Source organism: Neolamprologus brichardi, chromosome 18 (genome assembly GCF_056152115.1).
Source record: "Neolamprologus brichardi isolate AB-2024 chromosome 18, ASM5615211v1, whole genome shotgun sequence".
Classification (NCBI taxonomy): Eukaryota; Metazoa; Chordata; class Actinopteri; order Cichliformes; family Cichlidae; genus Neolamprologus; species Neolamprologus brichardi.
This window is the reverse complement of record NC_142121.1, coordinates 18382732-18504627: the sequence shown is the minus strand read 5'-3', so window position 1 is coordinate 18504627 and position 121896 is coordinate 18382732. Positions and strand designations below refer to the sequence as shown.

Genomic DNA, 121896 nt, shown 5'->3' with positions numbered 1-121896 from the left:
CGTGCTCAGTAGTGAGTATGTGGATGGAAAAGGAGGGGGGAGGAAGAGGGGGGGGTGGCGGAAAGGAGGCAGGTAGGGTGGAGCGTAAGAGCTTTTCATTGGTGCGCTCTCTTACGTTGGAATAAACCACGGCTCCGAAATGACATATTTTCTCACCCCTCAAACAAACTCCACATTCAACAGATCGCAGGGCCTTTGCCAAACCGCTTTTTTCCCCCTGCACTCTCTCAAAAGTTGCAACTACTAGTAGGATTGGATTACTGAGACATAATGCAGGAGAGCGTGCACAATTTTCTTTTAACGAATCAAGATTTTTGCTTGGAAATGAAATAATAGAGGATTTGTGGACAGCGTCATAGCAGTTTGTCCACTTTATGCTTTTTCGCAAATATGTTTGTGTGACACTGTTATTTTAATCGTGCAGGCAGATATAATTATTACTATTATTGTAATGGTGATAATAATATATACAAAGTCGTTCCTAATCAAACACCTGTTTATAACTGATTATCAGGTTAAGAGACGATTAACCCTTTAGTGTCCAAGTATAATACAGGCCGCCTGGTCTTATTTGGTAACTTTGGGTGTAAAAGTCCGAAATCATATATGAGTGAACGCCTTTTCCGCCGTTCTTTCAGAATAACCTCAGCTTTCAGCTTTGCAGTTGTTTTACATTACTGACCATTAGAATTGTTTAAAGGGGGGGAAACAGTTTTTTCAGGATGATAATTAAGTGAAAACTGGTATTTAACATGAACAAAATGTTAGACAACTTGAAATATGAACTATAAATGTTTTTTGTACGTTTTTTGAGCCTTGGTCTCTCTGTTTTTCATAATGTCACTTTTATATCCCAAATGTCCAAGCGCTTTATGGACTCTGTAATAGATACTAAAGTAGTTCCTGTCCACCTGCGGTGATGACACTGCCATGCCAAACCAGGCATGAATGCATGCAAACATCACATATATGTTTTGACTATCTTCCTTGTTCACATTTCATTCTGTAATGAAATTATGTAAGTGTCCCCATCCCACTGAAAATTTCCACTTTCTGATTTTGAAGTCTTTCAATCCCGCTGTGATGTCCTCATTTGACAAAGGCAAGTGGGAAGATCTCCAGCTGTTTAATTTTTTTAAGTGTCTTTTCTCAAAAGTGATTCTAGAACCACTAGTTCAGCAGGTTATGATGATGGTTTTCAGGGAAAATACTGGCAAACACCATTGGAGCTGCTTATTCCAGTCGCTATGGTACTCTGACAGCTGAATGTACAGTGCTGTTTTTTACAGTGTGGTCACAGTTGTGATCAAATGGCACAATGACTGAAATGCCCCAGCTGTTAAACCATGCAGAGTCCCAGCTATCATAGAATAGTTGTAGGATTATAAAACCACCTCACAGGTTCCCACAAGCAGAGATATAGTAAAAGGCAATTTCAGTCCTGCTGGGTGTAACCTACAGTGCACCACCTAGGAATACCCAGCTACACCTTTTCAAAGGACAAAAGGGTACATATTTGGGCCCAGGGAGTAAAAAGGTACACGCTGGCACCATTTCATCTAGATTTTAAAACAGGATTACTTTTAAAAAAAACATTGAGTGTGTGTGTGTGCGTGTGTTCAGGGATATGCAAGGTCTAAGGTGAAATATAAATTTTCAAGATAATTTCGCATTAAACACAGGAGCACACAGAAACAGTACAGGGAGGTTGGGGTGACGGGGATAAGGTTGTATGTACCGGTCATGGTGGCCAGCCTTAGCATGTGATTTATATTATCTTGTTTGTGTTTGAAGTACATGCCGAGTATTATAAAGGGAATGAGCTCTAGGCGCAACATAAGCATGGAGGCAGTGTTTTTGTTTTAACTGGGTCAAGTTTTTCTATAAAGTTGAAGTCAGTTTATCTAAATTTTCATGATCTGTTAGCAAGTTGAGCCAGTGAATTACTGATCATTTTGTTTTGTTTTTCCAGTTAAGAAAAATAGCTTTTAATGCAACATTTAAAGGCATTAAGCTACAAGCTTGGAGGTTCTTAGGTACAGTCAAAGAGAAGAAGTCAGATCCAAGTAAAACAGAGGAGGTGAGATGCTGAGGCTAGCTCTGTCGAAGGTTCTAGCTTTAAACTTTTCTGAGACATTTGTTCTCCAATTTGTTTTGTGCTCTGACAGGGCATTAAGATATAGACACCAGAGGTTCAAGACTGGTTTCCACATGGTACAAACCACAAGTATGCTAGCAAGTACAAATATCAAGGGTATCAAGGGTACAACAGCAGCACTTTAGATGGTACTGCCCCAGCTACACTCTACTGCACCCATCAAGGCAATTTCTTTTCTGAGAATATAGTAAGCACTTTGATACAACTGTTGTTCTGATATATATAAATAAAATTCTATTGTATTGATACAATATATCAAGCATCAAGCAGTGACTCACTATAAAAGCCATCAATGCTGATAGACAACCGTGATTGGCTGCTGTTGTGGATGAACGTCGTTTGTATTATCCATCAGAGAGAATAATGTTTCAGCAATCAGCTTTAAAGTCATTAACTGCCATATGCTTCCGCCACACGGGGCACAGACTGGCATCTCATGCTGACATTGTTTTCATGCATCAAATCAAAGTTTAAGTCGCAGCAGCACTCATCACGTGTGCAGTTATACTTGAATGTACGTGTTTATTGTGGGCTTTCAAATGCTCCAAATCTTTGTAGTTTGGCGTTTTTGCTCATGTCTTTTAACCAGCTGATTAACTGTACGTTTTGTTAACAGTGTGAAACTAAAATAGAATAATGACTCAGTGGACAAATTCATAGCCCCAGTTCTCTGTATACTAGGATGGATAATGGGTATTTAGTAATTTGAGCATAAAAGCTCGCCTTAACTCAAGGTTCACTACATTTGTGGAGCTCTCAAGCCTTTTACAGTTGTCCCTAGTGGATACACACAATACGGTTCGTACATTCAATTTTCATGTGCATTATACCTGTTAAGAAAGTGTTGCTGTTGCTGCTCAGTGATATGTTTTTGAACAAGTCAGTCAAAGATGGTATTTATATATTGTTCACTTGCAATTAAAATATAGGATATGATAGGACCAATAATTCAAGCTCTCCATTTGCCGACAGATTCAGTGAGGTGCAGTTGATGTCTTTGTTTAAAGCTGATAAGAAGACCAAGCTTTGCTATATTCTTTCTGCGTCCTCACGAAAAAACAACAACATATAGCGATTTAGTCTCTTATTTTTTTATAAGACTTGATGTCAGGCTGTTGCTGTGTCACTTTGCTCAGTCAGTCAAAGATAAAAGAAAAAAGCCGCAACATAACGAGAAGTTGTTTTTGCATAAAGAAATCAAAAAAGATCCAGTACCATTTTTACAACCCCTTAACTAAGCAGCAATGCACTATAGGTTATGAAACTGTGTGTCTTTGCACAGCATACAAAAATAAAGATATATAAATATCTTTCCCATTTTCCACTTCCTTTTTTTAACTTCCTTATTTTCTTTTTGCTCTGTGTATTTATTTCTTAGAGGTCATGGTACTTACTATAACAATGTCCTCAGTATTAACCAGCAGAGCCTTCTTTTCCATCATAAATATAGGTTAATTCCTGCGGTGTAAGATAATACACAATATAAAAGCGGTCATAAACAAACAGCAATAAGATGTATCAATATATTTGCTCATCTGCCTTGCAGAAGATTGCACCCCACTGTGCCTCTATGGAAAACTCAAGATACGGTAGGCTGCAGAAGATTAACAGACGAGACTGTGTTTAAGATATATGCATAATCTCCACTCAGTTTTCAATTCATCTGTCAGGGTTTGTCTTTCTAAAACAGAGCTTTTCTTTTGAAACAGTCTCTGGGAAAGGTTAACCTTGCCTTCAAGCCAATTACTGTATCTCTGTGCCAGTTCTGCTGGTTATGGTCTTATCCATGGTACTTATTCTTAATTTTTCACCCTGTCCTGCATCTTTTGCCATCAAATTTATCACAGAAACATTCTGTGATAAATTCCAGATGGATGTCAGAGATCAGAGGCGCTCTGTGATCTCTGACATCAATCTGGAATGATTAATATCCATGTCCAGTAATTGTCTGTAAGTTAGGGACAACACTCTGCTGTGACAGCACATCTCTATCTATCTATCTATCTATCTATCTATCTATCTATCTATCTATCTATCTATCTATCTATCTATCTATCTATCTATCTATCTATCTATCTATCTAAGAGCGCAGCAAGTTCCCATCATGGTTGGAGTCCAACTCTGTAGGAGACCAACTTGTATATTCTTGTTCTCTCACATTAACAAAAGGAATCAGATATCATAGTAGATGAAAGTGAAAAACGCTATTAAGAAATCTATTATCTGTTACACTTGGAGGAAATTAGCTTTTCCCCTTATCAGCTCTCATTATCATCCACTCATGTTAACTTTCTCTACTTAGAAAAAAAAGAAAGATTTGGCTGCTCCATTTGTCACAAGGGGTCGCCACAGCAGGTACCACCACATGTTTGATTTGGCACAGATTTACCCGAGATGCCCTTCCTGACACAATCTCAAAGGGGAAATAATACATTAAAAATAACCACGCCAGTGTAACATATGGCATGTATTTTGTATTACGTATTCGCCACTGAAATGATACTATAAGCTATATGCTGCACCCTATGCAACAATCCAGGAATGGGGACACTGAAATTGTATATCTGTGTGACGCATTGTCAAAAGCCATGAAAAAAGCCAAAAATTCAAAGCACATGTATGTCTGGACACACGATACTCCTCATTCTTGTATGGTTTCATATAGTGTGCTGGACTTCTTTTTATACATCCAGTTATATCTTTTCCATATAAACATCGTTTTGTTTTGGTTTGGTTTGCCCTCACTTTCACGTACACGCATGACACTAACAAAGGAAACTGCAAATGGAAGCTTTAAATGTACACATATAATTAATTCCCCATGTTTAGAAACACTTTGGAAAATTCTGACACAATTACCAATTGCTGCTCAAAAATCACCAGGGATTGTAATTGGAATAAAATCTTGGCTTCCTTTTTAATCATTTCTATTTACTTTAATCATGATTCCAAGGCAGCAAATGTCATATAAAATATAGTCAATACCCAAAAGCTCTTGTTGAAGCCCCCCAGGGCCAGACAAAGCTTTTTCAAGTTGGATTAGGGTCAGCTCATCTTTCCTACTGCTGTCTTGACAGCTCACACACTCAGGTCTCCCAAAGGTATAACCCAGAAATAGAATAAAGGAACAAATCTGGTCAAAGAAACTTCATACCTGACACTGTGAACATAGGACACACGTACACGCTGTGGAAGTGAAGGAGTTGAGGATTACGAACATCAATCTTCCACTTTCATGTCTATCACATTGAAACTACTTTGATCAAACACATGGCTCATGAAGATAAGGCGGCATGAGCTAACCAATGACCTTTACTGACCCACAAATATATATATATATATATATATATATATATATATGACCATATATCAAATTGAGAATAACATTTCAAACACAACAAGCAATTCAGTACAAAATGCGCTATAATTTCAGAGTCGAAATTGTCCACCAGTGTCAACAAATTCCAAGATAACCAAAGTGTTGAGCAATAAGACAAAACCAAAAAGGAACTCAAAAACCAAAGTAGGGTTGTGTAATTGTTAAAGTACGAGAAAAGAAAAACAGTTGGTACGTAAATCTAATAGTTAATGTCAGAGGGGCCAGCGCGGTAGCTGCTTAGGATATCTGATAGCTCGATGTATTTTTCTCAGCAAATTAATCTGTTGTTACAGACATACTATCTGGATAAAAGGAATGTAATCAGCAATGAGGTCACCATTTCTTTCCCAAAACAGAACAGCAGAAACTGGCTCGAACCAGCGTGCGATGCCGTTTACTTTGAAAACTTTGTGAGGGAGTTCTACGAAGCTTTGTCCCTCTGATTGGGTTGGGTTTACAGGGTTAGGTTAAAGCATGAGTCATGAGGAATGATAATTGGTTGTTTTAGGCATGAGAAGTGAATCAGAGACACAGGAGGGTGAGCACCATCAAGTATGTAACTTTCCCCTTGTTAAAGTGAAGGAATAATTGTGTATTTCCTCATTTTTTCTTTTGTTTTTGGTTTACACACACACACGTCACCCATCTTCTATATTTCTGTATAGACACTGTTGCTTCTGCTAAAGTGGGACGCTCTAAACAACAAAGTGATGATAATACTCTTAGACTTGGTCCTGTTGTGGCATGCTACTTGGTCATCGTTTCCATCGTTATCGTTTAAACAAGTTCTTTAAAAAATAGGTTAAAAAAGTTCATAAGTAAATCATATATGATTTTTTGTTATACCAGGCCACACCTGCAGAGTCTTAACAGGATCACGCTTGGCCTCAAACTTTAAGGAACAGGAAAACTTTAATTTTTTACAAAAAATATAAGATCAGCAGAATTAAATTTTTACAGCTCAGTGCCATAGATAATAACATGAGGGGAAAAGGGAAAACATATTTACAGTGGAAACTATAGCCTCCACTGCTGTGAGTAGATATGGTTGTGGTAAACAGGAATCATATGAGCAGAGCAGAGTAAACACTTAACTGGTCAAGAGCAACATGGGGTTTAAAGTTAAGCGAAAACTATCTTTAAAAAGAGAACTGTTTGCACGTTGCAGAGCTGAAAATGCAATTTTAAATAAACAACACTTGTCAGAGTTACTTGGTGTGACACTTTTGCCTCTCAGCAAGGGCACTGTAGTGGTCACTGTGACCACTTGGCTGCTGAGCTCAGTCAAATTCAGAGAATGAATGTCCTCGGGAGGATCAATACATGTGAAGTACCTTAATAAATCTTTCTTCATTCCCACCGACTCACAGAAATATAAGAGGTATATAGTGGGGACAAGGTACAAGCAGATAATTACACAGAGAGCAGAAAGAATGGGGCCTTAATCAAATAAATTAGATGTGACATCAAACTAATGTGAAGATAATTTTAAACAAGGCTGTCTTCGAAAAATCGGAATAATTCAGCAGTGCTGCTCTGCACGATTAAGTGTCCAAACATCCAGATTGACCCATTATTTTCTCTATGTTAGTTCATATTAACTGAGGTAAAACATTTTGTATTCTAATGGGAAAAAGGTGATATGAGGGAAACACATGATGATGAATCATTTGCGGATTCAAAGATTTGCTTTTACAGTTTGTTTTTTTTTAATTCAATTGCTTTGGCACATTTTTCAAAAGATTTTTGAAGTTTATTTTCTCAGTTCTCTTCTCTGCATTTCCCAAAACTGCTCATACATGCAGGGAAATTCAAGTTTTTTTGTGCAAATGAATAAGTGTTTAAAGCCAGGCAGAAAAATGCTTAGACGTTTAGTTTGTTTGTTCTCTTCATGTTTCCTTACAGTCTTGTCCTTTATGTTTTCAGTAACAACAAATGCATTTTGAATAAAACTGTTGTTCCTTCCTGAGCATACCTGCTACATTTGTGGTCTGAAGTTTAAATGTAGACTCATCATGGACATAAATGTCACAGTAATTTGGGTTTTTTTTATGATTTCTTTGAGCTGTTCTTTGTGCTCAATACCCAAAGAGCCAAACTAAAATTTGGTTAAATGTGCCTTAGAAAGTTGCACCCCAATCAGATGCTTTTGGTAGACATCAACAAGCTTCTGGCATAATTCTGGCTGGATATTTGACCACTGTTCTTGGCAGAATTGACATGGGTCATTTAAATTGGTTGTTTTCCTAGTGCAGATCCAGCTTTTAAAGAATTTTTAATAAGGTTGAGGTCAGGGTTTTTAAGAAGCTTAATGTTAGCCTGCTTTATCCAATTCAAAATCAGTTCTGATGTGTGTTTGGGATTATTGTCTTGACAGAAAATCCAAAATAAATTCAAACTTGTGGATCCAATTCTTTTTTCTTTTTTTAAGTGATTAAAGATGAATGCTGTATAATCAATCCACCCTGCAAAACAAAAAGCTCAACAAAACCATTAAAAGTACAAAACTACCATGACATTCATGACCATGATTAGTGTATGTAAACCTCTGACTCCACAACTGTATATGAGAGTGTGTACATTTAGGGTTTTACATTCGACATGCAAACAAAATGTTTTCTGTGATTTGCATGTTTTATGAGGGAGTCATTTTTCCTCTAAATTGCTGCACATTACAGTTATAGTTACAGAAAAACTGAAAAAACAGAGACAAAACACATCAACTATCAGTGCCAAAAAACACATACTGTGGAAACAAAACACGAGTCTGCTACGTGCAATAGAATGCTACAATAACAAAGCTGTGCTGTGAAATCACTGGATCCTTTTGCCCGCAGGCTCTATTAAACCTCACACCTAATGCTCTCCCTTACAAGGTAACAGGGGACTTGTTGCATCCAACCTCTGCACTTCTTCTGCATCCCTCTGTATTCTGCTGACTTCCCGTTGTTACACTGCCATATCTTTGCTCCTCTTTCTTTTTCACCAGCTAATAAATGTTTGTCTGAGCAGACTCTTTCATATTCTATACATATATATATACAAAAACATTATTTCTATTCATAATTTACACCTGTGGGTTTGGCAGATTGTGACAGTTAACCACCCCATTTTCTGAAGATGATGACATATTCAATTAAATTACTTTCAAATGCGCACGGGTAATAAGATGTTACTGGATTGTTAGATGTCATCCAACTCTGTATTTTTTGAGTATTGTGCAACTGAGAAGACTAAATTAAGTGGCAGTATCAAACCCAGCTAATTACCCTGTGACCACAGGAGGGCAGTGTAGTTCAGATGCTGGCTGGGCTCTCCGTGTTTGACAGCACAGATGTTGACAAGTTATAATTAGGGCTTGCAGACTGACATTTTGCGCCTGAATAATAATACCTCTCTCTCATTACATTTTAAAGCGAAGCCTCTGATGCATGAAGTTTTAGCTTGTGAACATTAACGGTGCTTTTTTATATATATCTATTACACGTGTAAATGTTTGTGACAGAATAGGTAAGACTAGGAGTTTGTAAAACGAATGTTGCTGTCTGGCGACGCACACTTTCATAAACACACATAGATTAAATGTTTCGCATAAAATATATTTTAGCGGAAATCCTACTGAGAGCCCCCCCCCCCCCCCCCCCCCCCAAAAAAAAAAAAAAAAAAAACTGTGTTTATATTTTCTTTACTAAATAAGAATTTCTGCCAAACAACATGGCAGCTATGGAGTCTATGTTGGAGTGAAGCCTGTGCAGACTGGCACCGTTACCACTTCAGCACACTAAACTGGATACCACATCGGATCCTAGTTGGACAGGGGACAGTTTAATTACACGCTCCTTCACTTCACTGACTGCCTTGTGGACCTGATAATGAACACGTCAAAACCTACCAGGAATTGAGCTGGTATATTAACCACCTTATTAGTATTAACGTTGGCGAGGACACGCTGTATCCTGAGTGCTCGTAAATGATCACAGTGGAGCAGTGTCGCCCCCGCTCCGCAGAGCCCTGTCACAGAGCCAAAGGGTAGTTTGTCTGTTAATGCAGTTACAGAGCACTGGACGCACTTAATGTTGCCCTGTAAAGAATTATGAAAGCAAATAAAAAAGGTTTCCCCAACACCGCACCTGCTACAACAGGGAAAAGACTAAATCTCCCCAGCTTCAGATTAAATTTTTTCAATTGTATAGAACAGATCTGTGTTTAGTGTTAAAACTGTTAATCACATTAATGCTGTGTTTAAATTGAATGTGCAGTATTCTATATGGGCTACAAATAATTTATTCAATTTATAAAATATTGCTCATCTACTGCAGATCACCTGCTTTTTTAAATTAAATATCAACCTCATAATGATTCATCTCTGATGATTTATGTTCAATTTCAATGACAGAAACGAATCCCAAGAATATTTCTTTCTTTTCACAAAAGCTCTGTTGCCCACCTAAGCTGCTTATTTTCCTTTATCTTTCTGCTACAATGATGCAGGACCTAAATAAATCTGCCTCCGGTATCAAAGTCTACAAGCAATTTAAGAAAAAAGAAAATTAAGTAGCTTCTATGTCCCTTCAGCTTTAGACTTCACACTCACCTCGAGGCCTGTTTTTCCCTCAGTCAAACTCACAAGGCCAAGGCTAACCCCGAGCCCACAGCAGCTTGTGGAATCTGTCTGAACCCTCCATGCCAGCAATGGAAAGGCTTGCACAGAGTTCAGACACAGAGAAGCTTTCTGTCTTTTGTTCTACAGTCCCAGCCAGCACACTTTCAGTCTTCCTTGCTCATAAGCTATCTTTCTATTGTATTCTTGCTTTCTATGCGTACGCAATAGCACTGGCCAGCAGTTTAGCATTCCTGCATGGCAGACTTCCCACAATAAAAACTGCCAGATCACAGATTTGACCACAGCGGAGATATGACCTGCTAATGCCCCCACCTCCTACTTGACATGAGTGCAGGCCTTTTCCAAGCTTCTGTCTTGCACAAAAATATGTTGATTTTTTTTAGCTTATAGGTGGCATAAATAAAGGGGGATGGTAGCTATGGGCTTTATTCCTACTTTCACAATCACAGATGAGCTCAGGCGTTAGCTTGGCAAGTGAATAGAAGCCCCCAGCTAACTCACAGAATAAGGGAACACCAGGTTTGACAGAAGCATTAATATGCAGGCTGTCAGTGTGTTTTATTGACACTGCTTGCACGATCACACCAATAGGTTCAGATGAAAGCTGATAGCTAGATAAGGAACGGCCTGATGGCAGTGTTTACCTCTTTACCTCTTGACCTGCACCATGTGGCGCCTGTGCTGACATAAGTGAGGCAGCTTGTAAAGGAGCATTCCTCTGAGCCCATTTCTCTTCAGCTACTTCACACAGCGATTATGTTAGCGCAGGTCATAACAGAGGCTTTCGGGTGTATTAGGGGCTTTACATCTCTATGCCATCACTGTGATCATGTTAGCAGAGCAGATTGTGTGGTCAAGCGCTGTGTGCTCCTGATCTTACTGCTCAGAGCAGCAGTGAGTCATTCCTCTGAGGAAGGTTGCAGGTTCTCTGCTGCGGATCATAGAAGTGAATCCACAGCCTGTACTGTGTGCATAGGAGCATAGAACGTGAAATGACCAAAGATATTTTCTGTATTAAAGCAGGGCATTTGGTGATTATTTCTTTGATTATCAGTGATAATGTAGCACCTCAACCTCAAAATGAGCAGATGTGCTCATGGGGAATAGGCTGCTTTTGTCAGCCATGAAACATGACAGAGGTTTCAAGCCTCCATCTACATAGTGCACAGGTTGCAGTTTTGCTTTCAGCCTCATTTACATGTTTGGTTGAGAGGGTTAGCTATTTTTTTTTCCCACTGAAGATCGGCCGTAGCTCAGGCTGCTTCCACATCAGTGACGTCAACACAATGCAGAACAAATTCTAAAAGCAACACAATGCTTTGGCATGTGCAGCTGTGCTACCCTGCACCTACGGGGGAAAACAAATTACAAAAAAAAATATGTTTTTGGAGGGGGCTACACATCCCGAGAGTGGGTCTTAACCTGCATCTAAATATAGTGCTCAGTGTGAAATGTTTAAAGCCTCTGGACTACAGAGGTGACAAACTGAATGTTTTGTTTGTTCATTACTGCACATGAGAAAATCTTCAATAATGGATGCCCGCTGGAGTAAAAGGAAATCTTAACCCGGATGTGAAACATGTTATGTCATCCAAGCATCGATATCCATAGTTTGCAGAACAGATCTGGCAGGTCTTCGCCCAGCCTGTTGCTAACATGTTCTGATTGTTTGACAGTGCTGAATGGGCTCAGGGCTTCTGGGGGCTTATGACGACCCCTGTTGAAGGTTTTTTGGGGGGTCATTTTGCAGCCTTTTCAGGACTTTGCCTTCAGTGGTAACAAATAACAGTCCCATAGATTGCTAAGTACATCCTCAGAAGACTAGAGTCGCATCTACAGTATAGCAGAATCATATACTATTAATTGCCTCAGAAACAAACCACATGTCACTGACACATCGTGATTTTTTTGTAGTGGCTTTTGTGTCTTTCTGATGTCTGACTGATAAAAACTGTACTTTTTCAGTGAGTCATCAGAACTGGACTGCCACTTTTTAGAATGGCAGTGCAATAGCGTTGCTTTATTCTGGCTGCTAAAACATCATACACTAAAAGCTACAGCTGCACTGAAGGTCGTGTGATAGGTCAGAGTAACAATTGGCATTGTGCGCTTACTGGAGTTTTTCCAAGGTGCATGCCAGCCAGACAACAGACTAACTCCAAAATAGCAAACTGCACAGGTCTTGGATGCTTTGAGAGTTTCAGTATATGTGGTTGGTCATGTCAGGAGTTGTTGCTGCAGCCTGTTGATGGGATCACCTGACAGTATCTGAGGGGGGGAGGTGGCAGTGAGCTATGTATGGCTGGATCCATTTATACTTGGACTAACATACACTGTTTCCATCTGTCTCTGTGTAGGTTCGCTCAAACCAGACACTGACAATTTAAGCCATCTCCCATTTGAAGATAATGAGGAACAAACTGCAGGCATGACTAATTATTTCTCAAGCATTCACTCATCGGATTGTTTTTTTGTTTTTTTACAATTTTATGCACCATCTCCTCCACAAAGCCACAGGCAAACAGAGCAACAGAAGAAGAGCGTGTCAAATTATTTTCCTGTGTGTTTCTCTTGTGTTTCATTGCATTTTAAAGACAATATCCCCTCGATCATTATGATTTAGTTCCTTCTCTCCTTTTCTAGTATTTCTACAAGCTGGTACTGTCAGGCCAGTCATATTTTTTGTGACATCATTCCTAATAAAGGAAATTATAGTTAGATCAAGATTTAAATCAAGCGCCTGAATATGTCACTGTCATGAAATTACATGATTCAGGCTCCTACAAAACTGATGATTAAAGGATTTGTTTCACATTATTCAGTATTTGCACTTCCTAACAGAGGATTTACCAAACTTACCATCAGGCCATACTGACTTCATCAGTTGACATTTTTATCACATGAGCTTGATGGGAGCTCTTTAAAGGCTTTAAAGGCAAGCCAAGAGCAGCTGCTGACAAGCATCTTTCCTTGAAAAGACATGGAGATGTAATCATGATCAGTCTGTAGAGTGAAGACATGGAGCACATCGAGTATATATTTCTAAAAACAGGCCAAATGTATACATTTTCCCTGCTGTAGAAGCTGTAGCTGCTATTTTTTCACACTGCTTTCATTCTTGTGTATTTAGGTACAATTCAAATTTCATCCTCCACAGATCGCAGCACCAGAACAAAAAATTTAAAAAAATACTCCACTGAATCAATACCTACCTTGCTCACCACTTACCTTTAGCCCCTCGAAAGAAAAATGACAGAGTTCTGAAAATTCAGAAAACTGCGACTGTTTAATCACAGCGTTTAAAAGAGAGAGAGAGAGAGAGCGAAGCCCTTTTTAGTCTTGGAGGAGTGTAGACAATCAATTGAAGATTTCTGTCTTTATAATTACAATAATAAAAATTATTTTTGACTTCATTTTTACCTGCTGGTGTGTGAACCAAAGAAATGAGATGTTCATAGCATATCAGCCTTTGGATTTTGTGGTTTTTACGCACTGTTAAAGTTTTTAACTATATGGACAAATGTGCTTAATGAAATATGAGCATAGATCAGACTTATTTGCACAATCTTCTATAGATGCAGAGAAAAGTGCTTTAGTGACAGAATGATGACGTACAAAAATACTCAAAAAGAAGAAAGTGTTAACAAAGATCTACAAACTTTTAAAATGTCAAATCCACAATGCATCCATGAACATGCTCTTTATGAGCATGAATAATTAAGTCTCCGCTGGATCTGTGAATGGACGGCTTGCTTTTTACAATACTTTTATACGCTCACTGGTCTCTTTGTTAGCTACATCAGTTCAATTAATCAGTCAGTCATATTGCTGGGACTCAGTACTTTTAAGCATATAGACATAATCAAGATGACCTGCTGAAGTTCAAACTGAGCAGAATGAGGAAGATCGTTGACTTCAGTAATTTTGAATATAACATGACTTCTGTTGCGTTAATTAGCAAATTAATTGCATGTTTGTGTGAGTTATTCTTGCATATATGATTCTGAGTTCATAAGCATGTTAATAAAACCAAAAACATCAGACAGCTACCACTCTGTGTCTGCATTCAAGTGTGAATGCCGGCTACACAAAGCAGCACCCAGTGTTATCACAGATTACTTTATCCACTTCTTTGTTTGTTGTATTCAACTTTGCGAGTGGTTTGTACACATATAATCACCCTCGCAAGACTAAGATCCCACAGACACAACACTCAGGGAATCCTATTTTCAGACAGATTTAATTTTAATGGCCTGAAAATCCCTCTGATTGCACTAGATAAATGGTCATCATAAAGGCTTGTCCTGGCACACAGTGTGCACAGTGGATGATGCCGTCTCATTGGTTGTAATTTTGAATAATAATCTAGGATAATTGCTGTTCATCACAGAGCATTGTGACACTGGAATTTAAGCAACTTCCCCTCTTGTTCAGATATCATCATTTTCGTCTTCCTCTCCTCACTAATAAACGCTACACTTCACCGAACAAGGTCAATAGTCAAAGATGGTTAGGTAACATGAGGTCTCGCGTAGCTTGATTAACAGAAGGATCCAGGCCTGGGGATCTCAGCTAATGTAATTTTCCATCACTCCTGTCTTGATGATGTTACACACACAACAACCTTTGTCTTAAATAGAAGCACAAAGGCATATCCTTTTATAGTCCTCCCCTATTGTTGGCACTGTGGTTTGGCATGGGGGTGGAGGTGACACCTGTGGACAGTGGATAAAGGGCCTCTAATCACCCATCTCTGACCACAGTGTCCAGGATCACTCTGCTGTGTGTCAGTCCTCCCCTTTGTCTCTTGCAATGGCCCCTAAGAAGAAAGAAGAGCCAAAACCTGCCGCACCAGCTGCCCCCAAACCCCCAGAGCCTGAGCGCCCCAAGACCCCGGAGTTTGACCCAACATCAGTGACGGTAAAACATCAACAGATATTATTATTGTACACACAGATTGTGGATCGGCTTCAGATAGAGGTTGTTGGTGAATTTAACCCCTTTTTTTATTCAATCATATTAGACAAATAAGGAGACTTCATGCTGTTACCTATTCCTGTGTTTAAAGTCCATCAGAGACCCCATGTGACATTTACTTGTCAGTGCAAGACAAACAGGAGGGTAAAGATTTTTCAAGGCGTTATGGTGATTCTTGTAATATTTTTTCTAACCTTCATAGCTTTACAGAATTTTTCATAAACTGCACGCATGTTTGACAGTTAAGGGGGAAAAAAGCACGTAACTCACTGTCAGGGTGAGGTTCAGAAGCAAACTACTTGATACGTCAGACATCATGGAAACATTGTCTTCTGCTGACTTGGCCCTTTCTCAATGGATAAATGTTTTCTTGGTTGAGCGAGCTGCCATGTTACAATGGACCGTGGTTAAATCCACAAAATATGATCTTCATTATGTCTGCAAATAGCAGACCACCCTCACCATTCCTCTGTGGGGAAAAAGGGGTGGAAAAACTGGGAGGAAGAAAAATACAGATAATTATAGCCATCTTCATCCATCTTTAAACATGCTTAGATACGTTTTTGGATAATATTTTTACAAAACCTCACAAAGGGTCTAGGGGTCTGCAGATGTAGCCTGACATGAGACAGAAACCGAGGGCGTGCCCTGACAGTTCAAAATATGCTTGAAGTGCAAAACTTCAAAAGTTGTTGTGGTTACTGAGGCCAGAGCTATTTTTAGATTTAAAATAACAGATTTTAATGGAGCACAAAGCTGATTGTAGAAACGAGCTGCACAGCTGGTTTAACATTCAGTTCTCTTTCTACTATATATTCTACCACCTGAGTGTCAAACGTGTGCAGTTTCGCAGGAAAAGCAAAGATACTGTGCAGGACCCTCAAGCACGCAGGTCTCTGGTAGAGGACCCGAGCTTGAAGGATAAAGACCGCCCTGCCCTCTCTCTCTCACACAAACACAAAAATTAAAAAATTAAAAAACGAGGTGAAACAGATGGGTTTCCCTTCAAGGTTTTGTTCTGCTTGTTCTGCTGAACAAACAGAAGAATAATTAGAAGCATATATTTTAGGTTTTCTAACTCTAAATGGTGTTTAACAGATTTTATGTACTTTACACTCTTTATATCTAATAATGCTGCTCGTGTGCATGTGCACATGACATTATGACCTTGTTACTTCCCCGTGGAGCTGACAGCACCAAAGATTCCAGGTTACGTCTAAAAATAAACTCAAATGACGCTGACACTGTTAGACAGCATACATCTAGTAAGAAGGGGGTTTTAGCCTCAAGGTCACAAGTAAACAATGCACTTTGATCAGAACAGATGATGGCTGTAACTTGACCTGCTAAAATGGCTTGCTGTAGGAGGGTCATCAAGGTCACCGTCTTAAATGAATTCAATGTGTTTGCGGTACTATGTCCCAAATGATCAGCATCCCTCAGTCGCTTTGCTTTCTATGTCTTTTTGCAGCTGGAATTTACTCCTGAACAACTTGAGGGTAAGGCTCAGGCGGCTGTTACATGTTGTCTTCTGGGTTGCATGGATTGTGAGTTATTTATAGAGTGAATAAATTGTTTGTGTGATCATGCCACCCATAAGTGTGTGAGAGATGTTCGGCAGCAGCTGGTGATACACTAGAGCCAGCATACGCTATTATATTAAAATAAACATCCATCTGTGTCAGTCGCTTTGAAAAGGCTTTAAGATGCATGTCAGTCTAGGTAGAGAGGAACATCTGAGGGTTTGACTCTTTCATTAGCGGTGGGCTCTTTTATGTGAGGCGTGCAATTATGCTGTTGATCGTTACACAAACAGAGAGCATGTGATGCCTTTTTGCAAAGACTTTGCATGTTCTCTTAGATTACAATAACAAGATGAGAAATCAAAAGGAATAATGCGCTTTCTTTTCATTCACAGACTTCAAAGATGCTTTCCAGCTGTTTGACAGGACCCCAACCAGTGAGATGAAAATCACTTATGCCCAGTGTGGTGACCTAATAAGAGCTTTGGGCCAGAATCCCACAAATACAGAGATAATGTACGTGCTTGGAAAGCCCAAAGCTGAAGGTTAGTAATCAGACAAGTGTGCAAACTGAGTCATTGCTGTTGTTAAGAGTTGGAGCTGGATGTAGTTCAAGAATCTGTATAATATCGGACTAAATAAAGTTCACCACTACAAAGGAATTACGTCTTTCTTTCTTTCTTTCTTTCTTTCTTTCTTTTTGTGCTTTATTTGTTACACTTTCATTATTTTCTGCAGATATGAATACCAAGATGCTGGACTTTGACCAGTTTCTACCCATCCACCAACACATCTGCAAAGCCAAGGACCGTGGAACATTTGAGGACTTTGTAGAGGGCCTCCGGGTGTTTGACAAGGAGGGGAACGGCACGGTCATGGGTGCAGAACTCAGACACGTTTTGGCAACACTGGGTGAGTTAATTAACAGCTTTAATTCATGAAGCTGTCATCATAAGAAAATGTGCTGAACTGACTTTCCTGCGTTCTTCTTTGGGGATTATAGGTGAGAAGATGAGGGAGGACGAGGTGGAGCAGCTAATGCAAAACCAAGAGGATGCTAATGGGTGCATAAATTATGAAGCTTTTGTTAAATACATTATGGCATCTTAAGAGGGGCCGATGTTTCTTTCAGCCTCATTGTCATTCTGGTGCTACATCGCAGTACATAATGAAATCAATATGAGTGAGTAATGAGTTTGTCTCTCCTTCATTGTGAATTCTTGACCGCAAAAGATTTCTGTACATCTCATCTTGTATATTTTTCATTTCCATGCATCTTGGATTGATCTACAGCATAACTCCTCAATATTTCAGTTTTATTTTTTTTCTAAGGCCCCTGATGTTAATGCTGTGCACACACTGCACATTGCCCCTGTTTATTTTGTAGAGCATGGTAAATAAAAACACTCATTGTGGCTGTACTCGATTTTTCAAAAACGAACGCAGAAATGTGTGTTATTGTCTGCGCCTTTCACATAAGGCAGTTCATTTTGCTTCAGATTGAGTCATAATATATAATATAGTGCATTAAGAAGCAAATCAGTGACTCCATGGTGTAGTAGTTAGCACATTAGCTAAATCTAAAAGCTCACTGGTTTGAGAAAAAAAATGCTGATTAAAAAATGTGGAACCATCCACTGTGGTGACCCCTCATGAATAAAAGAAGCTACACTAACAGACAAATCAATAGAGTGTCCTGTTTGTTATTCTCAAGATAGCAACAGGACAACAATTAAAATAGGAAACTGTATAAAATCTCTGTAGTTTGCTGTAAATGAGCATATATTTGATTCAATTACTTCTTCTAAAAATGTTATACCTAAATTACGTTTCTCAAAATGTATTTTATTTTGTCAAAGTCATTCCCCAAGAGAAAAGCATCTTTAGAGTAAAGAAATAAATACTGACATTTAAAGTCTGTATTAAACCTAATATAGGGCAGTAGCACTTACTACAGTGTCAATCACAGGAATTTTTGAAAGAATAGTACTTTCCTTAATCAGCCAAGAGAGGGAGCTGTTGCTCAAAAAATGTCTCACATGCGGTAAATGTGGGGATTCTGTAAACACTGACGAATGAAAAACAACATGCCATTCTTCACCTCCAGCCCTGCTACAAATATACAAATGAAGGACATTAAGGTGCCACAGCCTATCCATCCTGCTAGTCCCACATTACGGAAAGTCATTTAAATTCTTGTTGGCATTTTATCCAATGGCAGGGTTAGTTTTATAATGCTCGTTAATCAGCGTGTAAACCCACGCCTCTAGTAAGACCCATAATGAGCCAATTTACCATAACTGATAAAATGTTCGCTGTTTGTGAGCATTGTTATGTAGTACTGCTTAAATACTATTTTGGTGGTAAAGTTCATACAAGCTTAACGACATCAACCCTGTACAAGGATCTTCCTTTTATTTCCCCAAGAGGAACAAAAGCGCTCAGATTTCTGAACAGTATCGTCATTGTCATGTTGTAGATTAGGTTGAACAGGTGCTCTATGGACCTATGCAATAATAAGAGTAAAATATTCAAAGCTTTATGCCTGCACCATTCAATTAAATGAATCACAGTCTTAGACATTATTTATACCTGTGGGGTATAAATAATGTCTAGTTGTGAATGAGTTGAAAAGGACCCACTTACTACATTCGTTTGTTACCTGAGGCCTGAGGCTACAAATACAAACATGCTACGCCTACATTTTTTTCCTGATATTGCTGAAAAACAAACAACATATTTCAACATAAGTCTGAAATCTGAATATAAAAAAGAAATTTCTTTGATTTTTCGCTTGTATCTTGACATTACAGTAAAGACTATCCCATTTTGCGATTAACTCATTTCGAAACAAGTTCACCGTTCCTCGATGGCATTATCCTTCACCTTAAATAGCTTTTCAAGCACTTCTTTTTCACTGTTCTGCTGACCTTCATCATGCCGCATAATCTTTTTCAGTCTGCTTTCCTCATCCAGCTGCTTCAGGCTATATAGTATATTTACCTATTATACAGCCAATTTTCCACCAGACGGCTAGGCTGGCACCAGTTTATAGTTGCTGGGACATATTGACTGTATGGTTTGAGTAATTTAGTAAACTGACAGCATCATATTGGAATAATTTCCACATTAATTCCGTATAATAACAAAACTCCTGGAAGAAAACAGTTTATATATTTTAATGCCATTCACCCTTAAGGCTTACCCTTAAGGAAAAATCAAGTATTCATGTTTAAAAAGTCCTGATTTACTTTGAATTGCCTGTTACCTGTGTAATTGTAAGCATGGTGCTTCTCCAGAAAAGAAAAAAAAGAAAGAGACGCTTATTCTGTTGTGTCAAATTCGTTTTTAAGATCAAGAGTTTTAAAGCCAGAGAGCATCATTTACATTAAACCTCTTGCTAACTGAGTTGACTCAATGCTGATTAGGCCCATCATCATGAGGTAACATTAAAGCAGAGCTATAAATCCGGTGTGGCTGAAGACATTAATGTGCTGGCACAGTAGTTCTGACTCATTCAAGTCAACCAGTAAGAACTGTTTTGCCAGTGGTGAAGATGTGAGCAACTGCCAGTGGGAGTAGTTTCCCTTCAAGGTTTATTGACAGAGAGCTTTAATTTCTTTTGTAATGTTTTCAGTTTCCAGGTGCTGTTGGTTATTTTTAAGCAACAAAACTACTTGGTAAGGCTTAGAATAATATTAGGGATTGGATTAAAATATATCCTCTCGCTACAATGTTGAGAATTTCTCTGCCAGAAAACCTTGAAGGCAAATACCACCAAAAACATTGTTTTCTTAGCCCCACCAGTCTGGTAAATGTGTTTTTAAGGTTTACTCCACCCTCTACGTGCACATGTGATGCATACCTTCTTTTAGAAATGTGTAGTCTTGAAGTCTGAAGTTGAAAACTCAAACTTAATAAAGTTCCTTTACAACCATAATTGACATTTTCACAGGCTGAAGGATGCTGCCTGTGGGAATTGCTATTAACTTACCTTTATGTATAAAATCAGCAGGGTGACCTTTGCATGAGAGTTTTGGCTTAAAGCAGCAATAATTAAGTGATGGGAGATACTTCATTAAGCGAGGTCATTTATTAGTTTATCTGAGCTTAAGATATAAATATTACATTACAGATGGGTTTATTTTGAAATTTGAGGCTTAGTGGCAGCCTTTTGTTGTCATGCTGGTTATTTATTTTCAGTTGATGCAATGTGGAATGCAGTTTAATGCAGACACATGGGAGTTCAGGGCAAATAATCCATGATGCTGTGCAGATGTGCTGCACACGTCTGGCATGATACAGAAGAATCTGATAGCATTGTCTATGTTTTGCAATGCTGGAAACCATTAGAAACATTAACTGTCACAATAAGGCTTGATTGGGCTACATCAGAGTATGTTTGTTGTTTGGGGATGTATAACTCGAATCCTGAGGGTTCTGGGAATAGGCTGTAGTTTCTGCTCCATTTCACTCCACTCAAGCCTGAAGTGTATGAAACAGTGTCTAGCAAGTGCTCTCTGAGTGTGTCTTCCATTCTGTGAGTAAAAACTACAATTTCAGATCAGCAAATGCCAGTGAAGTAGCAGTCGTTCAGTCTATCAGAAGAATAAATATGAGATTGGATCATTATAAAACTGCTGTATTTATTTTATAAAGTGCCTGGAGGTGAGGGAGATACACAGCAAATGAATCAGCTGAACAGATTCTATTAGTGCAATCTGTGGCTTTTGTAAGATTTTCAAACTGTATGGACCCAATGCACTGAAATGCCCCCCTCCAAAATATATAGTGTGTTATATAATTTAAAGTACAATTTTAATCAAAATCCTTTTTTCACACATACAGTCCAAGTGTATACAAGTAACACAAAGATACATGATTAACAGAGACAACGGCTTCATTTTCACAAAACTTTTTTTTTCTTTTGTTCATAAGGCAACCTGGGTTGTTCAACAAAGAGTTTGATTTTTTTTATAAAATTATGTCTGACATCAAACAGCACTGAATACACATCATGTACAATAAACGATGTACAAAATAAACAAGATTTGGTCGACAAAGTCCAGTGGAAATAATAGAAATACATAGGCAGTTAAAAAGTCAGTATGTCAGTAAACATGGTTTCTCTCTTTGGTGATTTCAAATAAAATATAGTTTTATTTATATTTTATTCACATTTGTTTAAAAAAAGTTTCTTTATGAAAATACGTCACAGTTGTAATGTAATGTGGTACACTTTGTATGTATGTAACATACTGAAGTCTTGGGAGGGTGCGCAATGTCATGGCTAAATTATGACGCCCTTGATCAGAGTTATATATTAATGGGTAAATAATGAGAGGTGATCAGTATTTACCAGCAAACATCAAGCGTCATCAAGCAGCAACAGCAAAAATGAACTAAGATCAACAGAAACAGATGTTGTAATGTAGCAAACGTTTACAAAATACTTCTTTTTTTTTTACATCAAGATGTGATTAAATATTTTGTGTTATGTACACCATCTTCACATGGGTGAAATAAATTCTGGATGTTTTATGTGACACTTTTAAATACAAACCCCGATATCAATTCAAATATAATCTGAAATAAATACATAAACTTAATAAATAAATAAAACATGGGAAGGTCATCCACTTTCTGTCCGAAGCTTACGAAATCTTCTTAATGACCCCTCTAGAGCTCAATCACAGTATTAAGCGTTAGTGTTAAATCCACACAAAACACACATCAAACAGAAATGAGTGGTGCTGATTTTGCCACCCATCAAATGTCAGACAGTTTTTATTTAACAGATGTGTAGCTAATCTATCAACACAGTAGGGAATATGTGCATCAAAATGTAAGCTTGCTGTAATTGATCGATAAACCTTTTCATAACAAACATTCCCTCCCTTATTATTATCTGTCCATACATGGCTGTTTAAATTACTATTGGGTGAGCAGCCTTAGGAGGTGTAAGAGCCGGGGTTACAGGCAAGCAGAAGGTTGATCTCACCAGAGCAACGGTTTAGGAAACCGATCGGTCCTCATATTGTCAAGCTCCTCTTCCTTTGACCCAGAAGCTTAGTATGTGACACTGATTATAAGGAAGCCACAAGGATTTCATAAAGCCAAAAGAATTTAATCTGCTTCCACTGTGCCTGCATGACAAATCCATGTGCAGCACTTAACAGATTACATAAATGAGAATCACTTGGCTCCATAAAATAATGTATATATAATCATACCTTTCCTCGTCTGCAAGAGAACTCTAAGTCGGGAACGCTCATTTATCGCTCTCGGGGAGTTCAAACACATAACACGTTAAATTGCTCTTTATGTCGACACCTTCCTTGCACAGTAAAAAAAAGCAACAAAAAAATAAGACCAAGTCTAACAAAAGGAAATAGAAATAGTTGTAAAATCAAATCCTCAGAACAAAGAGAGTGAAAAAAGTATTTACCAATGTTTACAACAGTAAGAAAGATGTAAAAAAAAGAAAGAAGAAAAATGATTTTAAAAAAGAAACATTATAAAAGCTTCTTAAAATGGTTTGTTTGTATAAAATAGCCGCATCTCACATTAACCAAAACATCATGTGTTGAGATTGTGTATTAGTTTAAAAAAAAGCAGTTGATGACTCTACGTTAAATTGTTTTCACTTCAGAGTGTTATGACTCATTTTTTATTTATTTTTTTTTTACTCTGTGCTGTTTTCTGTTTTCTTCCTCCCCAAAAAGCTTCTTTCTGTCAAATTAAGCTGCTGATAAAGAGCAGGTAATTCAAAGAGCAGCTTAGCATTTTTATCATAATAGATACAAATGGCAGTTTTGGCAACATATGAATGCGTCAAGGTCAGTCAAATTTCAAGTACTCATAACCAGTAACAACACTAAAATTATAGGGTCAAACCTGCTGTAATGTGACGATTGAACCATTTCGTTGTTTCGAAAAACCCAGCCCATCCACGTCACAAACGGTACCTTATAACGAGAGCTTCATGTCATTTTTGTGCAGTTAAAATGAACTTTTGTCACCAGGCAAAATAAATCGCATGACTCCTTAGTCATACCGGACAAACAGCGACCTTGCTGGAGGAATCAGTATGGAGATTGCGTGTTTCTGTGGTCACACGGCTGTGGTCTGTTTGATGCTGTGGAAGCTGATCCTGGTCGGTGAGGTCGGGATAGACATGGCTCGCGCCACTCGAACTCGAAGAGTGTGGTTGTCCTGCCAGCGGTGCCACCGTTTTCTTACTGCTGAGCGAACCTACAACGATGAGGATACCGGTGTGTTAACAATCCTAATAACAAGATATATAGAGAATAAAAGAATATTACAATAAACTTCAAATTATTTTTTTAAGATATTATACAACATTTTGGGAAGTCGTTTTAATTGTTTAATGTAAAGATAGAGCCATGTGAATAAATAATTGTTTTAGAAGATTCTGTGCAGTCCTGTGAAACTCCATTATTTAGTTCAGCTTGTAGAAAGCACCTTTAGCACTCCTTAACTTGAAGTATTGTTTTCTGTATGACTTCCAGTCTCTGGAAGGACTCACACTTCTTTACAACACTTCAGTTCATTGAAGTTTGCAGGCATTTGTTTATGCACAGCTCTCTTAAGGTCCTGCTCCATCATTTCAGTCAGGTTTAGGTCTTGACTTTGGCATTATAACACTTTGACTCTTTTCTTTTTCAGATTCTGTTCTAGATTTGCTGCTGATTTAGCTATTGGACAAATGGCTTCACATTTGAAAGAGTACTCTGGTATACAGAGGAGTTTGTGGTCGACTCAGTGACTGCAAGGTACCCAGGTCCTGTAACAGCAAAAAACAGCCGAAATCATCAGCCCTCCAACACGGTGCTGACAGTTGGTCTCAGGTGTTTGTGCTGATTTGCTGTGTTTGGGTTCCTCCACACATACTGTGCTTTATGGCGAAACATCCCTACTTTGGCCTCACATGTCCAAAGGACATTGTTCCAGACGTTCTGTGGTTTGTTCAGTTGCAACTTTGCAAACCTAAGCCTTCCTGCCATGTGATTTTGGAGATGCTTTCTCATGACAACCCTTTTAAACAAACCATGCTTGCTCGTTTTTCTTCTAATTATACTCTCATGAACTTTAACACTTAACATGCTAACTCAATCCTGTAGAGTCTGCGATGTGGTTTTTTGCATTTGATTAGCAGCACCTGGCTGCTACTTACAATACCCACTTCATTCCTGTGGAAGCAGTAAGGGTTTTTAACGAGATTATTATGAGTCCTGTTAAAACTCTGATTTTCTCATGACTGTAAATGTGTGACTTTAACGGTAGACTATGAGACCGTAAACACATTAACAAATTAACTAACTAATGAAAAATAATATTCAGGTAAAAATGTTATATTAAAAAAATATAACTTTTTTGCCAATAATTTAAAGGGCTCTGTTCCCACAATGTGTGTCTTTATGTATAAATTAAACCCTATTATTTTACTGATTTAATTTCTGTTTCCTCTCGATTACGATCAAACGTGACATAATCGTTATACTCCCCGTCTGTTGTCCTTTTGCCTCGATTTATAGGTTTTTCTTTTATTAAAATTTTCTGAATGTGATTCTTAATAAAAGTCACCTTCACAACCTTCCACCATGATCTGGCGTCATATTTTAAAATCAAATAAACGGTGATTTCAGCATATTTGGCCACAAAACCTAATTTCTGTCTCTGCTGCTCATCCACCTCCACGTGTCCGTATTCAGTCCTTTGAATCCAAGTCAGGTACAAAGTTTCCCACACTCACATTAATTTTAATGACTGCAGTCAATGTTCTTTGATGCAAGTCCTGCCACTTGCTAGGACTTGACATCTTCTTAACACTTTTAGGCAGTTATTTGGGCACTTATTTTAAAGACCCCATTTAAAAGAATGGGAATTTCAATGGTCCCCCAGAACATAAAAATTGCATGCATCAAATCATTGAGTGAAACTGCTTAAAAGGCCTGGCAACTTTGCCCTGGAAAAAAAAGGTTTCTTTCTCAGAAGTTATATGTCTACTTCACTTGTGAAGAATTACACAGCATTTTGGCTTCACTATCAGCTCAATCGAGAGTCCCGTCTCGGACTCCCAATAGCTCTTTTGAAGACAGCTTTGATTATTACTTTTTGTAACAAAGCAATAGATTTCTTTTTTTTTTCATCATGACCCTGATGAAGGCCACACAAGCACACAAACGCTTCGGTCAATTATTAAAGTTGGTCATCTTCCCTCAAGTGTTTCATGGTTTGTCTGCCAGAAAGCATCTAATTGATTCATTTGGGTTAAGAGCAGAAAATGCAGTCCCTGTCATTGTGAAATCCTCCAACAGAGTTTTATTCAGGAATCTTTCTTTCCATCACAATGTATATGCCTCAGTGTTTCTGATTGCTTTGATCAATTCAAGATCTTTGACTAAAGAGCCTCAAAAATTCCAGATAACATCAATATTAATCCAAAAGTCCCAAAAAGCAAAATCCTTGCTACAAAATTACAACCATGTTACCTCAACTCAAGAGAATCAACTCAATCAGTATACCTTTAAGTCAGGGGTGTCCAACTCCAGGCCTGAAGGGCCTGCAGGTTTTAGATCTCACCCTGGGTCAAAACACCTGAATCAAATGATTAGTTCATTACCAGGCCTCTGGAGAACTTCAAGACATGTTGAGGAGGTAATTTAGCCATTTAAATCTGCTGTGTTGGATCAAGGACACATCTAAAACCTGCAGGACACCGTCCCTTCAGGCCTGGAGTTGGACACCCCTGCTTTAAGTCCAAGCTTCAAATTTCCTACTAAACATGCTAACACTATGCCTCACTATATAAATAAATGCACCCTTTAGACTTGAAGGACGTAATGTTTCATTTGATTTCAATGTTAGCCGGTCTATAATTGACCCAGTATCTGAAACTGTCATGGACCTGGGTCGTTGACCTAGTGTTTTGAGTTTGTTTGGCTTCATGAGACATTTTGTTTTGCATTGTTTGCTCTTGTTCTTTCTTCATGGAGTATTTGTGATTGTTATGTTCAGTTTGAGAGCCCTGGGGTTATTTCTTCGTTCATCAAGTTTTGTTCCCTTTCGTGTCCCGTTTGTCTCGGTCTGCGTGTGTCCTCCCCAGAATCTCCTGTGTTAGTTATTTGTGCCTCCCTGTGAAGTCTCTCTTGTCTCCATGTTTATTCGCCTGTTTCCCAGTCATGTCTCTGTGCGTCTGTCTGGTTGCTCTCGCTCTCTTGCCCCCTGTCTGTGTCTACCTACTCGTCTCTTTCTCCTCCTTCTGTACCCTGTATTCAGTCAGTCTGCGGCTCAGTGCATGTTTCTCATGTTTCTTGTTTTATTCTGACAGTCTCTTGTCCTGTGTGCATCTTGTTCAGTTTTGGTTCCCCTGTCTCGTCAGTTAAATTATGTCCAGCCGTGTTTCCCACGTGTTTCCTCTCTGCCCTTATTCCTGGTGTATATATGCCTGTGTCTCCTCCTGCCTCTTCTTGATCTCCCTCATTCCTCTGGCTGTGTATTCTGGCTGTTTAGTTTCTCAGTGTCATTCCAGTTTAGTTTTGTTTAGTTTTTCAGTTAGCTTAGTTTCTGAATCCAGCAGTAAAGTGAGTTCAGCCCTGCATTTGAGTTCTGCGTTTTTGGGTCCTATTCCTGCCTGCCTTTCTGTCATAACAGCGTTATGACAGAAAAAGGATGTTTTGACTTTGACACAAATTCTTTCAATTAACACTTGTTCTGTGTCTAGATAACTGACAGTAGTAAACATAACACGGTTTGACTTTGACCACTGCAGAAGAAATTAATAATTGGATCCCCAGGTACTGGATATTTTTGTCTTATGAACCACGTCAGTAGCTAATTGAATCAATTTCAGTTTGAGTCCTGCAAATAGATTTATTAGTCTCTCATTAGTCTTGATTCTACTTGTGTTAAGCTCTATTTATGTCAGATGATATATAAACTATACTGACCATTCTCAGATCCCTGTCTGTCTTTCAGCAATAAAACGCTGGATAGCTCCAAATTTCCTTCCAGCTAATGAAGCCAAATCAGGGGTTATATTAAAGTGTCACACTCACCCTGACAGCTCACATAAAAAGGGAGCGTAAGTTTTAATGACATTTCTATATTTGTGGTATTTGTCATTTTGTATTTTGTTTTATATTAGTGGAGCATTTTGTAACTGTGGTTTGAAAAGTGTTGTACATATTTATGCACTATTTCTTTTTCTAAAAATGATACTAAAGCCAGACAAAGAAGAACAGGAAGCCAGAATGTCCATATGGACAAAAACCAAAATCTGAAAACAACAAGCTGTAACAGAGCTGGGCTATGTGGTTTTTATGCACTATACTAGCAAAATCATATAATAAATAGCAATAGTTAAGTCAACCCTCCTAATTTTTCATTTTTTAAATAAGGATCGCTTTCCAGCAGTCGTTTGTAATGTGGCCTAAAGTCACACAATTGCTTTTTTTGTTTTGTTGTTTGCCACTCAGAGTCTTAAATTGCAATTAATATCTGTTCAAATAGGATGACTCAATTTCTTCACATCACGTCATTAAATTAACAAACTCTTTACCCCCGAGTTTCAATAATTTGAGGGATGAGAGCGCGCAGGAAGAGAGTCCTTCATTTTTTTTCTATCACAATTCATCACAATTTATGTGTAATCATAATGGCGTTAATGACTTTTAACCAGCTGGAGTTTTGGTAATTCGCTTTTATTTCAATCAGGCAAAAATGAGACAGCCTCATAACAGTTTTCTATGCTGTTATTTCACTGACTGCACGGAAACTCTTTGGCATTTTCTTTTCTATTACGGCTTCTTGATCCTCCCCCTGGTTGAACATAAAAATGTTAACTTGGAGGCAAGTTAGAAAAACAATATTAAAACTAATTAAGGCTATCAATTTATGGTTTTATTAAGCTTGTGTATCAAAGAAAAAAACCCAAAGACATTGACAGTAAAATTAACATCATAAATAACGGGTGTTTTGCTAAACTCCAGTGACTCACCTCTCCGTTTAGAAAGCAGTAAAACACTGACACAAAGAACCCCTGCAAAATAAGACACATTAGAATTAGAAGCTGAAAATGTGCCTGTATTATGTAATGACACTGTAATTAGACGCAATCATTATAAAGAAAAGGCAAAACAAATTTCCAAAGCTCTATTCGAACCCCCCTTCCCCTACTCAGCCCTACATTTAAGCACAGGAGATAAATAAATAAATAAAAAAATAGCCACAGAGCAGAAATCATGCCCACATGGCTCTGTTATTCCTGACAGCTGAGAGCACTGAACATGAGGTAGGAGGGCCATGTTGTGTGTAAGCGCAGCCAGGATGCTACTTCAAATCATCTTCCCACAAGAAGCCTTAGAACCTGAAAAGTCACTCTTTAAAGTAGCGATACAACTCTGAGATAAAAACACATTAAGAAATCAGAATGATTCATATTTTTAACTTTGTGGGCAGTGAGTGTGGGCTTTCAAACTCTGGCCACTGTCACACTGTATTATTAATCATAATCTCACCTGAAAAGACTGTAAAAAGGAGTTGAAATAGATGAACACAATTTGCGAGATGTCATCCTCCCCCGGATTCACAAAGAAGAGCATGTAGGTGATGCCGAGCAGAGGTAGCAAGACTAGTGTTGCTTTCACGGCTTTTCTGTGAAGACAGAGTTGGAGTCTCATTTATAGAATTGCAAAAATTGAGCCTTGAATGTCAGCCCAGTGGATTCTGGAAAATGCATGACTCTGTGTCAGCGGCAGACTGGGATAAAAATAAAAATGTCACCCTCCACCACATGGATGTTTCAGATTGGAAGATGGGCCCTTTTTCAGGGGTAGAAAAAATATGTATGTCACATATAATTCTAGTTCTTCTATAATAATTTTGACAGTGTGAATAAGAGCACAGTTTAACTTTCTTGGTTTTGCAATGCAACAATAAGCCATCACATCTATAGATGAAAATGTGGATGATTCATCGTCTGTCTCGCCATCTTCAGCATGTCCTCCTCCACTGCATCCATAAACCTCCTCTGTGGTCCTGTCACGTGTCCAACATGTCCACTACGCCTCCTCAGAGCACATCCAAGCCATTTTTGCTTCGGCTCTCGGAATTTGTTTTTCAAAATAAAGCTCAAACTGTCCCATACTTTGAAATGTTCACAAGAGAATCCAATAAGCAGACACAGCAGGCACTGGCAAGTGGATGGATAAACTAAAAACCTTAATCTAGAACTCATAGACAACCAAAAGCAGTGTGCAGTCTGATGGAAAAACTCAAATGAAAGGAATCCAAAACCCAACAGGAACAATCCAAAACACAGGGAGGCAGCAGAAAACAAGAGAGTCTCGAGAACAGGCGAGAGATGTAACAACGCCTATACGGACTAGGGAGAGGGATAATAAGACACAGGTGAAATCAATCAAATCAGGGTGGAAAAAGAAATTGAAAACACATAAAGCAACATGAGGAAAACAAAAAGGGCAAGTAAAAGAAAGAAGGACAAAAAAACAATACTTGCAGAACAAAATACACACAGGCTCAGACAGGGAAAACTCTGAAAGCATTCACATGAGAAAAAGATTCAAAATCATAAGGGCAACAGCCAAACCTAATTCAAGGAATAACAGAAAAGACCATGGTGGGGACTTTTAATATGAGCTATGACAGTCCCATAATTTAGGGATGACCACAAACCTTTCTTTGCCCTTACTGATTATAATTTTCATTTTAAAACAATCAATTTTTTTAAGGTCAAGAAGTTCAGCTTGAAACCCTTGTGCTTCATTTGCTTAAATTTGTATGGCTCACAACGACCACCAGCAATCCAGCCCCAGCCTGAAAAGACTACACTCAGATTGTCTGAGCCGTGACACTGAAAACACTCTGTGCGCTTGAAATAATCCCCACTGGCGAAAAACACACTTGACACAGTAACAGCAGGTAGGAAAACAAGCTCACTATTTTAGCAATTTCAGCCATTTGACATACACAACCTAACAACATTGTTCAGGTATGCACTCAGCTCGGGCCTCTCAAGCGCACACCAAATCTCTGCTCTCTTCTCAGGCACACAGAATCAGACAAACTCAAGGTTTTTCCCCTTTAACTGTTACTAGTGCATGTAAATGAAAGAACTTCTTGCATGAAGTATTGCAACTGAGTTCACTAAGGTTGAGGCGTTTGTCTAGAATCTTTATTTTATGGGTAAGAAGCACATTTCTAATACTTTTGCAGTGTCCTGTAATAAGTTACAAGACAAGACAATATACTTATTTTGTTTCAGGCTTATATTATTATTATTATATACTTTATTAAGCACACTGGTTACCAGGTTAGACTTGTGTTAGACCCCCGTTTGCCTTTAGAACTGCATTAATCCTTTGTGGCATAGTTTGAATAAGGTTCCTCAAACATTCCTCAGAGACTTTGATCCGTTTTAACATGACGGCATCTCGCAGTTGCTGTACATTTGTCAGCTGCACATTCCTGATGTGAACCTCCCATTCACCACATCCGAAAGGTGCACTGTTGGATTGACATGTGGCGACATTTGGCATTTGCAAAGTGAATTTATTGTCATGTCGAAGAAACCACTTGGAGATGATTTGAGCTTTGAGACATGAAGGTTTATTTTGATGGAAGCAGCCATCAGATGATGGGTACACTCAGTGTTGGGGAGTAACGGAATACATGTACCGCTGTTACGTATTTAAAATACAAAATATGAGTAACTGTATTCCGTTACAGTTACCGTTTAAAAAGGTGGTATTTAGAATACAGTTACTTTGTTGAAATAAATGGATTACACGGCGGTACTTTCCTGTTTCATATTGTCGCAGGTCAGGACTGTTTGGGTTTTGTTTGACAGCTACGTTCTGTTGTTCCAGGTGGCAGTGTTACGGTTGCCATGGTTACAGGGTGACACTCTCTCTGCGTGTTTCCTGGGTGAGAGAGCGCCTTTTTGTTGTTGTGCTAAGCTAATAAGCAGAATGTAGCCTCATGGGCAGTGTAGCCCGTGCTGCAGGGAGAATGGACTGCCATACCCCTTATGTGTCTGTGAGCCCGAGGAGGGAGAAAAGGAAAAGTACGAACTGTCATGAGCAGAAACGGGAGCTGGAAGCATGTAAATAGAATAATAACCACTGCAGCCAAGAAGAGTGCCTGACAAGCCCAGTTGTAAGTAAGCTATTAAGACTCGACTGTACACTGTGTTCATGTTTTCCTCCAAAAACAATAAGTTCCGTTGAAGCAGCCTTTCAACGCCTCTCTTTGTCTCTCGCAAGCAGAGTTGACCCACACAACAAAGTAAAGCTATTTTTTGACTACGAGCGGCTCCCGTTCGGAGCCGCGGACCTTCAGTAACAGTAATAAATCACAGCAATAGTACATTCACGTAGTTGTAAACAGCATGATAATATATTAAGTAATCCAAAGTATTCAGAATACGTTACTCTCATTGAGTAACGTAACGGAATACGTTACAGAATACATTTTGGGGCATGTATTCTGTAATCTGTAATGGAATACATTTTAAAAGTAACCTTCCCAACACTGGGTACACTGTAGTCATGAAGGGATGGAGGTGGTCCCTGTTTAAATGATGATCATTTAGTACTACAGGGCCCAGTGTATGTCAAGAAAATATCCCCCCTACACCATCACTGCACCACCAAAAGCCTGAACCATTCATACAAGGTTGGATGGGTGCTTTCATGTGGTCTATGACTCTACCATCCAAATTTCACAAGCCACCAAATCACAGCTAAAGTTTTTTAGTGACGTTAGTTTCTTTTCCCACAAAATTTCCAATACTTAGCCTTAAAGTCATAAGGCAAAAGTCACAACCACAATAACAGATTTCTTCCTTAATAGCAGTTTGATTTAATTATCATTAACACCGGACCCTTTGATCACCAAACATCTGTTCACTGATAGGATATTAACGCTCTTAGATTTGTATGAAATGAGGTCTGATGCTGATGATAAAGGTTTAAATGAGTCTAATAACTCTAAAAATGTGCTTCTTCTGAAACACTCCTTAATGTCCTTGAAAGAAGGAAGACAAAGTGTACTGCTCCTAAATTTATACGCAGTTACCAACAGAATCAACTCACCTGTACTGTATTGTTTCTGATGTGGTTGAAGCTCTTAGTTTGGTCATAAGAATTCGAACTATATTGAAGAGGAAAACAAAGTTTATCTAGAAGAAGAAGACATAAGGAAATTATTACTTTAAAATGCTGTGCTAATGACTTATATTATACAGAGGGGAAAAATATCAGACAGCTCAGTCAGTGTTGAGCTGGGAGAGACGAAGTAACACCAGTCAAAGCATATAATCTTCCTTAACAAGACAGTGATTAATTATATTACATGTTGCTAAGGACTTACATAAGGACTTACATAAGCACAAACATTTATGTGAAATCAATTTCTTATTTTCAGAAGTCTTTTGTTTGGAAACCCTTAAGACTACAGTTCTGTGCAAAAGTCATGAGTCATCCCTCATTTCTTTATATTTAGCTTCAAAGGAGTCAGACAGAAGTTTTTCTTTGGACATTGAGTCCTTTTTAATTCATTTTCAGTCCAGTCCTTGCACCTGACCATTTTCAGTGGGATGCTTTTTGTTTGTCAGTTCACTTAATGCTGACCACTGGCCACATGTAAAAACATGAAGCTGCGTCCTGCTTTGGGGCTGTTTTTTTCATATGGAATCAAAAATGTAGAAAAGTGAAATTAATTGATATTGATTAACTATGTAATATTATATCTAAAGCATCTGATTGGCAACAGCTTGTTTTTTTTTTTTTTTTTGTATTTCAAACGATCAATATACTAAAGTCCTACCTGGATAGAAAAACACAGTGGAATACTATTAGTCATGGATTGGCCTCCACAGAGCTGAGACCACAACATTGTTGAAAAAGTGTAAGATCATCTTCATGGAGAACAGAACAAAACACAACATCCAAAGAAAAGCTTTTGATGTCCTTCAAAGAAGCCTAATTCTGAAGACTACTTAAAGAAATTACAAAAAAAGCTTATCTAAGAGAGTCCAGACTGTCCTGAAGAATACTTGAAAGTCAATATGTTGGTATGACCAGCTGGTCGTGCTGCCTTTGAAGCTTGCTGGTATTGTAAAAGTACTTTTTCGAGCCTGAAGGCTGCTTAAAGGAATTGCTGGAAAGCTTGCCGAAGAGAGTTCAGGCTGTGTTGAAGAAAAAAGGTGGTCACACCAAAAATGTTCCATGATTGCATGTTTCAATAAATGACTGCACAAAATATTCAAAAATGAGGGGCTCAGTACTTTTGCACTGTACTGCTGTGACTTTCTAATCTAGTCACTGCACAGAAATGCAAAAAAAATCAGTATAGGGCAGATTTTCTATGTTAATTAGCAAATAATGTCAAATTGATGGCAATAAATTTACAGTCCGTTTTCTTTGTTGTAGCTCACCAAAAGCACAAGAATAACAGGTCCCTGGTAAATGTAGTCCATGTATTTTCCAGGTTCTTTACCAAACCAGCATCTGTTGACAGGAAAAGAAGAAGAAATGTACCATTAATTAAAGAAATCATCCAGAAAACATTCAAATTATGTGGCCACAAATTATTAGGAGATTTCTTACTGTTCATTTTCATAATACAGCTTTCCTATGGCCCAAGCCACAATTATAGGACATGGAATACCTGGAATAACAAGGAAGAGTCGTGTAAGTGGAAATAAAATAAAACGTATTTGGTAAACAGATTTTCTTTTTCATGGCATTGAAGACAGAAGGTCAGAATAATAAAGACGAGAATCAAAGATAGTTTTTTTTTTCTTTGCTTTTCGGTTTTTGTTTTGTTACATGCACAGTCATGGGGAGGGGGAAGGGATAACAAGCTAACACGCTTCAACTACAAAGAATAAAGTTAGAACATGCTCCAATTTTTACTGCCCTCAAGGGTTATAGTGTAACGGGAACAGTAGCATAATCTCTGCCAAAAGGGGCTTCAGAGTCATACCATATAACTCGTGAATTACAACTGCTTCCCCTAGTCCAGCATGTAATGTATATCTGGAAAAATGTTTGATGTTGATGCTTTGACAAAGTAAATAGAAGGTTTTTCACGAAAAAGGACCATTCACCATACCTCTAAAATTAGTCACTGCTGAATAAAGGCCATGCGTTAACAACGTGTCAAATCAGCGTGTTAAATCAGCGTGTTAGGTGCCAGGCCTGACAAGGTAAGACCAAGTGTGCTTGAATAGGCTGAGATTTCTTATAAAAAGCATTGACCTCTCCAGAAAAGAGCAACTGCACTGACCGTATCAATCAAACGCGAATGCAATCATCGTTCAGAGCATACTAATTTTATTAGCTGTCTTCAGCCTGTTTTTCATCAAAGTCTTTTCGTTACATGTAACATGTAACGTTAAAGTGAAAAAGTAAAGAATATCTCACTGCTGCCCAAAAGCAGTCCAGACCACGGGTCAGGGAAAGTCCACTCCTTTTCAACATGCAGCTGAATTTATTCGCGTTCCCTCTGCGACTAACTGAGCTAAATATCTTCCAGGTAGCTTATCCAGTGCATAAATCAGAAATATTAAAAGCAGACAGAACACTGAGCAGATGTAGTCAAGCTTTGCAGGAGGAAAATGTCCACAAATTGGACGAAATGTTCGTAAATAAAAAAAGAAATAAAACACACATCAAAAGCAGTTTTGATCCCAGCTCATCAGACCTGTCGTAGCGGACAGATTTCATGCGCCCCACTTCTATCACCTCCTAATGAAATGAATTAGAAGCCTCTCCAAATGAAACCCAGTGAGAAAGCACCTGCAATAACCCCATTTAAAATAAAGCATATATTATATTGTACATACTCCATGATCGTTAATATGAAATTAACGACTTAAATGGATAATACTTTATATATGGAGGTGGAGTGGATGAGTGGACTTGCAAATAGGAACTACTCTGCTAATCTAATCTTCATGAGACAAGCTGTCAGTACTTACTATTATATTCTTATTAAAATCATATTAGAGAATTAAAAATCTGATATGTGTGAGATCTTTTTTTCATTTCTATTTCAAAGCTAACATTAGCTTCCCAATAATATCATCCATCTGCCGTTCACCGCCATCTACTCTCTACATCTGCTAATAAGACATCATATTTTAATCTTGTGCTCACAAAGCTCCATTAACTCATTTTCTCATGACCTAGTTTGAAGTAAAGTATGAGGGTTTTTTTCTTTCTGCTGAGCACACTGTGTCCATTACATAAACAGAAGCAGAAAATCTCAGTGTTTCCGGGAAGCATGCGAGCAGAATACTTTGTGTATTTCTGTCCCTGATGATGTTGGCTCTGTACAGCATATAATATGCTTGATTTATCAGTCAAGGTGAGATAATTTATAGGGTCATGATAGGATATCTGCTGCATATTCAGGACTCAAAGTCAAGCACGCTGCATGCCGGTTCTTTCATTAAATTAAAGTCTTATCTCGGATATGAACCACTAAAGAGTTTCCCTCCTCTTCACTGGAGAAGTGATTGTACTCTCGGGCACATGTTCAGTTCAAACAATAACGCCTGATAACAGTGTTTTGTCACAACCTGGTTTTCAATTAATGCAAGAAAAGTAAAATTCTCCTTTTGAGTATATGTATGGTTTGACAAACTGTTGTTTTTCTAATTTTGAGCACATTCACCAGTCACTCTGTTAGTTACAGCTTGCTAGCGCCATGTTGGATCCAATTTTGCCTTTAAAACTGCCTTAATATTTCATGGCATAGATCAAACAAGGCTGAATTCCTCAAAGCTTTTGGTCCATACTGACATAACAGCATCACACACACAAAAAAAACAAACGTGTCAGAGTCAGCTCTACAAAAGACAAGCGAGTATTAAAGGAGTGATGTTTTGTCACTGTGGCAGGTAATTTCAAATGCAGTGTTTCTATCAGCTTAACAAACAAACTGTCTGTGTGCAGTTTATTTCGCAGTTTTTTTTCTAGCTGAAGGTCCAGCTGCTGTATTTCACAGGGAGAGAAAAGAAAGAGAGCTAACGTCACTCAGAGAAAGATAAGAAAGGCGGGACAGGAGATGAAGAACAGAGGTTAGATTTAAAGGTAAGGACTGCTCAGTAGTGTTTGATAAATTGGATATGCAAGTTTTTAAATTTTTTAATCAGGTATGTACAGGTCTGTAAATGCGACATGTTTTTTTTTTCATATTGTGAAACATGCTGCAAAACAAACTGAGCTAGACTAACTGTGTATTTAAAGGTTGCATGAAAATACTCTGCAGGTTAGTGCAGGATAAACTGGTTAACTTGCTGCACTGTGGTGGATTTAGATCAGCTGATCACAGCAGCTATATTAAGAAAACCTACTGGAGCTCTCAATAGAAATTATTGTGAGCTGCGATTCTTTTTCCCCACGCTGAACCACTACAACTGATATTAGGGTTCCCTCACCTGCTGAATCCCACTTTAACCTCTTCGCTACTCATGTTCCTCATTAGAGGCAAAGTTACCCTCTACAATGTAGGCAACAAAAAACAGAGATATTTTTCATTTTCCTTCTTTTTTTCTGCTCATGTTCTCTTTAACTGATTCAAGCTGAGTATATTTAAGGATTATTTCAATTTACATAAAAAATGTATACTTATATACTAGTATTTTTTATTATCACACTGATATACCACAAGGTTGGTGTAAATGTTCTTCAAGGACCCACTTTTTACTTTTACAGAACATATTGAGAGTCATTAGGCCAGACAACATTTTTCCAATCTTCTGTTGTACAATTTCGGTGAGCCTGTGTGAATTGGAGCCTCACTTTCCTGTTCTTAGCTTGCAGGAGTGGCGTCGAGTCTGATCTTCTGACGTGGCTTCAAGGTCTGAAGAGTTGTGCATTCAGAGATGCTCTTCTTGGTTGTAATGAGTGGTTACTGCTGCCTTTCCACCAGCTTGCAGCAGTCTTTCCGTTCTCCTCTGAGCTCTGATATCAAAGAGGTATTTTCACCCAGGGAACTGTTTTTTGTTTTGTTTTGGGTTTTTTTGTTTTTTTAATCGTTCTCTGTAAATTCTCAAGAGGATTTATTGAAAAATCCCAGCTATGTTCAAAGTCACTTAAATCACCTTTCTTCCCCATTCTGATGCTTGGTTTGAACTTCAGCAGGCCGTCTTGATCATGTCTACATGTCTAAATGCATGTGTGCCCTGGTTGCTGATTTAATGACTAGCTGATTATGTATGTCCTTCAAAAATCAATAACACAAATAAATATTTGACATTCGTACGAGCCGCTTTCCAATTTTTTTTCTGCTGTACTTTAATCTTCTAAAGAAATGTCTTATAACCTTATCAACCAGTTTTTAGAGAGATCAGAGTATAGAAAAATTAAAAAAAAAAAAACTTCTATAAATACAGTGACAGATTTTAATAACACAATGGATAAAAATATCATTGCTGTGCCCTGTTTTTAGATTTATTCCCTTTGAAATGGTGCATTTTACATAATCCACTCATTTAAAAGTATTGGTTCATCAAAGGAAAGCTTATGTTCATTGTGTCCAACCAGATGATAGCTTGGCTTAAGGTAAAGGTAATGTCACCTAATAATACTTTGTCTTATTTTGTTTCATTTTACCAGTTTATTAAACTAAAGTCTGTATATTCCGCCTGTTTATGCTTTAAATAGAGTTTATAAAGCACTATGGTTTTTCCATAGAGTATGAAATGTGTTTCATAAAAAACGCCTTGAGCTGAATATAGCATGACAAATGCACTGATAACAATCATACTTACACCAGCCGATAAACAGGAAGACCCACTTTCTCAGCTTATCAGTTGAATATGTCATTACAATGGCTGTGTGAAGGTAGCATCCTTCAACAAACATCCAGAAAAAGTTTGTCACCACAAAGTAGTTGTATATTGTCGTTATTAAGCGACACCAAGGCTGAAAAAAAAAGAATTCAGAAAAGATTTTAAAGACTTTGTATTGGTAAATTAACACCTCAGTGATACTTTCAAACCCCATAACACATCACTGCTGTTACCTCATTGCTCTCATGGATATTGTGGTCAATCAGCTGAAGCAAAAACCACATAACATTCCTCAGTATGAAGGTGGTGATTAAGTTCCAGTGGATGATGTTTCGAAGACATCGTATGCTCCTAAAACAATAAGCCAAACACAGAAAGCTGTTTAAAATGTTTTGAAAAACAAACTCAAGTCAGGTCAGTTTAATTACTGCATCTAGACCGTTTAAGCACACGACACATGAACCAACGTGCTGCACAACAAGTACAATTATCACAGAAACAATACAAAATGATTTAAGAACAAGAAATAAAATATAATTATTTAAGCTACTAAGTTAATGAAATTAATAAATAAAAATGGCACAATAAATTAAAACTACAGTAATTTGAGCTGAAAAGAAAAGCTAATGAGAAGATGTATGTTTTCTGTTGGATTGGGTTACTGAGGAAAATGATCTAATCCAGAAACAGAGACAATTCCAAGGCTGCGACTAAGACAGCAGGGTGATCTGCACAAGCCAATTACTGTAAGACGTTAATCAGCGGACATAAGTGAGTAGGGCTGTGCGATATGACCAAAATCTCATATCCCGATATAAGAATTCTATCGTCCGATAACGATATAAATCACAAAAATGTAACATTTTCTGTAAATTCTGTGAATCTCGGGCAGCTCGACTTGCGTGAAGTGTTTCCAGCTGCGCGTCATGTACCTGGAGTCGAGTGTTTTAACAGATGCATGAAACGACACATTTTTAGACATAAGTTGTAACAGCCGCCGTTTTCTTTGTGAGTATTTATTACACGGCGTGCTGCGGGGAAAAGCCTGTTCTAACGTTTCAGTCTAAGGTTTATTTTTTAGCACCTGGCTGCTCTTTTTTACTTCTCATCCGTAAATAATCTACTCTTTCACGTGATTCAGTTTATTTTGAAAAGTCTCAACAGGATCTTGAGCTTTATTGTGAAAGGTTTATGTGGAACATAAACAAGCGGACACGCGATGGTGTTACCGTCGTTGTCGCTAACGACAACACATAAAAACAGGCGCTTGTCCATCCATAGTGTTATATTAAATATAAGAGAAAGAGAGAACTTTAAGAAATTAATATAGCCAGTACAGTGACCATCAAAACGATGAAAAAATATTGCCATAAACAGTTTATTTTGTGACACCACGTAACAAACAATAGCATAAAATGTCTTGATGCATTCTCAATCATCCAGGAAAATAAATCTCCAAAAGTTGAATCTGTTCATCTGGACGTAGCGTATTCTGGGAGAAACGTTTTGTCACTCATCCAAGTGACTTATTCAGTCTCAGCTGACTGCAGGTTTCCCCAAATCTTATAAAACAGTACATTTGCATAATGACTGAAACCAGCCCTCTGAAGGAACAATGGGCTGTGAGGTCAGTTCCTTAATCATAATTATGCAAATTCTCATGACCATTGATCAACAACCACTGACCAAAACCCACTGATCAAAGACCACTGATCAATGGCCATGAGTACCATTCACAGAGAGTTGGGGAATGGCTGCAATCACAGCATTGTAAGATGGCGAAAGATGTACTCCCCACCTCCCCACCTCCCCATATCCTCCCCACCAGGGAGGATATGAAAAGTGGCAGGTTAGCGTTCTTAGACTGTGAGATTTCCATCAGTAATGGGGGACATCTAAAAGCTGACGTGTACCGTAAACCTACACATACGGATCAGTATCTAAGGTTTGACTCTCATCATCCACTGGAGCAGAAACTGGGTGTCATCAGGACGCTGCAACACAGAGCGAACACCATCCCCACTGACACAGCGGCCAGGGAGGCAGAAGAACAGCACATCAAAAAGGCCCTGAGTAAATGTGGTTATCCCAGCTGGACTTTTGTCAAAGCTGGAAAGGCACCTAAAGAAAGCTCCAGCCGATCCAGGAGAGAAGGACAACCGCTGCCCAAGCGAAAACCTGTAGTGATCCCATATGTGTCAGGAGTATCGGAACAGTTGAGACGAATTTTTTCAAAACACCGGGTCTCTGTGGCTTTTAAACCCCAAAACACGCTGCGCCAAAAATTGGTCCACCCCAAGGATCGGGTCCTCCGACACAAACAGAGTAACATAGTGTACGCTGTTAAGTGCCAGGAGGATTGCCAGGATTCATACATCGGGGAAACCAAACAACCTCTGGCGAAGCGGATGGCACAACACAGAAGAGCTACCTCGTCAGGCCAGGACTCTGCAGTCTATTTACACCTACAGGCTAGTGGACACTCTTTCAAGGATGAGGATGTACACATCCTGCACAGGGAAGAACGCCGGTTTGAGCGTGGAGTCAAGGAGGCCATTTACGTGAAAAGGGAAAGACCATCTCTGAATCGAGGAGGGGGCCTAAGGGTACATCTTTCGCCATCTTACAATGCTGTGATTGCAGCCATTCCCCAACTCTCTGTGAATGGTACTCATGGCCATTGATCAGTGGTCTTTGATCAGTGGGTTTTGGTCAGTGGTTGTTGATCAATGGTCATGAGAATTTGCATAATTATGATTAAGGAACTGACCTCACAGCCCATTGTTCCTTCAGTGGGCTGGTTTCAGTCATTATGCAAATGTACTGTTTATAAGATTTGGGGAAACCTGCAGTCAGCTGAGATTGAAGAAGTCACTTGGATGAGTGACGAAACGTTTCTCCCAGAAAACGCTACGTCCAGATGAACAGAATCAACTTTTGGAGATAGCGTCAAATGAAACAATAGACGTTTTTATATCGTCATCCGATATATATCGTTATATCGAACAGCCCTATAAGTGAGTGGCATGGGATGTAGGACTGTAAAATGTCTGATAGATAACCTGGAGCGAGCCCATTCAACCTCTTATATGTGAGCCACAATATTTTGAAATTCATCCTGTACGTCTCAGGAAGCTAGTGTTACGATTTAAAACAGGGCTAAATACGACTGTGCTTCTGTGTAGCTGTCAGAAGTCAGCATTTTGAACCAGTTGTACAATGCAGCATTAATTCTAAGAAGTGAGTATGAAGAAAAAATTTAGAAAGCTGTCGCACAATGCAGGAGAACGACTTGGAAAGATAGAGGCAGTGTGATTAAGGTCAAAACTGATAGTGCTGAATAGGATCCTTCATCTGCTGGAGTAAGGAGAAATAAATAAAGCATTTGTTTCTCAAGGCCTTGACAGCCTCCTGATATGTGTTTAGAGAATGTCTTAAAATTTCACAAGGCACTTTTTTCTGCTTCTTTTGTGCTCTCCTGCATCATTGTCTAAGTGTCAAAAGTTTAAAGATAAAGGACAGTGTATTCACAGTGAGATGACATTATAGGATGGAATATTGACAGAATAAGTTTATACTTGGGATGAAGCCGCTGTAATGGTTTGCTCGGTTATTGGCTTTTATACCTTTGATCAATTTTCCGGCAGTTCTGTAATTGCAGTCAGTGTGTGAAAACTGAGCCTTTTTTAGGCCAATCAATTTTTTCCAGTTGCCAGTTCCTGTTTGCAGGCAATTATTACGAGATTAGTTTCGAACTACATAAAACTTCATGATAAACTAAAAGTGTGCTAACTCTAAAAATGCATGTATAATGTTTGTGTGCTCAGATTTGACACAGTTATGACTCAGGGAACAGGCACTTTCATGCAAATTAGGGTTTTACATTTTTAAAAAATGTAGACATCTTCAGCTTTAAAACGCTGCTGAAAGTTAATCTTTGTACAAGATTTAGCACTGACTTATAGTTGCAGGTGATTCTTCAAATGCATTTCCCAAAATGACCAAGAATAAATATATATGTGGAGAAGTAGTTGCTGATTTTTCTGTGAAGTCTAGGGAGATTTAACCTCAGAAGACGATAACTATTTTAGTCTCCAAGCTGAAATAATCGGTATTTGCTTTCAGAAGCCCATATTGATCTAACCTCAGTACACAAAGTATCTCAGGATGCTGGTGTTTGCCCTCTTTTGTCATAACTGATGTAGCGAGTGGGAGTGTGTGTGTGTGTGTGTGTGTGTGTGTGTGTGTGTGTGTGTGTGTGTGTGTGTGTGTGTGTGTGTGTGTTTTCAAGCCAGGATATGAAAAGATATACACCTTCAAACACAAGTGTTGGGAAACGCACATTAGGCCCTTCTGTGCCTGAGTGCTCCATCGCGGCTGAGCTGCAGAGTTCTATTCATCTGACATAAGCAAGTTAATGATAAGTAGTGTGAGTATGATGTGGATTTCACTAATTGTCTTCCAAGAGGTGCATACAGGACACGTTTGAAATATGCACTATTTTCGTACTTGCCTTAAGCACAAGAAGAGAATGAAGGCCACGACAAGAGCTCCCACAGAGATGCAATGGCCTAAGTAGTTGATGATCAGCGCTATTTTATAATGCATCGGATATTTTCTCTGAAAAGACAGCCCATGAATTACTTCTTTATTGTTACAGCTGCATAATAGAAACAAAGACAAAGCAATGTATAAACACAGTGGAAGAACCTATCTAGTGCATGCAGTTTAACAACAAGAGTGCCTTTTCCCTGCAAATTTTAGATGTTAATACATGTTCAATGCACTAATGGGTCGTCACAAGTAATTACATGCTTAGGTCGTGACAATAGTAGAGGAACCAAGAGGCAGTGGCATGCAGAGTGCATTCAAAGCCAAGCTTTTACATTACTGATGCAAATAATCACTCATCTTTAATGAAGCAGTTAGTAAAGTATTCTATGCTTGAATGAAAGTAGGTTTTTTTTGTCTTTTAAACTGTTCCATTTGCAAACATTATTGAGAGACCTAATGATCCCAACATTGGTGGAGCAAATACGCTTCCCTTAGGCTGCAGTTAAATCATTTTAGTCCGAGATTTTTGAAATAATGGCAAGAGAATGATAACAAGAACATAATTTGTATGAGAGGGTTGTCTCTACATCGTTTCAGCTGCTTCTCTATCCAGGCTTCATTGTACTGAGGTTTAACTATGATTATAAAAAGCAGATGTCATTGACATACTTCAGTCTTGGCTTAAAATTATCTAAGAATATAGAGCAAGACACAGAATCGGAGCCACAGTACGAGGTAATCAGGCCAAAACTTGCTACACACAGTGCATCGCTCCTGCAGTTTGTCCTCCGGCTTTGTTTACAAAGACACAGACAATACTGCTCAAAAAGAACATGTTTTAAAGGGGGGGGGGGGGGGGGGGGGGTAACTGCACCGCATCATAAAGGGACATACGGTTCTGTTTGGTTCTTTTTCATCGTTGCATCTGATTGCAATTTTTCTGACGATGATGAGTGTTTTCCTGAAGGACTGCAGGATTCGCTCCCGCCTGCAGTCACCTACCTTCTCCTCCAAAATGGGTTCACAGTTGGAGTAATTACTCTTCAGCGCCCATGTTCCGTTATCCATACATTCCCTGTAAGCGCTCCCTGCAAGAAAAGAGAAAACGGTAAAGCTTTGGCATTCTCGCAAACATATTGTTTTAAAATGCATGTTGAGCTATAAAGATAAATACAGATCTCGCATATTCATTATTCCAAAGCACTGCAATCAGCTAAGTCACGTGCAGGCATAAACCAGCGATTTGCTGTTACAGTAAAGTGTTTTCCAAGAAGGTAAGCTAAACCATCCTTGTAATTTCTTCAGAGCTCAGTTCAAAGTTGAGCACTACTATCCGTCTGACTCTCACCCAGAATACCAATTTAGCAATACAAATTTTTATTCATGGAGGGAAATGCAAAGCCTCTTACTCTGTCAGTTTATTTACATATCTCTTAAAACCCACTTCCCATAATCAACTTTGAACTGCATTTTCCATTTTGAAGTTCTTCCTTGTGCATTCAGTGGGCTCTTGTTATCTCTTTAACACTAAGAAATGTATAGAGGGCAGGGGGAGACACAGCAGCATGTTTCTGCCTTTGTATTGTTATGATGGCCAATTAAAGTATTCATTTAATCAATTTTATTCCTTTATTTAACTAATTTGTGCAGTTTTCCAAATCCATGCCATCATTAATTTAACTTATTATCCTGCAAGGTTTTGATATTGTCCTGAAAATAAGCATTGTTGAATGAATAAATGCATTCCTCTGAACGTTTAGAAAACTGATATCATACCCAACTGTAAACTGCAACATTCACATTAACCCATCTTAATTCAAACATTCTTGTCAACAACAAAATAAAAAGCGAGGACAACGTCCACCTCAGAAGTGCCCACAGCGATTTTTGAAGCAGTGGCGGGAACAGAGTAATATCCTTTGCATTCAATTTAATGTTATATAATGTGACAGTTTTGCTGTTTGACAGCAGAGACCACATAACTGCTTGTGGCAGCTACACAAGACAAGGAGAAATAAGATTTAAAATGAGCTTGGTTTAAGCTCTTCACTTGACTGACACGTCGTGACTGCAGAATGCTTTGTGCTCTTCATGAGGGAAAATCCTAGTTCTCAGCCATGTGAGAGGGATCGACTTGTGCAGGCATAGTGCCAATTCAGTGAAACCGATAAAACAACTGACTCTGTGGTGTACGACACCGTGAATGAGTTTGTTCTAAAACCATATTCATCGTGTGAAACTGCCTCAGTGTGTTTATTGATCAAGTGCCATGTGGCATTCAGCAAAGTCCCGGTGCATTTAAGGCTCCATGTCTGCAGGGTTTAAAGTTTGATTTTTTTTTAATTTGTTGTTTTTACAAGCAGTGAAGACGGCAAGGATCTCCAACAGGAGCATTACTTCAACACATTGCATTCATTTGGAGGCAACATGCATAAAATAGCTGAAAAGGATAATTTTAGTGGGGAGAAAAGGAAGATTATAGCAGTTTAAACTGAACTGCAGAATTAGAAATGTCAGGTGTGGTCGGGCTCATCTTGCACTCGGGTCCATCTAGCAATCATAAGGTCAATGGTTCAGTTTTCCACCTCGGCATCCAGCGGTGGGTGTGAAAGCCACTTTAAAGGCATAGAAAAGAGTGCAATGTGAATGTGGCTTGTAGTGCTCAGAGTAGAAAAGACACTGTTTTGAATTAAATACTGATTAAATACTGCATCACCACATTTCTGTGAAGCACAACGCCAAGATATTTTAAAAACATGCCGAGACTTTGATGTGTAGTGTAGTGTCACCATAACCACTTCACTCATTACTTGCAGCTTGCAAACTGTCTTACTGAGCTACTGCAATGGTTCTCAGGGAAGCAAATTTAAGCTTGTTGAATTAACAAAACTAGAACAGCAAATTATTTTTATTTCAATCTGTGCCTGCTACTGAGCAGCAAATAAATAAGGCAACATTTTTTCACATTTATTACAAAAGAAGAGTAATCACAGGTGTCTCAGTTTAGGCAAATAAAGCTAAAAGTCAGTATGATGACATTAACAGGATGACTGTATTACTTAAAGGTATTAACAGCCAAAATTCCTCCAGGCACTTTTGATTCATTATTTTTAATCTGTGTGGGAAAAAAAACACATTTTAAAATGTCATTAACTTAATATCCATATTAATAGAAAGTGACGCCTTCAAGTAAGCTAAGCTATTATTATAGCTGCAGCACAAAGTACTTTCCAGTTACTTTCCAAGTATCCTACTGTGTTTGCGAATCAAGCAGCGAAGGTGAAGAAACAGAGGAAGGGGAGCAGGTTTCTCCCTGTGAGCTACACCACTGAGGCAGGACTAATTCAAAGCACTGGTGCAGGGAGAGCACATTTCTGACAAGCCATCTGTGCAGTGGGCTTGATGAGGCTTTTTTCTTCACATTATCCTTACAGGGTATTACATTCACGCAGTTAAAAAAAATCTCTAAATGACTCATTCTGTGAGTTTGGGAGGAGGATTAAAAGCTTCCATGTGAGGTGCTAACAATGCTGTAAGCGACTTAACACTGACCACACTCCACTGGGGTGAAGACGCACAAGAATATGGAAGAAACGTGCAACTTCCAACTGATATAGTCTTTGCCAACAATGCCCACCTCTTCAGCTAGCCACTCTGCCAGTCCTCTTTCTTGGAGGCATGCAAACAAACACAGTACGGCTGTTCAAAGATTAGAAAAATTGGAAGCTCTAAATGAGGAAAAGAGCGTTTAAATTTAGTCTGGATCGGTCATTCCTGCATAAATGTTCAGACAGATGATTAAAAAGACTAAATATTGCTTGATCTTGATTGAAATTGTAAGATAAATCTGGAAAAAAAACACCTAATCCAAAGAACAAATCAGTGCCTTTTCACTTCAGCTAAACTTGACCTGTTTCTTTTATCTGTGGGTTGTGCTGTCAGCTGTGCTATACCAACTGTGAAGTGACAATAAACAGGAATAGTTCACTTAATGTTTGCACAAGGCTGTCTTTCTTTTTGTGGTGTTTGATTGCTCTGACCTCCTCTTATCCCAGGTGGTTGGGTTAAAAAAGAAAAGAAAAACTTGATACGACTTTTACGCCTCCTCAAAAGACCAAGCCGCTCTTTATAGGTTATCAAAAATTACCCACTTTGTTATGCCGTTTTGAGAAATAGTCACTAAATCTGAGGTTTTTTATGTGGATAGGTTTCAAAATATAGTGAAATTGAAAGGCTACGATATCTAAAAACTGAGTGAAAGCATCACATTAAAGCCATGCACCTGAGCCAGATACAGCAGCTTTTACTTCGAGCCATATGAAATTTGATTTCATGAGCTGAGTAGATGGAACAAACTAGGCCATACAAAAACATGGGAATCTCATAGCTCATTGCACTTTGATATTTTATTCAAGCAGCAGGAACTAGAGCAAAGCTGCCATATTACAGACATCTACGTCTGAGAACAAGCAAGGACATAAAGTCAAGAGAAATAAAGAAAATGAATGAATTATTTACCAGCCAATTAGTCCCAGTTTAATGTTTACACTAAACTGTGGCCTCTATGGACCTCTGCAAGACGTATATGTATATATGTCTTACTTAGTTTTGAAAAAGAAGAACTCGGGTGAGATAAAAAAGGCTCATTCTGTTGCATTTATTTTTTTAAATCGGGCTGGTCTTGGTGGTGACTCACTCTTACTAGAATTACTAGGTGGGAAAATTCCATAAATGAATTCCTAAATGAGCTGTATTGGTATTTATCATGTTAACCCAGCAGTATGTGTAAGCTCTTTAATCAAAATTATGTTTTTAGTGCTAAATTATTATCATTGCTATTATCAATGATTTTTCAAATTCCCTATTTTTTTAAAAGTGAGGAAAAATAGTAAAACCTATTATTATTCTTTAATTAAGATGACTAAATACAGTCATTTGCTTGGATTTCTAAACAGAAAAAACGGTCTTAGTTGTCCACTATTATGATTAATTCATTTCTGACTTCTCGGATAAATTCAGTGTGCCGGCTCAAGTTTGGGTAGAAAGACATTAATTCAGTTTGTTAATTGCCTGATAAATAATTTGAGAGATTTCTAAAATATTTGTGCTTCCTTATTTTTATGACAGGTGGCCTAATAAATTCATTAAGTACTGTAAGTCTCGTCGTTTTGAAAAAGAAACTCTGGCTGGAACAAAAGGGTGACATCGCTCATTCTGTTGCTTTGGATTTTCAAAATCCTGCTGAATAAACCGCTTCTTTGCATCTACGCTTTGTGGTTCAGCAGCGATACGATGCCACAGTAAAACCACAGTGAAATAAACACATTTTACTCTAAAATGTGTTTCTCTTAGTTAAAGTTATGTTTCACTCACTCCTACTAGAGTTGCATTGGGAAACTTACTTTCTGAACCACATGACTGATTTCATTCAATAAGTTGAGGTTTTTGTTCAATTCACACAGAGCTTAACAATTTTATTAGACCACCACCCTTGTTCGGTTTATGCCGCAGCTGACCTCAACTAACAGCACTGATAATTACAAAAATCATTTTTTATGTGTCTGTAAAAGTTAATCCTCCAGCATGTGTGAGCTCTTACTATCTAACTCAACTGCTGCTCTTGCTTACTGAAAGTCATGTATTGCAGTATCTTAATTTGTCATGCTGTCTTTGTAGCCATTGCTTTCCCCCCATGTGTCCTTTTTTTTCTCCCCTCTTCTTTTTGACTCGTGTTTTATTTTCCATCTCTGCTGTGTTGCATCTGTGTTTGTAAGGGTTTATGCGGCGCCCTCCATCTCCCACTCTCCTGGATCCACTCCAATCAGTGTGCACACCTGTGGTTCAAGCGCTCAATTTTGTGCAGTATGCCCTTGTCTGCAGTCATTGCTCGCTTGAGCTTTCTGACTGCTGCTGTGGTAGTTATGCTAAGGCCTTGTACTCTGAGTATGTCTTTTGCTTGGAACCAATTGAACTCTGTGATGGTTAGACTTACAAACGCATTCCCTGCCTGCCCACCCAAGCTTCCGCTCGTCAGTTCATCTACAGCAACGGAGGAGTGACGGGAGAGTCACCTGCCCACTCTGACTCAGGCTGCCACACCACACACTCTGTGCTCTCTGTGCAGTCCTCCGTCTGCCTCTCTGCTCTCTGAGCCTGCACGCTCTTTCTCCAAAGAGCCATCGCATCCACATACAGCTACTTGAGCATTCACACTAAAAGCTTGTTTTGAGTCACTGCCAACCTGAGTATGTTCGTCCTGCCTTTTGGTTCCAGAAATTGGGGGGGGGGTTCTTTTTCTAATATTGTAAGCTTTTACAAGGAGATGGTTTTAAACAGATGCTATATAACTGCAAAAATGGCTCCACAGTATTATTTTTTATATGTATTTACACTATTTGTCTGGAGCTGTTTTATAATGTGAGTTTTTAGGTTGCTTGTTTAACATTGTCAGGACGGTTTCCTTTTTTGGGATAGCATCACATGTTCTTTTTTTATGTGTCAGCGACTGACCTAGCCCTTTTTCTCTTGCAAATGAGTCCTTTTCAAAGGGCTTTTTTTTTTCCTTTTGATCACATGTCTGCCACAAGGAGTTGGCCTAAATGGTATGTCAGCCCAAAACACACAGAGAATACACTTGTGATTGACTTGTGCTGATGAAAGCAGGAAGCAAGCATTCTCTGCCTTAAAAAAAAAGTAATTATTTTTATTTTAAAAAATATTTTACTGCCTCCAGCTTCCAAAAAATTATATTTGACCCAGATCACTGGTGGTTCAGATCATAAAATGTCTCCAGTGAGCCCAATCCGTCAACACTGACATGTCAACACAGCTACATTAAAATGCAGCTGTTCCGAAGCCCTTCGTTGACCTCAGTTTGATCAAAGACAACGTGGCAGCTAAACAACTTTCCAAAAAACCTACTGTCTCGTCCTTGTCACATTAACTCTGTTATACATTTTGTCAGAGGTGCTGATCCTTTTCAAATCAAAACAGTCTCTGGCTCTCTGGCATTATCAGCACACTCTGAGGCTGGATTACCTGAAATAAATCTCTGGGTGATTCATTCTACGACATTACTAAAAGCCCAGACTTTGTTAGATCAAAGTCAAGCATACATCACAGAGTATTTAAACTCATTTCGCAGACAAGGCCCTTTTGGTGCCATTAAGCACTGGGCTTTTCACATGCGTTTATGTCTACCAGTAGTCAACACCTTAGTGCAAGGCCTGTCACCAGCTTGATAAAAAACAGTGTTTGCTTTCAAGTATTATATCATAAGATCCTTCTTTTACCGAACAAAAAAATTAGATGTTGCCACTCTTAAAATGAAAAATAAATGCAAACTTTTAAAGTTTATAATTCAAACACCCATTTAGCAGGCTGCGGTGAATATCTCTGTTTTATAATCAGACTCGTGTGAAATCTACGCACACTCATGACTTCTATAAAGGGAACAGCCCAAGGGAAGCAGTAGCTCATGCACAGTTGTGCTGCACACAGGCTTCTGCAGAAATGACATATTTCTGCTGACAAAATTAGTCATCGATTTCTACAGTACAACAGATCTTATAGCTTAAATACAACATATATCTTGAGAACACAGCCACCATGAATGGATAAGAAAAACAACATGTGTAAATATGTACTAAAGCCATTAACACATGGATGTTTAAATTTAGCGCAGGGAATCTGTCTGAGTCGAAAATCCCACTGTAGCCTTGGTGTTTTCTCAGAGCGACTCTAAGCCTTAGTGTCATGCTCTTCCTCCTACAGCTGACAATTGAGATGGCAGCTGGAGATGTGGCTGCAGAAACGCTTCACTAGGTTTACAGAGAGAAAACTCTCAGAAAGACCGGGACGTGGAGCAGCCTCATGGGCCACCTAACCACACAAGCCCCACTGAGCTAATCAACAAAAGTCTAAAAGCTTTGGCTTTGATGTCTTTACTCTACAAGTAAACCATGGGGCGACCGTGGCTCAGGGGGTTGGGAGGCGTATCTGTAACCGAAAGGTTGCCGGTTCGATCCCCGGGCTCTCTCGGGTTGTTGTGTCCTTGGGCAAGACACTTTACCCTATCGCCTACTGGTGTTGGCCAGAAGGGCTGATGGCGCGCCCAGGGCAGCTGTGGCTACAACCGTAGCTTGCCACCAGTGTGTGAATGCGAGAGTGAATGAATAGTGGCATTGTAAAGCGCTTTGGGTGCCTTGAAAAGCGCTATATAAATCCAATTCATTATTATTATCATTACATCCATGCTGAATACACAGAGCAGGAACATCTTTCTTTAAAAGTTCACTTGCAAAAATCTAATTTGAGTTTCTTAAAGTTCGACTTCATTTAGTAAAAAGCCAATGTTTGGGCAATGATTTGTCATAAAAATCTAACAACGTTATCTGAATAAAGTCTCATTTACAATTTATACAGTTTATAGAATTATTTGGGGAAAAAACACTGAAATCAGTCTATAAAACCCTTCACTGCTCATTGTATTAAAAACAAAAAAGGCAGATTTGCTTTGCGTCTTAGATAGATGTGGGTTGGATACATCACGAAATATAACTAAATACTAACAATCTGTACAGAACATGTTTATAACAAATTGCCTCATTTCAATCCAGAAATTATGTGAATTCAAAGGATATTTAAAGGAATTTAAAGGAAACTCTTGGTCTCAAACATGCTCATTCCAGTATATCATGACTTTTGCAATGTTCTAATAAGTATAGAATTACTTTAATATATAATTACTCACTCCATTAGTACATTACCTATAATAGAATCAAAAACTATATGCATGTACAGTACTCATGTCTTCATATTCTGTCAGAAAAAGCAGGAATTGAGGTGAAATGATTTATTGAAACGTGTGTGTGGTCATGGAAATACAGTATATAAGGCATAGATAGAGTTTGTACAATTCCAGCAAGCTCTAAAGTGAATATTTTGGTATGAACAGGTGGACATACCAAAAAAAAATGACTTTCAAGTATTCTTCAGCACAGCCTGAACTCTCTTAGGCAGATTTCTTGTCATTTCTTTAAGTAGTCTGAATGTCCTTTCGAAACCCGGAGAAACTATTCCTTCAAAGCTCTTCTTTGGATCTTGGCTGCCTTTTGTTCTGTTCTCTGTCACGATGATCCCACACTGTTTCAGCAATGTTAAGATCTGGGCTCTCGGTAGGCTAATCCACGAGTAACAGTATTTCCATTGTGTGTGTGTCTGTGTTTTTGTATCCAACTGGCAGTGTGTTTGCCATTATTTCTGTACTGTGGGCTCAAGACTTTTACACTTTACTGTATATTTCATCTTGAAGAAACAGAAATATGCAAAAAGTAAACTGACATTTATTAAGTTTTGTATGGAAAGGTTGCTCAGTCTCCCACTTTAGTCCAGACAGAACTTTAAAATATATTTCATGTATTTCAGATACAATGAATAATGATGCTGGTGATACAGTTATCTGAGTTTACATTTATGAACATTTATGAACATTTGTAGGTTAATATTAGCTTTTACCATTAAGCCCTATTGTGCCTAATAACAGGCTTACGCAGCCTATGAACACTCAGTCCTGCTAGTGAAAGAAATGGTCTGTTTTCTTTTATTAATCAAAATCTGTATTGTTCTGTCAAGGCATTAATGGCATCTTTAGTTCTTGTCAATAATTTCAATTGTCCCTAAGTTCAGATTGCTTGGAGCCGCTGACATGTATGACAAATGAGAGAAAAAGTAGTGCTTATTTTGGTGCTTGTTTTATTGCAGTGTCACCCATCATCATCAGAGGTTAATACTTCCTATTTATTATCTGTCTGTAACAAATCAGCTGCTTTACTGGCTTGGCGACCTGGTCAGATAACAAAGTTTCTAAGAGGGAAACAGTAGCTGAGCAAGCTTATAAAGTTTCTGCATGACGAACAGCTCATTTAGTTTTAAGGCGAAGCAAAGCAAAGACCTCGGAGTAGGTGATAGCAGGCAGCTGAAGGTTACTGAGCACTTCTGTAAGGTTCATGATGTCGAACAAGTAGATTGTACACAGTACTGACAAACTGAAGAATGAATCGTTTATGAAGGGAGGAAGAGAGGATCTATGACTGCCACTCTACTTCACTTTAGACGCTTCAATGAATTTCAGAAATGAGCTAATGAGAATGATCACATCGGTGCATACTGAATGTGGTCAGTATTAAGTCTAACTTGTTTATTCCCTGTACCATATGTTCTTTTCAAATGTGCTCAGTGCTTGGGATCATTTTTTCAGTCCGACTTTAAAGTTTAAAGAATCAGCTTTTCTCAGTTCAACATGAGAGAAGAGGACATATTTTGTTTAATTTTCACACACACACCAGGAGGGAGACATCTACAACCATTACCATTCTTTCATGTGAAGATTTCCGTTTGTTTGTTTAGCTTCATGACTGAATATACAGATTTGGAAGGTTAAGGGAAGAGAAAAATAAAGGAAGCATCTGACCACTTCTGTTTGAGAACATGTCAAAGGCCGGTGAGTGTTATAATTTGTGCCTGTTTATTGCTGGGTAAGGGCAGAACTAATCAGTTCAACATCAGAAGACTGAGGAAACCAGCAAATACTCAAATCTGAGAAGTGGAGACCAGAGAGGTTTTGCTAGAGTGCTAGAATTTGACGATAAGTAAGTAATAAAGTAAACACAATCAACTTTCAGCTTTCATAAAATCACGAGTAGTAGCTTCACTGGGCATGCCTTATAAGTACCACACAATGAACATTTGCTATGAAAGAGAGATTGGGTAGAGTTGTCAGGGTGTCTCCTCTTGTTTAGCAAGGACGACTGAATAGCTTAAAAAGCCTTGAGTAATGACCACTGAAGCAGACAAGTCAGCAGAGCCCGAGGAAGAGATACCGGGTAATCTTTTACTCACAGCTGTGGCTCTTAAGCTTTCCTGCTTCTCTCCATGCCCTCTTGACATATTAGCTGTAACTGCAAATGCAAAATTGTTGTGCCTGTTTGCTGTCAAACTTTCAACCCTCAGCAGCTGCACTGAAGCCAGCTGGTGAGAGAAAATTAGCGAAAACCCACGTACTAAAACTATGTCCCTCCGGGAAAGAGAGACGGCATGAGGAGGATAGTGAGAACATTACCCCACAGTACAAAAATGAAAAGTATGCAAGGATGGCCACATTTTATAACAACCTTACCAAAGACTTGTTTATAGCTGCTCAGTGAAATAACAAAAATGGCTTTTCAGTCTGACCGTTGCCACAATCTAGTCTTGGTCCTGTAGTCTTTGAGTTTTAACTCTTCAGTCTCTGTTTTCCACGCGCAAAATTGTGCCCAGAACAGTCACAACATTAAAATCACTGACAGCTGAATTAAATCCCATTTATAATCTTGTAACAGTGCAATGTTCTGGTTGTTGACATTCATCAGCAAGCTAAACACTGATGCGGACCAAGCACCCGCACCAAACGCTGCAACACCGCTCCGTGACAGAAGGTGCTTTCCCACTGCACACCACAATTTGCAAAAACTAATTAGGACTGCCTCAAGAAACAAAACAAAAGAGCTCAAGGTATTTACTCAGAAATTTCCGTTATGATGAAGCCTGCAAACTATACGACTGTTATGGCAAAAACCACGACAGTTGCTTTGGTCAGTACTGAAATCAGAGGTATTTAACAACATTACACACAGGCTACCTGACATTAATAATCAGTGGAAGGTAAAATTGTAATTCAAATGAAAATTTGATTAATTGCACAGCCATAAATAGGACCAGAAGGATCTGCTGCCAGCATGCAGCACTGACAGGTAACAGCTGTTTCAGCCACGTGTGGGTGTATTTGCTTTAATGTTGAGGCTGATTTAGTATAAAATCCAATATGTTTTGGAGGACACACTGTTGCTCTTGGTCCCACAATACAGTGTTTACAATTTTGAAATATTAAGCTTAGATTAAGATTATATATACTGGTGTCAATATAGAAAAAATCTATGATGTCACATGAATAATGTCTTTTACTACTGTTTTAATATTTTTATTTAATTTTTTGTTTTCTTGTAAAACATTAACCACATGTTTTGATTTGTGGGGAGAAAAAAAAAATATTCTGTCAAGCCATAAGATTTTCACACTTCAATATGAAGCTTTAGCTAAATTTAAAAAAAAAAAAAAAAGATAAAGGTATTTATGAACCTTAGTCCTATATGAATCAAAGGTGTAAACATATGGTATATACCCGCCTCAGTCCTGGGGGATTTAACATCGAGGAAATTTGTAAAAAGATATGAGATATGTGACCAATTCTCCTTTGATGTATTCAGCAGTGCTGAAATCTTCTCTTTGATTTCAGACATATGGTCATTTTCTCACTTTGGACAGCAACGGTAAAATAAGAATCCAAAAATGAACATCCCTGATACCCCAGTAGCTAGTTGTTCTTGCACGTACGCATGCACGGCTCAAAATAGTAAGTAACGAACAAAAGCTGGCTCGCAATTCAGAGTGTGATGACAGTTATGAACAACAGGGAGATGCATCTCCAGGAGGAGACAGTAAGAAGGATGCAAGGTTAACTGACAATTTTTCATGGGTGGCAGCTGCACTGCAGGAGTCTTAGTGGTATACAACTGAGAAAACTGTTACCTCTGTTAACAGGTACTGAGATTTTAAGACTTTTTTAACAAGAAAGCCGGTCCATGGTCTGAGTTTGGATGTGTGAAAACGTCACTTTGAGATAGAGTGGGGAGGATGAGGGTGGAAAATTAATTTGAGGCATCTATCGAGACACAAGTGCAACACTAAAACGAATGCAGTTTTCAGGACATATGGATATAAATGTGTCATTTGGTCTGAAATGATAAAATGAAAATGTTTGGAAGGAGGACTTGGATCTACGAGTGAACACAGAAGTAGGAATGAAAAGAAAATAAACCATAATAAATAATCATGACATGCTTTGCAGATATTTGTGTTATTTGGTAGCTTCAAAATGTCTCCGGTACTTTAGTGTGTCATCTGTGGTGTGGGAGCCAGTGGTGAGTGCAGCCAGCGGAGGCTGGTGCTGATTGGACCCCCTCTGGGTCTTGGTGTGCAATGGCTAGTGAAATGTTTGCAACACATACTGTCCTGAATTTGCTGATTGAACCTCTTACTCAGTCTCACCGTGGAGAAGGGGATCAAAGGTTTCAAAGGGCTAGAATTCGCAGTAGGAGAGGTATTTTGCAGAGACCTGTGGTGCCGTCATCAGATTGAGCAAAGAAAAAATAGCACAAGTTGTGGCAGACGCATGTGCATGTTTCTCGGCGTGAGAAAATGCACATGAGGTCAATATCATCAGTAAGATAAGTGTCACAATAAGACATTTTGTGATTTGGGAACACCTAAACAAGTGAATGCAACAATGAGCGTTGAGCTGTCCACATGTAATTTTCTCCAATTTCTTCTCAGAGCTTTAGGAGCAAGGAAAACGAGTTTCATATTAATTCTCCTCTGTGTGGAGACATGACAGCTCACAGACAAGAAGATGAAAAACAGTCACTATAGCCATTTAAACTGTCATTAAACTTCAGCGAGTCATTTGGTCATGCTGTGCAGTGAGTAAGCTTTTGACAAATAAGGCAGGATTTCTTTTACACAACCAGTCCTCCTGAGAATCTGCTCTACATTTTAAGACTTGTGCTCATGGGTCCGTCTGCCACCATAGGCTCTTAAACAATTTTTAATAGGGAACATCTACAAAAAAAAACTGTCCTAATACCAGTTTCATAATTACTAACAATGCCTGTCTATGTTTATCCACCACCTTATATTAGTGTCATGTTTGCCTCCAGAAGGCGAGGTACAGAATTAGCTGTGATTTAAAATAAAGAGACAAGCTGTATCCCCCAACATGCAACACTACATCAGCTTCACTCTCTCCACTGTCAGCCTGAACCAGATACACGGAGCAGCACTGATATGTCTCAGACTTTATTAATCCTGATAAGAGAATCAATAGAGCTCTATTGTAGAAACAGCTGCCCTGATTTTGATTTGTGTTGACTAGGATGGTACATTATGTGCTAACAGGATGTCGCCTATGTGAGAATGAACACACACTCACTGGGAGGAGGTGAATTTACAAGAACAATATGAGCGATTCACTGAATAATTAAAGTTGTGCTCTGAGTGAACAGAGAAAGCGTACAGGTCACACATTTTTTATTTATCTTCCAAAACTAATACTTCAGCACTAGTGCCACTCTTCAGTACTGCTTTGGACAGCTTGTTTTGCCTGAGGCTTGATAGAGAGCACATCATATAGTAGTTAGAAAGCACACCGTATCTAACAACTGTGGCCCAACGGTGGCGATTTTCCTTTCATGTAAACCAGAGGAACGAATAAATGCGCTGCAAGAAAAAAAAACATGAACAGAGGAAAGTTTAAAAATGCATAAATGCTCTTAAGTCACTCTGCGCAGACATTAATATTTATACAAGCCAGATGAAATGGAAAATAATTTATAGCTACTTACCTGAACTTGCCCCGTTAAGCCTCTTAAACTTCTAATTTTTGCAAAAGAATCGCAACATTTTTACTTTAGCTGCTCATTTGAAAGCACCACAGAAAACCTACACGGTTTCAAGCAAGATGTGGCATTTATATCTTGTACTGTTTAACAACTGGGAGTACAACCCGCAAGGGATTCTCCTTAAAATATCCTGGGTCATTCATTTCTAATATGCAGGCTTGTACAGAAGCATGAAATACCTGGCTCTTGGATATATGCTGGGCAAATGGCTGCTGTTAGGCATGTGGTCAAAGTGATTGGCTTAGAAACGCATCTTGTTTGGCTTCAGTTTGCAAATTGCTGCGCTGCATTTTCACACAGAGTTCTTTTTTTTTTTTTTGCATTGTTTTAATTAACACCTGCTCATGGGATGTTAGGGCCTACTTCTATTCTTAGTCTGACCTATTTTGTGGTTAAAATTTGTATTTTTTTTTCCTGAATGCAAATGAGGGCTGCTAATGTGACCTAGGAGGATCAGAATAATCACCTACATTGTCTCTGGTGTCACATCACTTTGCGGTGAAAACACGCAGAATCCTGCGGTTAAGCTATCAGTTGTGAAGAGTTTTGTAATGGCCTCCCTGCTGTGTCAAACCGCAATCTATTAAATATTCTGCTTTGGCTTCTTTAATAGTCTGACTTAAAACAATGCATTTATTGTTGCATGTTTGACATCCTAAAAAAGTGAAAGTCTATTTCCTGATATGACAGGGAGAAGAAAAAAGATTTGTTTACATCGCTAAGATAATCCAAGCATTTCAAAGCTTATTAGCTGCACATGTCACATGTCAGATCTGTGTTAAAAATATAACAATCCATGTAATTACAAATGTTGGTGACAGTGAAAGAATAAAACCTGTAATCTCTGCTGTCACAAGAACCAATCCCTGTAATTAACTTACTCATCAACTTTTTCATGCGAGGGCAAAAAAATGTGTCACCTCCTCTATCTAATTTCTGAACTGCACATATGTTTGAGACAAACATTCAGATATTTTATTTACTGTTTGATTGCTGTATTCATTCACTCCTGGGTGATGCAGGAAACAGCAGCTGTACAGTTCTTTGTACTTTTCCTATTATCTAACGGGAAACTCTTCACACAGTTCAGTCAGTATATTACAGCCTCAATATCTAAACCTGAGCCTGATAAAAATGTAATTTTGACTCACCAGGGTGCTATCAACTAAACCTTCACTGGACAAGGTGTCTCAATGCTTTTCGGTATGCTTTTCACACTGGTGGATCAAACCAACAGCCGTGTTCAGCTAATACTAAGCAGCAGCAGAGCAAAGTTGAATCAAAAGTGATCAGACAGCAGTTGATTGTGGTTGTGTATCAGAGGTTTGGTGGGTAATGACACTACACCTGAGTCTATTACAGAGATAACAGTAGTGTTAAATGAAAAATCCAGATTTGGACACTCTGGACACTCACACTTAGTGCAGGTCGGTTATTTTGTGAAATGAATGGTGCTGTTTTCTTGGCAACAAGTTCATCAGCCTTATGACTAACACAGGAGTTACATAAGGTGACAGCGCTGGGGTGGCGGAGTTGTGATATGCTGTTCGCAGCTCTTAGCTAAACTGTTGGCTGACACAGATTAGTTTGGAAACTGCTCAGCCTGTCAAGCCAGCAGATTAAAACCATCCTCTTAGCGTATTGTTGAAATCAGAAGCAAAGTGAAAAGTATTATTCTGAAATCCCACACCCACCCTCCCCCCAAAAGACATTGACCAGATAAGTCATTTCCGCAAGCTCTTACAAACTAGAGTTGCATTTTGGAGATAAGTAGCCTACAGGAGCTGTGTTAATATCTGAGTGATCCAGGGTGACACGCAGGTAGGGATGGGGGTGGGCGCCTAAAAATTGTATCATATTTCAAAGACATCTGCAAGAATTATATTTCTGATGATGTAGAGAAATAATCCTCAACGATGTTTTATCTGAGATTGCAGCTTGCCGGCAGCACTGTTTATTTGTGCAAACAAAATAATGGACATTTTCTGTCCTTCATTTCCAATGAGCTGCTGTCATCGATGACAGACGATCTCATTCAAAGTGTGATTCTACTGAAACAAGGTGCCCCCAGCAGCAGAAATATCACAGTGCAATAGTAGTGGCACAGCATTATATTCAGTGCTGCAGCATAAGAAAAATGTAAGTGTAGAAGGAGTCTGGTTAGTGGTTTCAGTGGAAATTTTGGTGGTTTGCATTTGGATTGTGGGGACACACAGTTATTTGATACTTTTAAGCAATTATTAAAGTAACTTGTAATTCATCAGCAACCAGCACAATAAAACTGAAGCTGAAAACATTTTCTACCTGGGATGTTGTTACTTAGGTCAAGCAATTTGCTTAGTGTCCTGTTTTTCCACCATTTCAATTGACATCATATTATTACATATACTTGCCCAAAAAATATGAAGCAGCACTGGTAATTTCTACCATTTGTGCTTCCTGTCATAGGGAGTGAGGCTCGCGACTGCTACAATGATGCTCAGTTATACCTCAGTTATTCCTTGCATTTCATGGTGTGTTTTCACCTCAAGTGATGAAAAATACTTTGCTAAGTATTGTGCTTTGTTGGAAGATGTTCAAATATCTCCCTTTTTACTAAATGTCTGGGTGTGTCTTGTTGTTTTGCGCAATAAGGAATTTGCACAATAACCATTGCTATAGCAGTGATATCACAATATGACACTTTTTCCACATAAAAGTTTTGTATATTATCTTGTTTTATATTGTATGATACAGCCCAAGTGGAAGGCGTCCATAAAAGTCCATTGTTTGGTCACACCAGACAAATTTCAAACTCCAGTCTAACTGTTAGAAGTCGAGCATGTGAATACTGACTTTGGCAATTGTTTTGACTAGAAAAACATCAATACTTATTTTTAGGCTTATTGTAGGAACACCTGTTTAAGATAAGGAGATTTTTAAAGAAAGCAGGCTAGTATTAAGGTCCAATGTTTAGTAGACCCATCCATCCACCGCAACCTCCTCCCAATGGAGGCTTTCATTGTTTCATATCCTCTCTTATTTTGGACACTAGACGGTGCTGCTATGATAACAGTAATAACAATGGGCAGTCAGTCTCAATTTTACAGCAGATCACCTTGCTCGCTCTCTCTCTCTCTCTCTGCTGATACTGGAATACCAGTGCCAATGCCAAATTGTCCAGCTGTCTATTGGAACAAACAAAATTCCCCCTCCAGTAAAATCAAACCAAGAGATGCCCTCACATACATGTAAGTAGCTTACAGAAGCAGAGATTTGAGCGATTTTAGGTGTATTTGCCCTTTAAGTGAAAAGCACACACGCACATTCTTAAGCAGCTGTTCCTGTAACAGGAGGTTTAATAATGATCACTGTCTATGCTGCTTTACTTGTGAACAGAAGGGGGGTACTAATAATAAGCCTTTGGAAAAATGATCTAATTAGGGTAGAAATGAAAATTCATAAGACGGTGGGCTAAATGAGAGATCATTAAGCTGCTGGATTTGTTTGTTATTGCTTATATTCACGGGCGGTTGTTTGCAGCACAAATCATTTTTTTCATGAAGTCTTGCTGTAATTAACGCACTTGCTAATGTTGCGCTCTTTTGCTTTGCGCTATTTCTTTTTCCACAACTGTCTAAATAATTTTCCACAAAATGCTCCACAGTTTCCCACACAATGACACGTTAAGGAACTTTTTTCCACGATGGAAAGACTTACTCGTTGTGTTGTACTTCACCCCATTAATGTACTCAGGGCAAGGTCTTTCTACAATCCTGCCAGTGCTGCTCCGTGGCCAGCAGGTTCCAATCTCATCGGTTGTGGCATTGCAATATAAACCTTTTAGGGGGGAAACATAATAAAATAAAATAAAATAAAAAATAAACGCTTAGCTTTCTATTTTTAAGATGTAACAGCAAAACATCTCAATACTGAGGAAGGAGAATGAAGCAATTCCGCCTTACCATCAGTGCTCAGCAATGACAATGAAGCATTTGCCAAAAAAGTGTCCTGGAAAGCCTCTATTAAACTACAATTTAGGTCCCCGAGCTCTCCAAATATGATCTCATAAACAGTAGCATCCATAGTGCGAGCCGCCACTTTTGGTCTGAATAATGTGCAAGTCCGAGAGGAGATAGGCACACTGCCGTGCCCAGCCGTGTTCGTGGGCATGTGAATCGGTGCAACCGTAATGACAAGTAGAGAGCCCGGCGCGCCTTCTGGAGAGCGCGCGCCTGGCCAATCAGAGCCGCGGATCCGCTCATCCCTCCACGTGAAAGACAGCCGTCACACCGCACTGACCGGATCATGAGCCTTGTTACTCTGACATTTCACACCTGCTACCCACCTGTCATGTTTATTTATGAGGGAAAAAGTCGCTGCGTTTGAAATGCAAAGTAGCGTGTGTGGGAGAGATTTAGAATGAAATGTACAGCCAGGTTACCTGTTGTTGCGAGTGAAACTTGAATGTAAGGAAAAGAAACAGAACAGAACAGAAAGCAGCAAGAAAAAATATTGGGTTCAGTTATTAATTTTATATTTGTATCATGGAGCCCTTTTTTCTGTACGCAAATAGAAAACTGACGTTTTCAGGGCAGGAAGCTGAAAAGCTGATTGTATGTCGTACAATAATTAGACTCGGTGATGACGTCGGCTCCTTTGGCTTTTGTTTCTAAATAGCACTTTAAGGATACAACACTGGGGTCTCTGTCGGTACTCTTTAAGATGATGCAGAGCTTAATCCGGAATGTTTGGACATACCCAAGTTAAATTTTTGATTTGGATTGCTGTTATCATTTCCTGTTTTACTTTGAAATCTGTAGTTCTTATGTGTTTTGGCTTTACTTTTTCCATTATTGTCTTCACCTTGTAATATAAAGCGCCTTGAGGAGATGCTGTGATTTGGCACTGTATAAATACAACTAATTGAAGATTGAATTCAACTGAATTAAGTTGAACTGATTTGTTTTCTGTCACTTTTGCACACCATCCTTAACCTATTATGTAATGGAGTCACTATAAGGCAGTATACTTAAACCTGACACTCCAACTATGCTTGTACTCCTTATACTCAAGCCTTCTAGTAATTTCTTGGTTCTTTTCTCTCCTGTTTTGTTTTTTTTTTTTTTTTTTTGGCTTTATCTGCATGCAAAAGGACATACAAGCTCCCTGACCTACGCTTCAGCCAGAACCCCTTCAAGTTTGTTTTCATTGTTGTGTCCCCAGATTTTCAGAATACGTGCCCTTTCTGCTTTCCCCTTGTCTCTTCTGGTTATCTTGTGCTTGACCCTTGCTGTGATCATTAATCTTTGGATTTTTGGACTTTTACTTGCCCCTGGTGTCCTGGATTTGGGTTGTCTCCTCCTGTAAATCGTTAAGAGGTTACCCGAGGACTGTGAAAGAACCAAATGTGCTTCTAGTAGCAGAAAAGCTGTATCTCTGGCATTAAAGTCTGACACTTGGAAGCCAACCACCCACCTCAGCAGAGGGTTTTTGTGAACGTATCTTGTCAGCTCCAAATGTGCACCTGATACATTTTTCCCATTCACAAAAACCGGAAGCATGTAAACAAATGCCATGGTGCAGTAGAGGGTAGTCTCTTTGAAGACTGAGGAAAGTACAAACTAAATAAAAAAATACTACTGTGTACCTTCAGAGTGTGTACACTCACAACTCTGTTTATTTTTCATGAAACAGAGCCTGATTTTGCACTTTTGTACATTGAGTAGTTTTTCTGTAAAAAGGTGAAAATAATTATGACCACAATGGCACTGATCATGCAGACCAACACTCCTTGCCAGGTTTACAGTTTTGAGTACCCTTTGAGTGAAAGTACAGTTCATTCCACAAATGAGTGACTCAAAATACTGAATGCTTCTTATTAAAGATGTGGTCTGTTTTGCTTTAAACAGTCATTTTTTATTTATTGTTATTTTTTTCGACAATTTTGATGTTTTAATTACTGCAACGTAAAAGTGAGATTTACGCAGCTCTATTCCCAATAATTTCTGCTAACTATGGGGCAAAACAAAACAAAATAAACTGTATCAATAATAAAATCTCAAGGCTTACATTATTTGATTAAATCTTCCAGTTTCTCATAAATTCTGGAGCTGCAAATATAACACGATGAAAAATTCAAATGTTTTGTCTCAAACTTTGATTCAGATTAATGAAACGTGTCTAGACTGCAAATGTGACTCTTAACAGAGTTTAATATGTTGGCTGTTTACTGTTAAATGTGAGACGTGACCTTTTCACCAGCGAGAGGCTTTCTGTCTAAGCTCCCTCTTAGCTTCCACATGCAGAACTCCATGTCACTTTACACTCCAGTCATGCAGTCATAGATCGGATTGTTGGGTTGACCTGGTCATGTGATGAACACTGTTGTAATTACCCAGCTATAAATAGTGCACCAAAAAGTTAATTAATTCTCCCACAGCATCCACTCTGTGTTATACTGCTTCCAGGTATGGGAAGACAAAAAAGCACTTTAGGTTGAAGAAAAGAAAACATCTTTCATTGTTTGATTCTTGGGATATCTGAGATTATTAGCTTTGTGAATAACTTTAGAACAAATTTCTACCATTTGTCACCTGGAGAGCAGATACAAAATACTTCCAATCATTAACATAATGTCAATAAAGAAGTCGCTGTCTCCTTGTAATTTACCTAATCTATTTTTTCCTGCTCGTAAGTGAAAAACGGATGAAAGCGTCTCTGCTGCTCACACAGAAAACACTTTCCTTCAACAAAAAGAAACCAAGCTTAGAAGACATCAAACTTGGCTCAAAGTGAAAATTTCATTACTGGATCCTAAAAAAAAAACCAATGCAAGTTCCCTTTTTCCACTGAATTTTCCAGCCAATCCAGGGTAAAAAAGAAAAAAACCCACAAAGCAAACTGCACCACAAAACTGCTGAAGCTACAGTTTAAACTTTAATCAGTGAATATTCCTTCAGGTACAATGAAATCGTAGCAAATTAAATTTAACAATGATTGTCAGATGCAGCCCACAGATTGATTTGACTACTGAAATGACCTAAAATTTTTGCAGCAACACACAACCTAATGTTTAGTTCTCAAATTGGTCGAAATATGTGCACATATGCTAAGTACATTTTTCATTTCCTGATTTCTTCGTTTTTGTGTATTTGTAACACTTTAATGTTTCTTTAAACAAACCTTGATTTTCAGAAATGATCCTCTGAGTATGAATGCAGAAGGCAGTTTTTTAAACTATGATTCCATTTATTTTTTCATTTATTAAGGGAAAAAAGATATTCAAACCTACCTGGCACTGTGTGAAAATTATCCAGGAATAGAGAAAAAAAACTCGAAAGGCCAGCCTGTCAAAATTACTTCGAGGGGACATCAACAAAGGCGGTCACAAAAAACCCCAGAATAAGATCTAAAGAATTGCAGCCCTCACTTAAGGTCAGTTAAGGTCAAAGTTCATAATTCAACAATAAGATAGAAACTGAGCAAAAATGGCATCCACGGGAGAATTCCAAGAAAACCACAGCTGACCAAAAAGGAGCAATCTTGTCTCACATTTGATGATCCCTGAGATTTTTCAGAAAGTATTCTGTGAATTGTAAAGTCAAAGCAAAAAATACTATTTCACAGCAGTCGACTGTGTTTTATTAAGTTGCTGGGCTGGCAGAACAGCTCCAGTGTGACTTCTAGAAGTCTCTGAAACTCTGTTTTAGCGGTGAAACAAAAAAATATTTCCTCATTTGTGTTTTAATGATGCTGGAAAGCATTTTGTTCAGAGGGGTTCAACGAGGATGAGAGCCGGCCATGACCGCGAGGGCCAAATGATATGATTTACAACACTAACATATTCATCAAGTCATCTGGTGACCTTCCATGCCCTGTGGATTGGGGTATTGTCACTTTGGAAGAAAACACTCCCCTCAGGATAAAACCTTTCATAATAGGTTAGAGGTGACCAATTAGAGTTCCTTTGTATTGATTTTGACTGACCTCCCTGCAAAGGGGACATGAGCCCAAACAATGGCAGCAAAATACCCTGCACAGCATAACCAGAGCCCTTCACTCTTGGCCAAAAGGTCTGATTTTTTTTTAACATAATTTTTCAGCTGCCTTTTGAATCCAGCTACTTAAATGTTTTGACCTGATTAATGCCGATATTTTACAAAAGCAAAGTAAATTTGTTTTGGTCTTAAAACTTAATGCTCACAATTTTTCAGTGGAAAATCAGAAGAAAATGAATCTGCTTTAAGAACATATATAAATGTGATGCATATATTTCACCGCAGCAGATTTGTGATGGAATGAAAAACTTTTTTCTGCTTGCATGCCATTTCATTATATATAATCATTTTTTGTTTGAACAACAGTGTGTTCACTTTGAGCTCAGATGAGGGACATTTCATCACAGTTGCGCGGCCCCATGCTTGCATCTCTGAGCCTCAGATCTGGGAGCCCGAGTACCTCAGGACCCAAAGGCATTTAAACCTAACCCCACATAACTCAAGCACACATTCTGATTTCTAAAAGCTTGTTGACTCTTATGTGGGACTTCTCTTTGCTATCCTTAGCCTAAGGGTGCTTGATGACTCAGGGTTTCATTTGGTAATATAAGTAGATAAGATGCAAGTTTCATCTGCCTCAGGACTAATCAGATATGCCGTATCAGAGTTCCCTATATTACTTGAAATTCTCTTTGTCAGTTACTCTGAGTCTAATTGACCTGTTTCTAAAGACTGCAGCCTATACGGCTGAGCTATTCTGCACAAAAATGGTCTCCTTCGCTTGGCAAAGACAGACCCAAACTCCTAAGAATGCTATGATATGTTGGCTAAATATGCACAAGAGTAGCTCGGAGCAAGGACATGCTAGAGAGCAACCAACCGCAGAGAGAAAACTGTAGGGGGGAGGACACAAAGTGCACTTCAGAGCACCTCGATGATCTACCAGGTTAAAAACAACTGCACACAACAAAAAATTATACCGGATAAAAGCAACAAAAAAGGTCAAAGCAATAACATTTTGGTGAAAAATACAGAAAGCCAATGGATACTATAGAGGGCAGTGACACGTTTTGACTGATTTTAACATGACACCGTACATTATCGATGGGCTTAATGATAATGAGCAAGGCTGAGAAACTTTGCATGGCTGCAGGGTGGAGTATGAGCTACTTACTGCACTCTTTGAAATGACAGCTGCCAAAGAAATACCCTTGTGAGCGGTGTTATAGGCCTCACAGCATGAAACCATCTGACAGCTCAGCTAAGCAGTCACATCCTGATTCCTGCTCAGGTGGCATAAGTGATAAGCCCTGCTCATTGTAGCCATTTAACTTCCAGACAATTTGGCTGTGGATGTGAGCGGTCGAGTCCACTTTGTTGATTCCCTGCTGCCGCCAGCTATGACACACTCCTCTAAGTATCACACACAAAAAACCCCACTAGAACGGCAGGCTGATTGATGCTCCGTCTGAAGTGAGTGACCGCGCCGACATGAAGCAGCGGTTAAACACTCCATTTCATTTCTGTTTAAACACACTTTCATGTTTAAATACCATAAGTGACCTCTTCGGGGGCAGAGGGAGGCAACCGCACTGCAATTAATATTCCAAACGAAATGAGCTGTTGTCAGCGGCGTCTTTGTAAATAACTGCCCACACTTCTCTGCGAGCTCGGCTTCCAAGAGCGAGTCACGATGAATGCAGTGCCTTATCACAGGCAGAGAACTTCCTATGCATTATGAAGGCTGCATGGAAATCCCACATCTTTTCAACGTGGCTTGCAAAAACAGATCATTACAGTGGGCTGAGTTCAAACTGTGATGCTGCTGTCGCACTGTAGATAAACACGCAGCTTTGTATTACTGGCGCTGGCTTTGTGTGTCATGTCACTTTGTTGTACTGCAAATCGTTCACCCACCACCCTGTGAGTAGGAACACAGGTTTTAATGTTTGGAACAGAAGCTGAAAAACTACATGTTGCCCATATTAACTTTAAGAAGGGATTAGATGATCCGATTCCAGTGAGCACCTGCATAATGATAGTTGATGCGTAATATAATTAGTGAGATGATCACAGAGAGTAGCTAGTAGTTATGTGCCATTCATTTTTATTGGTGAGCTTATAAAGGCATCAAGGACAATTTCGTGACATTAAGACAATCTGAATATAATTAAGGGAATAGAAGATTCAAGCGAAACTGGCGTGTTACATGAATTGTGATGGTATAAATGTCAGTGTGGGTGTTTTTATGTCTGCTTTTGGGTATGAATTCTTAGGGTTCGGGGAGGGGAGGGGGGGGGGGGATGCTAAAAACAGCACACTGAAGGAGTTTCACAGTCACTAAAAACAAACCCAAAAGAAAAAAAATCTAGTGAAGAGAAATTAGCTTGAGGCTGTTCTCTGTATAGAACAAAACAGGTAAAAGAGAGAGAGAGAGAGAGAGAGAGAGAGAGAGAGAGGAAAGAAAAGCAGAGGTGTGTTGCTTTGCTATAAGAGGCTTTATAATGAGACCATGAGATGTGGGTGGTTAGTGAATATTCCTCCAGCTTTCATTCGAATAAACACTCGCACTAAAGTTCAGCCGAAGCCTGGACTTTTTATCCTGATAGATGTGTTTGTCTTGTTTGCTTATTTGTCAATGTGTGTGCGTTTGCATGTAGTTTCCCTCTTATCTACTGTGAAGAGAATCCAATTCAGAGTGTGTGTACCCCCCAACATTGGGCTAAAGTTAAGGATCTGAAATGACTCCTAGTAGTTTGTGGTAGTGCCGGAGCTTTCGGACTCTAAAGTGTGAGTTATTGAGGCATAGATGAAAGAAGACTTTTCAGCTTCAGCCTTTGTTTTTCTTTGTTTTTAAATCTTTAGTCTCAAAGCATGTAATTTCGTCCCTGAGCTTTATAAAGAGTGGTGCTACCTGAATATATCTATTTTGGCTGTCACAGCTTGAATTCTTTGTCAAATAAATTATCCCAAATCACCGCTATCAGAGAACACAGATGTACAATTAAGGCCCGTTCTCAGACAGCAGCGGTGGCAGCTGCATGCTGCGCATACTTAGGTCTCCCCAAAATATCAAATTCATGTATAATATTTTATGGACAATTTACACAGTAAATTATGCTCTTTGAAACACGACAGAATTTCTTCTATGATCTCGCTGAATTCTTCATCACTGAACACTGATGCAAATGAAGCCCGAGGGAAGGATTCGGCTCATTTTTTCATATAAAAGTTTGCCCTTTTAAGTTTCCTGGAATTGTTTAGATGTTGTTTCTGTGTGAGTCACTATATTATACATTATTTGACTGTACTTCAGACTACCTCCAACCTGGCAACCAGTTTTGACATACAACATTTGTTATAAAGCGTCTTCTTTCAAGCTCTTAATACTGCCATGACCTGGAAGACTGACAACCTACATAGACATACTACATGTGTCTGTAATGATATCTCCAAAAGACTCCACATAAAGTTTACTTATTAATTGTATGCTCTTTTTTTTTCTTGCAGTCCCCTCACCGTTGCAAAGGCTCTTCAAACAGAAATACATTCGCTTGTGAAAGGATGCCTTGAGGCCACATGTTCTTCTCTGACTTCACTTTCTCGCATTTTTCCAGACGCTCTATATTGTACGTTGCTCGAGTGGTCCACTTGCTTTCAAGGTTAATTTAAATTGTGGTTTAAATGAGCCCAACTCACCGCTGCTTTGTTTGTGCTTTCTGAAAACTCAAAGCAACACCTACAACAGAACACCGTACCGCCTAAGATATGGTTCTCCCCTGAAGGAAAAACAAAGTAATGCTGTGCATGAAATAATTATTCAAACACAGTCTAAAAGAAAAGCTGGTAGAACAAATGAAGCTTTGTTTAGTTTACAGACTACAACTTAATTCTTTGTAACTTTGCATTATTTTTGGTGGTTCTTTTCACACACATTTCTAGTTGTCTTTTTACACTGCAGGACGGAGTACAAGGCACTGCCGGGTAAAGCATGAAAATACTTTTCTTCACCTATAAAAAGATATGCATGACAATGAACAGACGATAAAATGCAGTTTGTGGAGAAATGCTTGTCCAGTTTAATAAGAAAAGTGTCACAATGGGAGGCTGCATGTGTGAGATGCTGGATCTACTCACAGAGGATAAAGAAAAAATGTTGATCTCAACCACTTATTATCCAGAGGCTGATTCCATCCATGATCCTCATCATATTATTGATGCTAGACTGGCACGCCCTGAGTGCCTTTGTGAAATTGCTTGACAAAAAGGACTGCCTTATGGGATCTTATTCCCACTGAATGCTTCGGTTTAACCTTGTGTGAAATGCATATGCTTCCGAGGCTCTTTTAGACCATACGTATTAGTGCCTTTTATAGTTTTCTACAAGTTCTACGAGTTTTAAATGTTACATGAGACATCTGTTTTAGAGACTTTTTAGGAAGCTCTCAGGAAGAACACAGTGTAATAGGAAAAACACGCAAACATTACCACAGTTTGAGATTCGCTTCAGCTAATGATGCCGCACAGCGTTCTTTTTGGTCCATAAAACTAAATGATTAACCTATGCCACGAGAGCATTCTCCGTCCAACTTTTGAAGATTTGAAATGTCCCCCCTCATCTTGCTGCACAGTTGGAAGTGAAATTGTGCAATCATTCAAAATGTAAACATTTTCATTTAAAAGAAGTTCTGCCAGACAGGAGAGCTTGTCTATAATAGTGCCCCCAATGTGAGTGAAAGCACTTCAAACACAATTATGGGAATGCAGTAGTATGCAGTATGAAAAGCTGGGTTTCTCCGAAAACTATACCCCGGGGACAGATCTTTTGAAGCCTCAAAAGTCTCAAGCAGTTTCTAAAGTCTCAAGCAAATCTAAAAGCCATAAGCCGAGGTTGTTTGATAGACGTATTATTTTATTTAAAGACTTAATGGCTTGGAACTTCTAACACACTATGTTGTGTCCTTGTCAAAGGTCTTTGGAAAGGTTTCTTGATTTTATACTAATTTAATCTGAATGAATATTTGCACAAGGGACAATACGTGCATCACCAGTGAAGAGTGAATAATAAATATTAGCCACTAAGATGATCTCTTTGCAGTCCTTCTTTAGATAACCTCTGTGCATTTGTAACTAAAGAATGAAACTTCAGTTCATCACATTAAACGATTGATATAAATCAAATGTGCACGTACTGTGTTCATACATGTAAAAAGTGCATCAATTTTATTTATTTTTTTAATGTATAAAGTTGACAGACACAGTGCATCCTCACTGTTGTCAGAGCCTTTTCTGATCAATTAAGCTCAATTATTTAGCTTTTTGGTCACTGCGGCATGGATGTGGTCTCTGGCCCGCTGCAGAGGAGGGGTGGCACGGAGACGGGGCTGAACAGGTGTTTGGGACGAGTGACTGATTGTGACTCATATTATGTTTTCAGTGACAGTCGAGGAAGGAGAGCGGAGTGTTTGTGTCCCGTGCGTTTAAGCTGAAACCACAGCAATAATAAAATAAGTGTGTGTCAACATACCCACGGTGTGTGTCCATGTGTTGAGGCCCAGCAACGTCATCCTCTCCATTTATCCAAAGATGTTAACCTGTTTCACCTGGACTGTATTTAAAAGATGGACATAGCCACTATGACATCACCCATTGATTTCCTGTTGTTTGTTATTTCAATTAAGCCAGAAGGAACCAGTTTAGGGTTAGTCTGGGTTTTGTGCCATTCTCATTCTTAATATTTGGATTTTGTGTGTCCTTCTCACAGAGGTGGGAGGTTCAGTAGTAGAAGTACAAATACTTTGTTGCCGCACTTAAGTCGAATTTTTAGTATCTTTCATTGAGAATTTACTTTTCTGCCAACTTTCTACTTTCACTCTCTGAATTTTCCAAATATAATGTTATATCATTTACAGAATTACACTCATGGGTTCAAGTTGGCCAGAATGATCCAGAACAGTGTTTTTGCAGGTGTAAGTGAAGATGACGTTCCACTACTTTAGCATCTAGCTAACACTTCACTAATGTAGCAATAAAAATGCAGTTTATGCAGTTTATGCAGTTTATGCAGTTTATTGCGCGGCATGTCTGTGAGCCAAATGTCCAGCTGCTGTATTTCCCATAGAAAGAAAATAATGTGAGATAACATCACTCCGAAATGGAGAAAGATGTAACCTTTATATTTAAAGGTAAGAGCAGCTCAGTGACATTTGATAAGGTGAAAATCTAAAGTTCATATGTAATGTCCTCATACATTTTAGAATTCTTTTGCTGATATTGGATCTACACATGATGTGTGGCTAAAGTTAAGTTTTTCATATTATGAAACGCTGAGCAAAACGAATTGAAATATACTAAATTTGTCTCCAGTATGCAGCATTCATGAAAATACTGTGTGAGAGAGTTTGGTGCTAAGGTGTTTAGTTTGCAGTACAGTGGTGAAGTTTACATTAATAAACTATGTTGGACTGGGACAGAGCAGCTGTGGTGTTCATGGTCAGTGTCATGGCTGTCCCTCCCCTACCCTGGTTTTGCCAGCAGTTTCTTCCTATTAAAGGGGAGCTTTTCCTTCCCACTGTCGCTAACTGCTTGCACATTGAGGGTCCTCTGATGGTTAGGGATTTCTCTGTCTGTCTCTGCTGTTTTTGTGGGGTCTTTACCTTTGTAAGGTCTTTACTTGTATCTTTAGACAATAGTTGTTGTGATTTAGTGCTTTATAAACTGAATTGAATTAAATGGAATTGAATTTTATTGCTTCCACATCCAGGACTCACCCACTCTCCTTTTTGCTCTCAAGACTGGTAGTAGACATTAGCATCAGGGTATCGGGTTTTTGATATTATTTCTTGTAATTTGTATAGAAAATTCATATTATTTGATTTTGCTGTTTGCTATTTCCCTGCTAAATTGGCCTGTTTTTCTTGCCTCTAAAGTAACAATGTAGCCATGTAACCAAGCCCAAGGTTCCATAAGGGGAGAGCAGCCATTAACAACTGTAGCTGTTGAGTGCACTTGACTAACAGAGCTCCTCAGTTAAGTTGCATCATCAGGATCGGGATCTGGATGTCAGTAGTTAAAGCTAAGCACGCCCCCACCATTGGCTTAAATTAGTTTCTGTATTTCTTTTAGGATACGATTCTTAGAGTGTGGGACTCACATCCTTATCACCAGTTAACCTAACCTAACCTAACCTAATTAACTACATGCGTTTGGATTGTGGGAGGAAGCCAGAGTAACCCAGAGAGAACCCACAAAGAATATGCAGTCTACGCACACAAATGCCCGGGGCAGATGATGGATTCAAACTCAAGATTTTCTTGCTGTGTTGCTACAGTGCTAACCACCACACCATCACGCTACCCAAGTTGTTTTGAAATCTGAGTTGTAATGCTTCAAATTTAGCATTAAGCTGCCATGTTTGGAGGAGAGGGTAAAGTTCTAAGCTAGATTACTTGGGAAGGTGCGTGTGTGATATGATTTAAAGCACTGCATTTTGAAACAGTCTACAATGCAAATAACAAATCAAAAACTGTCACTCAGTGCTCGTGATCCTGTGAAAGTAAAGACTATGTAAGTGAGGAATGATACAGAACATTTTTCAGTTCAACTTTTCATTATTCCACCACTGCTTCAACACAAAAACTGTCACTTACTAAATAAAACAAACACTAGAGCAACTGCAGTTTTTGGCATGTCTGCATTGGCTTCATGTTTCAGCTCATTCACACACTGGGGAAAAAACATGGTTAAAACAGTATTGCACGTACTTACTGGAGAAACTAATCAGTTGAAACTCAGAATAATGCCAAACAGTATTATTAAGGTTATAAATTTAAGCCCTCATAATATTTAAACTGGTGGGTTATAAATGGGTGTATGTATTACCCTTATGCTTGTCATGAATAAGGAAATAATGTTTAGTTCTGCTGTAAAACTGAGCATTTTCATGTGGTGAATTTTGGAGATTCAGCACAATGACCACTTGAGACCAACCTCAGGTGGTCATTAGACCTGGAGTTCCTGATTGGTTTATAATATGGACACTAGCTGGGCACTGACTTTGCCCGCTTGGTTTTTATATTTCATTTGACATACTTAATGAAAAAATATTTAAGCGTCATTGTGGCTGCTTATAATAATCAGATTAGAGTTTTTAGACAAATCTATCTATGTTAAGTACACAGATGTTCCTTTCTGACTAATTGGAGGAGCAATTTGGTGCAGCCAATCTGGAATATGAATTCTAGTAATTATGATAGTAATCACTAGAATATATAGATTCCAAGATGTTTAGCCCAGAAATTGATATATATCAAATTATTTAACTAATCATATGCAGTCCAATTGCCTGCCAGCACGAGCACCCAGACTCTGCAACATAAACTGGATTTACTGCAGCACTTTAATTAAGAACTGATTGACTCAAGCTGAGGTCGTCACCATCTGCATTCTGGATAATAGAGGTGGTACTTTTGGCACAACTGTCATATGACAGGCAAAGCAATTCTGCAATCCCTAAACCTTTGACCAGATGTCATTATTCAGGAGGTTTCTCTTTGCACCTCTCTCAAAATTGAAAGCACCAGGGCCAGGATTCTGAGACAGTCTAAAGAGGATTTCTAATAGAAGCCATCCTGGCTATTTGAGAGGCTGAATAAGTGGAAGAAAATACAGAAAAAGCCTTTAGATCAGAGTTTAAGAGTCCACATCTTCTCAGTTTCTTTCATTACTGGGACTGTGAAACCCAAACTGATGTGTATATGCCTGTTTTGTGTGCGATGCAGTGGAATCCTTTCCCTCCAAATTCTGTTGTTCTTAATTCATTTCTTTTTTGGACCTTTGATTAATCAGTGTTCAGAGTACAAAGTGGTATTACCAGGCAGTACACTAAGCATGCAGACAGAGCCTTCAATCAAGTTACCCCTAGCACCCTCAGGGGGAATCAGACTATACGTTTCAATCCAATATCCTGTCTCCTTTATTCCTGATCCTCTGTAGTGATGTTTAATCTCTGTAATATATCAACAAGTCTGTGTGCGTACACGCGCGCGTGCGTGCGTGTGTGTGTGTGTGCTCTTTGCTTTTCTCACTTCACTTCAAACTTGGTGAGGAGCCAAGTAAGTGCAGTGTCATCTCTTTTGCTGGGCACCTTCATCAAAAAGTGATCACGTGGTTATGTTGCTATAGACTGTATGAGTCACACAGGCTTAAAGACTGTTTAGCAACTGCTCAAAAACCCCATAACAACAATTGTTTGCAAGGGAAAAATGTATATTGGCCAAACAGTTGGCAATTTTTGGAGAATGTTACTGACAGTAATGGAAGCTATAGGGAGCTGCACCTGAAGCCTTCTAGCAAATGCTTTGGCACATTCCCACAGCCCCCCTCAGTTTGCATATGGAATATCCCAAACTATCAAAGATGCAATCTGTTAGCAATCAAATCAATCACAAGGACATTTTTGGTGCAGGACTTTTGATTTCACATAGGGAGAGCCAGCAACTTCCAGGAACCACTCACCAACCTGTTGGGGAACAGCCAGTTTTCCCCGGCAACCTGTGACGGTTGACGATCAGTCCCTCTGCCTGCATGACTGAGACTAAAAGATCAACATAGCATGCAAACACGTACTTAGTGACAAGTCAACACAGAGGTGATTTACACCTGTTCTATTTTTCATGTCCATCAGATGATGACTCCTCTAGTTGCAACAACACTTAACACTAACAATAAAGGCTATAGGAAAACAGCCTTTCTTTGTGGACTCAATACTTTACAATTAATTTACAAATGACTTTGTGGGCTCAGGATCTAGATTCAGGTCAGACTGACTAAAATATCAAGTTTTGTAAATTATAAGCCTTATTAAGACTCAGAAATGAGGATCATCCAGGGTATGTAAAAGCAATGACAATAGCGAAAACCCTGAACTTTAGGGATTCAATATTCAGTAAGTGACACCATTAGGTCCTCATTCTGTCTGTGATTAACACCTCTTATTCTTGAATTGTGACATGACAGCTGTCATACTCCTTTAAGTAAAATAGTAACAAATAAACCTCCAACTGACTGTGACATATACCTTTTTTCCTTTGCCAACAGCGGCTGCGCTAATTTTATAAACAAATCATGGTGATTTCATCGTCTGTTTAATCTGTTTAATCGTAAAACTCATAAACCCAATATCCCAAATGTATCATCTTTGTTATATAATATTATATTAAAGGTTAGGCTCCAGTCCCTCATTGACCGGCAGATGGATGACATTAAAAGTTGTATAAATGAGATTTTAAACATTACTATTGCAGCAAAGCAGTCCTTGCTATGGAAAGACACGGATGAGTGAAGTAAATAATCCTTCCCCTTGTGAGTTTCTGTCTTCAGTTTTTTTGGTAGCCAGTCCCCTTGCCAAAGCATATTTCATGCAAATCTCTTCCTTTGAGACAGTCGGTGTCTTCTGCATTCATAAAGAGTGCAGTCCAGAGTGGTAAGTCTGAGCCCTATAAATACCTTTTTTATGTCACTTACCTAATTGGTTTGCATGCTTTTTATTTAGGCTCAGGTGTGAATCTGTACTTGTGCCATTCGCTACTCTCTGTTTTACTGCCATGTGTGTGCGTGTGTGTGTGTGCGTGTGTGTGTGTGTGTGTGCGTGTGTGTGTGTCCGCGCTTGTTTATATGACACATCGCTCAAACATCATTTTTAAATTGCTGGTTTCAAAGAAGCTGTCACAACCCTCCTGTTAACAAAGCTGCCTTCACGTCTCAGCTGAGATTTAATCTGCGGTGCGGTTCAGTGTGGGATCGCTCCTCACTGAAGCTCCTCAGTCGTTTAAGACTTGTGATCTCAGCAGCTTTTGTTTTTTTTTTAATATTATTATTTATTTCCATCTTATATCCAAAGATGCAAAGGTTTTTGAGTGCATATTTCATACTGGGAAAACACTAATGTCACAGAGAAGAAATCACGCCCTGCTCCGTCTTCGGATGAAAAAGCGTTTCTGACTTATCCGTCGAGATTTTAAAAATAATAATAAAAACATCATGCATGGAAGCCTGTGGAATTAAACTCACAGAGACCTTCATATGCAGTATATTGGATTGTGATCCATTGCCATCTGCTCTGTGTGATTTTTGAATGTGCTGTAACTACCCCAGCAACAAAAACTCCCTGCCTTCAGGCTTTACTTTCCCTGGAGATGTCAGAGTCCTGTCAGAAAGGGCAGCTCTGTGAACAGAATGCCAACAGGACATATAGTACTGAATTACTTAATCCCTAAAGGTGTGTAACAGACTTAGAACAGACATTTTTTTAATCATCAGTCTTCATTATTCATTGCTGCAGTTATCACATTGTGATATTTTACAATAAAAATGTTTTATTATTGGCATTCGGACAAAAGCAAATAAAGCTGCGGAAAGGCAGCATTTTTATAATAAGGTGTTGAATATATCCCGGTACACAGAATATATCCCAGCACACGCCTCAAGGCATTGAGTCGATGTTTACCTTTAAAAAAGCCACACAAACATATTCTAATTAAACAGACTATGTGCATAGAATATTCTTATTTGCCTTTAGCTCTTACAGCATAAATTCCTCACAGAAGTCTGGGGACAAGCGCTGTCTTATGGAAAACTCTTGCAACGACGTCCCTTTTCACAAACATAAAGCAAACACCTAAAAGCTGCATTATATTCTGGACGTGTACAGAATCAGTAAGAAGCGTCACAGCTTCTCAAAGGCACCTCACTACAAGTGATGTTGTGCAGAGAATTATCAGCAAAACTCTCTCTTGATTCAGAAAATTGCTCCTGTAAGTCTTATACTTTATTACTGGGTTAATATTACTGACTGCTGCTGAAGTCACTCAAGAAGAAAGTGGTTAAATATTATTTGATTGCTAGATTTTGTATGTAAATAATAGAGATAATAACATTGAGATTGATCTTTTGAAAAAAAAAAACCTTAATAATGACTGAAAGAAATAATTATTATTAATAACTGCTATGCTTGGATCAGCAGCGGCTCACCAATACTGTATATCAAAGGCTAGAATCTTTGCTGCCACGGTCTGGATTCAACACCACCCCAGGCAATTCCCTGCACATCATTCCACCTCACTCTCTCTGTACACTGTCCTGTCTACTTCCTGCACTGTCCTGTCACATAAAGGCGAAAAGTTCCCCCCAAAAAATAACTGTAAAGTTGTACTTTTGAGCAAGCACAAGGATAAAGTTGGCCACTAAAACGAAAAGTGCAGTTAACTTTAAATCACATTACAGGACACTTTAGTAATCTATAAATGCATTTCCGTTTCCATTAGCGACGGAGAAGTGATAGGCTGAAGCCTCAAAGACCCACCTAAAACACCATTACACCAAAAGGTACAAAAACATGTCAAGTGTTACGACTGTTGTCGTAATTATAATATGAAATTTGAGTGTGCAGGTGCTCCTCCATGATTGGTGCACCCAGGGTGGATGGATCGTACCGATTGGCTAACGACCGGGAGGTCATTCATCCTCGGCCCATTCAACCGGCAGACCGTGTGTTCACTGTTTCACTATGTCGGTTTAATGTAGGAGCATGTAGGGGTGGACCGCCTTTTTGTTTGATTAGTTTTCTCCTGTTTTTGTTAGGTAGGGAGGAAAGTAATTGTCGATTGGTTTAGTTCTTTTGACTTGGTAAGTTGTATTTACTCCTGAGATAGGCTACTTTTTGTTTGTTGTTTTGGCCTTGGGTTCACCCCGAAGTTATAATTCGCTCCCTTGTTTAAATTCACTGATTGTAAATAAATCAGTGTCACAAAGCATTAATTGTGTGGTGTGCTGCTTGGGGTTGGATGGGGATGGATCACCCTTTATGTTGTGGTCTGGCCGCGCCTAGACGGGCCATAACACAAGTTTACAAGGAATGAATCAGAGGTAAATAACAGAGCTGCCAAGGGTTTTTACTATGATTATTAGATAGTATCTGTATTAAACAGTTACCTTTGGGAAAGCAGGAGAAGATTTCTCATTTGTTCTGCTTTTCATTTGTTCAGAGATATTGATCATTATCTCATTTTGAATTTTTTTTTTAAATTGTGGAGTGCCATGTATTTTAGAGTGAGTTAAATAAAAATAATTTTGAATCTATTCAGTTTAAAGTATTAAAAAGATTTGCTCAGGGGGTGTTTTGATTTTTGCAATCATAAAAACAGTCCCTTTCCACAACCCAATAAACTTTTTATGAAGCCACTTTGGAATTTAGAAAAGACCAAATTACAAATAAGTGTGATAAGTAGCCATAACAGACTCCTCAACGCTATATCAGCAAATCAACACCTAATTGTTATTTTCCAGATTAATCTGAAGCTGCAACTTTATTTTTTGGCAGAGTTTTCACACATATAACTAAGCGCTATTTTCACACATATTCCGCTTACTTTTTTGAAACACTTTCCTCCAACCAGACTATAGAATGCATCAATACATTGTGATTCTCATTGTTGTGTTCTCTCAACTATAAGTCAGATCAAGTCAGTACCTCCCGCTGACAAAAAGCTGAGTTTTACTGGGAATGGATCATTAGTTTGTCAATGACACAAGCCAGAGCTCTCCACAAAGGCACATACTGTATACTGTATGCTGTGCACATTTATATTCAGTTCCATGTCCATATTCACATCCATATTTCAGAGCTGTGTAACTGAGCTGTAGCTCTCTGAAACCTCAAGTGGAACACTCCACTTTTTCACAGTGGACATCACTTTGCTTCTCTTGTTTTTGTTTTTGTTTTTTAGTCTTTTTTAAAAGACATTTTGCATAAATTTGATCAAATCACGGCATTAATACAGTAAAAATGTTCATACTAAAGATGTTCATATAACTAATATGAACATCGCTTAATTTGGGGAATATGAGAAACTCTGAATGAAAAGCAATTTCCTATTCTTACTATTTTGCTGTCAGAATAACTTTGAAACTAGCAGATAAATTAGCAGGAGTTCTGTCCTTGAGTCGACTGATTTCCTGAAGAGTTGGCAGGCAGGTGAGTGGATTTATTTTGCAAAACTGAGTCTCCTTCTTATTACAAAGGTCACGTGAGGGGAAACTCAAACAGACCAGGGTCCAATAGTGAGTTAAGCTTTCATAGGAGCAGACAGAGGAATGATCCAAGCTTTTGTCAGTGACACTCGCACACACTGGGAGATTTTCCTAGAAGGGGAGACGAGACCAATGTTAAGTACTCTAGTACAAAGGACAGGGAACATTTCCTAACAGCGTGGCGTTACCGCTTCAACAATCTGGCGAGGGTGAAGAGGAAGAGAGGGTCTTTCAATGCTGCAGGAGGGATGGAAAGATGAGGCAGGTGTGTGATGAGGTCACAGTTCCAGCTGGTGGCTGCAGCCCACACAGACGCACAGGAAAGAGATGAGGCTGCTGTGAGGAGGTAAGGAGGTAAGGGGACCATGACAATAAGCCGACACCTGAGAAAACAGTCATGCATATATTTGGGAATATTCATGCTAAAGATCTTAAGATTCACTCTTCAGGCCAGAGTATGATGGGGTTTAGTGTGGGGAGATAGTGTGGACTGCCTACTTTACTGGTATTTTCAATTTTAATCTTTAATTCAAATAGAAAGATATTAATCATTTCTTCTAAGACTTTCTTTGACTCCTGGCTCGTGGGGGACTTCTGCACACACAACACAATTTCTTGGTTTACGGTCTGCTGCTGATGAGCACATTATTAAGACGACTGTGGCTCACACAGACACCTCCTGTAAATGGCTGAAATTCTTCATTAGCATGCATTCAATTCCGTGTTTAAATGGGAATGACACACAATGCCCTTTAATATGTGAACTCCAAAAATTTGAATTTACCTTGGGAAAGCCAAACATGAGCTGGGGCTTTCAGTTATTAAAGTATTAGTAAATAAACTGCGGGTGCAGTATTGTGTGGGCTCTGCTCAAAAAAAGAGAAAGCTGCAGCATGTTTTGAGTTTTGCTGACAGGCACCTACCTGTCTAACTAGAGCAGTTTAGTTTGCCTCATCGGTGTATTGCCCACAGTAAATGGTGGTCAGAACGCCCCCAGTTTCGATTAGCAGATGGGACAACCACAATGGAAGTGAAGACATAAAAAAGGCCTGTCTAAAAAAAAAAAATCAATATCACAGTAGGTGTGTGGTGTATTCAACTGCTTCACCTTGACATCAAATAGCCCTATCCAACAACTCCAGTGCTTTTGCTAAGACCACCAGACTCTATTGGCAAAAAACAGCAATTTTGTCAAGCAGAGCACAGCAGTTACTGGTGTAGCTTTGATAACTAACCTCTTAAAACACCAAAGTAATGAAATAGTACAATCTAATAACTGTTTGAAGTATTGATACTTCGCACAGTAACAAATGCTACTATATTAAGAAAGTTTATCCTATTTGAAGCCAGGAAAGAAAGGCAGTAAAATGCAAACTGGCTCAGTTAACAGGCTTATTGCAAATAATATCACAGCTCTAACACTAAACCAGGATCCAACCATTTTCTTCCACTAATCCAAATCCGTTTTCATGGAGTCTATCCCAGTTGACATTGGGCAAGACCCTGAACAGGTCGCCAGTCTGTTAAAGGGTAAATTTGGAAAGACAGACAACCATTCACACTCACAATCACATCTATGGACAATTTAAAAACACAATTTAACCTAACCCCACTAACTGCATGTCTTTGAACTGTGTGAGGAGACATGCTGACCCGTATCATCATGCTCCACACAGAAAAGCCCCGACCTGGGTCACACCTTCAGTATTAAGTTAATTTATGTTTTAAAAATATTTTAGTTTTTGTTCAGCTGCAGCCTGTGTGATCTTTAATGGATCTTTGAGATCCTTTAAAAACATACAATAATCCCAGGCTTAGTGTGCGTGCAAATTTAACATAAGACCTGCAGGCATCCTGTCTTCCAGTTAAATATAAATGCATATAAAACAATGAAATGAAAGACATTATATGTTATCAAAAACGTTAGACCTTCTGTAACAACCTCTGGGGTGCTGGGCTAACAGGTTGTCTTCGACTCTGTGTTTCGTGTTACACATGCCCAGTGGGTGTGACCCAGTCATCAGAGATTGGGAACACCCGAGCTCAGCGTTCCCCAGTATAATGACACACTGTGCTCACTCAGAGAAGATTATTCTGCATTTCACTTGCCACATGCAACCATACCAACATGATCTGTTATGATATAACTCACAATTTTTACTTACTCTGGTAATTCCGCATGTTTTTGTTCATTTCAAAGAAAAGGTTTGTTTAGTTTTTGTTTTTTGTTTTTCACTTGATCAATTGTGTCATCTTCGGTTATTTGTCACTGTTTTTGAGCCAGTTGTGACACATCTCACTATCTGCTCCCAGAGGTCTAAGGGATCTTCTAGGGCCAGTGACACTGATATCTAGAGAACTGATTGGTGAGTAGGTGGTGATTTCATACCTGCTGATCTCTAATGTGGACCCTCCGCAGCATAAGTTACCATGGCAATATACCCAGGAAAACCCAGCGTTAACTTACCTGGATACGACAGAAATCCTGCTTCATCCTACAGGTTTCTGATAGAAAAATGATGTTTAGATCTAAGTTTGATCTAAATAGGTTTCTCTTCTCTGTTCAGCTCCTTCAGGGACGGGGAACAAAGACATAAGGCATGTTGTGACTGCCATATTCACAACCACACAATTGAAATAACAATTTGGTGTCATTCAAATGACACATACAAATTTAAGGTTTCACACCTTCTAACACCATCACTCTGTACACTGAAAAAAAGGGACTGGCCATCTCTTGGATTTATGTAAGCATCTTGCATGTATTTAACACAATTGCCTCATGTTTTAAAGTTAAATGTAACTATATAGTGTAAAAACTACATGATATGCAGAAAGGGTGTATTAAATTGTTCATATCATGTTCAGGTGAAGTAAGTCAATAATATAGCAACGTTAAATCTCGAGAAACCACGCGTGATTTCATCTCGCGGGCTTTGGATCGTGGTTTAAAAAAGGCATCCATCTCAGTCAAGTCTAGCAGCCAACTCTACGTTTTTTGGTATGTCTTGATTTTTTGAATTAATATTTACCATATTTCAGCCAAATGTAGTTAAACGTCTAGAGTGTCGCCATGTAACATGCTAAAAAAAAGAGCTGTTAGCTTATTTGCTGTTTTATCTGTTGTCAAAGAATTGGCGCTTTTTCATTTGAATTTGTCTTTGGCACATAACTCATAACATAACATAATTTGGTTTTCTGTGTAAATAGATTTGTCAACTGACTCTTCAGTTACATTGTGTATTTACTGCACCGTGGTGTTAGTGAGATTTTGGACATTGAACAGCTTTAGCTAACATCATCAGCAGCATTATGCTAGCTTACATCCCTACCCCTCCTGCCCTCACCTGCTGTCCTTTTGTTTTTGTTTGTTTTTAGGGCTTTTTGCTGCACATTGAGAGACGACCTCTATTCTGCATTTCACCAGGAGTCAGCTGATGGATTGTGGGTTCAAGGTGTTATGGTGAGAAAGTATATTCTATTTTTGCTTAAGGTTTCTGTAACTTAATTATAATAGGTTTTTTATAATTATTAGGTGCATGCATACTCAAACAGACCATTTTAATTAATACACCTATTAATACAACTGAGAAATCCAAAATCTGCCATAGGTTTAACTTATACCTGTATGTATTGTCAGAAAGGTGATTACTGGGCTCACATTAATGCACACTTGAACTAAAATGAGGTTGTAACTTGTGGGTTGTTGGGTTGCAAATCAGAAACAAACATCTTTGGATTTTTTTTAATCCCATGAGATCTGGAAACACAGGTTTTATTCAACAAAACATTACTGATTAACCAAGCACAGTGCCTGCTGTTATTTCAAAATAATTTTATGTCATTTCAGATAAAATGCAGCATTCCAGTGCATCCCAAACATGCCTTTACAGTCAAGGTTTCTGACGGAGCTGAGTTTCTCTCTGACAGTCTGCTGAAAGTGTTTGCAAAGTGATAGGGGGAACAGGGCACAAAGCTAAAGGATGTAGCTGCCATGATGACAGTAAGAACTTTAAAATTCTTTAACTACAAAGTGTATATGTATTGCATTAGGTCAGTAAAAGATTTTCATGCTGCATCCATTGAAACAGTCAACTATTACCTGTGAGTACTGATTCCACTGAAAGGATGCCATAATTTTCATCATGCATTTACTGGCCCACTGAGAAAAATTTTATCTTTTTTTTAAAATATATGTTCTGGAAACTATATATCCATAAAGTTGATGTCAAACAGGAACTTTTGATATTGCTTTGTAGATGCTGGTGTTGCATGTTGACTGGTTTAAAAAGTCAAGAGTTTTTGTCTGGTATCATTTTCTTCTGTGCTACTGAAAATTTTGAGTTCACAAATCTCTGTTTTCTTTGTTATAATACTTAAGGATGACATTAATGCTCGAAGGGAGTCCCTCATCAAAGTGCTCCGCATCTGTGTGAAAGACAATTGCAACATCTTGGTGCAGGAGTTCATGGTGAGTGTTTTATGAGTAGATTGTGGCTTTGCAACATTTAAAAATGCATTTAGTTATCCACTTGATCCTCATTGGACTGGTTAGGACCAGTAGTCCTCTTTAATAATTTGGCTACGTGATTCCAGTACTGAAATTAAAACACAAGGTTAATTTTGTCACACAAGGGTCCAAACACTCCACTTTTTCTCCATAACCCCCTATTATGAAAGTGGTAAAACCATCCATTTTGACGACTCTGCCACAAAGTGAAAAACATATTGTGGGGAACTCCAGGCCTCAGGGGCCGGTGTCCTGCATGTTTTAGCTGTATCCTGAATCGAACACAGCTGATTTAAATGGCTAAATTACCTCGTCAACATGTCTTGAAGTTCACATGAGGCCTGGTAGTGAACTCGGCCGCGGGCCCTTGAGGCTCCACCCCCACCCCTGTATTAGGGGTCACATCAGTGTGAAAAAACTTTAAATTTGTCATTCTAGTGAACAAAGGAAAATCCCACCGATATTTACATTAGCTTTTGTTTGAAAAAAAAAAAAAGACCAACTGACCAACAGCTAACCAAATTGTGGGGCTGAAAGTCTAAATTCTAACATCTTCTGAGTGACATAACCTGGATTTCTGATGGGCTGGTGTCTTTCTAACAAAAACTAATGTAAAGCATTTGAAATTATTATGTTTTTCACCCTCTTAGAAACTCTGTTAGACCATGAGTGGCAGCATGGCAGGCCACTCTTTGGCTATAGCTATTTACTATGTTGCTTGCAATGGTTTAAATTACTCTAACATTAGAACTGGTAGATTCAAAAGAGATGAGTTTAAAAAGGAATCTTAAAAAAATGTTTTGTGTTTAACCAGGACTTGACTGAGGCCACTGCACAGATTGAGAAAACCACAATGAACATCTGTCTCCAGAGATGCGCCAGGCAATGACTTTTCTGATGTTGGCATCATCATCGAGGGTATAGTAGTTCTTCAAGATCTGGATAACGTGACCTTTGCAGTAGCCATGCTGTTTGGACCTTTTTTATTCCTTCAATGTGAGTTACCCATCACAACTCTGCTACACTTTTGAGGTGATTCAAAGGGTGGTAATGGAGTTGGATGCAACTCAGCTCTCAAGAAAAGCTCACAACTAAGACAGAACTGCTCCTGCAAGGAAAGCTCACGTTTTTGCATGCGAGGTGATCAGCTCTAGGTGAGAGGACATTTAAATCTCACACTTGTTCTGCTGCATTTTTGAAGCTCAATTCCAGGAACAGATTTTTATATACTCTGCAACTGCCATGAGGACAGGGCTGTTTTTTTTTGTTGTTGTTTGTTTTTCCTTTTGCTCTGTACAAGTTCTCTGTTTGTCTGTTTGGCAGCATTTTTCAATTTCTCTTTGTAACTTTTCTTTCTTTTACTAGTGAAGAGATGTAGCGTGAACAGTTATACAGTCTAAATATCCCATATGGGTTGTGTGAAATGGTATTTTCAGTTTCATTCAGTTGAAGTAAAGAACAATATTTCTAAGTGTGCTGTTTTGAACCAAGATGTCACAGTATGATCAGTGCTGTAATTTTTGACAGTCACTGTATCAATGTTATTTTTGCGTCTCTTGAATAAAGGTTTTGACCTGCAAGTGCTAATTTCTTTAGTTATTGGGGTAAAATAGGTAGTGTTAATAGGAAGGTGTTTGCCAATTCAGTAACCTAATTTAATGTTACAGGAAACTAACATTACCTCAAATTGTTTAGTTATAATTGAAGAACGGAAGAACTGACATTATTTAACTGTTGATTTATATAGATTCAGTAGAGGAGTAATGTCAGTTTAATTCTTTACCTACTGTCAATGCAGTGAAATTAGACATTTTGTTTTGAAAGGTTACTGGTGGATGCCAGCAACCATCTTGGAAGACAACAATACAATCTGTTATAAGGCCTCCATTTGAAAATTGTGTATTTGATACTAGAATATAATAGCAAAATGTAATTTGAAGATAACATGTAGTATTTAAGTGACCAAGTAGTATTGGGTAAAAGTTACTGAATCGTGTTGGGATAAAGTGAGAAAATTGTGAAGGATTAAAATATTCCAAGAGCTCAAATTACTTCATCAAAACATGTTTAAGTCACATTTTATCAACACAAATTGCACAGGTTTATTGAACATGAATAAATTGTGTTAATTTAACTCAGTTGTTTAAGTTGCTGCCAAAGCAAAACATCTGTGTGCAACAAATGTCCACTATTGAATTAAGTAAATCCAACAACATATTTTTTTCAGTGTATAAGTGAATGTGCAATCACTGGAGTTACAGAGTAACAAACGGATTTGTTGAGTTCAGTTAACTTGGTTCATTTGTTTGAACACACTCTGACCTGTCTGCTGCAGCCACTGCTGGTTTGATAAATGAGGAGAATGAGGGTGGAGATGGCTTAAATACAGAGGCGAAACAAGTGAACCATCTGCTGTGATGGCATGGCATGTTTGTAATGAGTTATTTCATTATTGTGCTGGTGTTGAGTTAATGGGCAGCTGTGTTGAGTTAATGGGCGATGGGCTGTGTTGAGTTAATGGGCAATCGTGGCTCAAGAGTTGGGAGTTCGCCTTGTAATCGGAATGTTGCCGATTCGAGCCCCGGCTCAGACAGTCTCGGTCGTTGTAACCTTGGGCAAGACACTTCACCTACCGCCTACTGGTGTTGGCCAGAAGAGCCGATGGCGTGATATGGCAGCCTCGCTTCTGTCAGTCTGCCCCAGGGCAGCTGTGGGTACAACTGTAGCTTGCCTCCACCAGTGTGTGAATGTGTGTGTGGATGACTGGACTGTAAAGCGCTTTGGGGTCCCTAGGGGGACTAGTAAAAGTGCTATACAAATACAGGCCATTTACCATTTAAGGAGTGTTTATGAGTAGGATTCTGTGTATTTGACCTCTTTTTTTAAGGTCTGCTTATTTCTTAAAATAGTTTATTTTTACTGCGCTTTATGTTTTGTGTTGTTAAAACACACTTTTTTTTTGACAGTACACCTGTGGCTGTGTGTCCTTTGACTTTGAAGCAGCCTACAGATGTATAAAGCTTCTCCTTCTTCTTCTTTTGGCTGTTTTGTTTAGAGGTCATCAGTGAAGGACGGTGAAGTATATAGGATGCCTGTCCACACAGAAGTAAACATTAGGCTTTTGTTCACATTTCAGCACCAGTAAAGGACTGATTACATTTACAGAGAGTGCAAAATGCATCATTTGCTTGCTTTTAAATGACATGTGCAGCATATAAAAAAAAGCTGTATTTGACGGGGACTACCAATAATGTCACCTTGGACCAGGGAGTGTTCTCAGGGGCTAAAGTGGGCGGGAACAATACTGAATGGCGTATGGCACACAGTGTTTCTGCTAGCTAAGGGAAACAACTCTGTATCTTCCATGGAAGAAAAAAATGTGGATGTGAGATCATTTTACTTTTAGAAATGGAGAAAAATGTAAGAAAGAGGAGACAGGAGAGGACGATTCGATTCTTTTCTAAGGTGAAGTCTGCTCAGGAAGTGACATGGTAAAAAAGAAAGTACACCCACTGTCAGGTTTTATACTGTATATCAGAATAAGATGTGATTTTTTTTTTTTTTTTAAATTACAGTAAACTGTAGTATTCAACAGGTTTCAAAATAAGTAAATCCAACCTGAGATGAACAACAACATATGACATCTTAGACTGTTATTATTTACTGAACATCTGAAGCCAATATACACAAGCAGAGTGTGTTACAGTTTTAGTCTCTAACTTTGTTGTTGGAGAAATTTTGGCTCTTCTCTCTACATTGTTGCCGCAGCTCATTGAAGTTTGCGGGGATTTGTTTATGCACAGCTCTCAGCTCCCACCACATGTTCATTATGTTGAGGTGTGAAGTGTGATTGGGCCATTGAAGTACCTCGATTCTTTTCTCTGTGGGATCATTTTCCTGTTGTATGATCCAGTTTAAGACGAGCTATAGCTGTCAGACAAACATCCTCACACTTGATTCTAGAATAGAGACAAGACACTTTCCCCTATTTAACCAGAATATAATGCTGCACGACACAATTTTTCACACAACGTTTCTGCATTTTTGGTTAATTTTTGATGAATAATGTAATGGTGTTGTCATATTTTGTCATTCATCTAAGGTTGTATTTACCTCATTTCAAGACCTGTTAAGGACAAGGTTATTTTTTATTGTGGCATGATACACGAAACCCGAGACCTGACAGAGTGTATTTTCTTATGGCTGTTAAATTATTATAGCTATAACATCACTATGAACTGAGTTATATTTCTTGGTTAGAGCTACTTCTAGACATCTTTCACCTGAGTTTATTAATTTGCTGTGAAACCTAATCAAAAACAAAAAAACCAGCTGTGTGTGATAGTTGGCTTTAATTAAGGTAAATGATTTCTAGATACCCGTTAATACCCATTGACAGTCTAATGTATTTCTGGAAACTCTCACTATGGGAGATTTTCACTCTTTCTCTTTAAGCTAACACACAATGTCGGTGTAAAGTTTTCAAACACCCATTTTGACCGTGTTGTGCATACCACTCACTAGCGTGAGTTTTTGCGTGTGTGCTGCATGTGTGTAGTGAAAATGAACTATGTAACACTGATCCTAACTTTAACAAGTGTTTGATTATCAGTACTGTGTCTGCTTTCAAGTTGTATCCTTATCAAGGTGCTTACTTATCATTACCCAGATTTTAAATGCCTGAAAGTAGAAAAAGTTTCTAATTGCTGCCTCTGATAATTTATGCTGTCAATAATACAATGTATGAGATGTATTGTTGATTTGGTTGTCTGTATCAGCAAATAATAGTCTATTTAGTCTCTGCATATCAATTAAAAACTGAAACAATCTCTGGACAGCACAGAAATAATCAAATGTGTCAAACAGATGGATGCACATTGTAGGATGTACAAAGAAACAGCTATCACACAACATCATTTAAATGTAAATGAGAAGAGGTAGCTGAATCTGCAGGGTTTCTAAGCTCCTCTGCCTATTAATACAAACTTGTTGCCTCTTTATCACATAAAACAAAAAAATGCAAAAATCCACCAGTATCTTGAAAATTGTGCATTTTGATGAGGATAAACAACATACTCTGAATAAATATTGTAATAACCATTTATGAGTGAAAATGTGCTGCATTTTTTTTGGAGCTTCTACCATTTAAATTTGACATAAGCTGATGCTAATTACAGGATCTCGTTCTCTGTCACAATTCAGTTTGGCTTAACAGCAGGGGAAATATCGCCTGGAATGACTTATGCAACTAAGGATGCTCTTTGTCTACCTTTTATTCATCCTCCCTCTCTACCTCTCCCTGCAATGTAGCCATTGATTCATCTCAGACACAAGAGTGACCTTTGACCCCTTGTTCTGATTCATAATTAAACAATTTTGCATTTTATGTTTGTGCCTGTGAGTAGCCACTGCTGCCAACCAGTAATTAGAATTTTAGATTTTGCACTGACCCACTTTCCAAGTGAGATTTTTAATCACGATTCAGCCAAGATTGTTGATTTTGTTTTCATTTTTTTTAATCTTCTTATTTTTTGTTTTTTTGCAACTCTGTTAATTGCACCATTTAGTAATAAAACAGAGATCATGCCTTCCATATGTGATTATAATTAATATATCTCATTTTTTAAAATATGCACCAACATCATGACTGAATCTGTGCCAGTTTCTAATCATTTTCATTTTTCTCTTTTCTCTAAAATGAAAATGCAGCATTGTTATGTCATGTTTTTGTTCACTGTAGAGAAAAGGACCGACACACATGGCCAGAACCAGAAGAAAAATATTCCTTTCATCTGAAATCTTACCTACTCTTCATCCAGTTTAAATTAAGATTAAAGATTGGAAAATCTGCACATCATATGGTTGTTCCTTAACTATGGAACAACCATGTCCTATGGATGTGTGTATTATCATCCTGGGTGATGCCACATCCATTACGATGTCCAGTCAAAGGATAAAGATAATCACTCACAGCAACCTTGTAGTAAATCTTCCTCTTTGAAAAGGTTTGGAACGATAATGTAACAAAGCATAAAAGCCCACAGATGGTATATAAATACTGTATTTTGATTGGTAGTCGGTGATATACTAAAGCATGGTAATTTGGTGAATATAATTAAGACACAGTAGCTGTCAGCTCAAGCTGGAGGATGAAAGCCTAGGCCCAAAACTACGTGCCAATCCCTGTGCAAACAGTGTAACAGGAGAGGAGAGTAGTTCAGAGTATGAACCAAGTGTGAGTGGCTGAGGAGTGAATAGTGAGCTTGGTAGGCAGAGGGTCAGGGAAGGCTGAAAATTGCTCTTTTCTGTGGACTGCATCCTGGGCAGCAAAGTTGACATCCTCAGGGAAACTAATTCAAAAGCAGGGAACACGACACCAGTAAGATTTTGCCAGCTACCTTTCGCTACATAGGGTCGAGAGGGTTTTGACAGGAACCTCTCTTATTTTGGAGCTGCTTTACTGTGAACTGCATGTGGTTTTTTTTTTGGAGACTGATGGGGCCAAACCAGCAAGTAAAAGGGAATGAAATAAACAGTGTTGGGAAGGTTACTTTTAAAATGTATTCCACTACAGATTACAGAATGACCCAAAATTTATTTTGTAACGCATTCCATTACGTTAGTCAATGAGAGTAATGTATTCTGAATACTTTGGATTACTTAATATATTATCATGCTTTTTTACAACTACATGAATGTACTATTGCTGTGTGATTTATTACTATTACTGAAGGCTACTACATTTTTTTAATCTTAATATAAAATGAGTAACAGCAGGTGGACATTAGGTAAGGCTGCACTTTTTGCAGCGATCTCGTATAGAAAACTATTCTGCGCGTATATAAAACAGGTCCGCCGCTCCGAACCATAGTAAAGGGACCTCTGGCTAATATGTCGGGTTCTGTGTCGGGCTTGTAGCCGAAAACTAGCTTTACTTTGTTGCATGGGTCAACTTTGCTAGCGAGAGACAGAGAGAGGCATTGAAAGGCTGCTCCAACGGAACTTATTGTTTTTGGAGGAAAACACGACCACGGTGTACAGTCGAGTCTTAATAGCTTACTTACAACCGGGCTCGTCAGGCACTCTTTTTGGCTGCAGTGGTTATTATTATATTTACATGCTTCCATCTCCTGTTTCTGCTCGTTGACAGCTCGTACTTTTCCACTCTCCTTTTTCTCCCCCCTTGCGCGCACATACACATAACGGGTATGGCAGTCCATTCTCCCTGCAACACGGACTACACTGCCCATGATGCCTGTAACACTCTGCCTATTGCCTTCATATTAAAGAAATAAAAATATTTCTTCACGTCATTATGAGACGCGAGATTGAGACACAGGCATTTGAACCTCTTAATGCGTGTTTTGTTTGGGTTTCCACCGGTGTGGAATTACCAAAAATAGAAAGGGCATAGTCCCTAATCCCTTTATTTCAACAAAGTAACTGTATTCTGAACACCACCTTTTTAAACGGTAACTGTAACGGAATACAGTTACTCATATTTTGTATTTTAAATACGTAACGGCGGTACATGTATTCCGTTACTCCCCAACACTGGAAATAAACCCCTAAAGAATTAGTAATAAAACATTCTAAGGGTGTCCTAAGTGACCCAAAGGAGCTGAGCTTCCTTAGGAAACGCAACCACTGCTGGTATTTCCCGCCTGTCTCAACTGTGTTTTCTCTGCAAGGTTTTAACAAGTAATCCAAGACTGTGTCCACGTGCTTATACTCCTGAGCAATCTCCACAGCCTTACCATTTATAAAGGTGAGGGCTGCTTTAGCTATGTGCCTTTGCTTGTTCTAGAACATTTGTTATAATCACAATAATGTTTTCATATGCAAGAAGCATAAATGAATCATCCAGCTGTCCATGCATTCATCCAAAAATCAGCTGAACTGCAATTCTCTAAACAGATATTAAACACAATTTTATTTACAAGGTTGCTTGAAATTACTAATATATTAGAACATATCTAAGAAGCCAGCCTGTAATTAAAACCAGTAAGCAAACAGGCAAATTCAGCAACATTGTGATCACAGTTCACAGGTGGTCTTATTATCTCAAGGAAGTTTAATTACCTCCACCAAGGAGCTCGTGTGTGTGTGTGTGTGTGTGTGTGTGTGTGTGTGTGTGTGTGTGTGTGTGTGTGTGACAATTCTGTCTGTAAACATGATACTTTGAAAAGTTTTTAATGAATTCTTATAAAATTTTGTAGGGGTGTAGAGTGGGGCCCATTAAAATCTGACCTTCAAGGTCAACTTAATGATATGCTGCACTGTAAAAAAAAAAAAAAAAAGATTGAAATATAAAAGTATTTTACTGTGTATTTTACAGTTTTGTACTGTTTTTCTAGAATATCATTCAATTTACATAAATAGACTGTGATTTTACATTTCAAATGTAAATTAACGTAAAATCACTGTAAATGTAATGAAACATAATTTTCTTGTTTTTTAAATGTATTTGTCTGTACATATGCATATTTAGATTGTTGAAATACATTCACAAATGTATCATAATTTCACAAATATTTGTCCGTTATTTGAAAGATTGAACTGTTAAATTCAAATGTAATGCTATGGAAAAATATATAAAATGATTCGTATAAACTTTTTTTACATCAAATAATTATTATTATTATTATTGTTATTTAGGGCGATCGTGGCTCAAGAGTTGGCAGTTCGCATTGTAATCAGAAGGTTGCCGGTTTGAGCCCCAGCTCGGACACTCGGTCGTTGTGTCCTTGGTTGGGCAAGACACTTCACCTACCACCTACTGGTGATGGCCAGAGGGGAATTATAAAGGGGAATTATAAAGTGGAATTGTAAAGCGCTTTGAGGGTCTCAAAGAGCCCTATATGAATGCAATCCATTATTATTTAAACCAACTGTTAACTGTATATTTCTGTACATTTAAGTATTATTATTCATATTGCCGCATTCATTGACCTTGTTTATAGGTAATGTCATTGTTTAATCACATTAAAATGTACCTAATTTAATGTTTAAAAGCACTTGAAAAAGGCAAAATCCCATGTAAAATTAGGGCAACAAACTGTGTTGTCATTACTGAAAATAACCGTATTTTCATGAGAAAGTTATTTTCTGTTATTTTCTGTTATTATTTTGGCGCCCCAGCTGTCGGAATATTACTGTTTATTTAGGGGTTTTTTTACGGTGTGGTTGACAATTGAGAAAATGCCTTATAACTTAGGAAATATGATTCTTACAAGTTTGGTGTGCAGTGTTAACATATAGAAAGTAACATATAATGATTGAAAATATGTCCCATTTGACCTCTGACCTCTGGTTCAAGGTCCATAGATTGATCTGAAGTTCAAAGTGATAATAAAACCATATAGAGCAATTTAAACCTACGTTTCTTACTGCTGTTGTGTGTATTGACAATATATGTGCATATAGGGAATGATTATAGGGAATGAAAGAGAGAGAGAGAGATGTATATGGAAGAATATTTTTTTAAACTTACTCAATATTATGTCAAGTACATTAAAATGGGTTTTAGCAGGGCAGATAACAAAAGCCTGCATCGTGCACTTGTTTTTACTGCTATACAAACTTCTTAAAGTACATTTAAAAAGAACAAAAAAAAACAAATTGAATATAGACAGAATGCAATAAAATTCCCTTAAAAGTAAGTGCTGCCCAGAGAGTGAGCTGCCTTGGGAGGTTTGTGCTCTCCTTCTTTATCAGTACCTCAAAATTCACATCTTCCTTTTCATTTCTAAACTTAAAAGTTTACTTGTTAATTCTAACCCAACTTCCAGATGTGTCTGTGATGAAACCTTTGCAAATAAATCCCCTTAAGATCATTGAATCCCCTACCTGAATCCTTTTAAGTTCTCAAAGTGGATATATTCTGCTAAGTAGCTTCCACATCTGGCAGCTGTTCTTAACAACAAAAAGCCTCAATGAACCCACTTATTTCTGCCCACTCCAAACGGCAGACATAGTACAGAACCAGCTGGAGTACATATTGAATCTTTTAGCAGCTAAAGAGCCCCATATATTTTTTCTAGTAATTGATGAGGAAGAAAACTTAACAGGGAGTAATTACTGGAAAGGAATGACTGAAAATGATCCCTGTGTAAATAGGAAAGTGAGTCTTGACACGGAAACCATAACAGCTTAATGATATTTGTGATTTTAAATGCTGCTAATGCAGGATATCATATCATATCAAGACATTGCAAGGGTTTTTTTTTTCTTTTTCTCCGCGAATCCCAGTCTTAGTAGGGTGGAAAATCATGCAAAATAGAGAAGCTCAATGAGCTATTAAAATAGCACAGAAAAAAAAATACAATCATGATTGTGCCTCAGTAAACCAACAGCATACTAAAAAGCTCAGGCATGCAGATACTGCATAAATTAATAAAGTAAACAGATAACACTGAAACATTATTTCACCCTTTAAAAACTGTATTTAATTATCTCATTTACACCAAAAAACAGACAGCACTTCATTCACACTCACAGTTCTTCACCTAAACTGCCACATGCTACAATCCATATTTTTTATTTTGTTTTTTACCTCCACCACTCTGTCTGAAAGTATTAGATGCCATGCTGCTCCTGGCCAGGGTTGAAATGAGGGTGCACTCAGTGTTTCCTGACACTCTTTGCAACACCTCAACTTGACTTTGACATCCATGAAATTCTTCTCTGTGCCCCGGACATCAGTCATTCTCATATTTAAAACTGTCTGTCTCCCTGCACTTTCCTCCATCCCTGGTTGATCCCAGTCCATTAGCGCTGAGCGGTCATCCCCTCAGTGTATCTCAGCACCTGTTTCAAATGCCACTTCTCATAGAATAAAGCTCAAAGAAGAAGTTTAAATGAGGTTTGTCAGGGTCCCTAGAGAGCCGATGTGAATGTAAGGCTAATGTTATTGTGCACCATTTTCTATTATTTTTGCTTCCTAAGTTAAGAATGACTAACAACAGAGTCTGTGATTATTTTCCTTTCTTTATATGTCTGCTGTCCTCATTTAGATGCTAACAAATAACTACACACTAGGGCAAGATATTCAAAATTATTATTATTCACTGATTATTCCTCCCACTGTCCAAAGACAAGCACGAGGTTAACTGCTAATTCTAAATTGGCCATAGGTGTCTGTGTTAAGCCTGTGATAGACCAGGGTGTATGCCATCTTTTGTCATATGACCCCTGCAAGCCTGAATTGGATGGATGGACAGAAAAAATATTCTACTGGATTCTTTCTCTCTACTGGAGTATTTCTCTATTTCCTCTATCAATATATTGTACTTATTTGCAGCCTTTTTGAAAGTCCTGGTTGAACAGTGTTTCTCAAAGAAAAAGTTTCAATAGCCTTGATCATAAAATCTAAAATAAAATTCATGGTGCACAATTGTTAGGTTAGGACCCAAATGCAGGACTCTAAACTCAGGGAGATGCTTGATGCAAAAGTCATAAGGTAACTAGGAATACAAATACTCTAGGAATGCTAGGAACTTGGAATTTACTACACAAAGGGGGAAATGGAAGACACACAGCACAAGAGTATGGAAATAATGAGGGAAATCACACCAAAGGACAACAGGAGACAGAGACAGTTTGTACACAAAAGATGACAAGGAAACTGGCAACACCTGGGGAACATGCCAGACATGACAGATTTGGGACAAGGACCTAACACAGTAAAACAGGAAGCAACTAATACATCGGCCAGAAGTTAGACTTACAAACTTGACATAATTAATTTAATTCAAATAACATAATTAAACAGACAACCCAGAAAACCACAGAGACAGGACACAGACGCTACCCAGACATGTGGACACAACTAAAGGAAAGACGGGTAAACAACAAGGAGATGTGACTGACTTTACAAAAGGAAAAAAGGGAAGAGATGAAGGAAACAGGAAGGGAAATGAGCAGGGAGGAAAAAAGTTTCAATAACTAAATTTAAAATTCCCAGAACTCAGGAAGCTGGGAAAATAGACACAAAAAATCAGATGGGTCAGCGTAATTATTTCTTCGTTCCTGTAAAATACTCATTGCTGAACCCTAGAACGTCATATAGTGCCTAATAAAACATACAGTACTTCCCATAATAAATAAATGTATTTATTATGGGATACATTTATTATCCCTTAATAAATGTATTATAGCACACAACGACATCTTTTTTATTTTCCCCAAAACAAGATCTCTCAAAATGACAAAAGGTGTCATAGGAGAGGACCCAATAAAAGGGACTCTAAAAATAGTGAAAAATTACAGAATTGCCTTTTGAAGTTGCAAAATGTTTTATATAACAGGTGAAGATTATTGCAGCATTCAAGCATGAACTCTCTAATCCTTACAGGGTCAGCGCTTTACCAGCTAAAGAGTTCGTTAGAGCAGCAGTGTGATTGTTCAGAGATAGATTTCAGAGAAATCTGTCAAGGTCGGGTAAATCAGCAGGTTATCATTCTAAGAACGACTTTCATTGGAGAGCAAAGTAAAACTCAGTGGGATCTGGTAGGAGCTCAAAAAGAAAAAGAAAAACATGCTCCATTTGTAGCCACAGCTTCACTTCACACATTTAATATTCATTTAAGATCCCTTTGTAAGGCATAGAAAGACTGTGCTCAAGAGAGAACTTTTAATTGGAAAAATCCACTTTGTCCCCGACATGCTGATAAAGTTGTGTCCCTCACTGTGAAATGTTTGTCTTTGAGCTAATTAGTTTCACTCTGAATCCCTAATTTATGATATGCCCTGCACTTCCACCTCCTCTCATCTGTCAAAGGCTCTTTCAGACATTGCTCTTTCACCAGTCCACCTCCTTTAATATTAAGGTGTTAATCCCCAGAAGCCTTGGCGACACACATGACTCTGGTATTTATTGCATGTGTTCCTTGATTTCATGCCTTGGAAATTCAAAGATGCATGAACATATACAAACTCTGAAAAATGCACACAGACACACAAAACATAGAGCACCAGTGACTCTTATTCTCTCTCTTGTCCTTTCTTGTAATTAGTTTCCCTCCTACATAGCGACCGTGTTTCCCTTTTTGTCTGAGAGTACTCGATAATTGTGTTCTTCGGTTCGTGGGGTGAGACTAATGCAGGCCATAATAGATAGGTGTATTTGTGTCCAGTAACTACAGCAACCAATGAAAGAAAAGGGTCGTGCAAATATACATTAAAACTATATTTGAGCAAACTTTGAAGAGTCCATTCATTTTTGATGTTATGGGGGCATTGGTTTGATGGCACTTTAAATCAGTGGTAGAATACAGCTAATGTAAAAACTATAAAGTAGAAAAGGAAGATTATTCTACATAGTTCAGGTAATAAGTCTTATGTGAAGGAAACTATAAAAGATATCTATGAAAACATAATTTATTCATAATTTAGTCTTTGGAGAAAAGTGAAACCATGAAAAATGTCTAAAATATGAGTTAATAAAATGTAAGTTAAAGATTTTTTTATTTCAGTAGATTTAAAACTGTCTGTCGTCATGGTTCTGAAGTGTGGCAAGGGTTAAAAGCTACTTTTTATATTTTAAATGAAATTAAAAATATTTCTGCAAGTTTGTGTGCCAGTGACACTGTTGTCGCCTTTCTGCATACCATAAAATGCAAGCAACACGTGATTCATGGGCTCTAAGGTTTTCTCCTTTGACATGATTTATTGGTCAGTGGTAAAGCAATCACAGCAACAGAGAAATAACTTTCAGTAACAATCGAATCAAAGGCGACATCCACGCCAGTGATGAAAGACTTTACATAGCCTGATTGAGACTTTAATATATCAGTGCTGTTAGGTTTCTGCACAACTGAGGAAAAAAACAGCTGATTTTACTCGTAGTCAGTGTTATTTCTCCTTACAGCAATTCATCTGGGATTTGGCTTGTCACACAATGTGTACTCTCATTTTGACTTTTTTTTATTATTATTTTGCTCGACAGCTTACAAATTCCTTCCTTCACATACATTTTCCCATGTGTTTTGTGTCAAAACTGATAACTCACAATTTTTTTTTAACAACAAATACCCGGCTCTGCTCTACCTGACAAAATCTCTACAAAGTGAATGCTAAAAAAGATGAATATGTAATTCCAGTTTTGCATACAATTTTAATTTGTCCTTTTTGTAGCCTCGCTTAAGGTTGGTGCTATTTCAAAAAAAAAAATGTGCAAATTAAAAAAAAAAGAAAACTTTAATATTTAAACATTTAAATATTTTATCAGTAATGGATGAAGGCTTTTATAAAGATGTAGGCAAATAACTGTCCCACTTCTGCTCACTTGTGTGCCTCTTTCTCATTCAGTGTACTCATTTCGCCATGCAGTAATTTCCTGATAGGAGATGAGCGACAGCATGAGAGGACAGAAACAAACTAAAATAAAGGAAAGACAAACTCTGCAGACAGTTTAAGTTTAACTCTACTAATAGCACTACAGTGGCTTTTAAAATGTAAAAGATGGAAAACAACCAGTTTTTATACAATAATTATGAGAATGATATTTCCTGTAGGTCAGTATCCATTATTCTAGTCATTATCTTTTTCTTTTTTCAAAGGTCAAGTTAACTTGACTTACAAGGGAAATCGGCTTGCTGGAAACCATGCAAAAGCTTTAATCTCACTGCACAGTAAATCCAATTATTTTCAGGCATTGTGCATGTGCATGTAAATGAACTCTGCAATAGCATGCTTTAATTTTAGTGTATAGATCCACCCTACTCGGTTTCATTTTACCTTTTTTTTTTTAAAGGACAGCTTTCTCTGATATCGCTGGTGACTGGAGAAGGCTTTGTGTGCTTGTTTACCTTGATCAGTAGCAATGCTGTTTGGTTTGCATAGGCTATTTACACTTATCTTTCAGCTTGGCCAGCACCGCTTTTTCCCAGGGTATACTGAAATATGTGCGTTTCCTCGTGAGTTACACCCTGCTGCTTTTATTCTACAAACAAGGTGCTTTGATGTTCTTATTACTACTTTCATCACCTCCATGAAGGGGTATCTGCACCCTGCTAGGTTACCCATTTAGCAGATCTTCGGGAAGTCTGTTTGCCTCCAAATGCCCAGGTGATGTCTTATAGCATTTTTATTTTGTCAGCGGTTTGATTTACACGTGTAAGAATGTGAATATTTTGTATTCAGACAAAGCATCGCCCTTGAAATCTCTAGTTCATATTTTGTATGCAAGCATGCACCCCGCATCGCGATTCAATTAAGAGTGTATACTTACATATGCTATGATTGTGGTATACAGCAGTCACAAGTGACCTGCTAATCAGCTTTTGTGCCTTAAAGAGAAAACATGTCAATCAGATTCCCTTTTTAAATTAAATTAAGTAGAGATGAGTCATAAGGGGTAAGCCTGAGGCACGCACAGAAGATTACTATACTTTGAGTATTTGCCAGAAGGTAATCATGCATATTCTCCATGTTAAAAGCAAATATGAAACCAAACAAAAGCCTCAAAATAAAAGCTTCCTGTAACACGTGTAACACACGATACATTCCCCAGGTGCTTGCTCTGCTCCAGTGTTATAAAAACTATCCTCACTTTATTTGATCAAAATGGTTATTAAATAAAGATTACTGTAGTGTTGTATTTCATTTTAAATCATTTTCACACAGTACGCACAAACAGTAACCACAAATTGCTGTGCTGGATTTGGACAACCTGTCAGATTTACAGCAATCAAAATCTTCTTCCCTCCATTAAATTGGAGGCTGTATCAGCACCGCACAGCACATTTTTCTTGATTGAGTTCTTTGGTCCACAGTAAACTTTGACTTATCTACCTTTCCACTCAAAAGGAAAAAAAATAAATGGGAAAAATAATCATTTTAAAGACTTTTTCAAATGAGCCCTTTAATAAACTCAAAAAGAGGTACCATCACACAGATTGGCATTGTCATCTGAAGTGGAAATGGTCTTTTCTTTTCATTGTGTTTCCTTCAACAATCTCAAGGCTTTGAAAGTGGGGGCCAACGTATCAATCAGCAGTACCTGCATATTTACCCGAGCAGTTTTGGCATTAAACAAAGGGCACAGTAATACATATGTGGACAGGAATAAATATCAGGGCAGTAAATTAGATGTTTGGCCGTGCGCAGCTGATGGAATTGTTTCAATCCTGCCTGCTTGGCTATCTGGTTTTTATAATGCAACCTGCTCATTACCTCCCCTCTCATTGTATTGTCGTAACCAAAGACCAAATAAAAATGAGTGGCTTAGCATAATGAAGTTCTTCCTAATAATTGTCTCCATGTGTGCTAACACTGGTCTAATGCCTGCACAACTACTTCACGACCTGTCCAGCGATCCTGTCTAGAGGGATCATTAGGGATATCTAAGACAAACAGAACGGAAATGCATCTAAACCCACAAGGAAAAAGCTGAGAAACTTTCACTTCCCCATGAGCTTTAACTCTAATTAATATGGTAATAGACTCTGCAAAGACAGTGTAATCACTTCACAGATTTCAGTGACATTGAAAATGATCCAGAACTGCAAGTTCCACCTTTGATGATAAATAATCTGCAGTAGCCACTTTATATCTCACAGAGGTGAACATATGGTTAATCAAAAAATGTATAAATATATGCACTGATGAAGTGCTTCCGAAATATATCAGCATTGCAGATACCTGTATCCATGTGATTTTAATGAGGGAAATAGTTTTTTACTGTTTCATGCATTTTTATCTTTAATTTCAAATAGTTTCACTCTGACCTTTACAGAAGGCAGCAGTTTAAATATTGTACACAAACCTAAAATTACAGAATTTTATAAATATTCCAGAGAGCAGTGATTCTGCAATTTGATATTAGAGATTGTTCCTTGATATACTTCTATAACTATTTAAATTTTTAGTTTATTGAAGTATACTGTAGCTTTCAGTCTCACATGCCTAGAGACCAGTCTACAGACCCATAGCATTTACAGGTATTTCCTGACTGGTTGCTGAGCAGTTACTCAAGGTTGCTGGAAGTCACCAGGTAAAACTGTTTATAAAGAAGTATACGGAGCCGATTGCTCTCAATTAAAAATATTTGCTTTCATAGTAAAAGTCACATCTTTTAAAACATGTTGGATGAAGCCAAGTGACACAACTTTTGCACAGCAGTTTTTCAAATTTCACCACTAGCCGGAAAGTGCTTGCAGACAGGCTGGCATCTTCAATACAAACTGCAGGTGCTCCAGCAATCTGCTAGCAACCAGAAAGTCCAAAGTCATTACAAGGAGGTTTTCAGTTTTTTATATATATATAATGATATTAAACTGTTACAACTGAGGCAGAGGAGGAACCACCTGTTGCTGATCTGTCCCTGAAATGAGAGCTAGTTAGAAAAAGAAATGTACGACAGTCTTGAATTTTTTTCTGATTTCATACCAAAGCTGACTTTAATGGCTTTGATATTGTTTTAGTTCAGGTTTATTACTATTACAAGAACAGTTGCTTCAATGCCCGTTTTATATTGTAAGGTAAAGACCCTACAATAACCTGTTTTATATACACACACACACACCTCATGCATGATTGCTTGGTGACAGGGGAAAAAACAAACTCCCTTTTAACAGGAAGAAACCTCCAGCAGAACCAGGCTCAGGGAGGGGCGGCCATCTGGTGCAAATGGTTGAATGTGTGTTTATATAATAAATACTTTATATTTTACCCAGAGATAACTATCAGGAACCATTCCCACCCATTAGAAACTCAATTTTCCAGCATTGTTTCAGTCTTTGAAACGTGCAACTTATGTCTTTTTTAACCCTATTTCTATTCTTTAGCTCTCAGGCTTATGTCAGCGTATAATATAATTTATGACTTGCTGTAGTAAATTACATTTCTGAATTTATGAACCAAAAATTGTTGAGCAATTACAGAATATTTCATTACAATCCCTGGAGAGAATGCACCATTAGGTGCTGGTTATGATCCATTCAATTATCTCCCTTTTCAAATGAGATCATAGGGGTGCAGTTACCTCTGACCACATATAATATTCATGCTGCGTGTTTCCATTCGGTAATAATCAGAACTCAATCAGCAGTTTGACAAATGATCAATCAGCTGAAAACTGCTTTCTCCAAAGCCTGTGTGGGTGGAAGCATTTTGCTCTGACCTAGCTGATCTGGAACATTAGCATTTATTTGCTGCCGTGTAACTTGTTATGCTATTTTGTTAGGCTAGATAATAGAGCGTAGCTGTGCACAAACTGCAGTTCATCCACTTATCTCTAAGTGTCTGTATTCTATGTTGTGGATGAAACGGTATATCTTTCTGCAAAGACAGGGCTTTAGCCAGGAGATGACAGCGAGGAACACTTCAGCTGATTAGCTCACGCTTTTGGCCACATGCTTTTCACTTGAGATTCAATAAGAGCACCAAAATGTGTGAGAGTAAGTAGATTGAATAATTTACCTATTTACAATGTTGTCCCACTGCTCAATAGAATAATGCATAAGACTTCTGGTTGGAAGGAAAGTCTCCATGTCTCGATGTCACAGTTCATATTTGTCATATTCATGAAGCTGTCACTGTTACGACCTCGAGGATGGGGTTGCTACAAAAACATGTCCGATTTAAGCCACAAGAGTCCACGAAATACAGCACCCAAGGAGAAAACACAGGTTACAGAGATTCAAACACACACTGAAAAAGTACAACTGTGGTCATAACAAGTTTGATTATTTAATATTTTTGGATTAGTTTGACATGTTTAAATGGCCATTGTTGGTCAGCCATTTGATCTTAATTAACCGAATCTGTTAAATTTCACCTGCTAGTTCAACAGCTACTCTTCACAATCCAACTGCTTACTTTGCTAAGCAACTCCTTATTTCTCCTAAGAGAAATACATATCTTCATGGCAAACAGCCTGCCAAACATCAGCATAATAATCGTCTTTAAACGCTGGTGTGCTGATGTAAGCGTTTAGCGAAAAGCACCGCTGTGCCTCCACGCACCCTCACACAGCTGCAGGAGTGGCTGCAGTCTCACAGTCTTGTCAGACACTCAAGGCATGTTTTATTAAACCTGCATCCTGCTGTATCTTTTTAGCTTTATATTTTCATGAGGCGAAGTGCCATCTAAGAAGTTTGGACAGTGCTTTTCTGGCCAGCCCAGTCTTGATGTGAATGCTGGTGGAAGAAGGCGTGTTGTGGTAATGTTCAGCAATACATTATCTTCCAGTTTATTAGGTGCATTGGTGTTAACAGGCATGTGTTTGTAAGATTTATTTCACCCCTTTTAGATTGATGGGAGCAGACTAAACAGAAACAACACCTCCAACAACATCCCTCAAATTGAACATGAAGGTAAATCAATATAACCTCTAACACTGTTTCGAGCAGAACAGGCAGCAGGCCTGCCTAATGAAGCTGAGTGTGTGTTGTTGCTGACACTGTAAAATAAGCCTCGTTATTCCATGCTGCACCAGTATGAAACTGTGCTGACCCTGGCCTTGCAATTGTTAAAGTGAAGTTATTTAATAATAGAAATGATAAAATTTCTCCATCAAGGCTCCTAGGCCTTGGGACAACCTCCTGAACAGCCGGCTGAATACCTGCAGCAACCCCTTCTTTCACTAGATTCATGGATAATATTAGGATTTCATTTGGGCTGTGTTACAAATTGTGTTTTTGTTTTTCTTTCCCTTTATTTTGTGCCCAGGGACATAATAAAAGTGAAGCACTTGATCTGAGCCAGTTATTAAGATGCTATTTCAATTACTTGCATCAATGCAAAGTATATTTGACTCTACAGGTGAGCCACTTCAGCACAAAAAATCCATTGTGATATCAAAAAAGGGCAAATTCTGGAGCTGTTGAAAATATATTTACAAAAGTGCTTCATCTGCTGTTAAAGTGTGGAAAATATTTAAACTGTGTTAGCATTCCCTTTGTGCATATCGTTTTAGAATCACAAAAGGCCATGACTATGAATTTAATGATCAGCACTTTATTTTTGTAATGCTGCAACTTTGTACATCCACCCTTAGGTATTCTAAAAAAAATTTTTTTTTTTTAGTTCAGCTGTACAATCTTTTGTAGGTTTCAGTGCTCACTTGACAATTTATTAGGTACCTGTTTAACTTTTGATGTCCATATCTAATCAGCCAATCTTTAAAGAAGCACCTCAGTGCATTCAGACATGGAGACATACTCGAGACAATCTGCTGAAGTGGGATTTTCCCACATAGTCACCCCTAGGGTTTACAAAGAATGGTCTCAAAAAGATGTGTCAGTTTTCTTGGTTAACATATTTAGGTAATGTCAGAGGAGAATGGTCAGAGTGCAGAAGAGCATCTTCTTCATGGGCTACAGCAGCAGAAGACCACACTGGGTGCCACTCCTGTCAGCTAAGAACAAGAGACTGAGGCAACAATTCACACTAGCTCAGAGAAACTGAACAACAGAAGACTGGAAAAAGTTGATGAGTCTCGCTTTTTACTGGTTAGAGTTCTTATGGACAGTATGATCATGGTGTTGTAATGGTGTCCCAAAGCATGGCAAGAAATATTCAATTGGTGAAAAAATACCAAGTGAATATTTTTTAAATGTCTGAGAGCATAGGGATGTTGCTAGCACATTGTTAAGTCTATGCAAAGAAGCATTAAAGCAGTTCAGAAGGGAAAGGGGGTCCAGCCAAGTACTATGAGCTGACTGTGGTAGCTGGAGTAAGGAATTCTAAGCGTCTCTGTGCAGACTGCTGCCCCCACAAATGAAGTTTACTACGACTTCACATCCATGGCAAATGTGGAATCACTGGTTAGTCTTGGGGTGTCCAAAGGAAACCCACCAAGGGTTATTGTGTATGTTTTAGGGATGGACACATGTTGTGACTGGTTGGCTATGGATATGTTTTGGGTATATTTTACAAGTTCACAGTAGGTCGCTGAAGATAATTATTACAAAGCTGGTAAAAACCAGATTGGGCAAATGGTGCAGTGTGCTCTAAGGGAGACTGTTATCCAATAATCCAGATCATGAAGGTTTCAGGCAAAGTTCAACTGAAGTTGAAGTTGCTCACCTTCAATTTTCTCTCCAAGTTTTCATATATCACCACCTACACACACTCTCTAGTTCACACAAACAGAACTCGAGGCACATTTTTTTTCTATGTGAGATATACCATAAACAAGCAGCTGAAATGAGCTGTTAAAGGATACAGTATAAATGTCTGTTTTCACCTAGTTATACAGGTGTAAAATTCAAGGTTGTTTAGCATGTTTTGTCTATATTTTACTTGGTCATCTCTGTAATAAGGCTAATAGATCATTGTGGGGGGCTTCATCCGAACTGTGTAGGTGTAAAATAAACAATAGACTTTTTTATATATATATACTACACAATTTTGATTGTGCATCTCAGTGTGTGTCATCCTTTTTCAAGTACTATAAAAGTCCAATTAGAAAAGCAAGGACATGACATGAAATTTCAGCAACAGCTGGGTTCTTGTATAATAACAGCATCTTTACTGTCACATCGAATGATTTATAAATGGGTGATATTTCCATCAAGCGTACTTGGCTCTTGTGTTTTCTGATGCCAATGGGGTGCATGAAGAATCTCTCATGCATCTGTTTAGCGCTGCTGGATTCATTTTCAGCATCTTTGAAGTGCCTTTTTAGAGCTTTTACATGCATTAGAAACAGTCTCTAAAGATAAATGTCAGTCAAAGAGCCCTGCAGTATGACTTCATATAAACCAAGGACAGCTTCTTTCAGAATTTATATAGAAATCCATGAAATGTTGATTACAGTCCTGACTTTGCTTTGGATTATCCAAAGGTGAAAGTTTACTATTAATAACTTTTATGAATTTCACTCATAAATAACTATAAATTTGATCCAAACCACTTTCTAAAGCTGAGGTTCATCTTATTTTATTTGTTATGACAATTTAAACCTTTAGAAGTTTAAAGACCAAATGGATGAAGGCTTGGGATTGTATTTGTTTCATTTTTATCCGCATAAAAAAATTCTGGTGTTTTCAGTGTCTACATCGGCTGTATGAGGCTCCACGGCTACAGCGGCGTTTGGCTAATTGGAAATAGGTCATAAACTAAAGTGGAGGACAAATTTAGATTCTGTTACCTGATGATGACACTAGAAGAAACATCACCACAATTACTGAGAGATTAGACTGACCCATGTGGGCTCCTTTACACATTTTGTTTATCCTTCCAATATTTATCAAGACATTTCACTAAAAACCAAAAAAGATCATATGAGAAAAACCTGGAGCACCTGGACTGGACTCCAGTAATCACTGACTTCCAGTTGGGAGGATGCGGCTCAGGAAGTAGAGCAGGTCATCTACCAATTGGAAGTATCCTGGGGCAAAATACTGAACCCTGAGGTGCTTCAGAGTTGCTTCTGATGCCTTCATTAGAGTGTTAATGTTAGATAGAAAACACTTAGAAAATAGAAAAAAGTGAATGGGTGAGTGAGACATGTTTGTACAAAGCACACTGAGTGCTCAAGTAGAGTTGAAAAGCACTATACAAAAGATTCAATAGGTTTACAGTAACTAAACAAAGGCAGAAACAAGAAAAACTGCTTTATTGACTCTTTAGAAATGTTTGCACACTGAAAAACAGCAAATATTATATGTGCACTTATTACTGCTCAGCTACATGCGCCTTACATCTGAGCCACTAAAATCCAAATGTGTGATTTTTGTGCAGATGTCTCATTTGGTGATTAAGGCAACTTGTTAAATGTGATCCAGATCATCAGTGAGAATACAGTTGAAATTAATATGAATGATCACCTGCAGTTTCATCAGGAAAATTGCTGCTTCTGTATTTCTCCTTCACGTCCTCAGAGGCAGCGGAGAAGAGCCCTGCTTGCATATTTAATACATTTGTGTGATTGTGCATGTGAGTGTGCGTTTAATTGCCATAGTCTGCCAAGTGTGGAAGAAATTCACCTGGTTGCCTTTGCTGTACAATACTTCAGGTATGGCAGTTAATTGGATTAGCATTTGACGCAGGTTATCTAATCATCACTCAAGGCAGATTGGCGTGAAAACGGTTGATACACATTTGGGAGCAAACAGAAAGTTTGATGGAGTCTTTCATATTTCAAGCTGATTAGAAGTGCAATAAACCAGAAGAAAAGTGCAATAAAACAGCAAACTAGGGTGGATTGAACTTTAAAGCTTAACTAAACCCCAGAACACAGGCAGAGTAACAGAGGGAGGAAGCTGGATTAGCATGTGGTGCAGATTACGCCAGTCATCACAATGAAAGTGTTTTTCCAAAGTGTTAAACAGGGTTAGGGCTCAGATCCTCAGACTGTAATCCAGCCTGTGCATCACTTCAAACACACAAACATCTCGTAATTAACCTGATGCTCTCAAAGCATTTTACGAGACTTCAAAGTCTGTTTTAAAGCAATGAGAATTACAGCAACACGTATCATCACCGCAATGCAGGAAATCAACATAAAGGAAGGATGGTGTGAAACGGGGGATTGTGTCGCACATCAGTACATACAGCACACTTAAATGTTGAACACTTTCTGTTTAGTTGTGTTATATGTGTCAGGGTAGTGTTGTTTCAAACTGAACACAAAAGCTTTGCACTTACTGGAAATTACACTTACCACCTTGGTAATACTGGTTTGACCCCTTGTTGCCTTCAGAACTACTGAAGGTGCCGGAAACATTCCTCAGAGGTTTTGGCCATGCTATATTGACACGGTGGCATCGCACAGTTGCTGCACATCCATAACACTAACATGAATGTTGTCATGTTCTAGTGGCCAGTTAGAGATGACTTGAGCTTTTGACATGATGTGTTATGCTGCTGGACATAAAGAAATGAAATCAAAACTCATCTGAACCTGGCAACATTTCACAATCTTCTGTGGTGCAATTTTGCTAAGTCCATGCAAATTGTAGCCTCATTTTCCTTTTCCTTTTTAGCTGACAGGAGTAGCACCCACTTTGGTCTTTTGCTGCTGTAGCCGTTGCAGTTGTAATGTGAGGCTTAATTTCAGTCCCTAAAAAAACACATCTGTCACCTAACACTGACATTTGCATTTTTCAGTGGTGCAGAAAATTTGTTTGGTCATCCCTCCTTTTCTGCTACGCAGCCAAGGTGACGACTGCTAAGGGCAAGCAGTGGGCAATGATACAACATCCAGGTAATAATTTGGGTAGAGCACTTCATGTAGCCGTATTTGATGGTGTGAACACATAAAAATATAAATATGGAAGTTTTGTGGGAAATAAAATAACAGGTGTGTGTTTCTGGTCTCCCTCAAACCACCTATGCTAAAAGGAAAAATGAAAAAAATTATGACTAAAAAATAACATAAAAGAATCCAGGTTTAGACACTTAAAGTAGTTTTGGACAAGGCCTTTTTTTAGTGGCACCGAGGTATTAAAATATAACAACAATTATTGTCTCTTCTTCAGGGTGGAAACTTGTGACTTGAGACGCAGCAGCAGACACATGAACAACTATTTGTACAACATATCAGATCTTAATTTTCCTGACATTAAAGTATCTTTTTCACGGCTGGCATAAACTTTTTTTGTTGTGATATGCCGAGTGCATATCAGACCTTTCACTCAGCTGAATAAACTTTTCATTTCAAACAGTTTATAAAAAGTTCAAGTGCCACATCTTCTGAAAGGTCACTATAAAACATTTTTATGAGTGAGCGTGGGAAGCGTGGGAAAGCGATCTATCACTCCTTGCATTCAGATATTCGTATGTTTTTTTATATATATTCTTTAGCTTTTTTTTCCTCTCTTGCACTTCTTGCAAGGTCATGGCAGAGTTTTAGAGGTGGGGCAAGAATACTACAAAAGGGTCTGTGCTCGCAAAGGTATGTTTCTTTCATTTGGACCATAAGAAATAGTCCTCCAATGTGATTGGATACAGACACAGATATGCAGACAACCCATGTGAAGTACATCCTTCTCTGGATCCCAGGGACTGGGTTTTTTATGGGGGTTTCATGCAGGTATTCATATCAACATTTTAACCTCAGTTTCTGAATACAACACCCCAAGGACGGGAATCAACTTGTGATCTTAACCTCTATTTCACAAGAGTGAGTTAATTAAACACTGTATTTTGGTTCTGCTAAAGGTTCTGAAAGAGCAGAGAAGGAGGAAACGAGTGGAGGAAATTAACAAAAGACGTGGCACAAAACAAGAACTGTCACAGCTGAAAAGAGACGAATGATGTAAACAGAGGCAGCAGGGTTTAAAAGTGCTATAAACACAGAGGCCGGTGACAATATTCATTAAAAAAGATCATGAAAACAACTGAACGTGTGCATTGCGTGTCTACAGATCATGCAAAGGACATGAGCGACAATTTGAAATGGAAGGAATAGTAAAAAAAAAAAGTAAATGTTGCCCTCTGCTGGGCAACAGTCTTATCCCTAATGAGAGGCAACAGCATAATATGTCATGTGTGATTGTACTTGTTCAGCATTCAGCAGCAGCAGATGCATATTTAACTTGTGCATTCAGTTGAGACTGAATCATGAGATTGTACACAGGTCTTCATTTCCTTAGATTGTTGCAGTGGTTTTTAATATATTAAGATTTATTCCTCTTATGAGGACGTTTGTTGTATTTTTGATGTTTCATAATGCTGAACTGGCCTGATCTTTCACCTACAGTCACATCCAAGGGCAGTACTAAGAATACTCACACTACTGTATCATTTTGGCTCCTCTTTATGCGACTAAAATAAACTGAGTGGATAATAAGAGAGGCAGAATCACATTCACATGATGCCATCGAGAAATGTGGGCTAAAAAAGGCTCAGCCGTGGTCATTGTGCATCACGTGTTGTGAACTGTTATGCTGCTCACCGAAAAAAAACAAGGTTACGAGTAATCACAGCAGCAGAGCCACACATATTTTGTCTCATCGCTGATTTTGCTTCAGTCGTTTGCTTCATATTCCTCTGTTACCAGATGCCATGAAGCCTTCTGTCTCATTACAACTGTCAGCAACAAGAAAAACTCGCTTAGAATCTATGCAGTCAGCCTGAAGCCAGGCGAAATTGATTTCACAACGAGCCAGCATGAAACAACACTGTAGGGATGATTCAGCTAAACTTGTAAAACTGAAATAACACCCCCCCACCCAAAAAAAAAAATGGTGCTGTGAAGAGGGGGAAGATTCGGCAATCCATATTCTCCCGTCTGGTTGTTAATGTGTAATTTTATGCCAGTGTTGCTTAAATGTGACATTTGCATGCTTATAAAACAATAGCAGCCACACTTTTAGGTTTGAGTTGGAACCAATGTGACCTGGTGTACTTAGAGGGGATTTAAAGTGAAACACAAACTTTGAGATTTTAATAGGCTGTTCTATGTTATTGTCTGTTTCACATGCAAAAAAATTAAGGCAATGATGTTTTAAGGCGATGTCATTGGGAAGAAAAACGCAGTCTTTGCAAACACAAACATGCAAACATGGAAATCTGTTGCATATTTTTTTGGCAGTTAGGACTGCAGTAACAAGCAGCAATATGGAGCTGATTCCCCGATGAAGGCAGGATGTGGATCGTGTTGGTGATGGAGGAGCAGAATAAGCAGATGGCTGATGGAGACTTAGCTAAGATGCCTTGCTCAACCCAATGAGTTAGACAGGAGGGAGGAGTAATTCACAACGGGCAGCCTAAAAGGACAACAGTGATTGAATATAAAGAAAAGGGACTGAATGGTTTAGGGAATGTGGGTAGATGGATCAGTAGACAAGAGTGAAGAGAATAGCCCATATAACCTACATTAGGAGTTTTCAATGTGTAACCGTTAAAACTAACACATCAACCCCCTATATTAAAGTTGCCTATGAGAAACAAAGTCTGTACCGGATGTGTCATCTGCCTTCCTAAATGATTAGAGTACAGTACATTTTCCACTTTCTGCAGAGCTAAAATGACAATTGCATACACGCTGATAAACTTTTCCACATTCACTAGAGGGCAACAGTGAGGTTAGAAGGTAATATTCAGTGCAGAAACCTATGTGCAGATCTTGTGCTGGCGCATCTGGAATGAGAGGAATTTGTCACTCGTACTGTGATTGTGCCACAGCATGCCATCTAAACTGAAGAAAAAGCTTGCTGCCAAAATATCCACGAGCACAATTTGAAGTCGGAAGCAATCACAAAACATAATTCAAAGGAAGTTCAAGCAGTCTCCTATTTAAAGTTTTTGCACTGCTGTAAACAATGATTTATTCAGGAAAAATTGTTTGGGGCTCTTTGTTGATTTCGCTGGTGATGGGAGTCAGTCTGCCCTGTGTCACACTTGTTGTTTTAAGTGCCTCCAATGGCTACAACAGCTGGGGTGGAGGGTAGCAGACAACTCCTGCCTGCTTATTCCCCAGGGCGCCATTTCTGAAGGTCAAGGAGCTGGACATTTCCTTGAGGCTGAGAAAAAAAACTAATCAAAAGTGTGAGTTTACCTTCAGTTTTTTTTAATAGAAACTGAGAAGCATAGGGAGATAAAAGTTAGGACTAAGAGTACGAAGAACTCCCACATGAAAGAAATCAAACACAGTGTGGTGTTCTGCCAAATCCTGCGTTAGTAGATGAAGACATCCATTAAAAATCATGAGAACGATCTTAAACTTGAGAAATTATTCCAGTTTAGATCGTAAGATTTTCAAAGGTTCATCCGAAACAAGCGTTTTTTATTCTTTTCTCAGGCCAAACCTAGGTAAGCACTCCCCACCGCAGAGAGATACTGAGAGTCCAAAAAGAAAATCACGACCTATACTCCCACAAAAAAAAAAATCTTTTTATACCCGATCCAGCAATGTGTGGAATTAAGGAGGACCGCTGAGTTTTAATAACATTGTAAACCTTTTCTTGTCACAATGGATTGGTTCAGGTCAAGCTTTCTCAAGTTTGTTTTTCATAACCTTTTTGTTGTGGACTGCGCTTATTTTTTTGCTTTCCTCTATCTCCACTTGGCTAGCATGTAGCATGATGCAGCAGTTTTGTCCATTTTCTACTCCCACAGCTATCAAAATCATAATAATTTAATCGTGACAGTAATGTTAAATGACATGTGACTTAACGAACAGCCTCTAGTCAGAGAGCTGCCCAGTGAATACAAGAACATCGTCTTTGTTCTTTTGGTTTATTCACAGACGAAGCCCGGTCTTTCATCGCTTGCAAAATTTAAGCTGATCAAACACAAGAAAATGGCAACAGGACGATGATGAAAGAATGATGCGTTCCCATTTCACCTTACACACTAGTGAAGAATAAGCAATAAGGATATTAACAAAAACCAGAATTCCTTTAATGTGAACTTTGTGGGTGGCCCTTGGGCCTCTGCTGAATGCGAGGTATGCCCTGATAACAGCAACAATAAAGTGATCTCCATATGGACCTCCTTACCTCTGAGGCAGCCTAGAAAGCCTCTTCTGAATGTCATTATACATAATGTATGGTCTATATTTACACTTAATGACTCTAAAGATCATTTGAGAGTGATGACAGCAGTATACACACCGGTGTCTCTTTCCTCTCAAACAGATTTGTAAATGTTCACAAACCTCATCCCGGTGTTCTTGTTGTGTTCCACAAGACAGGAAATCCTGAAACAGACTATCACGAATACAACATAATAAAATAATGATTTTTTTTGTTCCAATCCCATCTTTCAATGGCAGGATACTGAGTAGGAATAACATGAAGCCCATACCTTCCTTATTTTGAGTTCAGCAGAGTGTTATGCTAATATTTGTACAAGTGTTCTGCCAATAGTGATGTTTCCCGTCCTCCCATTTTACTCTCCCCGAATAAAATCGGACGTTTGTAGCTAAATTTATACTACACTGTAACTGCAAGCAGAAGTCCTAAAATTTCTCAACACTGATAATTTTAAAAAATAAAAAGGGGGGGAGAAGGGTCTTAAATGAAACTCCATGGATAGAACTGTCTGCTATTGATCGTTCACAGTCCGTGTTAGCTGAGTTTTTAATTTCCAACCCTAATTTCTTTCAGCATGTTTACAGTGAACATATTTTTGTACAAAAATATTGTTTACTGATTTGCTGTTTGTATTGAAGGGAAGAATAAGAACAAGCTAGTACAGTGCACGATAGGCAGGGACCGAGCAGTTCCTTTGTGTTAAAATGGTATCTAGTATCTGATGTGAAGGAATTGTTTAGGGTCTGTTGTGTTTGGCCTCACGCAATAGACTAGAAAAAAATAACACGCAATGTTTTATCCGTATCCTGGATACAAAAGAATGAAATCGGTTTGACAAGGTGCTTAGTTTGTGAGACACTGTGTGTGACTGTGTTTCTCTGTTTTCTAGGTCCAAATGGGTAGGCCATTTAAATCCTCTCTGAGTTTTTAATGAATTTACTGACAACGAACAAGCTGAATAAGTGTGTGTGTGTGTGTGTGTAGCGGGGGGGTTCTCACCGAAAAGGCTTAAAACAATTTGTGCTGCAGAAAAATAAAAGCGTATACCTATATTATACAAGTGACTGGCTGAAGCTCAGCAGCTACCGCCAAGAGAGGATGCAACAAACATATCAGACTTTCCAGAAGTAAACAAGTTAGAAATTCAGACTGTGAGTCATGGTTTGAACTTGGAAACAGGCTGTCACAATGACTGACCTTGCGCCTGATTAGCCTTGATTTGCAGATGACATCCGCTCTGCTACCAGTTTTAATATTGCAAAAAATGCTCAGTGAAAAAGAAAACCCATCACACCACCGCTCATGCATGCACATGCCTGCAGCATGCGTGTATAATATAACAAGAGACGTATGGATCCAGCATCTTACTGACATTTTCAATCTACCGTTTAATGTGCAGACCTTTTGTTTAAACAGAAGTAAACTGCGTGACCCTGACTGGGAATGGGGATGCTATAATCAAAGCAGTCTAATATATTAGATATAATATATATATATATAATATATTTTGTGTCACTAGGGTAAATGGGTGAGTCGTCTAAGCCTCTCATGGCTTACCACAAGCCAAGACAAGTCACTCTTCCTTCATATAGTGATTCTCATTAAGAACCTCACAGATGAAATATGACAAATAACAAAATATTGTAACTGCTGAAACAGCCGGTGAATTAAAACCACTTCAATTAAAAAAAAGTGCTGGTCATCATTTAAATTTTTTTTTTTTCCTTCTGCCACGCCACATCCATCAGTGATGTGTAAAAGTCCAAGTGAGGAATGAATTGAAAATACACTGATGTTTTTTTGGGGGGTTGGTGTTTTTTTCAGAGCTCAGAAACAAATGTTTATGCACCAGATTTAGGTTTCAATCTCGTTTAGTGTTTTGGCAGTGCTCATTAGCATAGGCGTGAAGCGGCCTTCTGCTTGCACATTTGATCCCATTTCAACAGAGGGGCCTTGCACCCGGGTTGCCTCAATAGCTTTTATTCCTCTCTATGGGTGGGGGGATGGGGGGTTGTTGGTAGGAAACAGCATTAAAAACGGTAGCAGACCTGCACTTGACCAAGAGAAAGATCCCATCAGCAGCTAAAGTAGAACTGACCTTCTCAAATAACAGGGTAATTATGCTTTGTGATATTTATATTCTGACCTGCCGTCATTTAAAGAGGTAAAGTGCAAAGGTGAACTCCAGCGGTCGTATTATTTTATGTCTCTGCCAATAGCCGTTTCCTGACCTTGTTCTGTGCAACTTGAAATGAGCACATATCATTTCCTGCATTGGTCCTTTGGTTGCATGAAAGTTTCTGCATCAAAGAGGATCCACCTGGATAAAAGGATGTGACATATAAAGTAATGGCTTGAAAAAGTAATGGCCCTTTTGACCACATTAAGCCAGCAGACAGAGATAAGGCTGTGACTATTATTATTTACATGGAGGCAGAGGTATGGAGGGAGGGTCCCTTGCTGACACAGATTCCAGTATTTTATTTTATTTCTTTTGTACAGGCAATATTTATTTACTGAACTATTGCTGCTTTTGTGTCATATCGGAGTTTCCATAATTAGCAGTTTACCACTTGTAAACAGTGTTTACATCAGTAACCGAGTGGTAATTATGGCTGTGAAAAGAAATATTTGCAAGTCTCTCTAATATAAACAACTATAGACACAGACTGTTGTCTAAGACCAGGAAAAGTCTGCTGTTAAATGTAATTCAGTTAAATTAAGAAAATTCAGCTACTGCTAGCATTTTAAACTTCTCCTTTCTCTTTAAGGGGTCGCCACAGTGAATCCTCTGCTCCAGCTCACCCTATCCCTGGAGTCCTTTTTCTGTCACAGCAGCTCTCTGTATGTCCTCCTTCACGATATCCATGAACAAATGAGGTCTTCGTCTTTTTGTCTTGCCCCTGCAGCTCAATCTTCAGTGACCTTTCTTTAATATGTCAACTATGCCTCCTCTTCTCAACCGTGTTTCTCTATCGTTGTCTCCAAACCCCTGAACCTGAACTTAACCTCTAATGTACTAATTTCTAATCTTGTCCATTCTGGTCATGCCAAGTGAAAAACTTCATAGCTTCAGCTCTACCTCCTGTCATTCTGTCAGTGCCACTGTCTCCAAACCATACATCATACCAGGCCTCACTACCATTTGGCAAAACCAGCCTTGCATGTTCACCTTTCCTCCTTTACACCTGTCTTCCTTTCATCCACGTATGCTACTTCTTTATAGTAGTGAGTAAGAAATATAGCAAATGTTTATGCCTTTTGGTTTTGATGCTGCTTACTGAATAACAAAGTACTGAATGGGAAGCAGTGGCACAAGAAAGTGACAGCTGAAATCTTAAGTCTCCTGAAGCCAAACTGGATTCTTCACAAATCTTGGATTCTGTGGCAATTACAACAAATTCTACATTCATCAAAAACTGCACCATAAAAACACTTTATCCACAAAACTGTAAAATGGCAAATTCTCTTTGGCTTTTACTTTTACTCTTCTTTTAAAAAAATAATTATTACTTTTTTTCTTTGTATATGTCATTGTTTAAGAAAAAACAATAATACTGGTAAATGTAAAGCTGTAGAATGAGGGTGTCAAAGATAAGGCCGGGGGGGTGGGGCACAGAATCTGCCCAGCTAAGACACCAATCAGGCTTACTGGATGGCTCTGGTAAATATGAACTGCATTTTCATACGTTCTATACTTTGTCCAACATGTTTTGCCATGATAAGAGAATGCTAATAAAAAAAATTTCATTGACTACAGCTACATTTCTCTTTCACATAGAAATACTGAGATGTATTAACTTGTTTGTGTTACATTAGATTGATCTCTCAGGGTTTAAATGTTTAGTGAAACTTCTTCACGGTGACAGAAAGGGTAGCTTTATTGTTTTGGCCCACCATTATAGCCCACCTAAGTGGGCTATAATGTAAAATGAGTTTAACATCCCTGCTGTAGAACATTGGAGTGTAGGCTCCTTCAACCCACTAAACAGCAGAACAGAGCCATTGCTGTTATCTAAAATTCAATGCAGGATATACTTTCAAAGAGTAGTTATTTTTTCTACCATAACCACTGTAGGCAGGCTAACTATTCAGCTAGTAAGCTAACATTTAGCTGTCAAGATCGTCACACTTTTGACTTTGTGTGTTTGGTTTTGGCCTGACAGAAGTATTACATACCTAGAATTCAGAGTACTGCTCTTAGTAAAGCCTCTGTGGAGGAATCTAGCAAACCTCTTATTTGTTTGAGAGTGATTTCCTTGCTGATAGAGCATTTGAGAATAATAGCTATCCCCTTAATCATCATGTGGCTGATGTAACAAGTCTGAGTAACGTGTGACGCTCTTCGGGGGCAGTGTTATAGGACTCTTTTGTAGCAAAGTGTGTTAGTCAAAGCCGCTGAACAGCAGCCCAGGAAGTCATTAAACACAGAACATTAACACAGCTTTCACTTCCCAGCCTTTCAATAGCTCTCCTAAGATTGTGACAACATTGTTCAGCTCTAATACTGCGCATATTTGGATAGTGAGTCAACCATAGTGTTCTTCCTTTCAAAAATGGATTGACTGGCACAGCAGTAAAGTTATGCATAGAGGTAACGTTGAAAGATAAGTACTGTTAAAAGTGCTAATGTTGTAATAATATGACAGCATGCAGTCTTGTTATTCACCAAGAAATGGAACAAGGACGTCCTCTGTTCTTCTACCAGTCTGGCAAAGAGTTTTTTGGCACTGCTGTTAGTGGAGTGGAGTTGAATGGGCATGCTTCTTGCTATGCAGCTACACAACTGAGCTGTTAAATGGATTTCAGGTGGTGGATAGCAATTTATAATTGGAAGATAAAACCTCACACAGGGATTTTCAGGAACTCTAAATGTGGCAACTTTGGTTCGAGGATCTCTTTGAATGATTTGTGTGAAAATGCCCTCTGAGATTTGTATCTGTTCTTTTTTTTTCCCCTTCAGGGACACGCCATGCTTTATAACTTTCCAACTTTCCAAAAACGTCAATAGAAATTCTTCGAACGCACAAACAAACTTACCTTGAGAAACGTATGTCACCATTATCTTCCTCTGCTGACTAAGGCAGCATCCTCCCACTAGGGGAAACAATTACACACAATGCAGGGAAGCAGCACACAGATTACATCCTTCCATTGATAAGGCCATGGCTACTAGAGAATAGCAGACATGAGAGTCCCTGGAGACCAACACTGTGTGAGAAGATCCTGTGCTGCTGAAGCCAACACCTGCCCTGTAGGGACATGAACTCCTGATTCGGTTCCCAGTGTACCTCCCATTGACTTTCTCGCTTCTGAACAGACACCTGGTGGATCCACTATTACAGTTTTGGGGTTACACCTCGTAATGCTCATGAAGCCTATGCATAAGTTCATTAAGAAAGATCTGTAATCAGCTTTGCTGGGTGTTAGTCTGTTTATCTGGTTTCTACATCACCACCTCTTTCCCACTCTGTCAATCTCAATACTGTCGTCATTATTCTCGTCCAATCATCTTCTTGCCTGCCTTCTTCAGGGCAATCAGCCTCCACTTCGCATAGCTTAAATCGGTGTTCTCCGTCATTTTCCCTTTCAGATTCTCATTCATGCAACCCACCTCCTCCTCATCTCCACCTCACAGACCCTTCAGTCAGAACTCCATCCAAACTTCAGTCTTCAACTTCACCACCACCCGCTTCTAGACTTTGGAGGGTCCTGTCCTAAATATGATCACCGCTGGAATTTGGTTACACCACGATGGTCATCGGAGTCTAATCACCATGTACATTAATTTATCTATCTCAATAAATCATGTTCAAATTATTTCACGTAGTTTCTTCTTACCTTTTACATCTGCTCCAGCTGTTCCTTCAGCCCCTGGTACTTCTCTATTTTTCTTCGTCCTGATCTTGCTGTTGACTGGGATTGTGACATCTATCACAACTGTGGTCTTCTGCTCCTTGTCAACCACCACTAGTCTGGTTGGTTGGCCTGTCTGGAATTCAAAGTCTCACAGTACCTTTGCTGTGTTATTCTCAAACACCTTTGGTGGTGTCTCCTATTTGGACCTGGGGACCTTGGGGCTATATGCAGCACAGATGTTCCTGTACACTATCCCAGCCACTGTGCCTCTCAGTGTCCATGGCCTCAGTTTGCGTCTTACATCCTGGTACTATCTGTTGTGTAGTGTCCGGGGCACTTTGTATCATCTACAGTTGGGTCCTGTTACCCGTGGTGGGCCGGTGCTTAGAGCCTGTTCTTGGCCTTCTTTCATCAGAGCCTCTGTGCTGTTCTTTAATCCAGACTTTTCTACCCACTGGTAGGAGTTGTTGATTTCAGCCATTTCCTCTATCTGTCAATGGTATTTCCCATGCAGGAACTTAGTGCTCCATGATAGTTCCTCGTCTTGTTCCTCATCACCACATTTCTTCACCTGCCTGAGGTATTCTTGGAGCAGCTCATCTGATGGGAGGGGGGTCTTTATGTGAGCTATCAGTTTGTACAATCAGCATTAAGAACACCTCTTAATTACTTAATGTAAGGTAATTTAATTTATTTTGAACATGGCATGGTTGTTGGTATTTCAGAAACTGCATATGTACTGTACACACAAACATCTCTAGGGTTTACGTGTTCTAAAAAAGAGAAAATATCCAGTGAGCAACAGTTCTTTAGGCAATGATGCCTTGTTGATGTCAGAGGATAATGGCCAGGCTACATTGAGCTTTGAACAGTAATTCAAATAACTACTCTTTAAAAGAAAGGGAGATGTTATAGCAGTAGAAGACCACAGTTGTGGTAGTGGTGTATTGATTACAACCAGCTAAACATAATTTAAGCACCACAGCAACAAGCTAACTGATTATTGTTCCTGACCATTTTATGACCATAGTAAGCCAGTGTACCATCTTTTAATGGTTGCTTCCAGCAGGATAACGCACCATGTCCCTTAACTCAAATCATCTCAACAGGTGTAAACAGTTTTAAAGAAAAATTAGGAAGACAACATACAGAGAAACTTGTAAGTACCTAAGATATTGAAATGCCCTCAGCTTTGTGTTGAGGCTGATTTTTGACTCCTATAATTTCAAGGTTTTTAAAGGAGCTTCCTAATCAAGCTGAAATTTATCTTTACTTCTCTATGCAATAGAGAGTAATAGGCACTTTTTCAGAAGGATAAGTAGGTGGAATTAAAGTGATGTGTTAATAAAACATGCATTGCAACTAATAAAATTTGATACCAATATGTACAATCATCTCATTATTTTTTAAAGGAGTGATAGGTTAAAGGTCCCCTATTCAGCATCTAAAATAACTTGACCAACACTGTTAAAAAGTAGTTTTTCATGCTGCAAGGTCACACAGAGGAACCTCAGTTCCTATTGTGACTCTCTTCCTCATCCAGAAGCCTCTACCTAGAAAACTGTCATTGATCATTACCAAGAAAAGTGTGAAGTAGTATGGAACAATGTCCAGCACGCCAGTCGCCCAGCATTTCCCCGCATTGTTCGATTCATGGATTTTTACCTCATCAGAGGATTTTGACGTCCATCACCAACGACCTTCACACAGACAGGATTTCTTAGAGAATGTGGTGGGCACAGGAAGCGAAAGACTTGTGCTTTCCCTTGCAGACAGAATTGTTTTTACGTAGGTAGGATTCAGTAAGTTGAGTCAGACAGATTTTTATCATTTACCATAAACGTCACTAGAGTAATTAAAAACGTAATACTGAAAGATGCCACATTCTCACAATGCAATTTTACTTTAAAATTATAAAGTGCAAAAAATATATAAGAAATCTAAATTTTTTACTTAAAAATAAATTAAACACAAAAAATTGCAGCCACATTAGTCACTATATGGTTAGTTTTAGTGATATATGACAGTCAGTTATGTTATGTTGTGCTTTGCAAAAGTCTTGAGTCACCCCTCATTTCTTTATATTTTGCCACCAAGGAGAGAAACAAAGTTTTAAAAGTAGTCTTTCAGTCCAACCTTTGTACCTGACCATTTTCAAAGAATTTCTTTTTGTTAAGCCACTAAAATGAAACCATTCATGTACAAGAAAGGCACCTAACTCAGAGAATAAACTGGAGTTGTGTCAATACATAAAAGGAAACCTAGCAAGGAAACAATTTTAAATTGTATCTTTAAGCACTTGGTTACAAGCAGAGAACAAAAACATATCATTTGTTTCCATTTCTTTAGTTGAATCTGTGAAAAATGCCAATGTCAGGAATAAGATAAAATTCCCCAAAACAAAAATGCTGTGCTGTGTATCCTTTGAAAAAAAAAAGCAAACAGAACAACTAAAGAAGAAAACAGAAGCCATTGCTAATGACCTACTAATTTTATTCAGGTGTGTTGCAACAGGGACACATGGAAAAGTTTCAGGACACCAGCCCTCGAGGACTGGAGTTTGAGAGCCCTGATTTAAAGAAATTTAAAGAAAGCTTTCAGATGAGAGTTCATGTCTGTTTGGTTTCTTTCTTTTTCTTTTTTTTAAGAATAAAGATTGACTTCCAATCTTGTTACAACTGTACAAACTCTGTTTTTGTCTTATATATATCTTATACATATTTTTATCACAGTATTTCTGCATGTTTCGATAAATTGCTTCGCTTATTTGCCATTTTAACACCAAAATATAAAGAAATGAGAAGTGCACAGAGCTGTTTATTTAACAGTCGGTGATGCAATATCATATTAGAAAGTCCAAGTGGAAAACCACAGTACTGTACTAGGGGTAATTAACATTTACAGGCTAAACCTGCAATCTAACTGACATTCCTACAGTAAATCTCTTCATCCATTCATCCAAGTTTTGTTTGTCAGTGGCTTGTTTCAGTGAGGATGCTTAGTAGCACTTTACACTTCCTGGTTTATGTTGATTATGCATGCATTGGTATCAATCTGTTGGATTTTCTTCAAACTGGAAAAATAAAAGTAAGAATTTTTTATATATATATATAATTTCTATCATTCTTATTTGATCAAATGAGAGAGAAAAAAATTTTTAGCAGAAAATGGTTAGCATCCATTCAGTAAAAAGTAATTATTGTGGTTATTGTGGGAATTAATATTCAAAATAAACTCTTGATTAATGTAATATGCTGAGAATCACCAAAAGAAACATGATTGTTCAAATTCATAATTTCATTTTTCCTATTCCTTGTTTAGATTTACTTTTTTTCAAGCCAAGTCCATTGAAACTGGGACATCAGTTTTGATGATCACACAAAAAGTAAACTCACCAAAGAAACACCATA

At 38.5% G+C, this 121896-nt stretch overlaps 2 protein-coding genes and 1 long non-coding RNA gene across 3 annotated transcripts; 2 read left to right on the top strand and 1 right to left on the bottom strand.

Moving 5' to 3' along the window:
- The first annotated feature begins 14906 nt into the window (after positions 1 to 14906).
- myl13 (myosin, light chain 13) lies at positions 14907 to 18102 on the top strand. Its single transcript, XM_006792096.3, has 5 exons — positions 14907 to 15081; positions 16610 to 16637; positions 17057 to 17206; positions 17400 to 17573; positions 17665 to 18102. Exons 1-5 carry the CDS (start codon positions 14974 to 14976, stop codon positions 17769 to 17771), a joined length of 567 nt encoding a protein of 188 aa, XP_006792159.1. The 5' UTR covers positions 14907 to 14973; the 3' UTR covers positions 17772 to 18102.
- Positions 18103 to 21311: 3209 nt separating this feature from the next.
- On the bottom strand, positions 21312 to 61769 carry crhr2 (corticotropin releasing hormone receptor 2). Its single transcript, XM_006792097.2, has 12 exons — positions 61562 to 61769; positions 61317 to 61436; positions 44068 to 44153; positions 43025 to 43131; positions 38745 to 38862; positions 38491 to 38644; positions 34316 to 34376; positions 34144 to 34216; positions 32801 to 32886; positions 29204 to 29339; positions 28684 to 28725; positions 21312 to 23915 (listed from the first exon to the last, which is right to left on the bottom strand). Exons 1-12 carry the CDS (start codon positions 61767 to 61769, stop codon positions 23775 to 23777), a joined length of 1332 nt encoding a protein of 443 aa, XP_006792160.2. The 3' UTR covers positions 21312 to 23774.
- Positions 61770 to 83084: 21315 nt separating this feature from the next.
- On the top strand, positions 83085 to 85203 carry LOC102800132 (uncharacterized). Its single transcript, XR_015716833.1, has 4 exons — positions 83085 to 83147; positions 83535 to 83687; positions 84066 to 84155; positions 85009 to 85203. It is a non-coding gene; the product is annotated as an uncharacterized LOC102800132 (long non-coding RNA).
- The last annotated feature ends 36693 nt before the right edge of the window (positions 85204 to 121896 follow it).

Coding starts and splice junctions, on each gene's coding strand:
- myl13 (XM_006792096.3), top strand. CDS start 14,974: ATGGCCCCTAAGAAGAAAGAAGAGCCAAAACCTGCCGCACCAGCTGCC. Junction 15,082..16,609: donor TTGACCCAACATCAGTGACG/GTAAAACATCAA, acceptor GTCTTTTTGCAG/CTGGAATTTACTCCTGAACA. Junction 16,638..17,056: donor TACTCCTGAACAACTTGAGG/GTAAGGCTCAGG, acceptor TTTCATTCACAG/ACTTCAAAGATGCTTTCCAG.
- crhr2 (XM_006792097.2), bottom strand. CDS start 61,769: ATGCCCACGAACACGGCTGGGCACGGCAGTGTGCCTATCTCCTCTCGG. Junction 61,437..61,561: donor GTCATTGCTGAGCACTGATG/GTAAGGCGGAAT, acceptor CCCCCCTAAAAG/GTTTATATTGCAATGCCACA. Junction 32,887..34,143: donor CTGTTATTCTTGTGCTTTTG/GTGAGCTACAAC, acceptor TTCTTCTTCTAG/ATAAACTTTGTTTTCCTCTT.